This window comes from Canis aureus, chromosome 14 (genome assembly GCF_053574225.1).
Source record: "Canis aureus isolate CA01 chromosome 14, VMU_Caureus_v.1.0, whole genome shotgun sequence".
In the NCBI taxonomy this organism is placed as follows: Eukaryota; Metazoa; Chordata; class Mammalia; order Carnivora; family Canidae; genus Canis; species Canis aureus.
The window spans coordinates 62253135-62397313 of NC_135624.1; the positions used below are offsets into that span (position 1 = coordinate 62253135).

The 144179-nt window shown below is 37.4% G+C and overlaps 3 protein-coding genes, 1 non-coding gene and 3 pseudogenes across 14 annotated transcripts in view; 1 reads left to right on the forward strand and 6 right to left on the reverse strand.

Annotated features, from left to right (window-relative positions):
* Nucleotides 1-795: 795 nt before the first annotated feature.
* LOC144283893 (U6 spliceosomal RNA) lies at nt 796-898 on the reverse strand. Its single transcript, XR_013352397.1, has one exon. It is a non-coding gene; the product is annotated as a U6 spliceosomal RNA (small nuclear RNA).
* Nucleotides 899-6395: 5497 nt separating this feature from the next.
* On the reverse strand, nt 6396-38666 carry LOC144283036 (uncharacterized). The gene is made up of 5 exons (XM_077846665.1): nt 38508-38666; nt 38146-38436; nt 18474-18581; nt 18048-18371; nt 6396-11252 (listed from the first exon to the last, which is right to left on the reverse strand). The coding sequence occupies exons 1-5, from the start codon at nt 38664-38666 to the stop codon at nt 11187-11189; spliced, it is 948 nt and encodes a 315-aa protein (XP_077702791.1). The 3' UTR covers nt 6396-11186.
* YTHDC1 (YTH N6-methyladenosine RNA binding protein C1) lies at nt 38596-78159 on the forward strand. Of its 10 annotated transcripts, none has more exons than XM_077848211.1 (17): nt 38596-38993; nt 49003-49104; nt 49442-49773; nt 49890-50322; nt 56198-56287; nt 56756-56809; nt 57351-57445; nt 58984-59092; nt 59174-59291; nt 67479-67563; nt 68731-68897; nt 71370-71452; nt 72728-72764; nt 72837-72900; nt 73007-73069; nt 74545-74703; nt 77151-78159. In XM_077848211.1, the coding sequence occupies exons 1-17, from the start codon at nt 38966-38968 to the stop codon at nt 77373-77375; spliced, it is 2244 nt and encodes a 747-aa protein (XP_077704337.1). In that variant the 5' UTR covers nt 38596-38965; the 3' UTR covers nt 77376-78159. The 10 variants fall into 10 exon arrangements, with proteins under 10 accessions (XP_077704337.1, XP_077704345.1, XP_077704343.1 ...); XM_077848219.1 differs by having other exon boundaries at nt 38596-38792; XM_077848209.1 differs by lacking the exon at nt 38596-38993 and adding an exon at nt 39548-39873.
* Nucleotides 78160-99890: 21731 nt separating this feature from the next.
* Nucleotides 99891-128624, reverse strand: LOC144283037 (UDP-glucuronosyltransferase 2B31-like; annotated as a pseudogene).
* On the reverse strand, nt 103235-105356 carry LOC144283728 (drebrin-like protein pseudogene; annotated as a pseudogene).
* A 763-nt stretch (nt 128625-129387) lies between the features above and the next one.
* LOC144282984 (ubiquitin-conjugating enzyme E2 D2-like) lies at nt 129388-130057 on the reverse strand (annotated as a pseudogene).
* A 3774-nt stretch (nt 130058-133831) lies between these two features.
* LOC144283729 (UDP-glucuronosyltransferase 2B31-like) overlaps nt 133832-144179 on the reverse strand; it is a 14724-nt gene continuing 4376 nt past the window's right edge. Inside the window, exons 2-6 of one of the 2 annotated variants that reach the window (XM_077848220.1) lie at nt 142504-142652; nt 140313-140444; nt 138123-138210; nt 137054-137273; nt 133832-134505 (exon numbers count right to left, since the gene is read on the reverse strand). In XM_077848220.1, coding sequence (XP_077704346.1) covers nt 134226-134505; nt 137054-137273; nt 138123-138210; nt 140313-140444; nt 142504-142652 — 869 coding nt within the window. In that variant the 3' untranslated portion in view covers nt 133832-134225. Of the gene's footprint in view, nt 134506-136595; nt 137028-137053; nt 137274-138122; nt 138211-140312; nt 140445-142503; nt 142653-144179 lie in introns of those variants that run through there. The other variant, XM_077848222.1, reaches the window with a different exon arrangement.

Sequence of the window (144179 nt, forward strand, 5' to 3'; positions counted from 1 at the left end):
TGGGGCTATTAGGAGCAGAAAAATAGAATTGACAGATTCCTGTAAAAAGTTGGTATCTTGCCATACTTGTTTTTCCTAGAAGGAAATACATTTCCCCTACTTCTGTAAATGTCATTGAGGAATAAAGGAATGGTAAGTTCCCTCAACCTCTGGGTTCATAGCCAACCTTTAGTTGTCCACTTCTGATATTGAGTTCCTCATCCTAAAAACCACATATATGTTTAGAGATTTTTGGTTGAATGATAAAAAATTTAAAGAAAACTTTTCCTCCTACTTTTAAAACTCCTTAATTCTCAGAATCTTTCCAAGCTTTCCTTTCTTTTCTACATGACATTAAGGCCAAATGTTTTCCACCTGGAGGCCCTTTTGAACACCCTCATAATTCCAGGGAGAGGTTCCTGTTTATCCAAATCCCAGCAAAACAAGGAAGAGGATACAGCCCATGATGACTCAACCCGACTGCAGTTCAAAAGTAGAAAGATGGGTTAAGAGGGAAGACAGTGCTCTGCAGCAGATGTGCTTGCAAGGAGGCAGGGGTGTGGAGCATGCAGAAAGCACCTCACCCACATGAACAAAGCCCATAAGTGTTCGCTCATCAGCTCAGTAGCTTCTGCAGCCAACATCTGCCATGACACCTATGTTTATAGCCATGGTAATTGCACTGTGTCAAAAGGATTATTTCACTGTCACAATTCACTAAGGGCAAGCCTTGTTATGAGAAAATTGAGGCTTGGACTTGGGTTTTTTTTTTTTTTTTCATCTTTATTAAGGTATAAAATTCATCTTGCATAACTGAAAAGTAGGGAATGCTTCACAAATTTGTGTGTCATCCTTGGCAGGGTTCATGCTAATCTCTGCTTGGCTCCAATTTTTGTATATATGCTGCAGAAACAAGCACTAGGCTTGTTTGGATTTTTATTTGGGGTGTTGTATTTTTTCAGTTACTATTCTGACATTCTATAGGTCTGACAAATCATCAAATCTCAATACACCAATATGCTCTTTGAGAAAAATAGATTTTCACATCATTTTAATTGTTCCTTTACACTGAACAGAGTTGTTTTCTTTTTCTTAAAACAGTGCGTGCTGATTTAGTTATTGTATAATTATTATTTTTGAATTTCTGGTGATACTAGTTCTCTCTTCTCAAATATTTCTCAACAATGATCATCTATAAATTCTTCCAGATAAAACGCTGAATCATTTCATCAAGTACGCCTCCCATAGAGAAAAAAACCTCTTAATTTTTTCTCTCATCAAAATATATTCCTGATAGTCTTGAGTTAAATATAAATATGCAAACCAGCACCAGAAACAATTAGAAGGAAACATAATTGATTATATCTTACCTCCAGGCAGAGAAGAACTTTCCCGCATAAAAAGCAAAGGAAAAAGCACACGATGGCTTAGTTTTACTTGCTGGATAATCTTGGGCAAAATATTTATCCTTTCTATTCCTTTGTGTCCACATCTATGTGGTTGAGAAATAAGCTCAGTCATGGTGAGTTTATGGAACATCAACTATATGGAATGTCAGACAAGCAGTGAAAAACATACTGAAGAAGTATAGGGATAAAAAAAAAAAACACTTATGTAATCTTTAGAAGTAATGTAGTATAATCATAAGAATAGATTTTGGCATTGGACAAACCTGGTTTGTAAATTCTGCCTTTGTCACTTTAGTAGATCTGCGACTTACATATGATGATAGCAGTTAATTTTATTCATTTTTTTTTGAAGATTTTTTATGTTTTTATTCACAAGAGAAACAGAGAGAGAGGCAGGACATAGGCAGAGGGAGTAGCAGGCTCCCTGCAGGGAGCCTGATGCGGGACTCAATCCTAGGACCCTGGGATCATGCCCTGAGCCAAAGGCAGATGCTCAACCGCTGAGTCACCCAGGTGCCCCTGATGATAGCAGTTTAAAGGGTTGTTCTGAGGTTAAAACAGTAGAGGCTATAGTACCAAAATTATAATTTCATTATCCAAAACAGTAAACCAATCATCCAAATTCTAATGCAATCCAAAGACCAATCCTAACTCAATCAGTTCCTTCCAGAACAATCTTCTGTCTTTGTTTAATTTCTCCTTGTAACAAGGCTATCAGCATCACAATCTACTCCTAAAAACATGTCAACCAGATAAGAAAGCAACTTACAAAAAAGAAGAGTATTTGCAATGCATGTGATCAAGTGTTAATGCCTTTTATATTAAAAAAAGACTCCTAAAAATCAATATAAAAGACGAACAAGTTAAATAGAAAAAATGAGTAAGTAACTAGCAATTCGTAAAAGAAAAACAAAGAATGGAGACAAAGATGTTAGTTTCATTTGTAATTAAAAACTGCAAGTTAAAATAAGAATATACTATTGTCTACCAATCAGCGTCAGGTATTAAAAAAGACTGATAATACTCAATGTCGCTGACAGTGAGGGTGTAATAGTGACTGGTGGTGAGTTTATAAATTGGTGCATTTTTGGAAGGCGATCTAATAGTACATTCAAAAATCCTTAAAAACTTAAATTGTCCTTAGCAATATCATTGAAAGTAATTTGACCTAAAAATATCACAGAGAAGTATAAATATTTATGTACATGAATGTTCATTAGAGCATTATTTTATAATAAAATGAAAAAATAGGGCAACTTGGGTGGCTCAGCGGTTTTGCGCTTGCCTTCAGCCCAGGGCATGATCCTGAGTCCCACATCCGGCTCCCTGCATAGGGCCTGCTTCTCCCTCTGCCTGTGTCTCTGCCCCGCCCCCCACCCTCTGTCTCTCATGAATAAATAAATAAAATCTTTAAAAAATAATAAATAAATAAATAAATAAATAAAATGAAAAAATAATCTAAATTTCTGTCACTTGTGGAATGGTTAGATAAATACGTAATTGCCATCTGTTTGTGTATTACACTACTACCAGAAATAGTGACTTTGAGGGCCATCTAAATATTGAAGAAATACTTGTAACTAAGTGTTAGACGGAATAAAAAGGATATAAACTGTATTTCTTATACTATTCCGATCCTGAGAATGAACCACTTCACCACATACACACGCACGCACACAACAAACACAATGTAATGTACATGAAGTCTAGATTTTTTTTCACTTTTTTTTGATTATCAGTATTGTCTAAAGTTTCTGCAATGAGGATTTATTTACAATTTATAGGTTAAGAACAGGGTTTCTTTTTCCTTCAAAAAAGTGATCATTTCATATACAAGTGATATTTTATTCTTTCTGTTTTAATTAATTCTATTTTTTCCAGATGTTTGCAATCAATCAATAGATAAATAAGTGTGATTATTTTATTTCTAAAAAGACCTTGGTGATGAAACAGTCCATCTTTATAGCCTGAATGCTGAAGTGTATATAAAGACAGAATTTAGGACACACAAACAATAAAAAGGCTTAATCAGGAATCAACAAATGCAAAAAAATTATATCAACAATACAGAAGGATGATTTGGTCCAGCTGGGTAAGCTTTCGTTTATTTTATTTTTTAAAGATTTTATGTATTTATTCATGAGAGACACCGAGACAGAGAAAGAGGCAGAGACACAGGCAGAGGGAGAAGCAGGCCCCAGGCAGGGAGCCAGACATGGGACTCGATCGTGGGTCTCCAGGGTCACGCCCCAGGCCGAAGGTGGCGCAAATAGCGGAGCCACCCGGGCTGCCCCAGGTTTTGTTTTGACTCAGGTTCAGGCAAATACACCACTCCTACTAAATTGAGCTGATGTCCCAAGTTCTATCCTTCACCTGTCCAGAAAAACAGACAGAAAAAAAGGTTTGGAATGGAAAGAGCAAGCCCAATTTATTCACAGTATCAAGCACTTGTTCAGTGAACTGTCTGATCATTTAAATTAATGCTGATTTTGAAGGAGGAGAGCAAGGGTCTCGTCTTCCAGAGTCAAAGAATGAATCTCACGGACAAAGGAGAGTAAAACGATAGGAGCTTAAGTTAAGGACACAGAAAAAGCTCCCAGGAGTGAGAGATCCCGACAGGGTTGCCCACGTGGGCCTCCACTGACAGTCTTATTTAGAACTGACCAGGGAGCTTGTGGTCTTCTCATTCTTTTTTTTTTTTTTTCTTTTTTAAGGTTTTATTTATTTATTCATGAGAGACACAGAAAGAAAAGCAGAGACACAGGCAGAGGGAGTAGCAGGCTCCATGCAGGGAGCCCGACGTGGGACCGATCCCAGGTCTCCAAGATCACACCCTGGGCTGAAGGCTGCACTAAACCGCTGAGCCACCTGGGGTTCCTGGCTCTTCTCATTCTTGTGCCGTCTTGGTTTGAGTCAGGACTGGTGAGAACATCTTTAATGGCTTCCTTTTGGGTTTGATTATTCTTGGTTGGTCACAGGCAACTGTCATATATATATTTTATGACACACACACAAAATATATATATATATATCTTCCCCATCATCCACACTTAGGACAGAGTGGTCTGGTTTGTTCCCTTATCTCTGGTTTCCTTACACCTCAGCATTTTGGGGATTTTGTTTTGTGAGCCTGATTCCATGGCCCCCCTTCCTATTTTTCCCTACCTAACCCAGCCTGTCCCTTACTCAATTTGAGTTAGAAATTGAGGTAAAGGGGATCCCTGGGGGCTCAGCGGTTTAGCACCTGCCTTCGGCCTAGGGCGTGATCCTGGGGTCCTGAGATCCAGTCCCGGGATCGAGTCCCACATCAGGCTCCCTGCATGGAGCCTGCTTCTCCCTCTGCCTGTGTCTCTGCCATTCTCTCTCTCTCTCTCTCTCTCTTGGTGTGTGTGTGTGTCTCTCATGAATAAACAAATAAAATCTTAAAAAAAAAAAAAAGGAATTGAGGTAAAGGGTGTAGGCATAACTTAAGGAAATGTGCAGGCAGGCCCTACACGAGCAGGATGTGCAAGCATTTCATTTCCTGGACCAAATAGTAAAATCATTAGTAAAATCAACAGATCTATGGTTTTTCTCAAATCTAATAGTCTATGATGTTATATGTTGTTTCATAATTAATGAATTTATGGATATGCAGGAAATTCCTGTCTTCTAATTCCATTCTGAAAAATATTTGATCAAAGTGAAAATAGAGACAAAATTGTTGATGACTAGTCATCCTATAAAGGCATAGCAAAACAGCTACCAGGTCGTAATTTTAGCTGTGGTCTTACAGGAAAAATTTCTTATTGTTACCCCAAAATACTGCATGATGTTCTTTGTGAGGGAAAAACCCCAAAGCAGGCAGCATGCAGCTAAGAGAAAATAACACTTACAAAACCCTTTATTTTAGTTCTCAAGTGCTGAGTCAACAGCCTTGTTGATAAAATCTTCAAATTTGGCCTCTTGGTCCCAGCATGACAGCATTCAAATATTTTAACAAAGTTCACATTAATAACTGTGGTCACCTGCATAATTTCTCTTGGAGTTTGCACACTAATCTTACCACTCTCTGAAGCAGTTGGGAAACTCTTGATGTATGTAGTTATTCTTTAAAAGCACCAAGAGAGTAATTATAATATAAGGATGGGTGGATGCATATAATTTGGAATTTTAACTCAGAGATCCCTATCTAGAAATTCCCTGGCGATGAAACTTTGTCAGAGAGACAAATGCTTGTACATATACAGGAGAGATTCAAATGCCCGGAGAAGAGAGGGTGTAGTCACCTCAGAAAGGAGCGGCCTGGTGCTTTGGTTGCAAAGCCCTGAGGCAGATGCTAAAGACTGGTGTTCCTCTTTGGCTTTCCTCTCTTTGTTTTTAGCCTTCTAAATGCTGTACATACATAGTAAAGCCTGAAAATTTGAAAGTCTCTGGAAATGAAATTGAAAAATTAATAGTTTATTGGGGGCTTGGGTGGCTCAGTCAATTACACATCTGGCTCTTGATTTCTGCTCAGGTCAGGATCTCAGGATGGTGGGATCAAGTCCCAAGTCCAGGCCTGTGTCCCACTCAGCAGGGAGTCTGCTGGTCCCTCTCCCTCTGCTCCCTGCCCCCTACTCACTTTCTCTCAAATAAATAAATAGGATCTTTTAAAAAAAAATGAACAGTTTCTCATTTTTAGGAAGCAAAGTATCTCATTTATGTAGAAAAGAGGTAATCATTTTTCAGCGGATTGGCAAATGCTTTCATTCTTACTTGGGAAAGACTTCTTAGATGCTGTTTGGTCTTTTCTATTATTTTATGTAAAATAGTCTATAGAAAGTGTGCTGTGAATTAGACATCTTTTCTCCTGCCATTGGGGCTAATGTCATTGACTCATTTCTAAGACAACACCATGAAACCCTCAGGTGAGGAGTCACTAGTTGTTATTACTAGGTTGAGCAAGTTTTAGAACTAATAATGATGCGGTTTGAAGCAGTGGTGGGGCTTGGGGCCAATGGCCAAGAAAGAATTCTCGAGACATCGTCAGTGCAAAAAAAGGTGGTTTTATTAAAGCACAAAGACAGGACTCATGGGCAGAAAGAACAGCATCATAAGTGTGAGGGGTGACTGCTTACAAATCTTGGAGTTGGGAAGTAAAAACAGGGAAGTTTCCAAAAGGACTTTCATATGTTAAAGAGGACTCAGGATCCTGGAGCGCTAGCTATTATCAAGCCAAGGTTGTGTTTCCCACTAGTAAAGCATTAAACTTAAGACATTTAGGAGTTTCCTGGAGAAACGTTATACTCTACCTGCCTCAAGTATCTATCATTGGACTGAATTTAATTTCATCTACATTTCTTTCTGCCTTTGTTTCCCACTGCAGTAACATGCAGAGGAAATTTCTAAAGTGTGAGTTAATCCTTTTCTTTGCTCTAAATGGGATCTAAACTGTGTAACTATTGTGAATGCAGTCTAAGAAAAGGAAGAGTGAAAAAAACTGGCTTTACACACGGAGTAGTAATCATTAAGCTGGATAGAATAGTCTCTTCTAGTCAGATGTAACTATATAAGACCCTAACAGGTAGAAAATTCATTTGACATGGAGTCATCTTTTGAATGATGAGTTTATGCTAAAGGATTCATCCAGACCAGGATCTATCCAGACTTCACCCTTTCAAAACTGATAAAGTCTGTAAAGTTCCTTAAATATGATTGAATACCTGTGTCTCCCCCTTGGTCTGCAAAGCCCAGCTCTTTGGAGGTTCCTCCCTGAAGATTATACTAGATTTTTCCTTCTCCTTGTTCCCAGAGTATATCATAGATTATTTTATTATAATCATAGCTAGTGCATACAGTGCTTACTATGTGCTAAGCATTATTTTAGGTTCTTTAGCTATATTAATTCATTTTAACTTCAAATTAACTTTATAAGTAAGGTTCTAATATTTTATTTTATTTTATTTTATTTATTCATGAGAGACACACACAGAGAGAGAGAGGCAGAGACACAGACAGAGGGAGAAACATGGGACTCGACCCCAGGTCTCCAGGATCACACCCTGGGCTGAAGGCGGCGCTAAACCGCCGAGCCACCCGGGCTGCCCTATAACTATCTTTACATGCTTAGGTCATTGTGATGTGATTTATAATAAGTGTATCTTTGTTCTTCCTGTTCCTGGCACAGAGATCCTAAAACTCTTGGAATTTCCTAAATGATGAGAGCCAAAAAGGTGTCTTCTATTATGTTAATGAAGTGACTTTTGGGAAGCCCTTAGGTCGCCTAAAGGTGGGGCTGGTTGTCCAGGGAACCAACCAACTGATGAGAGGTTTGGACCCTTCAGTCCTTCCTCCTGACTTTCACAAACTGCAGAGGAGCTGAAGATTAAGTCCAATCACCAATGGCTAGGAATTTAATGAGTTTAGAGAGCTTCCATATTGCTGAACCAGTATGCCTGGCTCCAAACTCCACAGGGAGAGAAGCTACTTTGTTTAGGACCTCGCCCTATGTATATCTTCTTCTGACTATTATCCTTAGTAATAAACCACTAGTCTGGTGGCTAAATTGGTTTCCTGAGTTTGGTGAGCAGCTCTAGCAGATAATCAAATCTAAAGAGAAGATCATGGGAATCTCTGATTTATAACCAGTCAGAAGCACAGGAAACAACATGGACTTGTGATTGGCATCTGAAGTGAAAGGCTATCTTGTGGGACTGAGCTCTTAACCTGTGGAATCTGATGCTATCTGAGTGGATAGTGTCAGAATTAAGTTGAATTATAGGACACCCAGCTGGTGTCAGAGAACTGCTCGGTGGTGTGTGGAAAAACCCACATATTAGAATTGAGTGGAATGTACTAGTCATCCTTAAGAACTGGGGCGTAAGGGTCGTAACTTACTCATCTTTATATTCCCACTGCTGAGTACACAGTGTAGGAGCTTAATAGTTGTTGTTGAAATGAATTACAGGGTGCTTCGGTGGCTCAGTGGGTGAGCCCCTGCCTTTGGCTCAGGTCGTGATCCAGTCCCCCTCGCCCGCCATCAGGCTCCCAGCAGGGAGCCTAACTATGTCTCTGCTCTCTCTGTGTGTCTCTCATGAATAAATAAATAAAATATTTTTTTAAAAAAAAGAAATGAAGGGCAGCCTGGGTGACTCAGCGGTTTAGCACCGCCTTGGGCCCAGGGCATGATCCTGGAGACCTGGGATCGAGTCTCGCATCGGGATCCCTGCATGGAGACTGCTTCTCCCTCTGCTTGTGTCTCTACCTCTCTCTGTTTCTCATGAATAAATAAATAAAATCTTAAAAAAAAAAAATTACAAACTCTTTAAGGACTAGAATCTTTATGCTTTTAACACTCACAGTATGCATCATACTTTGAATGTTCTGCATACTGGAAATGGTAAGTAAGTATAGATAAAGGAATAAATCTATCCCCTTTTGAAAAGGATAACTATTAAAGGGAAGAGTAGCAAGTGTTGCAAAATATAAAATATAAATGGGATTTATTTGTAAAAATGGGATCTCTTAAAGGTTAAAAAGTCAGCAAATCTGAATCCCCTTTTAAAATGTAATTATTTCTCCTTTACAAACTGCAATAATTCACTTCTCTTCAAACCAAATTTCTATCATCTTATGCACTGACTAAACTTTTTCCTTGGAAGGTCAAAAACATTAGTGTCTGAGATGAGCAATTTTGAGCTTTTTATTCTCCTTGGCACAGAGGCTATTTCTTGAGTAAGACAGTTACAGGTTAACACATAATTCCTATCCACTGGACTCTGAAACTTTCCCCTTTCCCTCCGTGAAATTTTTTCAAGTCACTTACATGACTCCCTGATTCCCTCTTACAGCCCGTTTCCAGATTTGGTAATCACTATCTAACACCAGTTTTTGTCTTCCCCTTATTTGTTTCTGGTTTTTATTGTTTTGAAGAGCTAACAATTCATTTTCATTTTTCTAGCAATTTCTTTGCTAGTGATCCTATTTATGCTCGGACTATGCTCTGCTATATTCCAGGGGACCTAAAAATTCCCTTTTATATGTTTCTTTCTTTTTCAACCTGTCAACAGATAAAATTCAGATGTATAATAATTATTAAGTATATATATTCAAATTTATTTAATGGGCTTACATAATTTCTTCCAAACCATATCTTTGATTATGAGTCATCTCAAAATGTTAGTGACCTGACAAAGTCACAGTCCATAGTTAGTCTGGCAGTTCCCTTCAATAGCTCTCTTAAAATTGTTGACTCAGGGAAGTCCCATGCTCAGTTTATCCATAGGACAATAGTGAAGGACCTTTAAGAAGCCAGGTCTGGGAAGTGACACAAATGGCTTCTGTCTATATCCCATTTACCATTTCATATAACTGCAATCTAGCTGATGTAACTTCAAGAGACACTTGGAACCATAGCACTACCATATGCCTCCAAAAAGGCAGTAAGATTAATGAGCATCTAGCCAGTCCTCCTTTCTGGCTGCTTATTATCCCTTTATTCATCCTCCCACACATAAAACACAGTCACTTCCATCACCAACCCAAAACCTTTAATCACTAACTGCATCAACTCAAAATCCAGGCTCTCCAGTTGCCATGTAGTCCTTTCCATCTGATCAAGATGTGAAGCCCCAGGCTCTGGAGACCTAAGAACTAGAAAGACAAGGAAGTGATCCTCACCCAAGCAGATATCTAATTACAAAGATGGAGTAGGGATAAGATAACCACAATTAACACTTCCATTTAGAAGAATAGGAAACACAGCAGTCACTGGTTCTAACCAATTTTGAAATCCCACTGGGCAGACACTGCCCCTGGGCAGGGGAAAACCTTGATTAGGCTCAATTATCTTTTCTGGGGAGAACTTCATTAACCAGTGTCCTCAATCTCTGGAAGGCTCTTCCTTGTCCATTATTTTCCTTGACTAAATCTGGTGTGGGTATTGTATAGATTGAAGGGGATGTATAGATTGAAAAGCCTACCTACTCCTGCATGGTTGGGGTTCTGCAAGTTGTTTTAAATCCCAGTATCACAGATGGTTTTTTTATTGTACTTTCTTAGTTTCATTGGTAGAATCATTTCTTCAAAAATTTAGTGGTTTAAGATCTGTGTCCAATTAATTCCAAATGCCAGTAGCCACACCAATAGTCTTTTTCTAGACATGATTCTGCAGTCTGATTTGTGTTGTGGCTTCACCCTATGATTTCCTTTTTACTTAATGGCAGCTACCTTGAAATCTATCTTAAGCAAATTAAGGTCATACTCATAATCTGATCCTTTCCATGAGTATCTTTATCCAATCATCGGGTTGTACTTAACTTTCTTCATTCTTAGCTTTTAGTAAATCTATCTCTGATTGTTTAGGGTTTAGACATTAGGACTCTTAAGCTTGCAAGGCCCTAAATTTCTATTCTCTCTCTCTCTCTCTCTCTCAATTCTTTTTTTAACAATACTTTGCCAAATGAGCAAATAGTCCTAAAAAAAAACACTGCTAACATTTGGTTTTCCAAACTCTTTTCTGTAGCGTTTACAAGATCAATTGGTACATGGTCTGCATTGTAAAGAAAAGCAGGTAACAAATATACTGAAAATACTGCCACCATATAACGCAGCTATCCATTAACTATTACTTCACTCTCCAGAGCCAATAGCTGACCTAATGCCACATATTTTAGGTTTTTGTTATGGCAGTACCTCACTTCTGTTACCAATTACTGTGCTAAAAGGAGTAAAGATCACTAGCAGCTTTAACAATAAACCTTCAAATCAGAGGAGCATAATACAACAAAAGTTTGTCTCCAGTTCATAATGTGGCGCAAGGAGCTTTTTCAGGCGACTCTACTCCAAATGAAGACTCAGTTTTGGATTCCTTCCTTCGTCACACTCTTCCATCACATTTTTAACCTTGAACAGAAAGGTAATGTGAGATAATAGAAAATACATATATTGGACTCTGCCCCCAGTTCCTGGCAAAGAGCTCCTAGAACCCTTGTAATTTCCTAAGTGGTAAGAATACCAGGAGCAACTCTTATTCTAATATTGGTCTTTGACCCCATCTCTGACAAAGGGCTCCTAAAACCCAAATAAATTCCTAAGTGATTCCTTCACTAGGAATATTTTTTGTTCTAATGAGGCAACTCTGGATGGATTCCTACATGGCTTCTGGATGGTGGCTGATCACGGGGAAGACCAACCCATGATTATTAGAAGCTTAGAATTTTCAGTTCCAGCCCCTCTCGCATCCCCTTGCCATCTTTAGAGAGGGGAGGGCCTGGAAATGGAGTTAATAATTGGTCTTGCCCATGTGAGGAAGCCTCCATAAAATCCTAATAGTGTAGGGTTCAGAAAGCTTCCAGGCTGGCAAAAACTACATGGGGGAATGATATACTCCAACTCTATGGGGACAGAAATTCCTGTGCTCAGACATCCTCACCCCTCACCCTATGTATCTCTTTATCTGACTTTTTTTTTTCTATACCCTTTATCATATCCTTTAATAAACTGGTAAACATAAGGAAGTGTATCTCTGAGTTCTGTGAACCACACTAGCAAATTAATCAAACCCAAGGAAAGGGGTGTTGGGACCTCTGATCTATAGTCAGTTGGCCAGAAGCACAGGTAGTAACCTGGGCTTGCAACCTGTATCTGAAGGGGCGTGTGGGGTGGGAGGGGCAGTCTTATGGGCCTGAGCCCTTAGCCTGTGGGATCTGACACAGTCTCCATATAGATAGAGTCAGAACTGAGTTAAATTGTAAGACACTTAACTGGTGTTGCAGAGAATTTGCTTGGTATTGGGAACTCCACACATTTGGTGACCAGAGTGTCAGAAGTGAATCATTCTATGTGAATAATAAAGGACACTCATAAAAAAGAAACATACGATAGGGAAGAAATGGGGTTTTCCTTATATACCGGGGGAAAAAAATCCTTTGGAGAGTATATATAAGATTGAGGAGACATTTTTAGTGGCTAGCACTGGAAGTGGCAAACAGCACCTTAACTCATTGTCTATAAACCAGTCACTTGGCCCCATGCTAATGACAAAAGAAGCTGTGAAATGTAAGTTTCCTGTGTGCTTAGTAAAATGAAAAAGTATTGTTCAGTATATAGGCAATCCATCTTTGCCACAGTATGATAGTGAGAAAAAGCCCCAGATTTAGAGCAGTTTGTATTTGCATCCTGACTCTTAGTTCTTACTAAATGTCTGATCTCAGCCAAGTTAATTAATGTCTCTTAATTTTTGTTTCCTAATATGTAAACACTATTCATAAAACCTAGCTTTACAAAAAAAAAAAAAAGCGCTTTATTGAAAGGATTTTATGTAATTAAGAGAATTGCCAAAAAAAAAAAAAAAAAAAAAAAGAGAAGAGAATTGCCAGGAAAGGAAGAGAACCACATTCTGAAATGGGGAGTGTACAGAGGATACTAGGCAACAGACCACCACTGAGACCATGGACCTGGGGCCATGAGGGTACTGTTGTTGCCATTGGTGATCCTTGGATGCCACTACTTGCACAGCCACCCACCCCTGGCACTGGACACCATATACCACACCCGTTCTTTTTCCACCCGAGCCATGGAACAGGTGTTGCTTATGTACTGCTGCCACTATCGGGGTAGATTCTTCACCACTCCTGCTCTCTTGTATCACTAGCTCCCCGTGCTAAGTCAAGCAGATGCAGCTAATTAGTTGAGTCCAGATCATGTTCCTGTGCCCTAGCTGGAAAGGAAGATGGTATAAGTATACATGGGCTGTAGGGCTTCTGTCAAAGAATTCCACAAATACAAAAAGGGAATTTGTGCTCAAGGCAAAGAGAACAACAAAAGATAAATATTTACTTCAGATACTTGTTGGTCTATATCTAGCAATTTCTGGGTTCAAGGGGTAAAAGTAAATGAAATAGTTCCTACCTCTAAAAAGCTGTATATGAAAGTATTTTATGAATTGGAAAGCTCTCAGAAATTGAAGATCCTGATATTACCGCAATAATTTTAATATCCAGACTATACTAATAGATTCTAGAGATATTTTTATAGACTTACATTAACGCATCCATCTAATTTCAACATTACCTTAATCTATTCAAACATTATATGTTTGAATATATGCCTCAAAATTTTACTTCATATGTACAATATTATTTTTAACCAATAGCTTTTGATGAAGATTAGTTGATAGCAACTCCAAAGTTAAAAAATACAGTATATGTGAATGAGTTCTATGATTTCCGTTTAATCACTGAAGCTGTAGTTCCTGATAGAGCAGAAGACTTGCCTTTGTTTATATGGAATCATGTCAAACCACTTAGGAGAAAAAAAAGCAGGCAAAATAAAAATGTTGTCTTCTACTGTAAATAGAGACTTTGGAATTTCACGTGTTTCATTAAAGAATTTCTTACTTTTTCTACATTATGATATAAAAGAACTGTGGATCTCTGAAGAGTACTTCTTCCGCAGAGAACAAAGGAAATGTCCCTCTCCCGGAGCTAAATTAGTAATTAACATTCAGTGAGTTGAATGTGCTTCTAAAAGAAAGCACTGCAGGGCAGTCTGGGTGGCTCAGTGGTTTAGCGCCGCCTTCAGCCCAAGGCCTGATCCTGGAGACCCAGGATTGAGTCCCACGTCGGGCTCCCTGCATGGAGCCTGCTTCTCTCTCTGCCTCTCTCTCTGTGTCTCTCATGAATAAATAAATAAAATCTTAAAAAAAAAAAAAAATACCGCAGGTCATTTACTTTGTTTATTGTGGCAATGGACTTGGGAGTTTGTGACAGAGCCTGACCCAGAAGGACAGATCGAAATGGGAGGTAGCACCAAGTCTCACAAGTCCTACTTCTTCGGGAAACAAATCATAAGGAACAGGTGATAACAATCAGCATCCAGCAGGCAAACACAAGGCAAAATAAGCAAAAGCTTGTAGTTCCAACATGATCAGGTCTGAAAGGCTTAGTTGGTTCATCTGTCTTGGGATTTCAAAATAACCATTTCTGCAAATGTAAAATCATTTCAAAATGCAATATGTATAAAAATGCCCATGAAATAACCAGAAAGAATAAATATAATTATGCTGAAAATAGAGAAGCAGCAGCAGAATCACCCTTTACAGAGCAACTACAAACCACTTTACAATAACGTTTCATTCAGTAGGTAATATTTCTGAATCTATTCCTTCTCAATCCACCTAGTCAAAGAAATAACTAACCTAACCTTGTTCACTAGCTAGAAGATGAAACAGATGACAACAGAATTGTAATCTCACTGAATGATATAATAAGCTTTTTCTTTCTCAAATAGTGATGTCTACATTTCTTCATCCCCCACAACAAGCTCACTCTTTTTAAAAACTTTTTGAAGCACTTTAATCAGTGACTAAAGACATTCTTTAGAGTCCCCTAGGTGCCAATTTAGCATTTTTACCCATGATGAACAGTCACTACACCATCGGTTAAGGAGCAATTGGTGATATTAAAACACACTTAATATAGTTAAATATTCTATATGGGAGCATAATATCCTCTTAATTTTTACATTCAACAGTTAAGAAAATATTATTCCAACCATTTCCTCTAATAGACTATGCTGCATATTCAAGTGCCTTCTATTTCTTTTGTGTTTGTTCAAAGGAAACAATACAATAAAGATATAGAACACAGAGTAAGTGCAATACAAATAATTTTGGCAGGCACAGAGCTCCAAAGATAATCCTCTTTCAAGGTCATTAATGATGATTAAAGAAAGATAAAATAATAGCTTCAAATGAAATGCTTCCTAGTGACAGCATATTAAAATCTTTTTTTTAGCATATTAAAATCTATTAATGCAATATTTAGTTTCACTTAAACCAACAAGATAATTGCAAAGGCAATTCCACTTGAAAAAAACCCCACTATATTTGGCATGGTAAAACATGAGGATTTTAATGAATATGGTATATCATTTCTTTTTTTTCTACATTTATGTTTACTAATATAAATAGATGCATCAATTAACATCAATTTTATAGCTTATCCTGTTACTATCACTTGCTGAACTAAAAAGTAGAATTAAAATATAGCTACTATGATATTATCTTCTTCTAACCCTAGACAGTATTTAAGAGCAGGGGATCATCAGAGGCCTAAAAATTAAATATGCTCATCCTCAGCACTGATTTTCATATTCTTTCTCAAAATACCCTAGTCTTCATATCCCAGGTTCCACTGTGTATTATTATTTTTAGACTATTAAATTCACAGAATGGAATTATTTTTTTTAAGATTTTTTTAATTTATTTATTTATTTATTTATTTATAAGTTACAGAGAGAGAGAGAGAGAGAGAGAGAGAGGCAGAGACACAGGCAGAGGGAGAAGCAGGTTCCACGCAAGGAGCCCAATGTGGGACTCCATCCCAGGGGCCCTGGGATCATGCCCTGAGCTGAAGGCAGATGCTCAACCCCTGAACCACCCAGGTGTCCACACAGAATGGAAGTAAACACACTCTCCATTTCATTGCACATTATCAGCATCTGTCAATATCTTTTTGTTTGTTTTTAATTTCCAACTTTTACTATTTTTTTCCATTCATCTACCAGCTTCATCTCTCTGCCACCCTTGTATATTTAATATATACCTTTCCAGTCTGTTATTTCTGTTGATTTAGACACATTCATATCCTTAAAAATAAATGTAGTGTTGTTTTCTGGGTGTGTGTATTTGATCTCTTTAAAAGATATTCCCTTATAAATCTCGTATTCTTTTTTTTCCCACTTGTCATGATATTTGAAGATTCATCTAGCTATATATTAACAGAGAACATTAATTATTTTTTAAAAAATATTTTGTTTACTTATTCATGAGAGATACACAGAGAGGCAGAGACATAGGCAGAGGGAGAAGCAGGCTTCCTTCAGAGAGCCTGATGTGGAATTCTATCCTGGACCCTGGGATCATGATCTGAGGCAAAGGCAGATACTCAACCACTGAACCACCCAGGCATCCCAACATAGAACATTAATTCTGAGTGCTGCATATTTCTTAATTATCTTATGTCTATTTCTCATTTTACTTCCCATTCCTCTTCTGATAGACATCTAGGCTTCCTCCATTTCTATTACCTCAAACAGTGCTATAAAAACTATTACTAGTGACAGTTGTAAGAGACCTGGGGTATAATTGCTACATCATATAGAATGTATAAGTGTAGTTAATTTACCAAGTACTTCCAGATTGCTCTCTGGAATGATTGCACCAGTTTACTGTCCCTAAAGCTGTGTGAGAAGTTCCTTATTGGGTGCTTGGGTGGCTCAGTGGTTGAGCATCTGCCTTTGGCCCAGGGCATGATTCTAGGATCCTGGGATCAAGTCCCACATCACCACATCAGGCTCCCCATGGGGAGCCTGCTTCTCCCTCTGCCTATGTCTCTGCTTCTCTGTGTCTCTCATGAATAAATGAGGTATTTTTTTAAAAAAAAGAGAGAGAAGTTCCTTATTTCCCAACATCCTCACCATGACTTAATATTATCAAACTTTATTTTATTTATTTATTTTATAATCAAACTTTTTAATTAGTGTTCTAATTTGCATTTTTATGATTAATACTAAGGGTAAATAGCTCTTCAGTTGCTTATTAGTCATTTGGGTTTTCCTGTTTATTTTTGTATCTTCTGTTTTGACAGTAGAATGCAAACTTTATGGATGCTGTTATTTGTTTGCATCTTCTTTCCTTTCCTGGTTGGTTTTGTCACAAAGTTATCTAATTAATCTTTTAAAAGAAAAACCAGCTCTGGATTTGTATAGCAATGCCTAGCACTTAGATGCTCAATATATATCAAATGAGCGATGAATAAAAGAATGCATGACAAATGAATGTTATTTGCTGCATAATAAACAACTGCACAACTCAATGACAACATGGGCGTGCAGACTGGTCTGCTGAAAGTTGTGGCTCTGCTGAGATCTATCAGGCTTGGCTCCAGTCTGCAGTTTGGAGTAATATCTAAATGATTTAATAACTAGATAGCATGGACAACAACTAATCTTTTTTTTTTAATTTTTATTTATTTATGATAGTTACAGAGAGAAAGAGAGGCAGAGACACAGGCAGAGGGAGAAGCAGGCTCCATGCACCGGGAGCCCGATGTGGGATTCGATCCTGGGTCTCCAGGATCGCGCCCTGGGCCAAAGGCAGGCGCCAAACCGCTCCGCCACCCAGGGATCCCAACAACTAATCTTAATAGAATGTTGAACATACTGGAACAGATAGATGCCTGTGTAACTATCTGATACCGGTGCAATGCTGAATGACAGCCTAACTTGGGACGATCATCTCTCTTTGCTAGTTATATGTATCATCATAATCCTGATTAATATCTCTATAATGCAAAGTTTTTATACCAAAATTCTCTGCCCAATGACCCAGTTCCTTTTTTTAAATAAATTTATTTTTATTGGTGTTCAATTTGTCAACATACAGAATAACACCCAGTGCTCATCCCGTCAAGTGCCCACCTCAGTGCCCGTCACCCAGTCACCCCCAACCCTGCCCACCTCCCCTTCCAAAACCCCTAGTTAGTTTCCCAGAGTTAGGAGTCTTTCATGTTCTGTCTCCCTTTCTGATATTTCCCACTTATTTTTTCTCCTTTCCCCTTTATTCCCTTTCATTATTTTTTATATTCCCCAAATGAATGAGACTATATAATGTTTGTCCTTCTCTGATTGACTTACTTCACTCAGCATAATACCCTCCAGTTCCATCCACGTCGAAGCAAATGGTGGGTATTTGTCGTTTCTAATGGCTGAGGAATATTCCATTGCATACATCGACCACATCTTCTTTATCCATTCATCTTTCCATGGACACCGAGGCTCCTTCCACAGTTTGGCTATTGTGGCCATTGCTGCTAGAAACATCGGGGTGCAAGTGTCCCGGCGTTTCATTGCATCTGTATCTTTGGGGTAAATCCCCAGCAGTGCAATTGCTGGCAATGACCCAGTTCTGATGCTGATCTGTTCTAAATTGGTTGGTGACATATTTTTGAAATCTTCTCCCTGTAACAATTAAGAGATCATTCACATTTTATCATGAACAATATGATTTTTAAGATTACAAAATATTAGGATGCCTGGGTGACTCAGTGGTTGAGTGTCTACCTTCGGCTCAAAGCATGATCCTGGAGTCCTGGGATCAAGTTCCGCATAGGGCTCCCGCAGGGAGCCTGCTTCTTCTGCCTCTGCCTGTGTCTCTGCTTCTCCCTGTATCTCTCATGAATAAATAAATAAATAAAATCTTTAAACAAAAAATATTACAAAATGTTTAAGATGTTAAAAGTTAAAATACTTTCAAGAAAAATCTGCAATTATGAATATTGTTTATCATCCAGCAAGGATATTCTTTTTCTTTCCAAATTAGATGACCTGACATAATATCAAATTATAATCATGGATTATTTTATTTATTTTTGAAGATTTTATTTCTTTATTCACGAGAAACAGAGAGAGGTAGAGACTTAGGCAGAGGGAGGAGAAGCAGGCTCCATGCAGGGAGCCTGATGCAGGACCTGATCCCAGGACTCCAGGATCGCACCTTGAGCCGGAGGCAGACACTCAACCACTGAGCCACTCAGGTGTCCCATGGATTATTTTACATAGAGTTTTTATATCAAAATTTAACAAAACAGTGATGAGCTTTATTTGACACTACAGTCCTTACTGTTCTCTTTTAAAATATTTGGGTCTAATATTCAAGGGTCAGAATATTTCTTCCTAGGAACTTGCTTTCAATTAGCCTATCTTGCCACTAGATGGAGAGTGATGACGGTGTACAGTCTCATAACCAGTCAGCCTTTAAAGATAGCTTTTTAGGGTACTGCATACGTTTGAAGCCTTGCCTTAATCTAGCAAAAGGTTAATATTCTGGTTTCAAAGGTAAAATTAGAAGAGTTCTTTCCCCTCTAACTCATTAAGTATGAATAAAACAAGGCTTCTTTTTAATTCCTCCTCTAAGTCTCTCTATATTTGTTTGGGAAGAAAAGGAAGAATTGTTGCCTCCAGTAATAGCAAGTAATCAATCAGTCGGTCCATCTATCCATCAATCTCTCTTAACATTTCAGTCTAGATGCTGAACTTGCCACCTGGTAGAAGAAAAAGATGTATCAACTGTTGTCCTGAAAATCTAAGGGTTCCCCAGAATTCATCCAGCCACATTAATCAGGAAAGGATAGTGATTCCCTTAGCAGATTCCAGCAGATGGAATGACAGCTGTCTGTTTGGGCCTTTCAGACCCCCCTGAATCAAAGAACTCTTTCTTATAGAGCTTCTTTCCCTCCAGAGCTCTTACTGCGAGTGGCAAGACATTCAGAGGCTGGACCCATTCACAAGTAACCCACAGACCTCATAAAACTATACTGATAGATATTCCAATACAATTCAAGTCTAGCATTTGCACCAAAATTGAAGTGGCTGAATCATAATCAAGTTATATAACCTTATTTTAAGTTAAAGCCTACAGGCTTACCTAAGTTTAATTTTAGGACAGTAGAAGAAGAACTTTTCCTTAAATATTTATTTGAAAGACATACAAAGGATTGTCTATCAGTACAAGCTATAGTAAGAGGCCACTAGATTTTAAGTCACTTATTTAACTAGCGATACGTGTGCATGGATGAACAAAACAAACGTTACATTTCTTATCATTTGAGATAATGAATAAAGGCATTGTTGAGAAATATTGGGGTAATGGGTGAAGACTTGACTGTAATTCACCTATGTAAGAATTAAAATGTTCAAACTCACTAGCAAAAGAAATTCTTAAGGTTTTTTTGTTGTTATTTTGTGTGTGTGTGTGTGTTTTTTAAGTAAACTCTACCCTAAATGTGGGGCTCCAACTCATGACCTCAAGATCAAGAGTCACATGCTCCATGTACTGAGCCAGCCAGATGCCCCTGAAATTCTTAGTTTTTAAACGATTTTTTTTTTTTTTTTTTTTTTTTTTGAGAGAGAGAGAGAGAATGCGAGGGTAGGGGATGGGGGCAGAGCAAGGGAGAGAGAGAATGTCAAGCAGGCTCCATATTCAGTGCAGAGCCTTAGAGGGGCTCAATCTCCTGACCCTGAGATCATGACCTGACCAAAAATCAAGTGTCAGATGCTGAACCAACTGAACCACCCAGGTGTCCTGTGTCATTTTCCTTTTTTAAAGTACAAATGCAGGGCACCTGGATGGCTAAATCAGCTAAGCCCCCAGGCTCCAAGCTTAGCAGGGAGTCAGCTTGAGAGTATCTCCCTTACCCTTTGCCCCTCCCCCTGACCCTACCCTTAAGGCTCTCTCTCTCTCTCTCTCAAATAAATAAGTAAATCTTTAAAAAAAAAAAAAAAGAAGAAAGAAAAGTACAAATGCATTTATCATGATTGACAATATGGAACAAAGACAGATATAAAGAGTATAAACTGGTATAAGTTTCCAACAGGGCAATTTTGCAACAATTATAAAAAACTTGAACAGAATTCATATTGTTTGGCTCAGAGATTTCACTTATAGGAATTTAATTATTTATCAGAGGGAAAATATGTATCAATCTAAAGTCAAAATTCAAAGAATGGTTAAATAAATTATGATTCAATGCTCCACTTTCCATATTAGTCTACTTCTAATACCTCTGATAGTCCTGTGCCTTTGAGGTTGGAAGGCAAAAACTGCATTTCCCACATGGCTTCACTGTTAGGGTCCTGGGTAGGTTTGGACACCAGGTCCATGGAGGCAGGACTCATGGCAGTGGCTATTTATGGTGCTGCAAACCCATGGGAGCTCGCATGGTTCTGCTGGTCACCGCTTTGTGATTTGATGACTTCCCAGAGGCAGTGCTGCCTCCAGAACAGGGAATTAGCAGGCAAGTGGAAGTAATCACAAGTTCACTTAGTTCCTGCCATTCCAAAGAGTTTAAGCCATCTAACACCCAATATTAAAATTTTGCTTAAATTAGGTATGACAGTCTGCAAGTGAACACCATGTCCAATAACTCATCTTGTATGATGGAATATGACACATCAATTTAAAAATCACATTGTGGGATGCCTGGGTGGCTCAGCGGTTGAGCCTCTGCCTTTGACTCAGGTCATGATCCCAGGGATCAAGTCCTGCATGGGACTCCCCACAGGGAGCCTGCTTCTCCCTCCTGCCGATGTCTCTGCCTATCTCTCTGTGTCTCTCATAAACAAATATATAAAATCTTAAAAAAAAATAAAAAATAAAAAAGAACTGTCTTGTAGTCCTTCCTCTGAATGACTGACTACCTTTTATCTGCATTGCATAGTCTTTATTCTAAAAGTGTCTATAAACATATACAGATCATATTGGTGTGGTCTCAGGTTTATAAGTTTTTCAAATAAAAATATGATGACTGTGTCATCTTATAGAATGGAGGTAGAAAACATATTTAAAACTTGGGACACCTGGGTGGCTCAGTTGGTTAATGTCTGATGTTGGCTCAGGTCATGATCTCAGGGTCCTGGGATCCAGCGGAGGTCTGGCTCCCCACTCAGCAGGGAGTCTGCTTGTCCCTCTTCCCCTCCTCCCTCATCATCCCTCCCCCTCCTAGTCCCTTTCCTGCTCTCTTTCTCTCAAATACATAAAATATTTTTAAAAAAGAAAATGTATTTAAAACTAAAATGGACTGTGCTTCTCCTATGTGCTGTTAAAAAGATAAATTGAGGCATATTAAAAATTTTGAGTTTAGCTGAGCAAAAATCAATTCAAATTGGGTGGTGCCAAACCAGAAATAGTTAGGGTGTTCCACCCACAAGAGCTGCAAAGAGACTTTTATAAAGAAAAAGCTGAAGTAAGGTAAGGAGATTATTTTTTCACTTTAATTCAATTAGTCAACATATAGTAGATCATTAGTTCCAGATGTACTTTTCAATATCTCATCAGTTGTACGTAATCCCCAGTGCTCATCACAGTAAGGAAATTAGTGATTGGCTATAGCTTAAAGCCTAGTTAGCTGTTGTTTGTCTTTACCTTTTGATGTAGTAACATTGAGGCATTTACAAGCTTAGGGTTTGGTTTGCTTACCTGGGTCAGCAGGATGTTTAGAGCCACCTCAATCCAATGGCCTCATTGGTTGATTAATTTGATACAGGTAGGGATAATGTAATTTATTTGAGAGGGAAAAACATTTCTGTCCTATTCCCTTACCCTCTTATAAAGAATGGGGACAACAAGCGGAAGACCAGTAGATTAACTGTTCAGAAGGAAAAAAAAACACCAAATGGAAGCCATCCTCCAACCTTCCATCTCTTCCCAAGAATTAGCTGAACAATTGGAAGCAGGAGATATGCAGGATTTATGCCATTTATGTGAATTTGAGCCAAATTTGTTTGAATATTGAAGGACAGGCTAGATGATAACTGCATTACTCCTAAAAAACGCTTTTGAGGGAAACTGGGTAGAACAGCATTTTAAGGTTAACAGCAGACGGGAAGTCTTTTTAGTTCTTAAGAGTTAAAAAATCATATGTAATTTTTCTTACAACCAGGTTGAACTCGAACTTATTCCGTGAATTTGAATGCTTGTTCTTAAAGACATAGAGGCCCTTTAAGAAGATAGTTTTTGGCATAAGTAATGATGGATAAGTTATAAATCAGTGGGAAGTAAATTGAGCCAGTAAAAGAAATTAGAAATGTAGTCGTATATCATTAAATCTTAATTTTGACAATGTTGTGAGCAATAGAAGCAAAAATAAAAAAAAAATGTTCACCTTTAGCCCAGAAAGCTGACTCAGAGCCTGCATAATTCCGATAAGGATCAAATACGTGCTGGCTGCTACATTCTTAAAGGGTCTCATGACAGTACATCTTACTGATAGTTAATACCCAGCTGAATTTCTTGCAGAAAACTCTTGCAAAAGTAATTTTACAAGTAGAAATTTGAAGCAGGGCAGCCTGGGTGGCTCAGCGGTTTAGCACCGCCTTCAGTCCAGGGCCTGTTACTAGAGACTCAGGATAGAATCCCAGGTTGGGCTCCCTGCATGGAGCCTGCTTCTCCTCTGCCTGGGTCTCTGCCTCTCTCTCCTCTCTGTGTTTCTCATGAATGAATAAATAAAATCTTTAAAAAAAGAAAGAAAGAAAATTTGAAGCAAACATTTATGATCTAATAGTCCCTGCACCGGTCCTCCCCCTTGAACACTAAGTATATAACCACCAGCTTCCGACAGGCAAAGCGCAGCCTTTTCTACACATCAGTCTGGTCCTCGTGCTGCTTAAATATATTAAGTTGCCACGTAAAATGTCTCAAGAGTTCTTTCTTGACCATCCTGAGCTCAAGGATCCTTACAACAATGTGATTTAAAAAAATTTTATTTATCTATTCATGAGAGAGAGAGAGAGAGAGGAGGGCAGAGACACAGGCAGAGGGAGAAGCAGGCTCCATGCAGGGAGCCTGATGTGGGACTTGATCCAGGGACTGGATCTCAGGATCCCGGGATCAAGCCTTGGGCCGAAGGCAGACGCTCAACCCCCCAGCCACCCAGGGATCCTTAATTGACTCTTTTTTAATGCTTGGTAGAATTCCCCTATGAAGCCATCTGGCCCCGGACTTTTATTTATTGGGAAATATTTAATTTTGATACAATTAAAAATTATACATAAATTGTATACAATTAATTGTGATACAATTTCTTTGCTGGTTATTGGTCCGTTCAAGTTTTCTATTTCTTCCTGTTTCAGTTTTGGTAGTTTATATGTTTTTAGGAACTTACCCATTCCTTCCCAATTGCCCAATTTCTTAGCATATAATTTTTCACAATATTCTCTTTGTTTGTATTTCTGTGATGTTGGTTATGACCTCTCCTCTTTCATTGTGATTTTATTTATTTGGGTCCTTTCTCCTTTCTTTTGGATAAGTCTAGGAGGGGTTTATCGATTTTATTAATTTCTTCAAAGAACCAGCTCCTGGTTTCATTGATCTGCTCTACTGTTCTAATGAATAGTTTTTGTGTTGTCCTTTTTTGTTGTTGTTGTTTCCATATCATTTATTTGTGTTCTAATCTTCATTATTTTCCTTCTTCTGCTGGCTTTAGGCTTTTGTTGTTCTTTTTCTAGCTTCTTTAGGTGTAAGGTTAGTGTTGTGCCCAATATTGAGAATCCGAGAAACCACCAAGGAGCCGACACCGATGCAAGTGAACGAAGGTTTATTTGCAAGCTCGAGCTTGGGTCCAAGTTTACCGACACAGCGGAGCAGGGACTTGGACCCCGAAGTGGGTTACAGCTGGGTTTTTTATAGGCTGGTCTAGGGGACCTCCAGAAGGGGGGGAGGAATTTCTCAAGTTCCGTTTACATTCTGATATGGGGCTTAAGGGCATTGAGCTCTGTTCTCATTCTAATATGGGACTTTCTGCCTGGGCTTGGGCTCTGTTGTCATTCTGATTTGGGATTCTCTGCCGAGGGCAATTATGAGCTCTGTTGTCTTTCTGATATGGGATTCTCTGCCAAGTACATTGAGGACATTCTGTAGTCCCCCCCCCCCCCCCAAAGTTCAGCTCTTATTCACAGGCCTAAGATGGCTGTACTTGTGCTAATGCTAAACTTGAGGTGGGATGGCCTTAATTTTTCTCGGCCTCCACAGTTAGATTGCATATTTGAAATTTTTCTTGCTTCTTGAGGTGGGCCTGTATACACTTTCCCCTTATGACTGCCATTGTTCCATCCCAAAGGTTTTGGACCATCATGTTTTCATCTTATCTGCTGTTCAGTCCACATTATGGTAAAAAATTATTAGCCTTCAATATTCATGTGTTACTTACAGCTTTAGCCACACAGAGAAAATGATTCCCAGTCTGATTCCTGAATTCTAAATTCTGGGGGAAGTGACTTGGAACTTATTCCTATTCCTACTTCACCTTCCTAAGCTGTGGCCATAAGATAACTCTGCCATTATACAAAAGTGTCTACCAATAGCTGTGTATCTGAGGAGCAGTTAAGCACAGTTGTAGAGCTGGTCATAATGCCCTACAAGTGTCAATTGTTAGATTTTCAGAAATTCTGGAAGCTGGTTGTTGGGTGTGGTTTTTTTTTTTTTTTTTTTTAAGATTTTATTTATTTACTCACGAGAGACACACAGAGAGAGGCAGAGACACAGGCACAGGGAGAAGCAGGCTCCATGCAGGGAGCCCAATGTGGGACTCGATCCCAGGACTCCAGGATCATGCCCTGGGCTGAAGGCAAACGCCCAACCACTGAGCCACCCAGGCGCCCCTGGAAGCTGGTTGTTAAACACACGGATTATTAAAAATTAGATTTATATAAAGCGATAGTTAAGTGCATTATATTTAAAACAAAAGTAACAAATTTCAAGACTGATCACTTCCCAATTTTTTCAACTAAAATTTAGTATTGTCTATGTTCTTGAGGTGATCTATATTTACATCTATTGCATCTGCAGAGTGGAAATAATATATACGTATGCTACTGCATACTTCTCAACTTTATTGAGTGATGTGATGTCACATTTGTAGCTTGAAATAGGTTATGGTGGGAGTATTTATACCACAGAAATGGGCAAACACTACAGAGAAGACTTTTTTTTTCTGGAGAGCTGGTTTTTAAATATTTACCAGCTTACCACCAGTTAAAGGAGTCCAATTACCCTTTACTATTTACTACTTCTACTACACTAGATGATAAATTCCTTTAAACTGGCTGTAACACAATTGATTCTAATACAGTAGTTTCTTTTATGATTTTTGATATAGCTTTTAAGATCTTATTCATTTATTAGAGAGATAGTGAGAAAGAGAGTACATGTGGGGAGGAGAGGGAGTAGGAGGTTCCCCTCTGAGCAGGGAGCCCCATGTTGGGCTCAATCCCAGGACCCTGAGATTATGACCTGCGCCAACGCAGCTGTTTAAATAACTGAGCCACCCAGGTGCTCCTGATTTTTGATATTCTAACCAAGTTACAAGAAAACTGAGTATGTACCCTGGTTAGCATGATTTGAATCTAATTGATTGTGATGTTTTAAAGGCACCACATCCAAATATACTCTTTATAGTAGAATTCATTCTTCAAATGATTGGATTATATTTTTCTAATACCAGTGGCAGTAAAGGATAGAGGATAGACAGACCTTGGAATCAGAAAAGGCAAGTTCAGACTCTAGTTCTGCAATATACTAGCCATGAACTTCTATCTAGCAATCTATAAAATAAGGGTTAAATGACAGTGCACATAAAACACTTTTTATAGTGCTTGGCAGCTAATCATTACTCAGTAAATTTTGAACTGTTATCTTAGGACATTATTGTCCATGTATCAGTTGCTTCATCTCTAGTTTCCCTAACTCTCCCAACACACATGTATAATACCCTCACCCTTGTACTACGCATTGCCTCGGTATAATGGGCCTGTACTCAATTTAGATTTCCAAGTTAGAATCTCAAACATTTACTGGAAAAAAAAAAAAGCATTTTGAGTTCATTTTCATGTCTGCATTCAACAAATAATGGCTGCGCAGCTCCTTGTTTAGTACTACGGGAGGATAAAACTACAGATAGGGTAAGGATCATACATTTTTTTAAAAGATTTTATTTATTTATTTATTTATTTATTTATTTATTTATTTATTTATTTATTTATTTATTTATTTATTCATGAGATACACACACACACACAGAGAGAGAGGCAGAGGGAGAAGCAGGCTCCATGCAGGGAGCTCGATGTGGGACTCCATTCTGGATCCTAGGATCACGTCCTGAGCCAAAGGCAGATGCTCAACCGCTGAGTCACCCAGGAGTCCCCCCCCCCTTTTTTTTTTTTAATATTTTATCTACTTATTTGAGAAAGAGAAAGAGAGAGAGAGCATGAGTGGTGGGAGAGGTAGATGGAGAGGGGGAGGCAGACTCCCTGCTAAGCAGGGAGACCCATGTGGAGCTCTATCCCAGGACCCTGAGATCATGACCTGAATCAAAGGCAGACACTTAACTGAGCCACCCAAGTACCTCAAGGATCATACATTTCTTTTTTTTTTTTTTTTTAAGATTTTATTTATTTATTCATGAGAGACAGAGAGAGAGAGAGAGGCAGAGACACAGGCAGAGGGAGAAGCAGGCTCCATGCAGGGAGCCCAGCATAGGACTTGATCCTGAGTCTCTGGGATCACGCCCTGGGCCAAAGGCAGCGCTAAACTGCTAAGCCACCCGAGCTACCCGGATCATACATTTCTAAAATTTTCAAAAAATTTTAAAAATTGTTTACCATTTATTTTCATAAACACTTTATAAAGAATTGTACTATTCTGGTACTCCAAGTATATATATCCCAATTTTGGTTCAAAAACTAAGATGGTGGTTTTAAGGATAAATTACTGCTCACCAGGAGGATAAATTACTGCTCACTATGTGTTTGGATAGTCATGTACACAAGTAGCCACAAAGAGAACAGCAAGTGTAATGGGACTACAGAGCATGCTGTGGTCACTTGAGGCAAACTGAGGGATATCTCTCTCTCTCACACACACACACACAAAATACTAATTTTCCTTTATACAAGGTATACATACTTAACATTTTTTTTTTTTTTTTTTTTTATGATAGTCACAGAGAGAGAGAGAGAGGCAGAGACATAGGCAGAGGGAGAAGCAGGCTCCATGCACCAGGAGCCCGATGTGGGACTCGATCCCGGGTCTCCAGGATCACGCCCTGGGCCAAAGGCAGGCGCCAAACCGCTGCGCCACCCAGGGATCCCCCCATACTTAACATTGATTAAAAATTAAGGTCAATAGGGACGTCTGGGTGGCTCAATGGTTTAGGGCCTGCCTTCCACTCGGGGCGTGGTCCTGGAGTTCTGGGATCGAGTCCCACGTCAGGTTCCCTGCATGGAGCCTGCTTCTCCCTCTGCCTGTGTCTCTGCCTCTCTCTCTCTCTCTGTCTCTCATGAATAAATAAATAAAATCATTAAAAATGTAAGCAAATAAAATTGCGGTCAATAAAAGAAAAGTAGAAAGAAAATGTCACAGTTAGGAAGCATGTTTGATTCCTTATACAGAGCATGGAGGGTACCAATGCACAGCCTTTTAGGCAAATGCCACATAAAACAACTGGAATATAATTTAAGATACAAGAAATAGCTCTGATTGTTTCACAGATTTTGCTGACTTAATCTCATCTCTAGCAAATATCTTTCTTATTTCCTTCTCCCAGAATCAAGTCATCATTATGGGGAGTTAGTGTTGATTGTTTTTTTACTTTGGCTGCTCTTTATGCCATAAACAGCATTTTAGTCTTCTGCTCTTGACCCTGTGGATTTTTTTTTTTTTATTCATGGCCTCTGGCTTATCTGTTTCTGTTTCTGCTGATTTTACTTTTTTTAAAAAATTGAGCTATAATTGACATATAATACTGTATTAGTTTTAGGTGTACAACATAATGATTTGCTATATGTATATATTGTGAAATAATTACCACAGGACATTTAGTTAAAATCCATTACCACACATAGTTACAAATTTTGTCCTTGTGATGAGTACTTTTAAGCTTTACTCTCTCAGCAATTTTGAAAAATGCGATACACTATTATTAAATATAGTCACCATGATATATATTGCACTCCCAGGACTTTTTTATCTTCCGACTGGAAGTTTGTACCTTTTGACCACCTATCCTTATTTTGCCTACCTTCCTACTCCTTGCTTTTGACAACCATCAATCTGGTTGATTATAAACTATATAACTATAATTATAAATTCAGCTTTAAAATTTTTTATTTTATTTTAAATTTTACTTATATTTATTTAATTTTATTTTCTATATTTTTAAGTAGGTCCCATTTCTAGTATGGAACTACTAGCCCACAATGGGGCTTGAATTCATGACCCTAGATCAAGACCTGAGCTAAGATCAAGAGTCAGACACTTAACTGACTGAGCCACCTAGGGGCCTGTGGTTCACACATATAAATGTGGTTCCACATATAAATGATGTCATATAGTATTTGTCTATCTCTGTCTGACTTATTTTACTTTAATTAGCATAATGTCCCAAAGGTCCAACCATGTTGTAAAAGGCAGGATTTTCTTCTTCTTCTTCTTCTTTTTTTTTATAGCTGAATAATATTCTATTGTACACACACACACACACACACACCAATATTTTCTTTATCCATTCATTAATCCATGGGCACTTTGGTTGCTTTTCCATCTTGGCTATTACAAATAATGCTACAATGAACATGGAGGTGCAGATATCTTTTCAAGATAATGTTTTCATTTTCTTCAGATAAATAACTAGAAGTGGACTTGCTGGATCATATGGTAATATTATCTTAATTTTTTGAGGAACCTTCATACTGTTTTCTTTTTTCTAAAGATTTTACTTATTTATTCATGAGAGACAGAGACAGAGACAGAGAGACAGAGACACAAGCAGAGAAGCAGGCTCCATGCAGGGAGCCTGACTTGGGACTCGATCCCAGGTCTCCAGGATCACGCCCTGAGCCGCAGGTGGCGCTAAACCGCTGAGCCACCCAGGCTGCCCCTTCATACTGTTTTCAATGGTGGCTGTACCAGTTTGCATTCCCACCAACATTGCACAAGGGTTCCCTTTTCTCCATATCTACTGAATACTTGTTCTTTCTTTCTTTTTTGATAATAGTCATTCTAAAGGTATGAGGTGAGATACCTCATTGTGGTTTTGACTTGCTTTTCTGATGATCAGTGATGTCGCACACATTTTCATATACCTGATGGCTATGTGCATCTTCTTTTGTGCATCTTCTTTTGAAAAAAAAATAGTTCCTCTACCTATTTTTAATTGGACGGGGTTTTTTTTTTTTTTGGTCTTTTTTTTTCTGCTCTTGCGTTGTATGAGTTTTTTTTTTTTTTTATACATTTTGAATGTTAACTCCTGATCAGATATATTATTTTCCCATTCCATAAGTTACTTTTTCATTTTGTTGATAGTTTCCTTTACAATACAGAAGCTTTTTTAGTTTGATGTAGTTTCACTTTTTTTTTTTTTTTAAAGATTTTATTTATTTATTCATGAGAGACACAGAAAGAGAGGCAGAGACATAGGCAGAGAGAGAAGCAGGCTCCTCGCAGGGAGCCAGAGGTGGAATCGATTCCCGGATCCTGGGATCATGCCCTGAGCGAGCCAAAGGCAGAGGCTCAACCATTGAACCACCAAGCCGACCCACTTGTTTTTGTTTTTGTTGCCAAATCCAAAGAGTCATTGTCATGACAAATGTCAAGGAACTTACCCCTATGTTTTCCTTTAGGAGTTTTATGGTTCGGGTCTTATATTCAAGTCTTTATTCCATTTTGAGCTGATTTTTGTGTATGGTATAAGATAGATGCCCAGTTTCATTCTTTGGCATGTAGATATCTAGCACCATATATTAAAGATGCTATCTTTTCCCTGTTTTTTGTTTGTTTTTAAGAGTAACAAATGTTTATTTAGAAATGGATAAGTAATACAAAGTCTTCTTCCTTATTGCCTCTTCCTTTCCTTTGAACAAGAGACACAGATGGGGAATATACAAGAGTGAGTGAGAGGTAGAGTGGGACACAAGAGAGACCACATTCTCTTCCCAGTTTCCTATGATGACATCGTGTTGAGCAGAGTAGAAAAACAGGCTTCAGCCCCCAATGTATCATATGGCTATCCAGAGGACAATGTCCAGATCACCAGACAGCTGCAGCTGGGCTCAATGAAACTCTGTAATAACCAGAGAGGCCTGACATGGGAATAGGATGGGGGAGGAGAGGGTAAATCATGCATGCAATGCCTTCACTGTCCTACTTTGAAACAGAATCCAAGCAGTGATCCAACTGTCCCTAATACCTGGGAGACCAGGTCTGTCTGGGTGCTTTCTTTGGCCAAGAGGGAGAAAGGGTAGGAGGAATGTCTTCCAGTACTAAAGAGAACTAAATTTGTACCCATTCAAAGAGGAAGAAGGGAACAAAAGGAGTTTCTTTTCTTTTCTTTTTTTTCTTTTCTTTCTTTTCTTTTCTTTTCTTTTTTCTTTTCTTTTTTCTTTCTTCTTTCTTTCTTTTTCTTTCTTTTCTTTTTCTTTCTTTCTTTTCTTTTCTTTTTTTTCTTTTCTTTCTTTTCTTTTCTTTTTTCTTTCTTTTCTTTTTTTAGAACTGGAAGTAGAGCACCATTAGGCACATTCCTTAGATTTCCCAGACCTGCACAACCCCAGAGCTGGAGGACTGAGCTGGTCTCAAACTCAGGTCTTCTCTGCTTCACAGATTTAATTCTGTGGAACATGAGTTTGTCGGTTTCCTTCTTCGCTGGGCTAGCCCAAGCAGGTCACGAGAGGCTCTTAGTACCTCAAATCCATTTTACTTTTTGGCTTGTGCCTTTCACAGCACTTGCTACTGGTTTACTGGTTTTGTAGAGCTCCCTGAATCCTGCTCTCTAACTCGCTCCAGCTCTGCCAGCCTGGATTCCCATTACAGCCCCAACAAACAAACAGAAGACTGAGAATGACATTGGAGCAAGGACACCTATATTCAGGGTTAAGTAGGAGGAAAGTAAGGGTTACCTGTTGATTTTCATGACTCCCTCCCTGTAAGGTTACCAGAGGTTGGCTCTGTCCCTCTATCCATGGCCCCAATTCCTAGCAGTCAATACTATACAGTTATCTTATCTGGATTCTGGTAACTTCACCCTGAATTTTCTCATTCTAGCCTAGTGTAGTGCTATGGAATCCAGATTAAGTGAGGAAGAATATAGCCAGCATTTGTAGCTGAGTTGCACAGTCAGTACTGAGTAAATGCCAGCTACTGATATTATTGAGAAATAGAACAATTTTAGAAGCCCAGAATCTTTAAATACCCTAGGAGTAATTGTTTTTTAAATGCTGTGCAAAACCCTGGTTATTTTTAATACTATATTTTGAAAATCTGTTTCCTATTTCAAGAATTAAACCAATATAATTTTCATTAAAGGAGGCAAGGCAGTCTTCTGTGGTACACACAAAAAAAAAACACTAAAAGAAACTTGATGTTGATATCTAGATGCAGAAGAAAAGGTTCAGGTACCTGGTTTCAAATCAGAAGACTAATATAATTTCAAATGTAAGAATGCTGTGTAATATTTAATTAGTATTCATATTTTTATTGACTTTTTCAACTTAAAAGTTTGTTGTTATAGTAAATAACTCCATCCGCTGAGCATGCGGTTTAAAGGAGATAATATACGTGAAAGAAAAGTTAAAGTTCTAAGTAAACGTGCCAGTCAAATGTTATTTTAAGACTATATACTATGCTGAATTGTGCAAGCCAGAACACGCTACACCAAGCACTCTGCTACATTACATTCAATTGTTCAGCAATATTTACTGTGGTTTGGTAAATGTGATCCTTCCTCATTCTTTGGCAGTTCTGGAAGAGTTTCAAGCAATTTGTTAACCAGAAAGGACCTAGTGTTACTAGGAACCAGACTTGAATTCAGTCTGATTCCAGAAGATGGTGCAGAATACATATTGAAATATGCTTATTGATTCCCATCAAGGTATCTTTAAATCTTTTTTTTTTAAGATTTGATTTATTTATTTATTTATTTATTTATTCATGAGAGACACAGAGAGAGAGGCAGAGACACAGGCAGAGGGAGAAGCAGGCTCCTCGCAGGGAGCCTGATGTGAGCCTTGATCCTCGATTGTGTCCTGAGCCAATTCCTGGACCCCAGGATCACGCCCTGAGCCGAAGGCAGACCCTCGACCACTGAGCCACTCAGGCGTCCCTCTTTAAATCTTTATAAACCTATCTCCCATGGTTCAGGACATTCCCTCTCTAACTTCCTGATTGTGTTATTTTATAAAAAGATCTCATCTTTAGGATGCATGAGAGAAGATATTTTCAGTTACTGCTTAGCTCTGATAACATAATCATGGATTATCAAATGGTATTTTGATATCATCTCAATTTTTTTTGGCTGTTTCTCTTGTTCTTTAAGATTATTAAAGAAAACTTCAAATATATTTTTAAGAAAGTAGAGAGGAGAGTATGTGTCTCTATGTATGCACTATCACCCATTTTCAACTCATAAGCATGCTTGTTTCATAGCTAACCACCCTATAACTTCTGTTCTTATATCGCTTCTTTTGAAGCAAATCTTGGATTCTGTATCTTACCATCTGTAAATATTTTAGTGGGTGTCATGAAATTATAAGAATTCTTTTTAAAACATAACTTACTACAACTAAAAAAAATCAACAACAAGTTTTTAAAATTAATTCACTCAGTTTTTGAAGTTTGTGATAGGTATATGTGAGTATGAATATGTGTTTGTGTGTGTACTCATGTATTCAAATCAGCGTCTAAATAAGGTCCAAGGTATTAGTTTCATAGAGCTGCTAAAAAAAAAAAAAGTGCCTGAAACAGGGTGACTTAAAACAATAGAAATTTATTCTCACAGTTCTGGAGGCTAGAAGTCTGAAATCAAAATGTAGACAGGGTCATGCTCCTTCTGAAACCTGTAGGGGAGACTCTTTCTTTGGCTCTCTTAGCTTCTGGTTTTAGCACGTTATCCTTGGAGCTCCTTGGCTTTATCACCCAACCCAACTCTGTTGTCACTTGCGTGTTTCTTTGTGTATAACACTGTGTCTCTTTTCCTCTTGTCAGAATACCAGTCATACTGAGTTAAGGGCACACCCTACTTCACTCTTACCTCACCTTAATGAGTTACATATGAAAAAACCCTATATCCACATAAGATTACATTCTGAGGTACTTCAGTTTAGGTCTTCAACATATTCTTTTGGGGGACACAATTCAACCTATAACATCGATGTACTATAATTGGTTTATTGTTTTTACATCTCTCATATGTTTAATGTATAGAATACTTACTCCTGTAGAATTTCCTATTGTCTGGATTTTGCTAATGGTATTTGTATGGATTACTTAACTTATTCATCTGTGCTTTTCCTATTCCCTAGAGCATGATTTTTCAGCATGAGCACTATTGGCATTTGGGTAAGATAGTTCTTCGTTAGTGGGTAGGGGTGTGTATGTGGATAGCTTTAGACTTCTGTGCATCATAGGGTGTTTAACAGCATCCCTGGCTCTTACCCATTATGAGCTACTAGCATTTCTTCTGTTGGGCCAACCATAAATTTCTCCAAAAATTGCCAAATATCCCCATGGCACAGAATTTTCCCTGGTTTAGTTTTTTGGCAAGATTATTTCATAGATAATGTTATGTATTTCCATCAAGGGGCACATAAAATCTGATTGTCTTTCTGATATATAAATTAGCAACCTTTAATAATCATTGCCTTGATCTGTATTTCATTAATAGCCATAAAATAGCAGTCCTAGCTTTATCATTGCTTCACCCCGGCCATGTATTAGCTCATATACGTTCATAGAGAAACTTTATCAACTATTTGCTTGGTAACCCCAAGATACAGTTCTACCTGGAAACACAAGGTTAATGATGATTTCTCTTTGTTTACAAGTTTTTAAAATAATTTGTTCCTTAGTTAGCATCATCCAAAGAGGACCGAGGGGCCTGTTTCTTTTTAACTATTTTAGAATTTATCGATTGAAACATAATCCAATGCAATTTTATCTTTACAGAGGAACAAAGTGTCTCATATTTGGCTAGTGGGAGCCACTTCAGTTAGCAGCTCTTCTGAGTCATTTTGACAGGATCCTAGCATTCTCTGATCAGTTTTCCAGTATGATCAGATGTCTTTGATTCACATTGTATATTTGCCTTCCCTATGTTGATATTCTTTAAGACTTGGGATTGAGTCTTCCTTACTCTATAGACCTTTTCCAGGGCAAACGCACACTTGATACATAGACACTTCAATCAGTAATAAATATTGGCCAGGTAAAGGCAATTGAGAGGGATGATTCTTATTGAAAAGTGATTAAAAGCATTACACGTCAACAAAAGCACACAAGCACTGTGTTGGTTCAAAGAAAGTCTTAGATCAGCAGGCATCAATTTGCAAGGTGTGTAATGTAATCTAGTCTTGCCTGATTTATTTATTCTTTTTTCTTTAGTCTTGCCTGATTTAATGTTGAGTATTGTGAAAAATATGTTTCGGAGACTCCAGATTTTATTGTTTTCCTCTGAGGAGTGCTGATGACTTTGAACTTATGTATGACTGGTTTTACATTTTATAGGCATTAATCTTTGGAAGGTGCAAGGTGTTTTCCATTCCTGCCCTCCAGTGGGCTCAACCCTGAAACTCTGTCTCCTCAAATCTTGTACTGCTCTTGTTTCAGGCGAGGTCCTGATTAGGCCCTTGGGATCCCTTTCATTGGCATTCTCCTTACATCCTTGACCATACCATGGCCTCTTTTTCCCTCAGAACCTTTGTATGTGCTGTTCTCTTCCTGGAAGACTCTTTCCTTCACCTGTTACTAGGTATCAGTCTCAACTTCACCTCAATAAGGCCTTTACTAGTTTTTCCACATAAAAAGCTCGCCTCCCCAACCCTGCCTCACTATAATTGCCTCTTACTTGTGTCTTTCATAGAGTTCATCATGATTTTTTAATTTTTTTTTTTACTTATGTCTTGTCTCCTTAATTAGAATGTAAAGTTGAACTCCTTGAAGAAATTAGAATCTATATAATAAATGAATCTTTATTATTATTTTTTTTTTAATAAATGAATCTTTAAACCCTAGAGTCTGTAACAATATTTGGGACTGGAACAGGAATTTAATAAACACTCGCTGACTGAATCAATAAGCGAGTAGAACATGATATAATGCTTTTCGTGATTCAGCCTTTTCTTACCTAACCATTGAATATCGACCTGAATCCAACCAGGGCAGCTCTGCCACCTTGGACCTTTTTTTCCCGAAAAACATCGTTCTACCCACCACCTCTACCCTTTCTTCCTAGGTTAATAATAGTGTTTCAGTTCTCAGGTAGGCTTAATTGTCCCTTCCCCAGAAAGCTTTCCTGGACTCTATTCTGTACCCTCCACCAGTCTGAGTGACACGCCCCTGAGAGTCCCCATAACACTGCGTTTACTTGAGGCACTACTATCAATTGGGTGGGGGCCGGAGGTAAATTGCCTGGACTTGAATTATGTTTGTTACCACTCCTGGTGACCCTGAGCACTTTAATTTCATATTTCCTCACTTTCCCTTTATGTAACGTAGAGCTAGAAATAATCGAATTGGGCTTTTGGAAGATGATATTAGATTGCACAGGCCAAATACTTAGAGCAGTACCTGGGCACACAGTAAGCACACACAATTTTCAGCTATTCCTATTACACACCAATCTTCTGTTATCTTGCTTCTTCCATACATTTTACTGGAGAATTCCTTAAGGGCAGAAATACTGTTGTTTATCCTTCATTCCTAAGCGTCTGATAAGCAGCTGGGTTTTACATTACCTGTTTTTTTCTTCCTCTTCCCCCCCCCCCGCCCCCCCCCCCCCCCCCCCCCCCCCCGCAGGCCCTCTTTGAGCTCCTCCCACTGACATGAGCTTGGCCTCAATTTGTTACAAAGGCCAGCAAAAAACCAAGACACTCTACACTACTTGTCTTCCTTTGAACAAGCTGTTAGTTTTTATGTGACAATGTTACCCTTGCTTCCCTTCAAAATTTCCTTCACTTGTGAACTCAGTTATGGGACAGTGAAACTAAGGGACATTTTCAATCTTTTGGACAATGAACTTTTAAATTTATTTTTATTTTTTTATTTCTTTTAATATTTTTATATTTTTATTTTTAATATCTTAATTTTTAATTTTTTATATTTTTATATTTTAAAATTTTTAATTTTTTATATTTTTTATTTTTATATTTTTTATTTTCTTATTTTTTTATTTTTTAAATTTTTAATTTTTAAGATATTTTTTATATTTTTGTATTTTTTTACTTTTTAAAATTTTTTATTTTTATTTTTAATTTTTTAAATTTTTAAATTTTTATATTTTTTATTTTTATTTTTATTATTTATTTATTTATTTATCTTTATTTTTTATTTTTATATTTTTATTTTTTATATTTCATATTTTTATTTTTTATTTATTTGTATTTTTATTTTTTAAATATTTTTATATTTTTTATTTTTTACTTATTTTTATTTTTTATTTTTTACATTTCTTTATTTATTTTTTATTTTTTATTTTTATATTTTTTATTTTTATTATTTATTTGTAAATTTATTTTATTTTTTATTTATTTTTATTTTTTATTTTTTAATTTTTAATTATTTATTTTTTTATCTATTTTATTTTTTATTTATTTTTATTTTTTATTTTTTAAGTATTTTTTTATTTTTTATTTTTTATTTTTATATTTTTTATTTTTATTAATTATTTTTAAATTTATTTTATTTTATTTATTTTTATTTTTTATTTTTAATTGTTAATTTTTTAATTTTTAATTTTTCATTTATTTTTTGTTTATTTTATTTTTTATTTATTTTTATTTTTTATTTTTTAAGTATTTTTTTATTTTTTATTTTTTTAATATTTTTATTTTTATTAATTATTTTAAAATTTATTTTATTTATGTTTATTTTTTATTTTTAATTGTTAATTTTTTAATTTTTAATTTTTTTATTTTTTAATTTATTTTATTTTTTATTTATTTTTATTTTTTTAATTTATTTTTTTATTTTTTTTGGACTATGAACTTTATGAGGATTTCCTTGCAGATTTTTTCCCCCTCCTTCCAGATTTTACCGTATTGTGTAGTTAGGTGACTTTTGGTCACTTGTGGAGTTTCAATTTCCCCAGAGTCTGTTTACATCGACGTGCGCCCCCCCCCCGCCCCGCGCCTCGCTAGTGTCTAGATCAAACCCGGGACTTCGTGACTTACGCAGCTGCTAGAGTACAGCGGGACTAACCTCCTCAAGCACAGCGAGCGAGGCGGGCTTTTCTGGGCCAGGTGAGCCGGCGGCGTCCGCGCTGCCCGCGGCTCGGCCTAGGGCAGCGGAGCAGAGGCGGCCGCCAAGGGACCGGCCCGGACTGCGCCCGCCTCCGGTTTCCGAGCGGGGCCGCGAGCTGCGCGGCACAGCCGGAAGCACCGTTGCCCGAGGGAGGTCCGTCAGTCGGCTTTCCGGGGAGGAAGCGGCGCCACCCGGGCGCACCCAGCGCGGCCCCCCGCCGGGCAAGCTACAACCCCGGCGACCCAGTCCCTAAACGGAGCCTCCAGCGGCGGACATCCGGGCTGCGGGAGGCTGAGCGACGTGATGACGCCACCACGCGCCCCTGCCCGCCCGCCGCCCCGCCGCCCCGCCGCCCCGCCCCTCTCCGCACTGTGACGCTTCCAGCGAGGAACGAAGCGTAAACAGCGCAGGGCATTTCGGGAGCGGGATTGTTTCGCGCAGGAAGCAGGCTCCATTTTAGCGCCGCCCGCCGTCGCCATCTGTTTCCCTTCCCTCCCCCTCGCCCCCTCCCGTCCCCAAACCCCAACGAGAGGGCCGGGCCTAGGGCGCCAGGGGTTGCGGTGGAAGGAGAGACGGGAGAAAGGGAAGGAGCAGGAAGGAAAAGGGTGAGTGAGAAGGGAGCGCCGTGGAGGCCCAGTGAGCAGCGCGCAGCCCAGCGGCCGGACTGACGGACGTGCCCGAGCCACGGCTGCCGCGGCTGCGGCGCCCGCGCGAGTCGCATCGAGGCGGCGGCGGCGGCGGCGGCGGCGGCGGCAGCGGCGGAAACAGGAGGGGAGCAATGGCGGCCGACAGCCGGGAGGAGAAAGGTTAGTGCGGAGGAAGGTGACCGGGCGGAGGCGACGCTCCGGGGTGCTGGAGGAGCCGCGGCGTCGTTGCGGGGTGGGGGAGGGTGGGGGGTGGGGCTCGGGCTCAGCCTCAGCCTCAGCCTCAGCCTGCCCCGCGCCCGGCCGCCGCTGCCCCTCCGAGACTCCCGCACTCCCTGGAAGAGACCAGGCCCGCCTTTTGGTCCTCGGTGCCCGTCTGACCTGGCGCTCCCCGTCGCCTAGGGTGGTGGTTCTTGATCCCGTTCCCCTCTCGGCTTTCCGTTTGGCAGCCCTGGGCGCGGCCGAGAGGGCCTGTTGTGAGTGGCCGGCCGGCCCCCAGGTTTATTTCCCGGTGGGATGCTGGCCGCGGATGTAATGCGTATTTTCCGAACGGCTCTTTTCTTTGAGGCAGAATTTCGAAAAGCTCTTAATGGCGCGATCAAAACTGGTAGCCGAGTGAGAGCGGTGTTTAAGAAGTTGTGCAGGTGCAGTAGTGGATCCCGAAAAATACCTACCGAGTTACTTACGGCGCTTCCTGTTAAACAGGCAAAGGGGCAAGAATCGCTCTTTTGGTTTTTTGTTTGTTTGTTTGTTTCCGAACCCTTATTTTGGAAGACATTATGTTTGGAAAGATACTTAATCTGATTTAGACTTGGCAAAAAAAAAAAAAAAAAAAAGAAAGAAAAGAAAAGAAAGAAAGAAAATCCTGGCCACTATTCTGATAGAAACAAATTGTGCTAGCCCCCAAAGGATACGACCGGGAACAAATGGGAGTGATTTATAGAAAGCTGTAGGAATAACATTACAGTGAAATACAGGAAGAACTGGTGTTGGCAGAATGGAATGTCATGTGCTTTGAAATGCCGACCTCCCAGGCCTACAGGTATTAATACATATCCCGGATCATTACCCGTCTAGCGAGTGATCTGGACTGGATGCTGCTTTTAGGGGGAGTCTTTTTCTGACTTTAAGATTACCTTGGTAGTTTTGGAAAGGTTATAGTTGATTAAAAAAATATATATATATATCCATATATATATATATATATGGCACAGCTGCTGCTCTGTGTCTCACAGATCTACTTGTCTGTGTGGCTAATTAACCTGGGGGTGGGGGGTTTGTTAAATGGATTCTAGGGTCAAGTTGCATTTAGGCCATGATCTCTCTAATTTTTCTTTTTAAGAGGAAGAAGAGTCTTCGTGCTTCAGCAAACTGCTCAAGAGTAGGGACAGGCTTGGGAAGTGGTGCGTGGGAATATGTTTTAAGATACTGATGCTGTCTTAAGGCAATTTAGTGATTGGGTTGTAGTAGTGTAAGGAATTTTCATTAAATCTTACCTCCCCCCCATCCCCAGAAGTTTGAAAGGAATGTGCACTTCAGGTTGCACGGTGATAGTGATGAGAAGAAACTGCTTTTAATTACTAGTAAAGTCAGTTATTAAAGTAGATGATTTTAATTAATAAAAATTAATTCGGTCACCATTTGTATCAGAGTGTAGTCTTTGAGCTGTGTGTGTGGGAGTGGGTGGTGGTTGTGGTGGGTGAAATAGACCAAATACAAAATGAGTAAAAGTCAAGTACTTCCCAAGAATTCATTGTTAAAACGAACATAATTGTTGCCAGTGATGATGGAGACACAGTAATGTAATGTACATTGTGGAAGAGAAGTAGGTTATGTTTAAAAAAATTTTTTTTTGAAATGGATTTAGTGCAATCCAAACACACTTTATAACATTTTTAGGGACTTAAAATGCCACCTATTAGCAATACTTAGGATAAGTCCTCTAGCTTTTGAAAGACCTTACATTTGTGTAGTTTTTAAAAAACTTAATTTCTGTAGTTGAATTTACATCTATTTTAAAATCTCTGATATAAGTGCTTACCTTTATAGTTTAGATCAAAGATTGTCTCTAGTTTACTGGGAAAGCTAGCAAATACAAACTTGGAATTGTTTATTGTGTAGTAAGATTTCTAGGATAACTTATTTTGCAAATCCGGAAACTAAGGTCCAAGGTGTCTCACTTAATCATTGTCACACAACTAGAATAATAAGCAGAATCAGAATACCTAATTCACTCTTCCTTCCCATACTTGAACAAGAAAAAGTGGGAAGTGAAGTACTTACTGTCATTAGTAATCTTATATGAAGCATTACGAAATTATAAAGTTAAGCTCTGTAAGAATCTTAGACTTGTCACAGGCCTTCGATGATTTCATGAATGGTGTAGAATCATGATAAGAACTGAATTTAAGTTGCAGAAATTTGCTGTTAGTCACAGAACAGTTAAAAGACTTGGTTATAGAGTCCTTGGATTATTGGGCTTTGTACCTTAACTGTATAACAGACATTAACTTTTATAATGCTCTATAATACCCATACTTAGAAGCTGAAACCTATATATGACAAATTGCCAACTCCCTCTGATTCCTGTGGTGATTCTATGTCCAAAAAGTGGATTTGAAAGATACTGGAATGTTGGTGGTGTTAAATAATGGTAGTTTTTCTATGTAAGGAATGCATGTCTTTTCTATTTTAAACCTCTTGTGTTCATTTTATTTCTTAAGCTCTTAGGAAGTTCTCTCTGAAAAACAATGTAAAAGTTTAATATATCCAAAATGAGGATAATGAGTTACCACTTTAATAAGTAACGTGCTTTCCACATTACCAGATTGAAAGCTCCATCAGGGCCAAGAGTGTGTCTCTCTTGTTCACCAGATTCTTGGTGAACAGTTAATCATGACTCAGTGCCTTGAATAAATGACTTCCAAGGTTGGACTTCATTGGTAACTGTGAGACATTTGTTACTTCTATCCAAAGCTAAGAGTTTTCTCCATTTAATTTGTACACACAGTCACACAGGCAAGTACATATAAACATGCACACACAGTTGTATATACATACACATGTTCTATGTACGTAGTAGAACAACCTTTAGAAAAAGGTTGACTGTTTTTAAAATATTTTATTTATTTATATATTTATGAGGGGGAGAGATACAGATAGAGATAGAGAGAGAGACAGGCAAAGGGAGAAGCAGGATCCCTGCGGGGAGCTCAATGTGGGACTCGTATCCCAGGACCCCCGGAATCTCGCCCTGTGCCACCCAGGTGCCCCAAAGGTTGACCTTATTTTGGTCCACTTTAGTTAGAGTTTTAGAAAGCATGGACTATGTATTTGGTATTCCAGTGTATTTGTTCTACTCAATAGAAATAGGATAAAAAATTTAAAATGCTCTCCTTAGACTTCAGATTGTATGCTTATTGGAGAGCAGCAAATTTGGGTGGGGCGGAAAATGTTAAGTCTCTACACTTCATTTAGCGGAATGACAGTTTTGAATGACAAAACAGTAACTGAGACTGGTCTAATGTTAAATGTAACAGAAGGGGAGGTTCCAGAAAATCTTGGTGTCAAAGCCCATTAAAACTATATTAAATGAATTAAAAGATACAGTGTATTTCGGTGTTCTGTGTTGTAAAACAGGATGTGTAGTATATTTAACTGCCAGGTTTTCTTTGTTTAAGTACTCTAGGTCTTAGTTTGTTTCTGGACCCTCAAATAAATAATACTTTGTATCTCCTGATCCAGAAGCTTTAGGCTGTGTCTCAGATAAAGGTTAATTTTCTACACTGATAACCCCAGAGTTAAGGTTTTTGGCCTTCCTGGGCCAGGAATTTCAAGATTAAGGTGCAATTCCGGTATAATGCTAAGAGCACTGAATTTTTCACAGATGATTGCACTTCCCCAGAGGAGTCAAGCTAGCAGCAACCTGCATTTTTGTTTTATTTTATTTTTTTCATTTTTGTTTTATTTTTGAAGCAACATTTAAGTCAGTTTCAAATGGAAATACGAGTTTGGGAATCCTCTTGAAACTTTGGAAGATTGGACAACATGGTGCTTGAATTTTGTTGAAGTAGTTAATCCACTAGAATTGTGTAGGATTGTCCTTGCTATTTCTATTTCATAAAGTCTCTTACATGCCAAATTTTTTTGCAGCTATTTAACATTATTTGGGAGTTACTGCATACTGGGGTCAGGCAGATAAAGTACTTGTTTAATAGTTAATGTAGGTGTTAGGCTAAAGAAAAGTAAAAGAGCAAGGATAGTTTGTGTGCAGGCAGTATTTGTGTGTGTGTGTATATATATACACACACACACACACACACACATATTTACCAGGCATAAACCCAGATTGTCTTTTGTAAACCTTGACATACTCCACCTTCTCTGTATCAGGACTGCTCCTGCTGGTTGCTTGCAGGTGAGAATCTGGGTCTTGAATGACCAAATAGCCCTTCTAAAAATGCAAGGTGTGTGCATTTTTGTATCGAATCCTTGTAGTCTTCACAACAGTGTCTAAGAGCTAGATTCATATTATAGTTGTTAGGGTATAACTTTTGGATGAATTTTAGTTGTAAATAGCAGTACTATTTAATGAATAATTTTGAGCTAATTGTGACAAAATTCATTTTGTGGCATCTTAAACAGTTTTGAGTTTTTAAAATAATTTAAAAAATATTGTATTCTTTTTTTGTTTTTTTTTAAAGGTTTTATTTATTTATTCATGACAGACATAGAGAGGCAGAGACACAGGCAGAGAGAGAAGCAGGTTCCATACCAGGAACCCGACGTGGGACTTGATCCTGGGACTCCAGGATCGCGCCCTGGGCCGAAGGCAGGCACTAAACCGCTGAGCCACCCAGGGATCCCCAAAATATTGTATTCTTTATACAGACTTACCCAAAAACTACATGAAGTGCTTTATCTCAAATATTACTAGTTATTTTTGTAGTATGTGAATTGTGTATGTTCATAGAATTCTTCTTAATCTGACATTTGTTAACCTTTGTTCATTTCACTTTTTTTTTTAAATTTTTATTTATTTATGATAGTCACAGAGAGAGAGAGAGAGGCAGAGACACAGGCAGAGGGAGAAGCAGGCTCCATGCACCGGGAGCCCGACGTGGGATTCGATCCCGGGTCTCCAGGATCGCGCCCTGGGCCAAAGGCAGGCGCCAAACTGCTGCGCCACCCAGGGATCCCCATTTCACTTTTTATTAACAGTTGGGGTGCAGCTGTCAGGCTACTATGAAGGAATTGAATGTAAAATACACAGAATGATAATATAATATACAGTATATTTTAAGACAGTGATTCAAAATTATTAAGCATTTATTTTAAAAATAAAAATTAAGTTTTTTTAAATAAAATTAAATTTATTAAGGTACTTTAAAGATCACTCTAGAGAACTACTGGGTGTTATTTTGTCTCTTAAGAGAATTTTTTTTCCCCAAAAAGGATATTCCAGTGATGATTAGTCTTCAGCAGCAGTAGCTTCTGAGAAATTAAAATAACGGTTTACTTTAGGACAGCCTGGGTGGTTCAGTTGTTTAGCGCCACCTTCAGCCCAGGGCGTGATCCTGGAGACTCTGGATGAGTCCCATGCCAGGCTCCCTGCATGGATCCTGCTTCTTCCTCTGCCCATGTCTCTGCCTCTGTCTCTGTCTCTCATGAATAAATAAATTTTAAAAAAATCTTAAAAAATATGTTTACTTTATAATTACTTCATTCTGGGTTGAAAAAGTGAAATATGTACAAAGTGTACTTTTTCTAGCCAATGAAAGAAGTGGTCAGAGAAAGCAGCTTAAATTAGCTTTGTAATAACTCAGTACTGTAAATACTCAACCTTTTAAAACTGTATTTCGGTTTTTAAAAACACACCTTACATTTGTAATTAAAATCCTTAAGTTTAAACAAAACTAAGTTGATGGTTGGTGATAGTTGAAAACACCCACCAAGTATCTGACACTTCTACCATCTATTAGGTGGAGTCTGTTTTCCTCTGTTTGAAACTCGGGTTGACTTTTGTGATTACCTCTGAATAAAATAGTGACCTGAGCTTCTACCTGGCCTTTTCTCTTTTGGGATATACATCTTTAGAGTTCTAAACCACCATGTAAAAAGTCTGCCTACCTTGAAGCTGCCATGATGGAGAGTGCCCACAGAAAGAAACGCCCTCGAAGCTTTAGCTGTTTTGAGTCTTCCCAGTATAGGTGCCAGCCAGACACGGAATGAACAAGGCTTCAGGTGATTCTAGCCCTAGCCACCCTCTGAACTGCAAACACATGAGAGACCTTAGTTGAGCACCAGAACCATCAGCAGAAATAAATAACAAATGATTATATTGTTTTAGCCACTAAGTTTGGGGATTTGTAGTTATACAGCAATAGGTACTCGGAACATGTATTTATTTGTTTATTAAAAAAAGAAGAGGATTTTTGTGTTCTGGACCAGATTTTGTGTTATCATGTACCCTAGTCATGAACACAAGGTTTGTGGCAGGCAGGGCTTATTAGAATCTGATAGTGATAGGGAATGGCTTATAGGTTAAAACACATTCAAATAAGTGTGCTCCTTTTCCTTTCCCCAAACACTGGTCTTTTTATTCTAAATGCCTCTTACCAGAAGTGAAGAAACTGTGGAGCTCAGACTGGGACCTTCCTGAAGATACCTAGCTCTTATATGATAACCTGGATTTTCTTTCTTCTAGATCCAGATCTTTCTCCTGTATATTATATTTAAGTAAATATATATATAAGGGGTTTTAGTAATGGAGAAAATAGTTTAAAATGCCATTTATATTAAGGCTTGGCATACTTTTTTTGTAAAGGGTCAGATAGTAAATAATATTTTAGGCTTTGGGGGCCACATAAGGGTTTGTCACATGTTGTTCTATGTCCCCCCCCCCCACCCCCTTTTAAACATAACCTCTTTAGGATGCAAAAACCATTCTTACTGATAAATAAACCATAGGCTGAATTTGTTCTGTAGGTCTTTTGCCAGTATTGTGATTAAATACCACAGTTCGATTATTTTTTTTTAATGTTTTTTTTTCTTTAAGATTTTATTTATTTATTCATGAGAGACACACACACACACACAGAGGCAGAGACACAGGCAGAGGGAGAAGCAGGCTCCATGCAGGGAGCCCGCTGTGGAACTCGATCCCAGGTCTCCAGGATTACACCCTGGGCTGCAGGCAGCGCTAAACCGCTGCGCCACCAGGACTGCCCCCACAGTTCGATTATTGATATCATGAAATATAAAATGGATAAAAATAAGTGGACCGTTAAGTGAGGATGTAGTGTTTGATCTTAAAGTAAATTTCAAGATGCTATAATGTCAATTATACAGAGCTCTGTGGTACATTAGTTTTTTTTTTTTTTTTTTAAGATTTATTTATTTATTCATGATAGACACAGAGATTGAGAGAGAGGCAGAGACACAGGAGGAGGGAGAAGCGGGCTCCATGCTGGGAGCCCGACTTGGGACTTGATCCCAGGACTCCAGGATCGTGCCCTTGGGCCAAAGGCAGGCGCCAAACCGCTGAGCCACTCAGGGATCCCCTAAACATGACTCTTTAATAATATTTTGCATTTTTGTTATACTTTGTTTAAAGGTTTTTTTTTTTTTTTTTTAAATACTCCCCATCTAATTTAACTCTAGATTTAGAAAACCTGAACTGTAGGCTTGTACCCATCTATCTCTAGACATGAATTTGGCCACCCTATACTTATGTATCTGTGAAGTAATAGATGATAAACCATACTTTAGGTGTTTCGTATATGTATATAAGATACGTGTGAAAGTGCCAAATGTTAAAAAAAAGTATTGCTTAATATTTGTTGTCCTAAAAATTTGTAGCTTAAAAACAGCAGCCAGTCTCTGCATTTGACTTAATACAGTTAAGACTTTTTAAAACAATACCTTTTTGTAGGGAACCCATGATTTAAATATGCCTGAAATTTGCATTGATTTAAATTAACCTGAGCAGTTCCTTCATTCTGTGTTAGATTTAGCATATATAAAGTATATAACTTCATTTAAATGTTCAGGCTTTCCGGTTGATTCTGTAATACAAAGCTAGTAATTTCATGGAAAGATTTGTGTAGCACTATACTTACTTAATTGCCTATTTCATTGTGATAGGTTTTTTTTTTTTTTTTTGGTTTAGAAATGTAATTTTTGTGAAGATTGTTGGATTTACTTTTTTATTGACTAGAGAGCTAAAGTAAGGAAATCCATATAGTATGTATATTCATTTTAGAAAAATAGTAAAGTCCACTCTTTTTTTTTTTTTTTTTTTAAGATTTATTTATTTGACAGGGTGCACAGCGGCTGAGCCACCCAGGTGCCCCCTTGATGTTCTTGGCAGCAACTGTTGACTCAAAATACTAAGGAAGATGTTCTCTTAAACAGTAACTGTGTCTGACTCCAAATACTGAGATGTTACTTTTTCTGTACCCTGTGTAACCTTGTTTTCTTTCATATACCTACATTAAATATTTTAGTTCTCTTCAGTCACTGATTTCTGTCCCCCTTTGGAGATACTTTAGTTTCATTTATCCTGTTTATAGACCTTAAGTCAGGTCAGTAGCCCTTGCTATAATTTTGAATGGGCTTTGCTTTTTGACTGGAACCATAAATGTAATTGTCCTGTCTCATCAGTGTTCATGACTTTATATTTCCCTTTACCACACTTTAAATTTGGGAAGATAAGCACCAGAATGCTTAGGTTCAAAGCATTTACCATTAGCTTTAGTGTATTATTAAAAAAAAAATCAATTTTATTTATTTTATTTTTAAAAAGTTTTTTTTGTATTTGAGAGTGAGCATGAGCAGGGGCAGATAGAGAAGCAGGACACACCCCTCGCCCCCGCAGGAGGGAGTTGGACCTGAGGCTCAGTCCCAGGACCTGAACTGAAGGCAGATGCCTAACCAGCTGAGCTACCCAGGCACCCCTATTAAAAAAAATTTAAAGTAGTAAATATTTGCATGTATTTCTAGGATTTATTTTGTTCTGTTGGATGTGGCAGGAATTAAGGATGCAGTGCAAATACTGAGTTACAGGTTTTCATGATCATTAGTATGTCAGTTATAGTCAGTAGTTCTCTTGTCTAAATAAGTTAACATGTTTCATAGTTTGTATCAGCAGCCTGAAATGCTTTTGATTCTGTAGCACAAAAGTACTCTTTGTGTGTGTGTGTGTGTGTGTGTGTGTGTTGACATTTGGACAGAATAGCTATAAGAATAGTACAATATTATTGTTATTATTATTTTTTTTTACCTTTCAACCACTCCACAAATGTTGACTTCCCATATTATTTTTCTTGAGGTCATTTGCCCCTAATTTTCTCTATGGATACATGCAGACACTTTTTCCGAACCAAATGTCAGTTGCAGGCATAATACTTTTTTGTTCTTTAATACTTAAGTATGTATTTCCTAAGAATTAGGACATTTACTTAATGATAGTATTATCAAAATCAGGAAACAGTGATATTTATAGACCTTATTATAATTTCACTAGCTTCCCAGTTATGTTTTTTATTCAGTTATCATGTCTTTTTTATCCTCCTCTAATCTGGAGTAATTTCTTACTGCTTGTAGTGCATGACCTTTCATTTTGGTTTATTTGATATTTTCTCACATATAGGTTCAGAGTTTGAATATCACAGATGTGTGCATCATGCCAGGTGGTCTGTGATACTGATTTGACTCACCTTGGTTAAGTTTGAATCTGTCATCTTCCTCTACTTAAAATTATTTTTTCTTGGTAATCAATAAGTATCTTGAGTACACATCCTTATTTAAGTGTGTGTGTTTATGTTACCTGCATGTATTTCTGTACTAATATTTTGTGTACGTTTTAGAGCAGTTAGAAAAATGAGAAATTATTTGATGAGATACAGATATAGAAGTTCTTGACATTTTCTTTTTTCGTAGTTTATCCTTTCATATCCTATGGGGCGGGTGTATACTACTCCTGGCTTTGTAGGTCTGTATCATGTTCTTTACTGTGAATGGTTTTATAGAATTAGTCTTGTATTTGGTCCTGAAATAAAAGGTCTTTGAGGGTTATGTTTTCATATTTACTTAGACCCAACATAGTAGTAGTAGAAGATAAATGCTTCATGGTAATGATTTTTCCCTATTTTTAATTCTTTGCTTTCAGATGGAGAACTTAATGTTCTTGATGATATTTTGACTGAAGTACCAGAACAGGATGATGAACTTTATAATCCAGAGAGTGAACAAGATAAAAACGAGAAGAAGGGTATGTAATATTTTTAAATTTTGTTAAAATAAGTTTAAATAAAGATTTAATTTATTAAGAAAGTGACTTTTTTTCTTATTCCTTGAATCTGTTAACACCAAAGTACAATCATAACAAACTATGGTACCCAATTCTATATGAATAAAAGTGATCTATTGTTTTTCAAATGTGTAATATTTATATTTGCAAGCTTTTTTTAATGATTAACATTTTAGAAAACATTTTAAAGAAATTAGCCTTTTTTTTTTCTCTGATACATATTATCTGTCAGTCTTTGGTGAAACAAATAGAATGCCTAAAATACTTTTATATGCTTTCTTTAAATTGTATTTTTAAGGATCAAAAAGAAAAAGTGACCGAATGGAATCTACTGACATCAAGCGACAAAAACCTTCTGTTCATTCAAGACAGTTGCTTTCTAAGCCATTGAGCTCATCTGTTAGCAATAACAAAAGAATAGTTAGTACAAAGGGAAAGTCAGTTGGAGAGTATAAAAATGAGGAATATCAAAGATCTGAAAGAAGCAAGCGTTTAGAAGCTGATCGGAAGATTCGTTTGTCTAGCAGTGCTTCTAGAGAACCTTATAAGAGTCAACCTGAAAAAACTTGTCTACGGAAAAGAGATCCTGAAAGGAGGACCAAATCCCCTACACCAGATGGTTCTGAGGTAGTAAGTGTTATTGCAGATGTAAAACAAAGCAATTCTTATTGAGGCTTTAGAACTATTTATTCACTCTGACCTTGTCTGTTATATGACTGCTGATTCCCTTTTTCTTTAAACATCAGAGAATTGGGCTTGAAGTGGATAGACGTGCAAGCAGATCCAGCCAATCTTCTAAGGAAGAAGTAAACTCTGAAGAATATGGCTCTGACCATGAGACTGGCAGCAGTGGTTCTTCTGATGAACAAGGCAATAATACTGAGAATGAAGAGGAAGGGGTGGAAGATGTGGAGGAAGATGAAGAAGTAGAAGAAGATGCAGAGGAAGATGAAGAAGTAGATGAAGATGGAGAAGAGGAGGAGGAGGAGGAAGAAGAGGAGGAGGAGGAGGAAGAAGAGGAGGAGGAGGAGGAGGAGGAAGAATATGAACAAGATGAGAGAGACCAGAAGGAAGAGGGAAATGATTATGATACTCGAAGTGAAGCTAGCGACTCTGATTCTGAATCCGTTTCCTTCACAGATGGATCTGTTAGATCTGGTTCAGGCACAGATGGATCAGGTACTAATTTTTGTATATACAAGTTTGTCTTTAAAAAAAAAAATACCTAAAAAAAAAAAAAATACCTGATTTTTTTCTGAACATGCTTTAGTTGAATTATGAAATACTTTGAGATGTGGGATGTTAGTAAGGTTGTCTTGTGATTTTTTTTTTTTATAATTATATGCTTTTGAGTATTATAAATACATTTGAGTAAGATTTATATATCTTAGTAAATATGCTTCCAGCTTCATATTGATTGTATTCTAAATGAATACAAATCTGATTACTGTATGGAAATGTATTTCAGGTTTTAATGTTATAAATTCTTAAATTTTTTTTTTTAAAGATTTATTCATGAGAGACACACACAGAGAGGCAGAGACACAGGCAGAGGGAGAAGCAGGCTCCATGCAGGGAGCCTGATGCAGGACTTGATCCCTGGACTCCAGGATCACACCCTGAACTGGAGGCAGATGTGCTTAACTGCCAAGCCACCCAGGGGTCCCAATTCTTAGATTTTCATTCTAGTGAACAGGTTATTTAAACACTGATGTCTGATGTACTTGAAATACATATATATGTATTTTTTTTTAAGTTTTTTTTTTTTTTTTTTTTTTAATTAGAGACAGAGAGAGAGAGAGAGAGAGGCAGGCAGAGAGAGAAGCAGGCTCCATGCCAGGAGCCTGACATGGGACTCGATCCTGGGTCTCCAGGATCACACCTTGGGCTGAAGGTGGCGCTAAACCGCTAAGCCACCGGGGCTGCCCATGTACTTGAAATACATTGATATGGAACTTGTCTACTAGGTATTACAGTATTTCCACGTTCAGTGCCTCTAGATTTCTGTCATATGGTAATAGAAATTAAAACAACTTTCTCTTTCTCTTGGGCATACACACTCTTTTTCCACTTCTCTATCTGTAGGCTGACTGACTTGGGCAGGATCTCCCAAAGGCTGGGTGTAAAAGTACAAGAGGTGGGAAATAGGAGTTTAAAATTCTTGTGGAGAAACTAAGAGCTTTCTTGGGTCATTGCTTCAGTACTACATGTCCTACCACTTTATCCCTATCTGATCTACGAGATGTAAATAATAGGAATGGTAGGTAGTTGTCACTAGTTTAAGGTGGGGGGCTCTTTTGAGGGGAAATTCAGAGTGTACAACAAGGAGCAGTCAGGGTACTTAAGAAATCTATTGGCCATTTTATGATGATTATGCTTACTGTCATGGCTATCCTTTGTCAGGATACAGCCAGATATGCTACATACGCTAAATGAATGAAACGTTGGAATATTAAGAAAAAATGCATTCTTTTGTTATATAGGATCATTATAACTTCATTATTACTATTATTTTTTAATGATTTTATTTATTTATTCATAGAGACAGGGAGGCAGAGACACAGGCAGAGGGAGAAGCAGGCTACATGCAGAGAGCCTGACGTGGGACTCGATCCAGGGTCTCCAGGATCACGCCCTGGGCTGCAGGCGGCGCTAAACCGCTGCGCCACCAGGGCAGCCCATAACTTCATTATTATACAATTTTATCATTTTTATAGTACATTCTTAGTAATATCATTTTAATAGTACATTGTTAGTAAATCATATTCTTAAAATTGAATAGATGATAGAGCAGATGGCCAGCTATTTTCTAGAGATTGGTAACTGAAATGCTTTCAACCTTTTGCTCACTGAAATTCTAGGCTTGGGAGTTTAGAGAGGATTTTTTTTTTCTTTTAAGATTTTATTTATTTATTTGTGAGAGACAGAGAGATTGGCAGAGACATAGGCAGACGGAGAAGCAGGCTCCCTACAGAGAGCTTGATGCAGGACTCCATCCTAGAACCCTGGAATCACAACCTGAGCCAAAGGTAGACGCTCTACCACTGAATCACCGAGGTGCCCCTAGTGAGGATTTTGAAGGGGGTTAAAGAGTTAAACTGAGTAGATGAGTAGTTGCAGTTGATATAAAACTTGGTAGAATTTTTTTTTTTAAAGATTTACTTGAGAGCGAAATCAAGAGAGAATGTGAGCAGGGGTGGGGGTGCAGAGGGAGAGGGAGAAGCAGACTCCCCCTGAGCAGGGAGTCGAATGCAAGGCTTGACCCCAGGACCCTGACCTGACCTGAAGGCAGAGGCCTAACCAGCTGAGCCACTCAGGTGCCCCAAACTATGTAGAATCTTTAATTGCACTCTCCCATCATTTTTTTTTTTTTTTTTTGCAAACTGATGGGATAACATATCTTTAATAATTTATAATAATGGATAGAGAACAAAAAGTGCATGACAGTGAATGTTCATTTATTGTGATGAATGTGTGAAACATCCATGGCGTCGGGGACATTTTATTATAGGAATCTTTTTTATATCCATGTTAAGAATTCTTATTTGTCTTAATATAAGTCAAACAAGGGAGACTTGTTTAAATGAGTAGGATCTGAAATAATCTGCATTTTTAAAAATCTGCATTTTTTAACAAGCTCCTAGGTGATGTTAATCACTAGCAAGGTACTTGATAATTCATATTTTTTGTGAATAAGATATTTCAACTTGAATGGTAGCCCATGGTTTCATGAACCTTGATATCAAAACTGTTTATTAGAAGAGATTTATTGTTTTAAAAGAGATATCTGGAATTCTTACTTTGCTTATTAAAGGAAATTGGAGGATGCCTGGGTGGCTCAGTGGTTGTGCATCTGCCTTTGGCTCAGAGTATGATCCCAGAGTCCCAGAATGGAGTCCTACAATCGGGCTCCCTGCATGGAGCCTGCTTTTCCCTCTGCCTGTGTCTCTGCCTCTCTCTCTTTCTTTCTCTCTGCATCTCATGAATAAATACAATCTTTAACAAAAAAAAAAAAAAGAAAGAAAGAAAAAGGAAACTGGCTTTTCCTTGGAAGATTCCTTATGTGCAACATGTTTTATTAGAGACTGTGTCTGGTGTGCAGGAAGTTATTGTTTAAAGATTTTATTTATTTATTTATGAGAGACACAGAGAGGCAGAGACATAGGCAGAGGAGAAGCAGACTCCCTGCAGGGAGCTTGATGTGGGACTCGATCCTGGGACCACAGGAACCACAGGATCATTCCCTGAGCCAAAGGCAGATGCTCAACTGCTGAGCCACCCAGGTGTCCTGGAAGTTACTATTTTTAATCAGGGAGTAGTTTCTCATAAAAATGTGTGAAAGAAAAAGGGGTGAATTTGGAACTCCTTAAGTAGGAGATGTCTTTTTTTTTTTAAGATTTTTTTAGTTTTAGAGAGTGTGAGGGACAGGCTGGGGGTGCTGGGGTGGGTAAAGGGAAAGAGAATCTCCAGCACTCCCTGCAAAGTGTGGAACCTGACCCTGCGTTTAATTTCGGGACGCTGAGTTCCTGACGTGAGCTGAAATCAAGAGTTGGACACTGAACTGACTGAGCCACCCCGTCACCCCAGGAGATGTCTATTTTTGAACACAAGGGATCACGGTTTAGTTTCTATAATATGAGTTTTCTAGATTCTAGTTTATTTTACCCTTTTTTGATTCGGAAGGGGTATACTTGGGTGGTCATTGAAAGATTGTTAGATCACTTTCATTGTTTTTTTGACCTGAGAATAATAGAGGAGATCATAAACTTAAGAGCAGTGGGAGTGTTTTATACAAAAACAGACGAAAAATCCTTGGAGATTTCTAATGATAATTTATTTTTAAAAGTTGAAATTTTCTCTTAGAAAACCAAACAGTTGAGTAGGATCTCAACTTTGCTCCTTTTTTTTCTGTATCACATTAGTGAGAGATCCTTTCAATACTTTAAACGATAAGGTATTGTTTTTAATCAGCAACAGGTGTGTATTATTAGTGATCGATTCATAATGACTAGACTCTTACATGTGCAAAGAGAAAAATTATAAGAAACATACTGAAATTTTTAAATAAATTAGTAAGGTTTTACTTTTTAGTCTCTGTCCTTCATCGATTCACTGAATTGGGTTTCTGCTCAGTGCTAGGCACGATATAGGAATGTGTATATGTGTATCCAGTAAACAAAACACATGTATGAGAGAGATTGAGGATTTGACAAAACCTTCTGTTTCTCATCTATTTGGGTGAGGTTTTCTAGTAATTTTACACTAAAAAGGCTTTAGTCTGTTCACTTGAAGTCTTATAGTTGGCCCTAGGGAAAGGATTCTTAAAATTTTTAGAAGTTCAGACATCATTCAAAGCAAGCAAGCCTGGAAATAAATGCTTTTCTCTGTAGCTGGTTGTTTGAGATATTATTATGCCCCCATGGTTGCTGGCTTTAAATGAGCTTGGTTTTGTAATTGTGCCAGTATTTACTGCCCTGCTCTTTCAGCCCTGTGTTAGGAAAATCATCACGTAACAAACTTCGTGTTATGTCTATTTGGACAGACAGCAGTACATAATAAAAGGAAAGAAGATATTTAAAAGAAAAGGAATGTAGAATGTCGTTGGAATTTTCCATCTTCAAACTAATTAGACTTGGAATTCAGGAGTAGTAGTAAAATATCTTTTCTATTTGCTCAATCAGAAGAGAGCTCAGGGCTTGTACTTTCAAGGTAGAGGAACTTGCATTTGAAACTAGGTTCTACCATCCAGGAACATGGGACCCTGGCCAAGTTGCCTAGCTACTCCTCTTTTCTGTAAATGAGAATAATAGCTTTAAGAGTCTTATGAGCTTATTATGAGGATTAGGGAGGTAATTTAGCTAAATCTTTTTAAATAGGTAACTCCTTTTTGTTACATAATAGAAAATTGTATGCAGGATCATTTCGTTTTAGCTTTTGCTATTTTTATAAAAATAAATGTGTGCATTTTCTGCCATGTTTATTCCTTCTCTCCTGGCTGAAAAGTAACTTATAATGATATAATTAAAATACCAATAAACATAGACAGGAGAGCCTAATTCCATTTTAAGTCTTTGTTTATATGCTTATATAAAGTTCCAAATTAAGCTTGAAATTGTTCTTAAATGACGGGTAATGCAGACCTCTTCTGTCGACTGGACATTCTCAGCTTTTTAGTAGAAACACATAGGCTATTCATAACATTTTAGAAGTAAATTTTAAATTCAATTTGAAAAGAACAGTAATCCAAGAGGGAAATGGTCAAGAAGAATGGAATTGAAGACATAAAAGCAAGCAGTGGCAGCCAGAAAAGGAATCACTAACTTACTATAGTGTATTACTATTTTTTGACAGTTGAAAAGTTTTGAGTTCTGGGGTTTGTCAGACATCTAATTAGCTCAATCTGAACAAATGTACTTTGGCTAAATCAGGTTCCAATATCAGCATTGGAATTGTAATGAAGAATGATAGTATACTTTTTAGAGAGACGACTAGAACAGTGGTATCTGGTACATAGAAACACTATTTTTTTACTGAAATTAAAGCAGTGTTTGCTTTGCAGATTTTTCCTTCTCTTGGAAAATGTTATTCAGTACTACTTTAATGTAGGATAAGTAGTTCTCAGTTATGACCATGTGCTTTTAATTTGATTGAAGTTGATGGGAGAAACAACATGTTTCTGTTTTTTGAACAGTTTTTTTTTTTTTTTTTTTTTAAGATTTTATTTATTTATTCATGAGAGACACAGAGAGAGAGGCAGAGACACAGGCAGAGGGAGAAGCCGGCTCCATGCAGGGAGCCTGATGCAGGACCCGATTCCGGGTCTTCAGGATCACGCCCCAGACCGAAGGTGGCACTAAACCGCTGAGCCACCAGGGCTGCCCTGAACAGTGTTTTTGAAATGGAATACCTTCTGAGGAAACTGAGGGATTAGAGAAGAGATTAGCAATGAGTAGTATTTAGGGATTGTGCAAAAACCAGGCGTAAGATATATTCTTATTTGAGTACCTGTACCTATATTGTAATGTTTTAAAAAATCTTGTTTGATTCTTTTTAGATGAGAAAAAGAAGGAAAGGAAGAGAGCTAGAGGCATTTCTCCAATTGTTTTTGATAGAAGTGGAAGCTCTGCATCGGAATCATACGCAGGTATCCTCATTTTACTTTTATTTGTGATCATATCTGACTGATTCTAATATAATTTGCTGTAGAAAGTGTGGAGGCTGTAGTTTAGTGTGAATTTGTTGATGTTCATTAGTATTGATTTTTGGCATGTTCAGTGTAATACTTCTAGAGGAAACTAAGCTTTTTCTTATTATTTTAATCCTGTTCTGTTACTGCTTAAGTGGAATTTCACTTTTTTTTTCTTGGAAGATGATGATTCAGTGACTAGTTTTCTGAGTGGGAAACTGTTCAAATATACATACTTAAAAAAAATTCAAACAACCCAAAAAACAAAACACTCGTACACATTGAGAAGTATTTTTTTTTGTGTGTGTGGGTGCGCCAGGAAGAATAATTTGTCTTGAATGAGAACTTTATGTGACAAGACTGTAGAAATTTTGTCTTATCTCTATTAAAGCTCAATCTGAACAAATGTACTTTGGCTAAATACAGGTTCAGAAAAGAAGCATGAGAAATTATCATCTTCCGTTCGTGCTGTCCGAAAAGGTATCATTTAAATTTGAAATTGTTTTCATTGCATGCTGCATAAAGTCATTATTTTGCCTTATTAGTTCTCCATTAATGGTTGGTTTTAATGTAGTAATGTTCTGATATATTACATTTAAAAAAAGGGTTAATAATGTAATCTTACAAAAGGTACAGCTCCACATATACTTACTGCATATCTTTTAGAACGATAGCAAGGTATTTTAGTTTTGGACACAGATGGAATATATATTTTTAATAGCATATAATGGTCTATTTAAATGAATAATCTTGTAAAAGAAATCAATAAAATTTATAGCCGTTTCATAATTAAATGTGAATCTGATATATCGGAACATCACTAGATTAGATTTAACTTCTTACAGAATGCTGGTGTCTTTTCTTAGCTTTGCTCTATTATGTGTTGTGGCTCAGCTTTCCAGGTCGAATGGGCGATGATGAATTTTAAGTTTAGTTGGGTTGTGGAGGGCTAATTTCAGTACAGCTTTACACCTTTGTGATAATGGCCTCCGGTTAATCACTTTGGATTTCTTTTTTTCAGATCAAACCAGTAAACTCAAATATGTCCTACAGGATGCAAGATTTTTTCTCATAAAGAGTAACAACCATGAGAATGTGTCTCTTGCCAAAGCTAAGGTATTAGCATCAGTTCTGTTGAAACTATCCCAATCTTGAAAATTTTAAATGGAAGGTAGACTTAAAATATTTTGAGTAGTATACTGTGATTTTCATTAAAGCTTTCAGGATTCACAGTCCAGTTGCCATTTAGGGTCTGCTTTGTGGCTGATGAGGCATCTTGGTAGTAATTTAAGTCTTTTAAAGATGATATTAGAAGTCAAAATACTTTATTGAAGAATATGTGTGTTTCATACTTTGTACTGTAAAATAGTGCTGCTTTTGATTTTTTTGTTTCTGAATTTGGTTGCTAAGTTATTGTACTAACACTTTAAAAGTTTATGCAATTAACATTTTTTGTTTTATATCAATGCTGATTTTATACCTTGAGATCTTCTTAAGAAGAAATCATTCTATTATGGAGAGGTTTTTTAATTTTTTTATATTTAGAAGTAACATCACTTGGATTTAGAAGAAAAGGGAGAGTTAGCTTAAATGCCCACCCAAGGCTTTGCAAAAATGGTATGTCCAGTTGCTATAGGATATTGTAAGATACTAATTTTCTGCTACGTTTTTGCTACAAACATACATCTGTTTGTTACAGCATTATAAAATATTTCTTTTCTTGGTTTAAAAGGAGTCATTTCAGCTTCTATTGATTTTTAGAAAGTAAATAATTTTTCCAACCCTATTTTTGTCAGTGTAAAAATCTCATATATTTCACATTAATGATTACCCAACAAACTTTTTAAATGGAAGGAATAATATATTAAATAGCTATGTACTGGAAGTTTATCCTGTTGCTCTGCTAGATTGAATTTAAAGCAAAAGTATTAAGCACTTAGTGTGAATGAGATCTTGATTGTATGAACAGATTGAACTGAATTAGAGTTTCTGCCTTACTTTATCATTCTATTTTAATCTTGTTACAAACAAGTAATTAAAGTGTCTTTAGAAATCAATAACTTTTTTCTGGTGCTATGTACAACACAGGTTTCTTAGTCAAACTATTGATGAATAAAAATTTGAACTTAAATAGAAAAAATGAGAAAGGCTAGGAACTGGACAAATTCTTCACTGATGGATTTACCAATACAGTATTCTTTAATTATTTTGGCTAGGCGGTTTTTAAAGGAGAAATATGTATATATATATATATATGTATGTGTATATATATATATATATATATATATATATGTATGTATTATTCACCTTCAAACATCTTATTTTTACCATAGTAAATGGTTGTGATATTAAAATAGCTGTAGGTGGTTCTTTCTGTTATATAGAATTCTAGCTCATAAAAGTTTTGACACCCCTGACACAACGTGTTTTTCTGATGTTTTTAATGATTTTGTGAAGGTTGAGAATTTTCTCCATATTTTTCTTGAGTTTTTAATAAATTAGTACATTATTTTGACAGTTGATAAATAAGACTTTATTATAGCTTACTTGAATTTAAAGCAAACAGTATCAGTAGTCTTGGTCTATTGCAGATAAAATTGCAAAGATGAAAGATTTGCATTAATTTCTGTCTGATCTTTACATCATTTGTGTAGGGTGTTTGGTCCACACTGCCTGTAAATGAGAAGAAATTAAATGCTGCATTCAGATCTGCAAGGAGTGTTATATTAATATTTTCTGTCAGAGAGAGTGGAAAATTTCAAGGTAAGAAAACAATAATGTGGATATATAAAAGCATCATTTATAGTAGCATGTATATTTTATATTATGATTTGATTCCCTTAGGATTTGCAAGGCTTTCTTCAGAATCACATCATGGAGGATCTCCTATACATTGGGTGCTGCCAGCTGGAATGAATGCTAAAATGTTGGGAGGAGTTTTTAAAATTGACTGGATTTGCAGGTAAATTGCACAATTGTGTAGATGATTAAATTTGCCTTTGTTTTGAATAGGCTACCAGTTGGGAGTAATGTTAAAACTCCACAGTCATTTAGTTTTAATTTATTTTTTCTTATTACTCTTTTTTTGGTCTCATTCCTAGGCTGATTTGGATCCAGAAAGTTTGGCAGTACTAAAATAAAACTAGTATCACCGTGTTTTGCTTGTCTTGTTCACTGTCTACATAATCTAATATAGTAATGTGAAGGGCAAAAGTTTATTTAGTCAGGAGTTTTATGTATTCCATTCTCTATGTTAGTAATAGAATAGTAAGTTTGTAACTGGAGTAGGAAAATAGTCACTTTTTAACTTGGCTAACATTTTGGAGGTGACTTAGCTGTGAACAACTGGCTTCTTAAGTTGGCAAATCGTGTTTAGTTGGCATTATAATGTTTTGATACTGATGTAATTAAGATTTAAATGTATTTATTTAGAAGAATAGACTCATTTTGAGCTCTGAGTTATTACCACTATTTTTATTTTTTTATTTTTTTTTTTTAATATTTATTTATTCATGGTGGGGGGAGAGAGGGGCAGAGACACAGGCAGAGGGAGAAGCAGGCTCCATGCAGGGAGCCTGATGTGGGACTTGATCCCGGGTCTCCAGGATCACGCCCTGGGCTGAAGGCAGGCGCTAAACCGCTGAGCCACCTAGGGATCCCTATTTTTATATTCTTACTGAATGATTGTACATTGTTTAAAAATGATTAAAATAAATTTAGGTGATACAAACTTTTAACACTTCAGGACAGTGTCCTGTGGAGAACTATAGGATGAGGCAGAAGGTAGAAGGCTTTTTGTAGGATAAAGAATGAGGAAAAAGGAAGAGACAAATAGAAAATGTTTGGATAGGGCTACATTGTCAGCCTTGTTTGGGATGAGAAAGTCCAGACTGAGGTGGCTTCGTGTTTGGGAATTGGCTGATTGGATATACTGCATTTCTGTCAAACAGAGCACTTAACAGGGATACAAAAGTTAAAGAAGCTTGTTGAAATGGCTCTTTGGACACAAGCAGTTCTATTCTGGACCTAGAAAGTTATTTTAACATAAAAAGCTAGTTATTTGAGTGAACTTTATGTGGCATGCACACATCTGTTGCTTGTAAAATTAATTTCAGTAAAAAAAAATAAACAGATCATATGTATTTTTTGTAAGTTAAAGATAGCTTAGGTGTTGGATTTTGATGGAGATGGAGAGATTGGATAATAAGAATAAAAAGTGCTATTAATATTCTGGAAGGCAAACCAGCCCATGAGCATGAAAACAAACCATGGGGATAAGAAGGTGGGAAGGTGGGGGTTGATATGTGAGTAGAATAGGGAGCCACCTTTTTTTATGAAGCAGATGTTAAAGAGAACAAAAAAAAGCAAAGATGAACAGTAATGTGGGCCACCCTAGGAGTTAAACTTTTACTTAAGGGACAGTGAAGGACTATGAAGATACACGGGCAATGATACTGTTAAAAATAGTGCATTAGGTTGATTGTTGATAGAGTGGTAAAAAGCTATCTGCATAAATAGATCATTACTCCTCATCCCATCATTACTTTCTATAGTGTAAAATTAGAAGCAATCTAAATTCTTCCATATAGGAAATTGGTTAAGTAAATTATGGTTTGTCACTTAAATGTAGTATGCAGAAGTAATTATCCATGTAACAACATAGAAAAACATAATGAAAAATTGGATAATTATAATTTTGGAATGCAGTGTTGGTGCTGAGACTGTAGGTCATATTACTCTGCTCCTATTACACCTACAGTTTTAAATTATAAATTTATGATTGTTTAGAAATTAGGATTGTGCTGAGTGAAGTCAGTCAGTCGGAGAAGGACAAACATTATATGTTCTCATTCATTTGGGGAATATAAATAATAGTGAAAGGGAATATAAGGGAAGGGAGAAGAAATGTGTGGGAAATATCAGAAAGGGAGACAGAACATAAAGACTCCTAACTCTGGGAAACGAACAGGGGTGGTAGAAGGGGAGGAGGGCGGGGGGTGGGAGTGAATGGGTGACGGGCACTGGGGGTTATTCTGTATGTTGGTAAATTGAACACCAATAAAAAATCAATTAAAAAAAATTAGGATTGTAGTTAAGTTATACTTAAATTATAATCAAATTAAAATCATAAAATTAAAAAATTCTTTATAGGGAAAACAAAGTACTTCCAATTTCTTAGCAGATTGATTTATTTGGATGGCTATAACTGTGAAGGCCAAAGAAGTTCATGGCTTTACGATTAGAAATGTTAATGATGTTACTGGAAAATATTTGGAGATGATGTCCTAGGATTAGGAGGCAAAATAACCAATTTTAGACTGGTTGCAGTACATTTTGTTTTGAATGTTACTTTTTCTATTAACCTTTGTTTCCAAATTCTTGATAAAGAAATCTTTTTCTTTATTTTTTTTTAAGATTTTATTTATTTATTCATGAGAGACAGAGAGGTAGAGACACAGGCAGAGGGAGAAGCAGGCTCCATGGAGGGAGACCGATGTGGGACTTGATCCCAGGTCTCCAGGGCCATACCCTGGGCTGAAGGCAGCACTAAACTGCTGAGCCACCTGGGCTGCCCTTTTACTTAATTTCAGAAGATAAGCTTAATTTGTTCATATATTATTGTCTTCCTGTTTCTCTCCATTGACGTATTAGCTATTTTATTAACTTGTTTGAAATGTGTATACCAGCAGAAGGCGTACAAAACCAGCTAGTCCATCTTACTAACTTTCTGTACAAGATTTTGGGTTGTAAAGTTTCTTTATTGTATTTTTTTTAAAGACTTATTTATTTATTTATTTATTCATTCATTCATTCATTCAGAGAGAGCGAAAGAGAGGCAGACACACAGGCAGACAGAGAAGCAGGCTCCATGCTGGGAGCCCGACGCGGGACTTGATCCTGGGTCTTCAGGATCACACCCGGGGCCGCGTTAAACCACTGCGCCACCGGGGCTGCCCTCTTTATTATATTTTAATTAAGTTTTAGGTTTACCTGGAAAGAATTTCCTTTTTCTTCTTTTTTCTTTTTTTTTTTTCCAAATTGTTTTTTTTTTTTTTTAAGATTATTTTTATTAGAGAGAGAGAGAGAGAGGCAGGCAGAGGGAGAAGCAGGCTCCATGCAGGGAGCCTGACGTGGGACTTTATCCCGGGTATCCAGGATCATGCCCGGGGCTGAAGGTGGCACTAAATCACTAAGCCACCAAGGCTGCCCTTTCTAATTTTTTTCTTATTAAAGATTTAATTATTTGAGGGCACCTGGATGGCTCAGTTGGTTAAGCATCTGCCTTCGGCTCAGGTCCTTATCCCAGGGTCTTGGGATAGAGCACCGCATCTGGCTCCCTGCTCAGCGGGGAGGGAGCCCCCCTTCCTCTGCCCCTTCCTCTGCCACTACCTCTGCTTGTGCCTGCTCGCTCTCTTTTTCTCAAAAAAATAAAGAAAATCTTTAAAATAATAAAAAGACTTACTTGAGAGAGAGAGCGCTCATGCGTGCATGAGTGGGAGGGAGCCAGAGGGAGTATGAGAGAGAGAATCTCAAGTACTCTGTGCTGAGCACAGAGCCTGATTTGGGGCTTGCTCTCACAGTCCTGAGGTCATGACTGGAGCTGAAACCAAGAGTCAGATGCTTAAAACTGACTGCCACCCCATCCCCCCGAAAGAATGTTCTTTTTTTTTTTTTTTTTTAAGATTTTATTTATTTGAGGGATGCCTGGGTGGCTCAGCGTCTTTTAAGCGTATGCCTTCAGCTCAGGTCACGATCCTGGGGTCCTGGGATCGAATCTTGCATTGGACTCCCTGCATGGAGCCTGCTTCTTCCTCTGCCGATGTCTCTGCCTCTCTATCTCTGTGTCTGTCATGAATAAATAAAATCTTTGGAAAAAAATTAAAAGATTTTATTTATTTGAGAGCTAGAGAGTGAGAGACAATGATCGAGAGAGAAGCAGCAGCAGGAGAGGCAAAGGGAAAGGGAGAAGCAGACTCCCTGCTGAGTGGTGAGCCCAGTGTGGGGGGCTCTATCCCAGGACTCCGTGAATATGACCCAAGCTGAAGGCAGACACTTAGCTGACTGAACCGCCCTGGACCCCCCCATCTTTTTAAAAATTTCATTAATTTGAGAGAGGAGGGGCAGAGGGAGAGGGAGAAGCAGACTCCCCACTGAGCAGAGATCCCAACACAGGACTTCATCCCAGGACCTTGAGCCAAAGTCAGACACTTAACCGACTGAGCCAGTAGATAGGCACCTCCTGAAAAAAAAATATTCTTTTTTTTTTTTTTTTTAAAGATTTTATTTATTTATTCATGGTAGAGAAAGAGAGTGGCAGAGACACAGGGATAGGGAGAAGCAGGCTCTATGCAGGGAGCCCGACATGGGACTCAATCCCGGGACTTCAGGATCACGCCCTGGGCCAAAGCAGGCGCTTAAACTGCTGAGCCACCCAGGCTGCCCTGAAAAAAATATTCTTTCTTTTCTTTTTTTCTTTTAATTTTTTATTTATTTATGATAGTCACAGAGAGAGAGAGAGGCAGAGACACAGGCAGAGGGAGAAGCAGGCTCCATGCACCGGGAGCCCCACATGGGATTCGATCCCGGTACTCCAGGATCGCGCCCTGGGCCAAAGGCAGGTGCCAAACCGCTCCGCCACCCAGGGATCCCTGAAAAAAATATTCTTAAATAAAATTATAACTTTAATTTTTTTCTATATGTAACTTTAATTTTTAAAATACTTATGTTCAAGCGTAGTTTTATTATACTTAAAAGTTCTGGAGGGTCATGTAATTATTACATTGGTATTTCTTTAGGGTAAGTCTCTTGTACTCTTAAGTTTTCTGTATCAAACTTTATAAACAATTAAGGCTTTGCTATCAGTAACAGTAACTGCTCTCAGGTTTTTGTTTTTTTTTCAGATACAAAAGTCATGACAGACTTGTTTAAGTACCCTTTGAATTTAATAACTAAACTTGTTTCATTAGGTATGGTCCATAGATTACTTGTATCAGTAGTATCTGATTGTCAAAATGCCGTATCTTGATAGACACCCCACACTTGTTGAATTTCTGATAGTTCAGGTATTTTGTGGACACACTGAAGTTTACGACTGCATGATACATGTTAGATACAAGAGGAGCCACAAAAAGTGACTTACTTAAGTTGTCACTAGGAGTTAGCTCAAAATAAGGCAGTGTGCTATGAAATGTCATTTATCCAGATTTAAATCTACTGATATTTTATGCTCACCCCTTTAGTGTCCATTCCAAATAACCCATTTTCTCTCTTCTTTTAGAATTTCTCCATTACTTCTTTTAACTTTAATAATCAAACACTACCTAGTACAATAGAACCTTTGTATGGTTATATGTTCTTTTGTTAAGTTTGCCCCATTTAACCAGGCCCCTTAAATCAGTGAGTTATTTCAATGTTCTCTAAAGTGCTCACAGTAAAGCTAGTCATCTGTAGGCTTCGTCATTACACATCTGTTCCAAAGGTAACTTTTAGGATGCTTATTCTATAATAGGATTGCAGTTCTGCGGTTTCTCTTAATGTATTCAGAGTCCTGTTTTTCCAAAGACCTCATAATTCTCACTTGATACCTGGTAGAGATTTGTCAACATGGTAAAATATCTCTGAAATCTAGCTAGTTAGAACCAGTGCCACCAAAGATTAATAACTCCAAGGGACTCAACCAGCATAACATACAGTTTTACTTTGGACCTTTAGTATTCCATTAATATTTAAATAACTAATTTTATATAGTAATAATTGTAATTTTCCTAAATTTTGGTGGCTTGTAGGTTATTTATTCCTTTCCTGTAACTTTTTTTAACTGACAGTTTAGGGCAGCCTGGGTGGTTCAGCAGGTTAGTGCTGCCTTTGGCCCAGGGCCTGCTCTTGGAGAGCTGGGATCGAGTCCCATGTCGGGCTCCCTGCATGGAGCCTGCTTCTCCTTCTGCCTGTGTCTCTGTCTCTCTCTCTCTCTCTCTCTCTGTGTCTCATGAATAAATAAAATCTTTGAAACAAAATAACTGGCAGTTTAGAGGGGAAATCTAAGAAAGTATTAAAGTACAAAGCATAGGGAACTAGAGATTTCCCTCTGGATATTCTAGGCTGTGTATAGACTTGTTAGTGATAGTCTTATTTTTCCTAACTTCTGATAGGCTGAAAAGTTGAAAAAAAAAAAGTGTATATATTTTGTAGACGTATATATTCTTTTTAAAATTTTTTATTTTTTTAGACATATGTATTCTTGAACCACTCTTGATGTGTGAAGTAAGATGAGTGTTACACTAGGAATTCAGGCTTTAAAACCTAGTGGGCATTTTCAGCATTCATAACCAATTCTCCCATACGTTCGCATCACCACTGCCACAGAGTATGCCACTGTGTTATTTTGACTTTAGATACACTTTTCTTTTTTCCCAAGGTTTAAAATTTAGCATTCTGTGTTCATTTTTAAGAAAATTCGTATAAGATCAGAATAAATGGTTATATAGCTTATCCACTGGATCAAATCACTTGTTTGTGTTTTTTCTTCTCTATTTTATACCTTTGCACAAGCTCTTTCATTGCTTCAAATGTGACCCTTCCTTAGCTACTAACATTTGACTTTTCCTGGGTCACTCTTCTTTGAGGCATATTCCATATGCTACTTCCAGGAAACATCTTTTGATTATTTTCTTTCTCTCCAAAATAGGTATGACCATCCGTATTAAAAACAACAAAACTTCTCTGTTCTATTTGTGGTACCCATTCTTTTACCCAAATAATTGTGTATGTTCATTTATTCTTTTTTTGGTAACCGTGAAAGAAAATTAAGGGTAATTTTCTTTTTTTAAAAGTAAGCTCCCTGCTCAGTGAAGAGCTTAGCATGGGGCTTGAGCTCATGACCCTGAGATCAGACCTGAGCTGAGATCAGGAGTTGGCTGCTAAACCAACTGAGCCACCCTTCAAACAGCTCTTTTTCTTACTCATCTTTGTATGTCTTTGGGCTGAGCAAGTTTATGTGTATCATGGATATAATGAATAGTTCCTTAAAGCATTTATTTAATTTGGCCTTACTTTATGCACACATAGATAAAACCTTATCAGGTGTTGTTAATTTGATTATTCCTTGACAAGTAACAGGTTACATGTCATGTTTGCAGTCAGCATTGTGCTAGGTTGGTAAAGAATATAAAAGTATAGGATATTTTTATGTTGGTGAGATGAGACCATTTTACCCTGTGGCTCAGAGTTTAGAGCCAGGATTTAAGTTATATAGGTACTGCACTATAAGTGAAGAGCATGATTAATGTGTGGAGATACATGAATTTATAAGTAAATATATTGTCAAGAGGCATTCCATGGGTGGTAGGAAGTATTGCATTATTGAAAGGAGGAGGACTGGAGTGCCTGGGTGGCTCAGTCGTTAATTCAGAAGTTAAGCTTCTGCCTTAGGCACAGGTCATGATACCAGGGTCCTGGGATGGAGCCATGTCAGGCTCCCTGCTCAGCGAGGAGTCTGCTTCTCCCTCAGCTTCGCCCCCCTCTTCCCCTCATGCTCATGAGTGTGTTCTCTCTTGCTCTTTCTCTTTCAAATAAATAAAAAGTAAAATAAAATATTTATTTTGAAAAAGAGGAGGGAAGGATATTTGAATCTGGGAGAGGAGCTCTGAACCAAGGATAGGGGATGCTTACTTTGATTTGGTATTAACTGATTAAGGTTCAGCTTTTTGTTGACGAGTTAATACAATTTTTTGAGAACACAGAAGCAAGAGATAGCTAAACATTTTATATATCATTTCATTTGCACGCTGTTTAGAACAAGTTTGAAGTGTAGGTAATTATACCCCTGTTTATAAGTGGAAGAAACTCAGGCTCAAGAGAAGTTAGGAGATTTAAACCCAGACTGTTTTGGTTTTTAAGCTCATGTTCTTAAGCACTATATTATTTAGCTTTTTATTATTTTCTTTTTATTTTTAAAAATTTTTTTAGAACCCTGGAGAATGCAGAAGGAATGCATCTCTAAAGGGGCTCCCTCTGTGGGAGATAAGTGCTACTAGTCTAAGTGATTCTTTAAATTTTAGTCACATTTAAATCAGGATTAACTGCTGAAGTGTAGTATAAGGTCCCTAAAGGATTCTAGAAAAGAATATAATTGATATTACTTTGTATTTAGGCGTGAATTACCCTTCACTAAGTCAGCTCATCTCACCAATCCTTGGAATGAACATAAACCAGTAAAGATTGGACGTGATGGACAGGTTTGTTGTTTTAATTGATTATTTAAAACACACACATTTAATCCTTTTAAAGATTTTTATTGAAGGACATTTTTAAGCCATATTTTTAAATAATTCATGTAAAAGATTACAGGAAAATGTTCTCTTTGGAATTCATGATTACTGTGATTTTGATCATTCTCCATAAATGTTGAAAGATAGGTATCTTTATATGTTACTTTCATTAATGGAATTGAAAGGAAAGTTTTTGAAGAGAAATTCTGGTCCTAATTTTAAATTGTTTTTCATTATGTTTTTACTGCACTTTGTATAATTTTAGAAATGCCATTATATATGCCATCTTCACTGAGGTTTTTCTCAATAAGAAGGAAGCTGTATGAAAAGTATATGTGCCCAGGTTTTCAAGTCTGCAAACGAAGTTAAAAGCGTGGTGTCTTAAAATAAACCTAAATCTTTGACCCTCATAGTTTCTATAAGTAACTTTGAACCAGAAGTGGTATACCCTCATTGCTCATAGATGAAACTGTTGTTAGTTAAAAATTCATTTAAAAAAGCCCATACATTAGTCTTTGTAGTTAATCTACTGCATTAGTGTATTTAGCAGTCCTAATTATCAAAGTTTTTGGCACACACTAACGCTCTTTACCTCCGCTGAGTTAAAGTAGATAACTTTGTCCTGATATTTTTGTATTTTGCACAAAGAAATGTTCCTTTGTTTGCAGAGGATAACTGTCAGAGTTTTAAGCAGCTACATTGGTGTATTTACACTTTTGGAGATTCTACACTTTTAGTTTTTATCCTTCTATGAATATATGAAACACTTTTTTTTTTTTTTTAAGATTTATTTATTTATTCATGAGAGACACAGAGGCAGAGACAAAGGCAGAGGGAGGAGAAGCAGGTTCCATGCAGGAGACTGATGCCAGACTTGATCCCGAAACTCTGGGATCATGTCCTGAGCCGAAGGCAGATGCTCAACCGCTGAGCCATCCAGGCGTCCCCATGAAACACTTTTGAAAGGTTTTTTTCAAAATCTTTTAAGGAAGTTTTTGGAATCCTGTATGAACATCAACCTTGAGAAGGAAGTCTCCAAGTCAGTCTGTTTTTGTTCTTGTACTTCAGGAAAATACAAGTCTATTGAAAGTTTCTCCTGTTCTCGTCTTGTAAATTGCTACTTTCCTATTCTAGGAAATTGAACTTGAATGTGGAACCCAGCTTTGTCTTCTATTTCCCCCTGATGAAAGTATTGACTTGTATCAGGTCATTCATAAAATGCGTCACAAGAGAAGAATGCATTCTCAGCCCCGATCAAGAGGACGTCCATCCCGTCGAGAACCAGTCCGGGATGTGGGAAGGTTAGAAACGTTCTTTGGACTGATAATAGGCACATGTATCAGAATAACATGATGGAGGAATGTGATTCGTCAAAAGTTTGTCCTGCGGTAAAGAAGAAAGAGAAAATCCTCAAATCAAGCTGCATGGACTAGTTTGTGGCTTCATTGAGGATTTCACATGGTCACCTTGGTCTCAGTCATTTTTCAAGAGGAAAATGGGGATCTTTCCTTATGCAGAAAAAATAATTTGCTAAAGAGTGATAACCAGTTTAAATTAGATAATCTGATTATATACAATGTATACGATTGAAATGAGGTAGGCCTTTGTTGCTCAGAACAGGCTAGAAAGGAGGAAGAGGAGGAAGTCTTTATTTGCAAAAATTGTTAATATTTTGTAAAAAGCCTTTTCTTTCAGGTGTGTCTCTGGATAAGCCTTATCAGATATGGGACTTTTATAAAGGATCACTAATGTTTTTTCAGAAGATGACGCCTCATTTAGAGGATAAAATATTTTAAGTTATTTTGATATTCAAGAGGAGCATTATTGGGACTGTTTCAAATTTTATCACCGTGATGTGTTAACCCCATTGCCAGATATTCTCTAACATGTACCCAGTGAATTCACACATCTTGCTGAGCTTCTGAAAACAATAGGTTCTTTCCAAAGGGGATCAAGTGGCCCTGGGAGACCCGGCAACAAACCGAAAAGAAGGGCTGTTGCTGTGTCTGTTTACAACTTTTCCAGATGCTGGCAGTACCTGTGGACTTAAAGTGTTTTTTAGAGGATCGCCATGGTTATTGATCACTACTTTATGAACTAAGCAGCATTTTCCAGGAAAAGGGGGTTTAACTTGTTACAGAATTGGAGAAGTCTTTGCAAAGGACTGATTTAAGCCCTTCTACCCAACACCTTCCCCTGTGTAGATTTGCATACAGCTAAACCTAAAATATTCTGCTAAAGACTGTTGGATGTATGGTTGATGGGATGAAACCTTTGGTTAAGTTTCCTTTTGGTGGAAACATCCTGTGGTAGGTACAGATAATCCAACAAGAGAGTCCCCATTTCTTTGAGCTTAAAAAGGACACTGTCGAGTAGGTAGGAGGAAACCTGGCAGAGCCCCCTTATTTTTGGCCTTAAAGGACTGAACACCAAGATGTCTTTTGGAGTTTTAAGCTAAGAGGTTTCCAGTGCAATACAATATATACAAGTGAAGTTTTTACCTCAGTTTTGCAATGGACTGCAAACTATACTTATTACACCACTACACCTTCTCTCAAGCCTGCCAGGGCCTCCATATATGTATGTGGCTTACAGCTTAAAGTCAGTAGTTGGACTACTATATGAACTGTTACTATCATGTTTTATACCGGTCGTAAATGCACTCCCCAAACTACAAGAAAGCGGTATGTTTATTTTTTAAACCAGCTTTTAATTTTCTTAGTCTTATTTATTGTAGATGGAACTGTTTTTATTTTGTTGGGGGGATTGGGGTTATTGCACTTTGAAGTTTAAGTGAACTTGTGTTGGAAAAGATAATGAAAGCAGTTGATAACTCAAATAGCTGGAAAGCTAGTGATGCCAGGTTATTCTAGAGTTTTTATTTGACATTAAGGGTAAAAAGATATATTTAATACCAAAAATACTTGGAATTTTTATTTTGTGTAGCTCTTTATTAAAATGCTAAATAAAATGAAGTATACTGATGATGTATTACATTAACCATTGAGATTCATGGGAGATCGTAAGGAGCAGCCCTCTGAAGACAGTAAAAGAATTGAACATGTTTTATGAACTCTGTTAAAAACCGCCCATTACTTTCCAATTTTATCATAAGACATTGTCTCTAGAAAAAAATTCCCTTAATTCCTAAATGTTATTAACTATAGAAATTAGTTTTCCAAGTATTAAGATTTTCAAAACTTTCCTGTAAAATCACTTTTAATAAGTATCAAATTTTCTGTATGATCATGTGAAAAGCTTAATTTTGTGCAAAACAAAAAGAACTAAGAAATTCTTAATTTTGTTTAGAGTTCTTCTAAAATGGTATTAAGTTTGAATATATAGATTTTAGAGTTACCTGTTGTGTAATGATGATAGTTTTTTTAAATTTATTTTTCATCTGAATGGAGATTTTGAGAAAATGTTCTGTTAAACTGGAAATTACATTAATTTGAGGGCAGCTCATTTACTTTTGTTTAGAATACTGAAAGTTGATTTATATATTTTGAGCAGACTACTTTTTCCAAGTTTTTCATTATAGTATGAGGATTATAGAGAATATCTATTTCCAGCAATATATTCAACGATTGATTCACAATAATTAGAGGAAGTAAAATTTAGAAATTTTAAGATTTGTTTACCAGAAATTATGATGTTATTTTAAAGGAAATAATGGGCTATTCTTTGTACGTACTTCTGTCAGAAACTCTTGCATTGCTGTTTGTTCTCCCAGCAGTTTTTGGTTTAATTTCTAATGTGTCTAATTTGTGTAGGCGTCGACCAGAAGATTATGATATTCATAACAGCAGAAAGAAACCAAGGATTGACTATGCCCCTGAGTTTCACCAGAGACCAGGTTAATATTTTATAATCCTGCAGATATTTGACATAAAATTATAAAACAGCAACAACAACACAAAACCATTTTATTGTAATCCTGTATTTCTAAAAGTGAGAAAACTTTAGGACAGGACTACTTAAACATAAGAAATTATCAATAGTTGTCACTTAAATTCTACTTTGTGAAGGTTAGCTAATCTATTTTAGTGTGACTTATTATCATAATTCGTTAATTACCCAGAGTTGCTAATTTATAATTATTTCACAAATGGAAACTGCACAAATGTTTCAAGATTAAAAGTGGTTAGGGAAAGCAGTGATTTTATACTTTATTATGCTTATTTTTCCTAATATGCTTAGTATCTTAAGAGATGCATAGTTTTAATTGGAAACTGAAATTATACCATATTTTTCTAAACAAAAAAATCTTTAACATGTTTTTAGAGGGAATGAGAAATATTTTGGTTTGTAATTTACATAGCAGCTTTTCAGTTAGTGTTTCCTCTAATCAGAATTTAAAAAGGCAAACTATTTAAGAGAAGATAATACTTAAAACTGTAATATAAAATTTAAGTAATTTGAAAATTGGTGTTAGCATAACAGCATTTTTACCTAACAAGTGGCTTGATAAACAAAACCTCATTCTTCAAAGTGGGATATTCCAGAGAGTAACATGGCCACGCAAATGTTTTTACATTTTAATTTGCTGAGTCCTTTATTAAAGAAGGGGAGAAATAATATTTTTCTTTCCTTTTTTTTTTTTTTTTTTTTTTTTGAGAAAGAATATTTCTTTTTTCACTGTGGCTCTTTCATTTAATGTATAAGCTTTGTTTTTGTGACTTTTGCAATTTTGTTTTTCTCCCCCTTAAGTTTGCATTTTTTAAAACTATCTGGTTGACTTAGCAAAGCTTGTGTATACCTAAGATGGAAGGTAAACATTTGTTTTAAGGAAGTCCTGTTACAGTGTCCTCAAGATAATTCCTCTGCCCTTACTTTCCTTATGGTGCAGAATGAAGAAATTTTCTATCTAGCGAGAATTGGGGTATGGATTTAGAAGATTCATATGAAAACCTCTCTCTCTAGCAGTTTATAATTCTGTGATATCAGTAAGTTACTTAGTTACTTCCTAGATTATCATGTAATCTGAGAAGAAAATGAAAATGGAATAATACAATAATAGCATCACTATATTTCATGGGAAGAATTGAAATGAGTGGTAAGGAAGGCTTAATTGTAATGCCATAATAAAAAATATAAATTTGATTTACTAAAATGCTTGATGTTTGAACAGGGTATTTAAAGGATCCTCGATACCAGGAAGTAGACAGGTAAGTTGGGTTCACTCTTGCTTAGTTTTAAATTACATTCTTGGAACTAGTTTATGAATTACCTGAATTTAGTTTCACAAATCTTATTCCCAACAGACGATTTTCAGGAGTTCGCCGAGATGTGTTTTTAAATGGGGTAAGTATTTCATTTTATATATCTAATGTTCACAAAACCAGGATCTGATTTATTTTATAGTGCTGGGTTGGATTTTTATTATTGACATTAATATTTTTCATTTTAGTCCTACAATGATTATGTGAGGGAGTTTCATAACATGGGACCACCACCACCTTGGCAAGGAATGGTTTGTATTCATTTTTTTTTTTTTTTTTTTTTTTTTTTTGCAAATTACTTAATTTCATTCACAGTTTCATTTATTTTGAATGCTTATTTAGAATGTGATTGTTAAGTTACCCATTTAAGAGACCTAAAATAAATATCTTCAGTGATAAATAGTTGGAGGCTTTTTTTAAAAAAGTGACTAATGAATAATTTGATTTGTGTTAATATAAGCTTGATAAGTGTTATGGTTTATTGTAGTAGCTAGTATTGCAAACTGACTGGATTCAAATGCCTTCCCTTTTCTGCAAATTCCCTTTTCTTCCCTTGGGCAAGATAAGTTTTCCTTATCTATAAAACTCGGTATTTGTCCATTTTTTGGCCCATCAAATTAGTATTTAGCACTCATTCTGTGCAAGGTGCTCTGCTTTACACTGGGTTGGTGAATTAAACGGGCATTGTGCTTATCTTTGTATGGTTTGAAATATAATGAATATCAATGTTGACCTCATGCGAGTGTTGAGAAGATAATTTACAAAATACATGTAAAGTTTAGCATAGTGCTTGATCCCAGTGCTTTATTAGTAAATTCTTTCTATAAAATAAGATTAAATCCTGCACATAACTTTTTCCCATATATAATTTTTAATTTTTTTCTTTCTGTAAGAAAGCTGAATTTTATTCTTAGAGTATCTTTTAAGGTTTTGAGGATAGCTGAAGCATTAATTCCTGAGAAATAAAGAACTTGGATGTTTAAGTAGTTCTTACTGTGTTTATCTTTTTTTTTTTTAAATGCTGCCTATAATGTGGTCTCTTCATCTGACTTATTTCACTTAAGGTACTGTATACAGATAGATGAATTATAAGATTACTTTCCTTTTCTGTGAAAGTTTTAAAAAGCCAAAGTATTATCTTGGTGCCAACTAGGAAAGTAACCTTTGATTTGCCTTTACTTATTTTATAATGGCATTTAAAAATTAATTAGGTCCTGGAGGGTAGATGTTTACATAGTGGTCAAGATTGATTCTAGAGGCAGGATGCCTGATGATGTATCCAGCTCCACCTTTTTACTAGCAGTCTTATATTAAGCAAATTGCTTAACCAGTTGGTGGCTCCGTTTTCTTTTATGTAACCTAGGAATAACAGTACCAATCTTATTGGGTTGATGTGAGAAATAAGATGTGGAAAGTGCTTAGGACAGTGCCTGGCTCATTGTAAGCACTGTGTGAGGGTTCATTGTGTTCTGTTATTTAAATGATATGGTCTGAAAGTGTAAGCATGTTAAATCCTAAAGGATGTAAAATTAATTCATCACACATATATTTTCAACAAGTACATTAGGAAGGTTTTTGAAGAACCTTAATGCCATCAAAGTAAATGGATAGTACAGATTATTAAATTATTTATTTGGGATAGGTAGTTTGGGTAGGGGAATTCTAAGAACAGTTTATTTACAAGGGTATTCGATAGATGTTTATGGAAGTGGTTTTCTTTTTTTAGGCTCCTTATCCTGGAATGGAACAACCTCCACACCATCCTTACTATCAGCACCATGCTCCACCTCCTCAAGCTCATCCCCCTTACTCAGGACATCACCCAGTACCACATGAAGCAAGATACAGAGATAAACGAGTAGTAAGTGCACGAGAAGGCTCAAGTGTGAGGGAACTACTTTGAATTCTGTAGATAATAACTATAGGGATACCAGAGTATGTTGAGTGGTAGACTGTTTCATATTCATATTCATAGTGCATACTGTTTTGAAGTAATTTACAACTTGTTTTTATTAGAAATGGCTAATCCCTTTGGATTATTTAAATAGGCTGTATTTCCACTGATCAAACAGATGTATATGTTGAGGCAACTCCTACATATAACTCTTAGGTAATATCCTAGAGATGAAGTATACTAGGATATTTTATTTCTGTATAGGGGTCTTCAATTATAACTGTAATTATTATTGCAAATAGATATTTCTAAGATTTCTGTATATTTTGACTCAGTTTTCATAGGATAGATGGTATGTAGTAAATTAACAGGTCATCTCTAGTCTCATTTACTTATTATTTCTCTTCCAAATTTTGTCAGTTCACCTCCTGTATCTGATTCTTAAGATGATGCTAACAAACGATAAACATGTTAATAAGGAAGGCAGATGAATGGTTGTCCTTTAGTAATTATTGGTGCTAATAATTTGATATGGGGATGCCTGGGTGGCTCAGTGATTGAGTGTCTGCCTTTGGCCCAGGGCATGATCCTGGAGTCCTGGCATCAAGTCCCACATCGGGCTCCCTGTATGGAGTCTGCTTCTCTCCGCCTGTGTCTTTGCCTCTCTCTTTTTGTGTTTCTCATGAATAAATAGTCTTTTAAAAAATAATAATTTGATATGGTTGATTTGAAAAGCTTTTTTGATCACTTCAAAACAGGATGAATGAAAGGCAATCTCTAGTTTGAGATTTCTGGGTTTTCATTATACTAGTTGGGTGTGTGTTCATTAAATGATTGATGTTCATTTTTTTCCCCTTAATACTTTTATTTTTTAAACTGAAATTGTCTCCTTGTACTTATTATTACAGTTCCTTTGTGTGTAAATTTGATAGTCTTAGAAAAGTAGTTTGTTGTTAAAAATAGGATGTACAGTTTGGACACATCCTGTGCGCCTCCCCCCCCCCCCGCCCTTGAGGTGATGAGTTTTTTTTAATCTTCCCACTTAGTTGAAGAGCATGCATATTTGAGAGGGCCAGTCAGAGCAGCCTAGCCTTTCTTTGAAATACTTTTATGTTATTTATTTTCTTATTCTTATAAAGATATTAATTCAAAACCAAATCATATTAGGTTCTTTAATAGTGAAACAATTTGAGAATCCTAAGAGGCTTTTTTTCATTCACACAGGAAGACATACACAGCCTATGTATGATGAAATCTTAGTTGGCTAAATGGGTTGTATTTTTATTTTTAGTTTTTTAAGATTTTATTTATCCATTCATGAGAGACACACACAGAGAGGCAGAGACACAGGCAGAGGGAGAAGCAGGCTCCACGCAGGGAGCCCGATGCGGGACTCGATCCTGGGACTCCAGGATCACACCCTGGGCTGAAGGCAGGTGCCAAACTGCTTAGCCACCCAGGGATCCCCGATGAGTTGTATTTTAAAAAATGCTTTATATAGATGATTACATGGTTTTCAAAATAGGAATTCTTTGTAAGAGTCTTTTACTAAAGGGTATTTGTCTTTTTTGTGTAAATTTTTGGTTAGTATATATATTTTATGCTAATATTCATGTATTCGTTGTGTGTGAGAGGTAAGGTGGCATTGTGTTTTTGAACCTTATATTCTGAATATTTAAGATGACTTTTGAAAAAAGACCAAGGTCAGTAAGTAAAGATGAGAACTAAGAGTAGAAAGCTAGAGCAGAGCTCAAGCTTAGAAGTAGCCACTATGATAATTTGTACCTCACTTGGACAGTTGTTCATCTTACCTTCTCTTGACTTCCTCAGCCTTTTATCTATTATCAGCCTTTTATGTATTATTAGATCTATGTGGAGTAGATCTATGTGGAGAATCTTACTAGAGTACTTATTTTCTTAAAATTCTATTGTATTTCATAAGTTGTTTGTCATTAACAGTGGTTTAGTTTGAAAGAAAATCTGTAATGTAAGAATTCCTGATTTTACCATGAGAGGGCAGACTGGGTTCGGGTTAGTTTGTAGAATCAAAGAAGGAAAAAAAGGGTTCAGTTGTAGAAAAACACTGATGATACTTAGCATAGTTGGCATCAGGCTTGTATCCATGATGGTTGATGATCATCACTAGGTTGATTACTTTGACCTAAATCTTATTAAAAAAGATTGGTTGGAAAAATCACTGAAGTTATATAGGAAACTGCATGAAGTAACTTTCAATAAGATTTAAATACTCTGTTGTAGGTGTCTCGTAAGACATCAAGGTCTTTTTTCTAAGCAGTGTCAAAATTGCATTTGCAAATTAATGCATTAGTGCCTTTTTGTAGATTTTTTTTCTTTACCGTACAGTAATTCATAATATAGAGACTCATAAGTTCCATTTGACTTTTGACATAGCTAACCCATTTCTTAACCTTTTCTAGCATGATTATGACATGAGGGTGGATGATTTCCTTCGTCGCACACAAGCTGTTGTCAGTGGTCGGAGAAGTAGACCTCGTGAAAGAGATCGAGAGCGAGAGCGAGACCGCCCTAGAGATAACAGAAGAGACAGAGAACGAGATAGAGGACGTGATAGAGAAAGAGAAAGAGAGCGATTATGTGACCGGGACAGAGACCGAGGGGAGAGAGGTCGATATAGAAGATAATGCGCTTTTGGAAGCACTGATTGTTTAAAGATAAAAAAAAATCTTGTATTTTTTTTTTTTTTTGTGTGTGTTTACAAGTAGTAAATTTATTTTCAGCGGTCTACTTAAAGTTCATTGTGTAGAAGGGTTTATTATATCCCTCTTTGTTCCAAGCATGCAGTATAATAAGAACTGGAAAAACTCAGATCCTCCAAAAATACACAGTTGACAATTTGAGTTGACACTTTTATTGGAGCAGAATGGAACAGTCCAAGAATGTAGATATTGATTCATTCTCCATAAATGTTCATCTACTTATAGTGTGTTTATCCTAGAGTTATTTTTTGTTTGTTTTCTTTCTTTTGGATCTTGATTGATGACTGCCATGATATTTTGCTTTGATGTGTTTCTAAATGTAGTTGCACATGGTTCAGTAAAAATAATGCTGCTATCAAGTATGCAAATATTGAAGTATGATGGTTTGACAGTATGGCAGTGTTGTAGCAGCCTCTTTGTTTCTCCCTTTTCCTCTTTTTTTAATCTTAAAAAGTCACTTTTTATTTTTCTTCAGTCTTCAATGATGAGAGCAATATTAAGAAGACATTGCTATCTAATTTTTAATCTTTTTAAATAAAAAATTCCTATGTTCAGTAGCATGGTTAATGCTTTCGTTTAGCTTTCCCCTCCGAACTGTATACATTGGCTTGGAATGTTCACAACTTGCGTGTGTGGCAGCAGAAGATAATTCCCATATTCTACATTGCTACTGTTTTGTATAAAATAAATTGGTAAAGATTGACACTTACCTTTTGTACTTCTTTCTTGTCTGGTTGCAAGTTTGTTTTAACCATTACTGGCATAAAATAATGCTTTGTGTTTAGGAACTGTAGGAGCCCTGGTTGCTCCCCTCCTCCCTTGCCTATTTAGCAGAAATGATTGACTTAGGCCAATTATATTAAAAGCTTAGTTCTATTCTAATATAAGAACTAATGGCACAAATGGGATTATGTTGATATTTGGTTAAGTATTCATCTGATAACAGCTTTGGATCTACTGTGGTCACAGGATTGTTTTATTTCAGGTTTTTTGTTGTTTCATCTTTGATAAGTGAATTACCTTAAAGCTGTTTTTCTATTTTACTTTATTTTTTAAAGATTTTATTTATTTATTTATTCATGAGAGACACGCACACACACACACACACACACACACACAGAGGCAGAGAGACAGGCCCAAGGAGAAGCAGGCTCCATGCAGAGCCCAATGCAGGACTCGATCATGGGACTCCAGGAATCACACCCTGGGCCAAAGGCAGACGCCAAACCGCTGAGCCACCCAGGGATCCCCTATTTTACTTTTAAAATGCACTTTTAAATTAACCTTTTACAGTTGCATAGTTTAAGTTAACCATCAATCCTTCCCAGTGGTAACAAGGTATATAAAATAGAGGGCCATGCTAGAATGTAGTTTATGAAAGCCTTTTTTTGCATTTCAGTTTCTTGAGTTATACCTGAAAGTTTGGCTTTTATTAGGTTGAATATTTAAACATTTGGGATATATAAATATTTGACCACTTTTTTCACATAGTGTCCTGTTTACCTATTTACATTGCACTCTGTTCCAAGTCACGATCACAATTTTACATTTAATCTGTATTGGTCTGAAAAGGACTTGAGGGAACTTAACTCTTTTTTTTTTTTTTTTTTTGGGAACTTAACTCTTGAAAGGTATTTGAAACTATCAGTTTACTGCTTTATATTCTCCATGGCATTTAGAAAATTTTTTTCATGCATTCATAATTATTAGTTTTACTTAACATGTTTAAAAAATAAAGCCTAAGGATTTATTTTAAATGTGTGCAGTGTGGTAGAGAAGAAAGAATATTTAGCTGGGTGTTTTAGGAAACCTGGGTTCTAGTTGCAGCATTGCCTTTAATTAGCCTGGAAATAGTAATATAAGGGAGGTTACTTCACTGATGTTTGTATTCATCAGTAAGTTACAGAAATAAATAGCTAAGGGTTTTTAAACTGAAATCTTCTGAGATGTACAAGAATCCCCAAAAATGTTATTTTAAGAAATAACCAATTATACAAAAATAGGTAATATTAAAGTCATGTCCCTGAAATAATAGTAATAAATTAGAAATCAAATTGACAGGATGTAAAGGTACTTTGTGCTGCTTCCATTACTGACTTATTTCATCCTGTAACATCCTACTTCCTATTTTTATAGATGGAGAGGCAGGGTCAGAGAGATTAAACTTGCCCCAGAGTACAAAAGTAGCAATTATTGAGCAAGATTCCACCCATATTTTATCTAATTTGGTGTTTCTAAAGAAGTTACTCATCTGTTTTGGAAAGAAACAGAACATAAATTTATAGAACATCTATTAAAACAATGGTGGTAGGTTCTATTAAGGATATTAAACATATTTTCTTCAAGCTTTCTTATTAAGGAGAGGCTTTTCCTGACGTGTCCAGTCACATAGATGTTACCCTATGCTTTGTATTTTGGGCGTTAAGCTTGTTAACTCTCCATTTAATTCTAAGGAGCTAACATTTATTGATTTCTTACTAATTATTCTGTATACTTCTATTAGCTCATTTAATTTTCCCAATAACCTCTCTCTCTCTCTCTTTTGGATGACAAAACTGACAGGCACATAGTGTAAAAGATTGCTTATAAATTTTTTTACCCCCTGTGAAGAGGAGTCAAAATAATAGACCTGTAAAATTGAAATGTTTGATTAGTTGAAGACATAGTTTTTCTTACTGTAAGAGGCATGATTTCTTCCATGAACTCTATGATGTTAAGCCTAAAAATCTCTGTATCAGTAGCATACATTGTAACGTGTTCAAGTCAAAAACAAGATTCAGTTATTTAAAATTTAGTTTTTAAGAATTTATTTTAGTTATTTATTCATGATAGACATAGAGAGGCAGAGACACAGGCAGAGGGAGAAGCAGGCTCCACGCTGGGAGCCCGACACGGGACTCGATCCTGGGACCCCAGGATTGTGCTCAGGGCCAAAGGCAGGCGCTAAACTGCTGAGCCACCTAGGGATCCTCCAAAATTTAGAAATCAGTCTGGAATTTTATTAGCTAGAGTAAAAGTTCAAGGGAATGAAATTGAATTCAGGTATGTCACTTCTCTTTTGGTTTTTCTTTCTCCTATAATGGCCTTATTCTTAGTTGTAGTCTATCACCACCTCCAGGCTTCCATCATCCATATACTTACCAGTGTCAGTTTTCCGCTGAATTTCTGTATCATTTCCTCAAAAGGACTGAATAGCCATGCTAGTTTCACAGAGCCAGCTCTGATAAAATGTGTGTTCAGGGAAGTGGGGTTCTTTGACCAGGCAGTATGGAAAGCAAAAGAAGCAGGTGATAATATGGTCAGCTGCAGGGAAATTACATCAGAAAGCACAGTTTCCAAATCAAAGTAACGTAATCAAACGCGTGATTTCATATAGAACTAATATCTGAATGTCTGACTTTACACTCACTGAGAGTATTTTGTAATAGGCATAGCTTCTTTCTGGATATTTCTTTTCATCCTGCTGTAGAATGCATTGGTCAGTCTTCTGAAGGACATAGATTCTGTTTGTCATACTGTTAAAACTATCCCAGGGGATGTTGGATGTATGGAATAAGAAGGAAATGAGAATTGTTGCCTGCATTTCACTGACTATTCTAGAATTCCCTGACTTCAAGGTAAGGGTGACTGAAATATAAATCATTTTATCCTGATTTTTAAAATGGTTAGATAACGTATAGAAAAAATGCCTAATCCAATTTGATACGCTTATTAAAAATGAGGTGTGACATTGGCCCAGACTTTTTTTTTTGTGGGGTGGGATGCAAACTTTAGACCTCAAGTTCATTGTAGTAGGAATAGGAGGAATCTTAAAGCTTGATTTATAGTCCTACAAATCATCTAATTTTTTGCTTCTTCCTTGTTTCTAAATCTACTTTTGTTTCCCTTTCAGTTTCTTCTTTCTGTGTGTCTCTGTGTGGCATCTGAAAGACTGTTCAATCCTACTAGTGATATTCAGGGTATAACAGGTCAGTAAATGCTTGTTAGAGATACGGCTTTGAATAATAGTGAAAGGAACTTTGTTTTTAAATTATATGGTGAGAAGACAGGAAGCTGCAGTTAGCCTCTCAAAGTTTCTAAGGGACTCTAATTCTGAAATATAAGCTCAGTTTTTGGCTGATATATATCCGTTGGCAAATAACTAGTTTATAGACTGTAAAACTGCATGCTTCCCAGTTTGTAGTATGTTTCAGAAGTGGATGAGAATTATGGTACAAATGAAGACAAGTGGTTTTCATAGAACATTCTCTTCAGATGAGAGAAGTGTTTTCCATCTGTTTAAAGAGTTTTTAACTGAAATCTATGGGGATAGAATGTTAATTGAGATTAATTTTTGCTCTTATTTTTGTATTTTCAAACTTTAAGTGCACATGAAATCTATATGTACTACATATAGATTTCCTTCTGGGGATTTTGGGTAAGGTTAAATCCTCATTTCTGTCGTGTCTTATTTCAAAATTACACACCCATGTTCTGGAGTATAGGAAACGTCATTCAAAAACGGGCTATTATACTTTATAACTAGACATCTTTAGAACTATACATTGTAGTATAGCAGCTGTCTGTCATTGCTGCCATGAGAGCACACAGTTTTGAGAGCTTTGAGAACAGATACTACTGACTGTATTAATAAGATTTATTTATTTATTTATTTAGTTAGTTAGTTAGTTAGTTATTTATAAGTTTTAAATTATTTTAATGGGGTTACTGATTTCCTATATGGTCTTCATTCTTTTATCCAAACCGTTCAACTATCGCTTACATATCTGGTCCCACTATAACCCATGTCATTCAAGACTAGCTAGCCCCATCATCAGAGCAGACCTGATTGGCCTATGTTAGTTTATTTCCCTAGGAAATTCATTTTGCCAGGGCTTGGCTTAGAACTGAGCAGTTTACCATACATAGATAGGCCAGTGAAATGCCATGGGAGTTTTTTTGAGGATTTCCGGGAAAGAGGTTTACTTGCTCTCAGGAGACATTCAGGGAAGAAATACTTTTTTCACCTCGGGGAACTAAATTATGTGACTGAAGCCTGGAATTGTTCAACTATTTTGCCAGCTTCAGGAAACTGGTTTAAGATAAATCCAACAAGCAAGAAGACAAAGCCAAAATTATGTTGCATGATAGAATAGAATGGAATTTTTTTTTTTAATATTTGAGGAACTTTGCTTTTTCACTAGACCTTGAAACAAAGACTAAAGTACAGTCAAGCATTTGGGAAGAGGTTATGGATCTGGATAAAGTAGAGGGTGAGGGCACAGGATCAATAGGGACAAACGTCATATTAAAGTACATTTCAGCTCATCCAGAAGTCCTACAGCGATATGTTTTATAACTAGACCCATCAGATCCAAGTGTGGATGTGGAGGAAAGGTGTTCAGCACAGTTGAGTTGCAGAGTAAAAAATAAGGCAAATTAGGAAAAGCAAAAACTTTTTATGATGTCATTTAATCATCACAGCATTTCTGGTGGGTGCTTCAGACTTTATTGCATTTAATAAAGTCAGGCTTTGGGATCCCTGGGTGGCGCAGCGGTTTGGCGCCTGCCTTTGGCCCAGGGCGCGATCCTGGAGACCAGGGATCGAATCCCACGTCGGGCTCCCAGTGCATGGAGCCTGCTTCTCCCTCTGCCTGTGTCTCTGCCTCTCTCTCTCTCTGTGTGACTATCATAAATAAATAAAAATTAAAAAAAAAATCTTAAAAAATAAAAATAAAAAAAAAAAATAAAGTCAGGCTTTGAGCTTCATTGTTTTTGTTTTATTTTGAGCCTCATTGTTTTAACTCCATAGCCAATAATCATATTTTTTTAACATTTATTGAGTTATCATTGACATACGATGTACTAGCTTTAGGTATAAATGATAGTGATTTGACATTTGTATATATTGCAAAATGGTCACCACCAACAGTTACTGTCTGTCACCTTGCAAAGTTAATGCAGTGTGTTGTATATATAACTATATTCCCCGTGGTATACATTGTATTCCCATGACTACTTTTATAACTGGATCTTTGTACTTCATCACCTTCACCATGCTCTCCCACCACTACCCCACTCCCCTCTAGCAACTACCAATCTGTTCTCTGTATTTGAGTCTGAGTTTTGATTTTTTTTTTTTTGTAGATTTCACATAAATGAAATCATGTGATCTTTGTCTTTCTCTGTTAGATCTATTTGACTTAACATAATACCCTCAAGGTTTCTCTATGTTGTTGCAAATGATGAGATTTCATTCTTTTTATGGCTGAGTAATATTCCTGTGTGTGTGCGCACATGCATATATGTGTGTGTATCATATCTTTACCCACTTGTCCACTGATGGAAACTTAGGTTGTTTCCATGCCTTGTCTATTATAAGTAATGCAGTGAAATGGGAGTGTGTATAATATATTTTTGAACTGGTGTTTTCATTTTTTGAGTAGATACTCAGTAGTGGAATTGCTAGGTTACATGGTAGCTGTATAATTTTTTTAAAAATTTTATTTTTTCATAAGAGACAGAGAGAGAGGCAGAGGCACAGGCAGAGGGAGAAGCAGGCTCCATGCAGGGAACCTGACGGGGGACTTGATCCCCGGTTTCCAGGATCACGCCCTGGGCTGAAGGTGGTGCTAAACCGCTGCGCCACATGGGCTGCCCAACTGTATAATTTTTTGAGGGACCTTCACATTGTTTTCTCCAGTGGCTGAACCAATTTACATTCCCATCAACAGTGCACAAGTTTCCTTTTCTCCACATCCTCACCAACACTTGTTTTTTTTGGCTTTTTGATAATAGCCATTCTAACAGATAAGAGGTAATACCTTGTGGTTTTGATGTGCATTTCTCTAATGATTAGTGATATAAGCACTTTTTTTTAAAGATTTATTTATTTATGATAGAGAGAGAGAGAGAGAGAGGCAGAGACACAGGAGGAGGGAGAAGCAGGCTCCATGCTGGGAGCCCGACGCGGGACTCGATCCCCGGACTCCAGGACTGTGCCCTGGGCCAAAGGCAGGCACTAAACTGCTGAGCCACCCAGAGATCCCCAATGTAAGCACTTTTTCATGTACCTGTTGGCCATCTGTGTGCCGCCTTTGAAGAAATGTCTATTGAGATATTTTGCCTGTTTTCTTAAAAAGATTTTATTTAGGGATCCCTGGGTAGCGCAGCGGTTTAGCGCCTGCCTTTAGCCCAGGGCGCGATCCTGTAGACCCAGAATCGAATCCCATGTCGGGCTCCCGGTGCATGGAGCCTGCTTCTCCCTCTGCCTGTGTCTCTGCCTCTCTCTCTCTTTCTCTCTGTGTGACTATCATAAATAAATAAATAAATAAATAAATAAATAAATAAATAAATAAATAAATAAATAAATAAATAAATTTTATTTATATACTTGAGAGACAGCGTGAGTGGGGAGGAAAGGAAGAAGACTATCCACTGAGCAGGGAGCCTGACGTGGGGCTTGATCCCAGGACCCTGAGACCATACTCTGATCTGAAGGCAGATGCTTAACTGACTGAACGACCCATGTGCCTCATTTTGCCCTATTGGATTCTTTTTTCTGCTTTTGAGTTGTTATGAATTCTTTTTTATATTGTGGTTACTAACCCTTTATCAGATAAGTGACTTGCAGATATTTTCTGCTATTCTGTAGGTTGCCTTTTCATCTTGATTTCCTTTGCTGTGCAGAGGCTCTTTACTTTGATGTAGTCCCATCTGTTTATTTTTGCTTTTGTTTTTAGAGTCCTATTTAAAAGATCGTCGCCGTGACCAATGTCAAGGAGCTTGCCACCTCTGTTTTCTTCTAGGAGTTCTGTGGTTTCAGGTCTTAAGTTTAGGTCTTTAATCCATCTTGTGTTAATTTGTATTTGATGTAAAACAGCCCAAGGTGGGGCTTGAACTCACCACTCTTGAGGTCAATACCTAATTGAAATCAAGAATCTGATGCTTACCTGACTGAGCCACCCAGGTGCCCCACCAATAGCCTACAGTTTTAATTATGATTGCATTTTAATGCAGTTTGAAATCAGGGATTGTGATGTCTCCAGCTTTGTTTCTTAAGAGATTGCCTTGACTATTCAGAGACTTGTTTCCATATAAATTTTATGATTGTTCTATTTCTGTGATAAATGCCATTGTAATTTTGGTAAGAATTGCATTGAATCTGTGTACTGCTTTGGGTAGTATGGACATTTTAACAATACTAATTCTTCCCCTCTGTGAGTACAGAATATCTTTGTATTTATTTGCGTCTTCCTCAGTTTCTTTCAGCAATGTCTTGTAGTGTTCAGTACACAAGCCTATCATTTCCAAGGTTAAATTTATTGCTATGTATTTTATTTTTGGTGCAATTTTAATTGTGATTGTTTTTCTTAATTTCTCCCTGATAGTTCATTATTAGTGTATAGAAATGCAGCAGATTTTTTATACTGATTTTGTAGCTTATTAACTTTACTGAATTTATTTAACAGTTCCCTGAGAGCATCTCCATAAACCACTAGAAGTGTGCCAGACCAGAAGCCTGGCCCTTCAGCCAAAGCTCCTGGAGATAGGCTCTGTCTCAGAAAGAGGATGTGCTTCTGTCTGCTAGCTGTGCAATACCCTTGGGATAATAATCTGCCAAGAGCTAGCTGCCTTTCCAGTTGTTAAGTCCCAGGGAACCCAGAAATGTAAGCCCCACAGGCCTCCTAGGGCCAAGTAATCAAGAGCTTCCCTTGAGTTGCAGCCATAAAATCAGGGACACGAGCTGTAAGACCTGGGGATCAGATGAGTGTAAAAGCTTCCCTCTGGGGGGTTCTGGTTCTCTGGAGAGTGGTAGAGAGTCTGAAGGTGATGAGAGGAGAGGGGAGATAAAGTGTCAAAAGTGGCTCTCAGCAACCTCCATCCCCTGAGAGTATCCCAAAAAACTCCTGCCCCCTGGCCAGTGCTTCTAAGGTTAGCAAATGTTTCTTTCACATAGGTTTGGAGGTTTTTTTTAGATGGCTGCTTCTGTGCTGGGCTCTGTGGTGGGTGAGTCAGCATGCAAACCCTTTAAGAGCTGTTCTCAGTTCATTACAGTCCTTTGGGTCTTATGGACATGAGCTTTCAAACTGTATGTTTTGGGGGTCTTAAAAGTTGGGGTACCCAATTTTGGGAAACTAAGCTATTGCTCTTCAGGAAGAAGCTTTGGGGTTGTGAGTTCCCTTCTAATTGTGGTTCAGTGCACTGGGGGTGGGGTTTATGGTGGAATTGGATCTCAGGCTCTCCTGTCTGCCTTATTAAATGTGTGACCTCTCTCATTTGCCCTATGTAAAAGAGTTGCTCAGCTAGTTTTCAAGCCTTTCTCAGAGGAAATGATTACATGTGTAGCTGTAGATTCCATGTGTCTGTGGGAGGAGGCAAGTTCAGGATCTTTTCTGCATTACCGTCTTGAACTGCATTGCATATTGTCCCAACACAAATATCTAGTCTTAGAGCTTCTGTTAAAAATGGTGAGCAAATTCATATTTGCTCAGCTAAACTGCTGAGCCACCCGGGGATCCCTCATTTTACATTTTGATAGGCATTGTCAAGTCATTCTTGAGACAGTTGTACAATTTACTTAAATAGTCTCTGGGACTTGCCCCTATTCTCTTGTCAGTACTGGAATATTTAGAGCCCTTAAATTCCTGCCAGTCTTGGGGCAGCCTGGGTGGCTCAGTGGTTTAGTGCCTGCCTTTGGCTCAGGGCCTGATCCTGGAGACCTGGGATCGAGTCCCACGTCGGGCTCCCTGCATGGAGCCTGCTTCTTCCTCTGCCTGTCTCCGCCTCTCTCTCTCTCCCTCTGTCTCTCATGAATAAATAAATAAAATATTAAAAAAAAATTCCTGCCAGTTTAACAGGAGAAAAACAGCATTTCATTTTTGTATTAATTTGTATTTATTTATAAATTTGAGCATCTGTTCATAAATTCATTTAGCCATTTAGGTTTCTTTTCCTGGCAATTGCCTTTTCCTAGTCTCTGCTCATACATTTGGGAGTACTTTATGCACATGAATAATACATGTATGAATATTAATGATTTCTGATATATATTCTCTACTAATGATAGGTTATCTTTTTTTATGGTATCATCTTTCATTTAAAAGTTTAAAATTTCATACATTTAAATATGTAATTAGTTCATTTATGGGTTCTTGATTTTTCTGCTGTTTTCATTTTCAGTTTTTCATAAATTTTTAAATTTTAAAGTTTTTTTTGTTTATTACATTTAAATCTGTAATACTCAGATCTAAAATTTGATTTTGTAAGAATATGGCTCTGAGATCTCATTGCATATTGTCCCAACACCATTATCATTGAGTAATAATGTCTGAATGATTTTCCAAGCCTCTTATCATACACACTGTATCTATATACACCTGGTTCAATTTTGGATGCTAGTCTGTTCTTTGATCTACATATCTGTATTTGCACCAGGGGCTACAGTGTTTTATAACTGTGTATTGTTCACTTTCAATCTTCCTTTTATTTTTATGCATTTAAGATTATTCCATAGTAACTATATATCAGCAAGAGAAAAACCAAGAACCATATGATCCTCTCATTGGATGCAGAGAAAGCATTTGACAAAATACAGCATCCATTCCTGATCAAAACTCTTCAGAGTGTAGGGATAGAGGGAACATTCCTCGACATCTTAAAAGCCATCTATGAAAAGCCCACAGCAAATATCATTCTCAATGGGGAAGCACTGGGAGCCTTTCCCCTAAGATCAGGAACAAGACAGGGATGTCCACTCTCACCACTGCTGTTCAACATAGTACTGGAAGTCCTAGCCTCAGCAATCAGACAACAAAAAGACATTAAAGGCATTCAAATTGGCAAAGAAGAAGTCAAACTCTCCCTCTTCGCCGATGACATGATACTCTACATAGAAAACCCAAAAGTCTCCACCCCAAGATTGCTAGAACTCATACAGCAATTCGGTAGCGTGGCAGGATACAAAATCAATGCCCAGAAGTCAGTGGCATTTCTATACACTAACAATGAGACTGAAGAAAGAGAAATTAAGGAGTCAATCCCATTTACAATTGCACCCAAAAGCATAAGATACCTAGCAATAAACCTAACCAAAGATGTAAAGGATCTATACCCTCAAAACTATAGAACACTTCTGAAAGAAATTGAGGAAGACACAAAGAGATGGAAAAATATTCCATGCTCATGGATTGGCAGAATTAATATTGTGAAAATGTCAATGTTACCCAGGGCAATATACACGTTTAATGCAATCCCTATCAAAATACCATGGACTTTCTTCAGAGAGTTAGAACAAATTATTTTAAGATTTGTGTGGAATCAGAAAAGACCCCGAATAGCCAGGGGAATTTTAAAAAAGAAAACCATATCTGGGGGCATCACAATGCCAGATTTCAGGATGTACTACAAAGCTGTGGTCATCAAGACAGTGTGGTACTGGCACAAAAACAGACACATAGATCAGTGGAACAGAATAGAGAATCCAGAAGTGGACCCTGAACTTTATGGGCAACTAATATTCGATAAAGGAGGAAAGACTATCCATTGGAAGAAAGACAGTCTCTTCAATAAATGGTGCTGGGACAATTGGACATCCACATGCAGAAGAATGAAACTAGACCACTCCCTTTCACCAGACACAAAGATAAACTCAAAATGGATGAAAGATCTAAATGTGAAACAAGATTCCATCAAAATCCTAGAGAAGAACACAGGCAACACCCTTTTTGAACTCGGCCACAGTAACTTCTTGCAAGATACATCCACGAAGGCATTTTTATGCCTTTTAAAAATATTTTCAGGATTTTGAATAAATTCATCAAGCCCATTAATTATTTGGAGAGAATAATTTAAATGTTGAGGTTACCCATCCAGGCACATGGCAGTTCTTGCCATTTTTTTTTTCATGTCTTTATGTTTTTAAGTAAATCTTTATATTTCTCTTCCAGTTTGTGTTACACATTTCTCATTAGGACTATTATTATTATTATTTTTAAATTATTTATTTATTCATGAGAAACACAGAGAGGGAGAGAGAGGCAGAGACAGGCAGAGAAAGAAGCAGGCTCCATGCAGGGAGCCCGAAGTGGGACTTGATCCCTGGTCTCCAGGATCATGCCCTGGACTGAAGGTGGCACTAAACCGCTGAGCCACCCGGGCTGCCCTCATTAGGATTATTTTTATTTATTTTATGTTTCTGTTGCTATTGTGACAAATTCTACAATACCTTATGATGGACTTCTTTTCTCTTATACTGATTTTTATTTATTTATTTATTTTTAGAGGTGCGTGGGTAGGAGGGGCAGGGGGGCAGAATCTTTAAGTATATTCTCCACTGAATGTGGAGCCCAAAGCAAAGCAGGGCTAAATCTCACAACTCATGAAATCACAACCTGAGCCGAAATCACGAGCTTATTAATCCACCGAGCCACCCAGGTACCCCAGAAATACACTGTTTTGAGAACTTAAATAACCTGTGATAACTTTTCATTTGTTGTGTTTGATTTTTCTTGATACCATATTACCCACAAGTGAGGACAAATTTTCTTCCTGTGCTCCAAATTTTATTTGTACGTAGTTTTCTTTTGAATTGGCCAGGCCTTCCAGTATAATACTGAGTAAGAGACTAACAACTAAACATTCTTGTCTAATTCTTGATTTTAATGATAATACTTCATTGGGGAAGGGGGAAAAAAAGAAAGCAACTTAGCAAAAACTTAAGAATTCATCCATGTGGTTTATCAGGCTTATATTGAAAGAGATGTATCTTCTGATAATCAGCCTTATTTAACCATTTCAGTTTTTGTTTTTTTTTTTGTTTTTTTTGCTGATAGTTGTTTATCTCTAAAGCTAAATAATATATAGCTATTTCAAGATTTGTATTTTAGATAATGTATTTAATAAATTTACCCAACCTTCATAAAACTTACTGCCTCTTTCCAAATCAGCCACATTTTTTCGTCTCCATTCCTTCTCTGAGAAACTGCAACCACTATGTCTTTTTTTAGAGAGAACTTCACCCGTCTCTTTATTTTGTGAGATGAGGACATTGGTTCTTCTGTCCTTGCACCTATCTTTGTACCTCCATTAACCTCCTGCCTTCAACTAACTACTCTAAAATGTACTGCTTTTACATTGTCAAGGTTAATAACATTTATATTGTTTTGTAACCATAGTTAAAGTTTCTATCCCTTGTAGATTGATTCTTAACAGTCAGTAAATATAATTTTCTTTGCTTTGTATATTGCAACTATTATTCACTCCGAAGCCAAATAATATTGTTTACTTCTGTACGTGTCACATGTCATGACACCCATGCTCCTGAATGGATAATATTCCTAGGGTAAATTTTAACTGCATTTCTTTACTCCTTCACCCCTCTACCCCCATATTTCTTCTTCCTCTTTTTCCTCTTTCTTTGCCATTGCTTCCTCCTCAAACTCCCTGTAGTCCCACCCCCCCATAATTTTCTTCGTCATGTCCTCCCTTTCTTCCAGTTCTTCGGTCATCTTCTCTTTCATTCATTTTTAACTAAGAGGTCTTCTACCTGGAGCCATGTGTATCTTCCTTCTCCAACCTAACTATACGACTTGGCACAGCAAATCCACCAAGAGTCCACTGTTTAGTGGTTCCAATTTCTTTTTGTTTCTTGATTTAGAGGTTTTTTTTGGAGCAAATTCTTCATGTGACTGCTTTAGAAAGTCTAATGGTCATTAGTGCTGTTTACCATATATTTTTCTCCCCTGCACACACCAGCGACCTTCCAGGCACACTGTAAGTTTGTATGTTTCTGTTGTCTAAAATTAACTTGCTTTTTCCTTAGTGAAAAACCCTCTTGTCTTATGTGAGAGTTACCAAAAATCTTCTAGATAGTGGCAGTTCTGTCAGCCTGGTTTCTGGGATGAGGATAATTTGACAGAACTTTCAGTTTAATGGCAGTGGACATGAAACATAAGAGAGAAATACACTTTTATTGTTTTAAGACTGGAAGATTTTTGGGTTATTATTGCAGCATAACAATATATTTTGATATAGGAAGGATATGTGAGTTTGTTTTAATTTCTAAAATATTTAAAATTGTATTACTTTCTGAATACTTGATAGTTAACTTGGAGAGATTTAAAACTCTAGATTAAAAAATGCTTTTCTCTCAGAAAAATAAAGACATTGCTCTGTTGTCCTCTAGCCTTTCTTCTTGCTGATGAGACGCTTAGGGAAGTGCAATTCCTATTCCTTTGCAGATAATCAAAAGTTTTTCCTTCTCAAATCTTTTAGGATCTTCCATTTATCCTCATTTAAAATTTTATGGTGATGAATATTTTATGCATCCAGCTTGATTCTCCATTGGCTGTTTTTTTTTTTTTAATTTTTATTTATTTATGATAGTCACAGAGAGAGAGAGAGAGAGAGGCAGAGACATAGGCAGAGGGAGAAGCAGGCTCCATGCACCGGGAGCCCGATGTGGGATTCGATCCCGGGTCTCCAGGATCGCGCCCTGGGCCAAAGGCAGGCGCCAAACCGCTGCGCCACCCAGGGGTCCCTCCATTGGCTGTTTTTGAAGATCACATTCATGTCTGTATTCTGGAAAACTTCATTGCTTTGTTCTGTTAATTGCTGCTCTTTTTCTTCTCAGTTCTTTTTTTCTTCATTTTATCTTACTTGGACCCCTACCTAGAGTAATGCTTTCTCACAATTTCTGTCATTTTTGTCTTTTTGTTTATACATTTTCAGAGATTGCCTTATGTTTCAACGTGTCTTGTTTTCATGTATTTCCATTTCAGCTACTATAATTTATCTTCTAGGAGTATCTCTCTGAGCTTATTTTCCTGTAGAAAGCTGCAGTTAAGAAAGGGGCTTGCATATTACTATTTTGTTTCTAGAATTGATCCTATGAAACAGGTGTGTAGGAAAAGGAGGAAGGGAAAGCCAGTACCAAGTTTCATTATCATCCTGGACCCTGCTGTGGTTTCTGTCCTGCTGGGACCATCTAAAGTGGTGTGTAGAATGCTTCTTAGGTCAGGCCACCTAAAAAATGGTAAAGAAGAGAATGTATTATTGGCTCTTGTCTCCCATTTGTCAAGGCTTGCGTATGGTGCTCTCTGCCGTATTTGGATATTCATGTGGTCAACATAGCTTCTTATTAGATGCTCTACACAGTAACTGAGAAACTTGGGGCAGAAAGCAAAATTGTCAGGACAGGTGATAAGTGACAGTGGTTATCCCTTTAAGGGAATTGGTTGACAATGCAATGGCTGAAGGAAAATGAGAGTGGTGGTGAGGTAGAAATCAATGAAGGGGTAAGGTGGGACAAAATGAATGATAAATATAGTCCACATTTTGCAATACTTTTATCCCTTGGTGCCCTCTATTAAGTCCAATCAATGATAGAGTTTTCAAAATGGTGGCCAAGTTCAGCTTTTACAACAAAGGGGTGTTAATAACAAACTTTTGTTCTCATTATGCACCTGGGCCTGAAGGAATAAGTATTTATCATCCTCCTCCTCTATTACCAATTTCATATTTCCCTCTCTGGGCCACCAGTTTGGCTGTTCTAAATTATTAGTGTGATGGGATGACATGAGCCTTCATTCCCAAGTTATTACCTTATCCTTCTTGGATCGTGGTTGCTGTAAGTACACCCTTAAGAGTTATCATTTGGCACCGAGTTCTTACCTCTCTGAATTTTAGGCATTCCTCTACATCTTCTGGGTTGTGGAAAAATCCCTGTTGTTTCTATCCTGGAACTGTGATCCTAATCAGGGTAATTGTCAGAGTCTTTTGTCCCCACTTATAATAACTATTTTCTGTTTCACTGATAGGAGTCCAGAATGACCAAGTCATAGGTTTAGTTGAGTAGAAACCTTACTGTGTTCCCTGATAGATTTTTCTTTACCACCCTACCCCCAGAAGCAGAACCCAGAAAAATATGGGGATTCAATATTTTCAGGTTTGTTCCCCCGCCCTAGGTCTCAGGATTCCATTGTTCTAGCCAGAGGCTGACGTTGGTGTAGGAGGATTGTTGAAGTTGTGAGTTGGGTCTCCATTGTAGCTCTGTTATCTTTGCAATTAAATTCTAAGTTTGGTTTTCTGCTCTTCAGAAGAAGTCTATATACTGACAAGGAGAACTTCTGACTTTCACAGCATGTTTCGATTTGATATTTGTTTAAACTGAGCGGTTGTTTTCTTTTTACAAGCCTTTTATTTATTTATTTTTTTTTTTTTTAAAGATTTTATTTATTCATGAGAACACACAGAGAGGATTGAGAGAGAGAGGCAGAGACACAGGCAGAGGGAGAAGCAGGCTCCATGCAGGGAGCCGACGTGGGACTCGATCCCGGGTCTCCAGGATCGCGACCTGGGCTGAAGGCGGCGCTAAACTGCTGAGCCACCCGGGCTGCCCATGTTAACAGTTTTAAAAGGCTTGTAAAGGGTAGCCCGGGTGGCTCAGCAGTTTAGCGCCGCCTTCAGCCCAGGTCGCGATCCTGGAGACCCGGGATCGAGTCCCACGTCGGCTCCCTGCATGGAGCCTGCTTCTCCCTCTGCCTGTGTCTCTGCCTCTCTCTCTCTCTCTCTCTCACTCTCTCTGTGTGTGTGTCTCTCATGAATAAATAAATACAATCTTTAAAAAAAATAAAACTGTTAACAAAAGCCATTTTTGTGGGGATGCCTGGGTGGCTCAGCGGTTGAGCATCTGCCTTCAGCTCAGAGTGTGGTCCTGGAGTCCCGGGATTGAGTCCCACATCAGGCTCTCCTTGAGGAGCCTGCTTCTCCCTCTTCCTTGTCTCTGCTTCTCTCTGTGTGTCTCTCATGAATAAATAAATAAAATCTTAAAAAAGCCATTCCTATGTAATTACTATTATGTCCATATAGTCCGTAAATCAGTACTTTACCTTCCCTATTCTTTACTCCTCTATGTGAATCATAAATTGTGATTTTACTGAATCCTAGGAGTGTCACCATTGCACATGTCATCAGCAATGAGATGATTATTGCCAGTTACTAGTTAATTGTCCAATTCCCAAGTTTCATCTTGTGGATCTGCTTTTTTTTTTTTTAAGATTTTATTTATTTATTCATAAGAGACGCACAGAAAGAGAGAGGCAGAAACACAGGCAGAGGAAGAAGCAGGCTCCATGCAGGGAGCTGGACGCAGGACTCCATCCTGGGTCTACAGGACCATACCCTGGGCTGAAGGCGGTGCTGAACTGCTGAACTACCCGGGCTGCCCTGGATCTGCTTTTAACACCTGCACCCCAATGTTTCTAGCAGCAATGTCCATAATAGCCAAACTGTGGAAGGAGCCTCGGTGTCCATCGAAAGATGAATGGATAAAGAAGATGTGGTTTACGTATACAATGGAATATTCCTCAGCCATTAGAAACGACAAATACCCACCATTTGCTTTGATGTGGATGGAACTGGAGGGTATTTTGCTGAGTGAAATAAGTCAATTGGAAAAGGACAAACATTAAATGGTCTCATTCATTTAATGATATAATTAATATTATATTATTATATAATAGTTATATAATTATATTATTAATATATATTATATTATAATATATATTATATATAATATATATATTATATATATTAATATAATATATATTAATATATAATATTATATAATATTATATAATAGGGATATAAATAATAGTGAAAGGGAATAAAGGGGAAATGAGGAAAAATAAGTGGGAAATATCAGAAAGGGAGACAGAACATAAAGACTCCTAACTCTGGGAAACGAACTAGGGGTGGTGGAAGGGGAGGTGGGCGGGGGGTGGGAGGGACTGGGTGATGAGCACTGAGGTGGGCACTTGATGGGATGAGCATTGGGTGTTATTCTATACGTTGGCAAATTGAACACCAATAAAAAGTGAATTCATAAAAAAAAAAATAAAGCCAGTTCTGAGGCAGCCCGGGTGGCTCAGCGGTTTAGTGCCTTGCCTTTGGCCCAGGGCGTGCGTGATCCTGGAGTCCCAGGATCGAGTCCCACATCAGGCTCCCTGCATGGAGCCTGCTTCTCCCTCTGTCTGTGTCTCTGCCTCTCTCTCTGTCTCTGTCTCTGTCTCTCTCTATCTCTCATAAATAAATAAATTAATTTAAAAAAACAAAGCCAGTTCTGGTACAGATGATCTCAGTGTTCTTCTCAGAGCCTGAGATAAAGATGAGAATGCAGTAGTGTATTTTGAGAAATCCGAAGGTTACAGGAGTAAGAGACAGGGAAAAGTGCAACAGGGAAGTCCAGGGGAGGGAGGAAAGTCAGTACAAGTATATTACCAAGTTGATTATCCCTGAACATCTGGGATTTAATCCCACTGAGACCCAGTGAAAAACTGTGTGGAATATACCTGCAAATGACTACCTAGAGGGTAGGAGAGATTGTGTTGAACATACTGCTAGATTATACACATGTGAGTGCTAGGTGAGTTTTGTCAGTAGTTGTATGCAGTCATAGTGCAGAATGTGAGAGTTCTGTGCTGTTAGGTTATAACCGTTCAGAAGCTCCTTGTCCCAGCAAAAACTGGAGGGAAAAATGGACTGAAAAGATACGAGATGGGTCATAAGAGGGGTAAAATATACAAGAGCCTTCCCTTTTTTGTTTTATAGTATATTCTTTATATTAGTATATTATTCTTTATATGAATGAAGTATTTTTGGTTTCTGAAGTTACTAATCTTTCATTTCTCAAAATTCTTAAGTCTGTTCTGAGGGGGTGGGCTATATGTGTGAGTGTCTATTTTAGCCTTACCTCTGCCATTTTATTAGTTTTCTCCAAATGCTTGCTCATCTTTGGTTATCCATTTATATTTAAGAATGAAGCAATAAAATGATTCCGCCAGAGGAGAGGCACCAAGTGACTGATCACTCTAGTGCTACTATGATGGCTGTTTGAACAGATTGGTGATAGATACAGAGATGGTTACATGGGGGCCTAACAAAATGACTCCCTCTAACCACTACTGTGCTAGCTACCACTCATACAAAGAATCTAGCCTGCTAGTGTGTCTATTCTGATTATACATTTGAGATCAGTGAGGCTACAGACTCAATGGGCCTTCTTCAGCCCCATCTTTGAGGCTGGACTTCTATATAGCTGCCATTTCATAAACTTCATTTTGAAATTACTCATCTGAGGGGCACCTGGGTGGCTCATCCATTACGCATTTGCCTTTGGCTTCCATCATGATTCCAGGTCCTGAGATCTAGCCCCATCAGGCTCCCTGCCCATCGAGGAGTCTGCTTCTCCCTCTGCCTCTCTTCTCCCCCCTGCTTTTGCCTATTTTCTTTCTCTCTCTCTCTCTCTCTTTCGCTGTGCACAAGCTCTCAAGTAAATAGAATTTTTAACAATGAAAGAAATCCTAAATATGTAGTTAAAAATATGAGAAAAAGCTAGTAGTATATTTGAATTACTTATCCTTTGATAAACATTCCATATATGGAATATGGAAGTTAAAACTCTTAGTTACACAATTCCTGACTTAATGGACCCAGCTTCCTGCATTAAGTTCATAATCATTTGATTTTTGTCTTCCACCTCTATGGTGCTTACATAATTCTGATTGTAAGCAATATATTTGAAATAAACAATACTAGTACAGGGATTATAAAGATGAAAAAATTGCATCAGTTCTGTCATTCTGTGTAACCACTTGGAGTCTTGTGTTTAAGTTTTTTGGACTTTTTAGACATTTGAAAGCTGCTAGAATCAGTCTTGAAGAAACACATGGATAGTACTGCAATCTTTATAATTTATAATGGGATTTTTGTGACTCTGTTAAATGTATCTTTATGTTTACATCTTTTCCTAACTATAAGTATTATATTGCTTTATATGAAGCTGTTCAGAATTAAAAGGAATGAGAGAATTCTTGATCACCTGTGATTGGACATAGGTTTATGTATCTGGCTATATGGTCTATGGATTGGAAAGATCAACTTTGACAAGGTCATTATCTTATTTGTAGAAGTTACTTCATTAAACAAGTAAATTCAAATTCAGCTTGGGTAGTACACACAGAGTTGTGCTTCAGGCTAATGTGTATGTGTAGGGTTTTTCTCCGCAGTCCCCTCCCCGACCTGACTATTTTTCTAAGAAGATATTAATGCAATTGAAGAACATTAATACATTACTTTTTTCTTTGTACTTTGCTATTTATTTTTTACTTTTTAGTGACATAATTATATATTCCAAGTCTAATAAAAATATTCATTGTTTCCTTTCTGGATATTATCTTTAGTTTTATTAGTGATTATTGCTAAAACTAATCTTTGTTGTATAGAAGAATGCTATAAAAATCTCCATATAATCAAAAGTGCTAAGTGTGCCTCATTTCCATCCGTTTATTTTTTTTTAAAGATTTTATTTATTTATTCATGGGAGAAACAGAGAGAGATTGGCAGAGACACAGGCAGAGGGAGAAGCAGGCTTCATGCAGTGAGCCTGACGTGGGACTCGATCCCAGTTCTCCAGGACCACGCCCTGAGCTGAAGGTGGTGCTAAACCACTGCACCACCTGGGCTGCCCCACCCAACTGTTTAAATACATCTCTTGTCAGGCAGAAGATCCGCTCTTAACTTGGTTTCTTTTTTCTTTTTGTGATTCACTTTGTAAGTTGTGTTCTAAGTCTAAAGGCTCTAAGGGGATCCCTGGGTGGCTCAGTGGTTGCTTTTGGCCCAGGGCGTGATCCTGGAGTCCTGGGATTGAGTCCCACATTGGGCTCCCTGCATGGAGCCTGCTTCTCCCTTTGCCTGTGTTTCTGCCTCTGTCTCTCTCTGTGTGTCTCTCATGAATAAATAAATAAATAAATCTTAAAAAAAAATAAATAAAGGCTCTATTGCCAGTATTTGAAGGAAAGCTTTTGAGACCTTTTTTGCTATTTAAATACTTTGTTATGCATGGACTTCAAAAATTGTTACAGTATTTGGCTCTTTATGCCATCTACAATTTATATTTCTATGTGATGTGAGAAAAGAATTAATAAAAGGTTATATAAGTTTCTGGTTTTTTTTTAAAATATATTTATTCATGAGAGACAGAGAGAGAAGAGAGGCAGAGACAAAGGCAGAGGGAGAAGCAGGCTCCCTGTGCGGAGACCGATGTGGAACTCATTCCCAGGATCCTGAGATCATGACTTGAGCCAAAGCCAGACGCTCAACCACTGAGCCACCCAGGCGTCCCTAAGTTTCTGTATTGATATCCTCACTATCCCAGGTATTAAAGGAGTTAGAAATATTTGACTTGACAAGGTAAGGCCAAAAAATGGGAGATCTTATTGGAGGGGGAGGGAAATCTAACACTATAATCCATAGGGATTGGATTAAATCTCACTGGGCCCCACCTATCATTATTACTCTGGTTTTTTTTTTTTTTTTTTTGGTGTCTTCCTATCCAGTTATAAAGAGTTGTTCAATAAAATGAGAACAGGAATTCAGACATCCAAAGCTTTGGGGGGAAAATATCTTTAGTCCTTTTAACCAAAGATTTTACTGGTTGCATAGTTTTAGGTAGGAAGCCAGTTAGAACCATTCAGAATTCCTGTAACAAAGGAAATTTACAGGAAAGAATATTTTTGTGTGAACTACAAACACAAGGACTTGCTTAAACACTGTGTTAAGGGACTTGACCAAACTTTAGCTTCTCTTCCATTTGTACTTAGGTCATGGCTTGTGTCCTTAAAAATATCCCCACCTTCCATGTTGAATCTTTGCTCAAGAAAATGTGATCCTGACAACAACACATACATCGTCTAACTCATCTTGCCATGCCATTTTCAGTAATTTTCTACTTACTCTGTGATTTTCTGTGATTTTCCATTTCCATATAGCCCCCCAGGATCTTTTTTGTTCTTTATCTGCCATCCCTTAAAAACATCAGTCACCTTTGTCTTAGTTGGAGTTGAACTCAGTTTATACTGTGAGCTCCCCTGCTGCAGTGGTATGAATAAAAACTGTCCATTTTTAACAAGTGTTCAGCTGTGTTTTTCTTTGTCAGGGACACATGTATTCTATTTGATTGATTTACATATACAGATGTTTTCTGAAGATGTTAATAAAAACAATCAGGCTTCTTAAGTCAAAGACTAAAGCTCTACTGAGTTTTTTTCAGTTATGAAATTATGTCAGTAGTAAAGTAGAACTGTTTGAGGATTTATAAATTAGAATTATAAGTAGAATGTAATCCATCTTTATAGGTACCATGCTCTCTTTGGTTTGATGAACAGAATTGAAGACTCTCAAGAAGAATATTGAAAGAAGTAGTCAAAAAATATATAGGGTTATTTCCCTCTTAGGGTAGAATGGATTAACTAACAATATGGTTAGCCAGGAGTAAACATATTGGGTGAGGTACAGGTCTTATGTGGAGGAGAGTCTGTCACAACTTGATCCACAGTGGTTGAATTAAATGAAGTGATCTTACTTATGCTTACTAGCTTACTATGCCTACTATGTGTCAAAAGTCTATTCCCCTTCTTTTCTTGAACTTTTGACAACAAAACAACATTTTATGACGAGGAAAGTAACAGTTGCCACAGAGGCCAATAGGAGCCCAGTCACATCCAAAGAGTGGTATTGGAACCAGGTGAGGTTGTAAGAAGCTGGGCATAGGTGCTTGGCTCCTTTGTGATGAATGGCAAACTCAATCCAGAAGACTGCTTGATCCAGAGGCTTTGTAAACTGATTATGATGAACGATTGATAACCACATGGCATTCTTTATAGCTGAAGGGAAATCAAATAATTTGTAGAACTAGAAAAAATACATAAGTGAAATTTTCATGTGGATGATAAAAATGAGTGCCACATAACACTAGAAGAAAAATATTATTTTTCTTAGAGGCAATTACAGAGATCTTTATGGACTGGAATTTGTTGGATATCTAGGACTTGAAGCTGTAAGGAAAAAAAAAGATGGGAGATGACAAGTATTTCTAGCTTAGAAAGTAGAATGATTTAAGTCCCAAAGGCAAAAACAAAAAACATCTTGACACACAAGTTTTGAATTATCCAGTTAGGAATTATTAATAGATCTAATAAGCAGGTTTCAAAATACTATCATAATCTAGAGATAGGAGACAAATCCATAATGAGGTTCAGGGATGTGTCCAGGCAGAGCTGATCAGGAGTTGGTATTGACCGTATAGCGGTAAATTAGTGATTACCAGTGTGGAAGTGGATTGTATTCGTTTGAGTCTTGACTCTGACACCTTGTATGCTTTTTTTTTTTTTTTAAATCATTTCTGTTCTTCAGTTTTTCACTTTTGAGTGGATAGGAATGGTATCCTATCTGATTATTTTGAGGAATAATGTATTGACAGGAGTTCCTGTCATTTGTAGACTCTGTGTTTGGTATTGTGGTTTTTCTTGTTAGTATTGTCATTTTAGAATTTGGAAAGTGTTCAACATTTCACTTGCGGGCATTGCCAATTGCATTTGTTTCTACTGTTGAAATGATTATGGACTATAACAGACAAGGAAGAGAAGGGTGAATAAAGAGAGAGGGCTTACAAACTAAATCATGAAGCGCTATAGTCCAGCACTGTAGCAATAACCATGGAGGTAACCTTTGTCCCTGTCCTGTGAAAACCATGGTGACAGCACTGGGTTTTTGAAAGGAGGTAAGTAATCCTGAAACATATTTGTAAAAGTTACTTAATCTCTACAAAGAATTGGGTACAGTGTGTACCAATATAATAACATTCACTATTTAACAGCTAATAAGTTTTCATTTTTGAGCACAGCTTAACCTTGTTAAAAATTTAAAAATGTAGAAAGACATCTATTTTAGAAAGATGTGCTTTCACATAAAATTACCAAATGAAAACTACAGTCCTTGGAAAAACAAACTATGTGCTTCTCATGTACTTATTTAGAGTGAATAATAGTTGGGCTAAATTAAAATTAACATTGCTTTTGAAATGCAAATGTTCACTATGATAATATAACCAAATAATCTCAAAATTTATTATTTATTTATTTTAAAGATTTTACCTATTTATTCATGAGAGACAGAGAGTGGCAGAGACAGAGAGAGAGGGAGAAGCAGATTCCTCGCAGGGAGCCTGATGCAGGACTCAATCCCTAGATCCAAATCATGCCCTGAGCCAAAGGCAGATGCTCAACTGCTGAGCTACTCAGGCATCTCTAATCTCAGTTTTATTTCTAAAGTCATGAAACAAAAAGGGGAAAATATATATACATAACTATTTTAATAATAGGAAGAGTATAGCAAATTAATGTATATCCTCAAATACTTTGGAAATGAAATATTTCTGGTCCAGATAATTTGGCTTTTAAATAGGAATATTCCAATATATCTCTTCCAAGTTACTTGCTTTTTGATTTTACAGTTCTATCAAATAAAACAAGAACAACCAAAATTACTAAGACTATAACTGCATTTATAAGTAGTATTCACAGGGACGCCTGGGTAGCTCAGCAGTTGAGCATCTGTCTTTGGCTCAGGGTGTGATCTTGGGTCCAGGGATCTAGTCCCACATCGGGCTCCCTGTGAGAAGCCTGCTTCTTTTTCTGCCTCCCCTCTCTGTGTCTCTCATGAATAAATAAATAAAATCTTAAAAAAAATAGTATTCACATAGTTTTAATTGGATAAATTTGAAAGTTGTAGTTCTTTATCAGTGATGGGATCAAAATATTAGCATAGAAAATTTGGAAGTGTTTAATGGGAATTTGAGATTGATAATGTCATACTGGTTTACAGAAATAAACCACTTTAGAAGAGTTTAAGACAGTTGAGTTCTCATGTTGAAAGTCATAATTGTGCAGATTAGTACTGTTATAACATTCATAGTTCCTTCAACTTAATTCTCAGTGCTTCCTTTTAATCTTTCTGTTAACCATTTTTCTGATTCATTTTATTAAGTCAAAATTTCTCTACTATCCTTAAGCATCTTATAAACTTTTCCTGTGAAACCACTGGTAAAAACTTACTCTGACACAATGTAATTGATGGCTGTCTTCATTGCATTGAGCAAATCTTACTCATAATTTAATTGTTTTCGTATCAGGACTCATTGCTGCCTGCCTGGCTTTCATATGAGCATCTCTCTAGAAATAATATCTAGTAAAAATTAAAAAAAAGTTGTACCAGTGAAGGATCATTAATGAGTGTCCTCAATGCATTGAGCAAATCTGTACTTGACATTATGTTCAAGTTCAAACCAACAGCTGCTCCCTTGGCCTTCATATAAAGGTTGTTATCAGGTTGACCCTCAAACAAAGAAATGCCCACTGTAGGGGATACTGTGATAGATGGCCTCATAGAAGCTGTTGGTTCCACCATGAGTTATAAAAGCTTTGGTTTTTGGATGACATAGGATTGAGTGAGTTTCACTAAAATTATTAATTTTACGTCTTTGAAATGAGAAATGAGCCTTATAATGCACTGAATTCAGAGGCAGTATTTTAGATAACCTTATACATGTGAAACTGCATTTAAATTGCTTTCAGAACTCAGAGCAAGAATCATGTAAGTCTGCTAGGGAGGTAGATGTGACATGTCACAAGATTGGCAGGTGAACAAACTGAAAGAACATTTTGGATAAAAATATGTGCAAAGGTGGGGGCATGTTAGAAACATTGTCAAAGAAATAGTGAAGTCACTGAGTTTGATTATGAAGGGTGTCAGGGCAGCAGGAAGGGTGATGATGGTGGTGGTACTGGAAACAGGAAGAAAAAGCTACATTTAATCATAAAATGTATTATTAATGAAAAACATTATAGATTTTTTCCTATAGGAAATGGAGAATCACTGGCAATAAAAGAGTTATTTTTCTTTCTTTCTTTTTTTTTTTTTTTTCAGTCACATCTTTACTTTTATGCCTCTCCCAGGAGACCACGGTGGGCCCCAGGTCTGAGGGCTCAGCGTGCACACACACACCCCCCAGACACCCGGGAAGGGATTGGTTTCTACACGGGGGTATTCGGGTCACAAGAGGGCAGTGCTCGCTCCAAAAGCAGACACGAATGGGCCAGGACAGACAGGGTGAGACAGCAGGCACAGGCTGCTCTGGTTTCTGAGCCAGAGTCAGGGGAGCGCACACACCAGGGCCAGTGGAAGAGGGCGTGCCACATGGAAGGACACGTTTGCTGATCCTACGCACAGATCGGGGCTTAGTTATTTATCCCGTCCGCACTGCTCACTGTCTGCCACGCAGGCAGGGGGACAGAACTGGGAGCACAGGGCAGGGTCCGGAAAGATCACCTACTGCTGCCCAAACTGTCACGACCCACTCAGACTTTGGTCCTAAGCTCTCAGTTCACTGACGCTGAGCCTCGCTAACAGCTGTAGCCAGCACCCTGTAGAGCCAGGCAAAGGAAAAGGCAAATACCCCTGCGCAGACTGCCCGGCGTGGCAGTGCTGTCCCCCTCAGGCAGAGGCCACGGAAGGGCTGGCCATGGGCAGGGTGTGGCTCCATGTCCTCTGTGGGGTCAAAGGCCAGGCTGGGAGAGCCTGGGAGCTGCGAGACCAAGTGTGGGAATCACAGGATATTGCTGCATCTAGGGTGACAAGAGGCTGAGCACCCAAGTCTGAGGGAGCCCAAGGGCTTGTCTTGTTTGGTGGTGGGGGGGGTCCCATTCCTGGAGGAGCACGAGCACCGTGTGGCTCTTGTGCCGGGCACGCCACCTCTCCCAGAAGTAAGGAAAGCACATCTGGGTGGGGAAGGGAAGGACGGCCTCGCTGCAGCCCGCAGTGGAGGGTCCTCACTCAATGAGCTCCACGGAGTTGGCAGGAAACATGCCAAAGTGGCCATCTGGCCCGTAGCCACGCCACCAGCCCTCATCGATCACCTGGATGCCTGTGATGAGGTTCTCGGGGTCAAAGGAGATCTCAGTGTCCTCGGCCGCCTGGTAGTCGTGCAGGGCCCGGGCACGCAGCCCCGGGTAGGAGTCCACATGCTCAGAACCGGGTCCTGCTGCAGCACCACTGGGGGCCCCTCGTAGAGAGTCTCCTGCTCCGGGGGCTCCTCGTACGCAGCCTCCTCTTCCGCCTGCACCACACCTGGCGGACCGCTGGACACGGGCTCCTCGGGGCTGTCTGCCCCGGGCCTGGAGGAGGCCTGGGTGGGCTCCGGGCTGCATGGGCCTCTGGCTGGGGGAGCTGTTTGTGCAGGAAGGGGCTCCGCAGCTTCCCTGGCTGGGGGCTGGGGATGGCAGCGGTGGACATGGCCCTCTCCTTCTGCTTAAAGGTCTCCCGCGGGTGTGCTGGCCGGCTGACCGGCTCCTGCCCTATGTTCCCCGGAGCCACTTCCCGCTGCTCACTCCGGCTCTGGGGTCCCTCGCTGGCCTGCGCCTCTTGATAGCGCCGCTCCCGGAGGGCGGCCTCCCGCGCTCCTGCTCCAGTCGCTGCCGCTCGTCCTCTGCCCCCGCTCCTCTTCCAGCCTGCGGTTCCCCTCCTCCTCCTCTGCTGTGGCCCAGAAGCTGTCCTTGCCGACCCTTTGACCTCAGAGACGGCGTCGGTCTTCTGGCACACGGAGCCCACTGGGGCCTGAGGGCCTGTCCTGGAAACGGCCGCTCTCCCTGTGGAAGGCACGGTCGGCTCCCGAGGCCCTGGCCACCTGCCGCGCGATGCACCCAGGCTCCACGTCCTCAGAGAGCTGGCCGTGGTGCTGACCTGGTTGGCCACGCTCCCTTCCGCACGTCGTTCACACCTTCGCCCGTCCCGTTGATGAGGACGCACCTGGGCAGGCCAGACTGGGGGCCTTCACCCTGCAGGAGGCGCACATCACCTGCCCGCTGTTGAGCTCCTCCAGCATCTCCTCCAGGGCCCCTCCCCTGTGCCAGCCACACGGATGTCATCGCTGCTACCCTCATAGGTAAGGAGCGCCCGGTCAGTCGGGGACTTCTCGGTGACCACCCTCATAGGCCTCCTGCAGCGCCGGCCCGTCCGGCTCAGGTTCGCAGCCATTGCCGGCCCCGCCTACCCCCGCCAAAAGAGTTATTTTTCTTTTTAAAAAAATTTTTTTATTATTATTTATTTATGATAGTCACACAGAGAGAGAGAGAGAGAGAGAGAGGCAGAGACACAGGCAGAGGGAGAAGCAGGCTCCATGCAGGGAGCCCAATGTGGGATTCGATCCCGGGTCTCCAGGATCGCGCCCTGGGCCAAAGGCAGGCGCCAAACCGCTGCGCCACCCAGGGACCCCCAAGAGTTATTTTTCAATAGTGTTTGAAGTACCTCTGCATGTAGGAGAAAGATAAGTATAAGGAGATATCTTTTAAGTATATATATATATATATATATATATATATATATATATATATATATATAAAAGACAGCAAAAAAAAAAAAAAACAAACAATTTAGGATGTTAATGAAAAATTCATCTATGAGAAGTGATTACACCCAAAATAAAAATATTTTGATTCTGGCCATAAGGAGTGTGACTGTGTAATAAAATGGCAACTCATATTGTTTTCTTGTTTTTCCTAGGACTGGAAATAATAATACAAAGAACTTAAGTTTTGGGATCCCTGGGTGGCGCAGCGGTTTGGCGCCTGCCTTTGGCCCAGGGCGCGATCCTGGAGACCCGGGATCGAATCCCACGTCGGGCTCCCGGTGCATGGAGCCTGCTTCTCCCTCTGCCTGAGTCTCTGCCTCTCTCTCTCTCTCTGTGACTATCATAAATAAATAAAAATTAAAAAAAAAAAAAGAACTTAAGTTTTATTTTTTAGTATTTCAGTAATACTCAATAAATTTGTTTTTTGTTGAGCTATCACTCTGCCCAGGGGTTATCAGCTGTTATTCATGTTTTCAGTATTTGTTCTCCTAAGTTATACCAAGAAAGTCATTCAGGGGGACTCACTTATACAACCGAGTATTGGGTCCTGAGGTTTCTGGTTTCTTCACATCAAATCTCCATAGAACCTGTTAGGTAAAGAAAATACTTATTCTATGAGTTGAACTTCAAAGTTACAGCATGTTAGAATTCTAGAGAGATTTAAAGATATCTAATTAAATGCCTTGCATATGACAGATGAGGAAATGAAGACAGGAGCTTTTAGGTAATGAGAACCAATAAAACACTGATGTAATAGAAATGCTTATATAACGTGTACATGTTTTTCGTGTTCAGTCAGGTATAGAATAAAGTCATGGCATTTCACACATCATGGCATAGACAAATCACAGTGGCATAGATGACAAATTCAAACATTAAAGAAATTATTAGGCAGTCATGATTGTAGAGCAGAAAACAGTGGCAAATTAATCTACACATTTGTTTTGCTGTATATACTAGCTCTTATTTTATAAACTTATTATTAACCTCTATTTCTTTTTGAGTTATAGAAGGGAATTTACTTATATCTACTTGTTTCTCAAGTTCTGACATTGAAGATTTACATCTTTTGATGTTCAAAAGGCTAATCTATGCAATCAGTTGCTTGTGAGAAATATTTGTGTTTCCTTATAATTTATTGATAATTTTGCTTAGTAAGTATCTCTTAGATTATAAATTGTTAAACACTACCTCCAAGAAAAATTTCAGTTGATAATTTTTGACATGAACCCAGAATAGTATCACTATTGCTAGGTTTGGGAATTCTTTTGATTTAGAAAGAGTTTGTTGGTAATTCATAAATAACAATGTGGCTGTTGGAAAAAATTCCAGAATCGGAATGCTGAAATTTATTCAGCTTTTAACACTTCAAAAATAAGGCATAAAGCATTGACAGTACTGATTAATATAATTTATTTATATGCCAGTACCAAAATAAAGTGCCAACTTTGGAATTCCCAAGCAATCTGCATAAACAAGATTGTGATTTATTAGTGTTTAACTTCTTTTGTTACGTAAATGTTAAGTAACTTCCGATTTTCAGCAAAAAATTAACATCGGTGATTAGGTGAAGATGCTATCAGACAGGAAAAAGATATTTTATATATTAGTAAAACCAATACATTTTATGGAGGAGGCATCTGAATGCTTTTCTTCCTTCTGCTTGACTCCCTTTATTCCCTTCTTGAATCAGTAGTAGTTAATCTGATTGATTAGAAGCAGAGTCCATTTGAAGCCAGATTTTATAATGCATAGGGTTCTCCTTAGGACAGGACCCATCTCCACCCTTTATTTTTATCTTCCTATCTCAGACTTTGGTAGGGCCCGGCCAACTGGAGCGGACCAATTTTTCTTTTTATAAATCACTGTGGCTGGCTTGGGCACCTGGACACAGTTTGGTGAGCTCTGGCCATCCTTTTCTGAATAGCACCCTGAAAAGACACTGAATGGGCATATCCAAAGTTTAGGGAAAATAAAAGAGGCCAGGATTACATGGGAAGTGCAAAAACTGCATGACACATTCAGATTTTTATCAATATTGCTTAATATTGTGCTGGTACAGCTACTGTTAAAGTTTAACTTTTTTCTGATAACATCTATAGTGTGTACAGTGCCTTCAGGAATCCTTCATTGAAAAGGAGCAAATGACAAGGCAAAATTCGGCGATTTTTGTACCTGCTCACAATACCACTATCATACCAAAATTTCATACTACCCCCTTTATATATGTATATCTAAGGATATATATCACGGTTTAATGTCAAAGTTATGGTCAATAAAAGACACCCTCTGTACTACTTTAGCATCTGCTGTGTATGTTTAGGTTTTTTTTTTTTTTAAAGGTTTATTTATTCATGATAGACAGAGAGAGAGAGGCAGAGACACAGGCAGAGGGAGAAGCAGGCTCATGCAGGGAGCCCGACGTGGGACTCGATCCTGAGACTCTAGGATCACGCCCTGGGCCAAAGGCAGGCGCTAAACTGCTGAGCCACCCAGGGATCCCCATGTTTAGGTTTTCAAACTGATATCTGAGGGGCATCTGGGTGGCTTAGCGGTTGAGCATCTGGCTTCAGCTCAGGGCATGATCACAGGATCCAGGATCTAGTCCCTCATCAGGCTCCCTCTGGGTAGCCTGCCTTTCTCTCTGTGTGTCTCATGAGTAAATAAATCCCCACCCCCACCCCCCCAAAAACCCCTGATATTTGAGATAAATTGTATAGTTTACCTTTCTTGTAGGAATTGTTTGTAATCAAAACTTTGTCACAGAGTTGGACTCATTAAGTAGTTGTTCACAAAAGGTGCTTTCTCTACCTTTTGTGGAATCTGGGCAAGGGCTGATGCAATCACATTAGCTCTTTGTTCTGTCCCGTTAAGGACCGACCACTGACCCCGGAGTAAAAACCACAATACCATTTTGTCCAGAACTCTGGGCAAACTCTTCTGTTCCTTTTGAAGAAAGAATTTGTTCTATCGTGAAAGAGGAACAGCAAAGCAAACGCTATCGAGAGGATTACTATAAACAAATTGAGAAAATCAAATATAGTCAGGAATTAAAGTAGCATCTGTGTTTTTAAAATGGAAAATTGTATAATATATATAAATGTTACCATCTTGTACGTAAGTATACAGTTCAGTAATGGAAATATATTCATTGTGCAATCAATCTTCAGAACTTTTTTATCTTCTAAAACTAGAAGCCTATGCTTATTAAAAGAATTCTCTATTTTCCTTTTCCCCAGCGCTAGGCAGTTATCATTCTACTTTCTGTTTCTATAAGTTTGACAAGTCTAGAAACCTCTTGTAAGTTGAATTGTATAGTATTTATCTTTTTGTGACTGACTCATTTCACTCACAACAGCTTCTTCCATGTTGTGACGTGTTGAATTTCTTTCCTTTTAAAGACTAATATTCCATTGTTTGTATATACCGCATTTTGTTTATTAACTGTTGGTGGCCTCTTGGGTTGCTTTGGCTTCTTGGCACTTGTTAATATGCTATTGTGAGCATGAGTCTGCAAATATCCCTTCTGTATCCCGATTTCAGTTATTTTGGATATATACCCAGAAGTGGAATGGGGTGGAGGGATCATGTGGTAATTCTGTTTTAACCTTTTCAGGCAACTCTTTACTGTTCTCAGTAATGGCTGTTTTTTAACAGACCTAAGTCCTCAGGTTCTTGAGAAAGAGATATGTGCACGAGGTCAATTTATTATCTATATTTGTACAAATGAGTGTGTGTGTAAGCAAGAAATGAAATAGAACCTGTGTACAATAGTGAGGGGGAGATAGATACCTTTAGACAATAATAGACAATATATGTAGATTCTTGGAAGCAGGCCACACAGCAAGATCTTAACTTACCTTTAATTCTTTATTGTTACAGTTCTACTAAATCATTTGTGTTTATTCTAGGCAGATTTTCTGGAGAATTATTTTAGTCATTAGTATTTCATTTCCCTGACTTATGAGCACTAAGAAAAGGTTACTTATGATTAAAGTAACTTTATCATTATCTCAGCCCTAGAGTCCTTTATTCCTTACTTAAACTTTGTCAAAATTTCCCAAACGCTCTCCATAAATTACTAACTGCTGACATTGAGGAGGGTGATATTGTACTTTGGAATTTCTGTGAAATCATCCTACAAGTCTTCTTTATAACCCAGAGATATACTTGTGTAGTTGCATATTTGAGTGACAATATTACTGGGTTTGTTTACATATGATGCCCTTTTGCCCTGAAATCATATTGTAAAATTGATGTCTCATTAGGATGTGCTCTGTGTAACTGGCAGTGAGGGTGGGGCCCTGGTCATCACCACAATGAGTGCCCTGGGGAGCACTTGCACCACAGTGGGAGAGGTACAGCAGGGTTTTCTTAAGCAGAGATGTGGTCACCCTCCTGAGTAGCTCAGTTCGAAGTATATAAAACTCCTGCTGAAGATATGTTTGCCTGGAATTGTTTCAGAATCATTCTGTCTTGTCCCTGATCCATGCCAATTAAAAAAAAAATTATTACTTTCTATGCTAGAATAATTCAGTGTACTTTCCTACCAAAGGGGAAGAAAAATGTAGAGGAGCAACAGTTTCCTGGGTATTCAGTCAAAGCCAACCTAACTACCTACCTATCTTCTTCCCTCCCTCCCTCCCCCCTCCCTCGAACATAATGATCTAGTTTTCCATTATAAAAACTATACATACTTGATCATCCTAATCGTTGTCATAAAACCTCTTTTCAAAATCATTTTTACAGAGAAAGGAAACAGTTTTAAACCTCAGTGGTCTAGTAGACTATATACTGTAGAGCATTCTTCAAAAGAATAGTTCCACCCTGATGGCATTAATTTTAATATGAAGATACTGAACTTTCCTGTGTCTCATATAGTGCATCCTGGTAGTGTGTGTGATTCCAGTGACCTGTGGCAACAGTTAAGATGACCTATTTTCAGTGTTTTGTTTCATTAGCCTAAAACTTCTTCATCCATGCTGTGGAAGATGGTTCCCTACAGTATTATAGTAATATATTCTCTGCAGATTAGTCACTGATATGAACTAGTTGCTCTCATTCCCTGACATTCTTATGAAAATAAGCTTATTGCAAGATAATTTGCAAAAATATAAAAAATTGCAAAAAAGGAAATAAGATTCACTCATGCTATCTGGGAATATGCCTGGTTTAAAATTTGTATGCTTTATTTTTTAAAAATTGAAATATATATAACGTGCAACTTAAGGTACACAACATGTTGACTTGATACATTTATATATTGTAGTATGATTGCCATTGTAATTATAGCACCTCTATCATGTCTCATAATTATTTCCTGTTTTTTTTTTTGTGGTAGGATAATTCAGATCTAGTCTCTTAGCAAGTGGGGGGATTATAATACATTATTTTTGTATTCACTACACTGTGCATCAGTTCTCTAAGACTTATTACTGCTAGTTGCAAGTTTGTACCCTTGAACAGTATCTTTCCTATTTCCCCACTTGCCAGGGTGGTTAGCCCCTGATAACTTTCATAACCATTCTGTTTTTATGAGTTTGGCCTATTTAGATTCCACATACAAGTGATCATATAGTATTCATTTTTCTCTCCTTTTGAAAGGATAAACGAAATTGACAAACCTTTAGATAGACCAAGAAAAAAGACTCCAAACCAAATTAGAAATGAGAGAGGAGACATTATAATTGATAATACGGAAGTGCATAGGATCATAAGAGACTACTATGAACAATTATATGCCAACAAGTTAGATAACCGAGAACAAATAGATAAAGTCCTAGAAAAACAGAACAGACCAACACTGAATAATGAAGAAACAGAAACCTGAACACACTGATAATGAGTAAAGAGATTGGATCAGTAATCAAAAGCTTCCCAACACAGAAATTCCCCAAGAACAGACAGCTTCACTGGTGAATTCTACCAAACATATAAAGAAAAATTAATTCCAGTCCTTCTCAAATTCTTCCAAAAACTTGAAGAGGAGGGAACACTTCCAAAATTATTCTCTGAGGCCAGCATTACTTGATACTAAAGCCAAATAAGGACACAAGAAAGAAATCAATATCCTTGATGAATATAGATACAAAAATTCTCAACAGAGTATTAGCAAACTGAATTTAAGACCATATTAAAAAGATTACACACCATAACCGAGTGGGAGTTTTCCTGGGATGAGAAAATAGTTCAACTTGGAAATCAGTAATAGTGATACATCACATTAATAGAATGAAAGATAAAAATAACATGATCTTCTCAATAGAGGCAAAAAAGGATTCAACAGAATATAGTATCTTTTCATTAAAAAAAACCTTAACGGGGATCCCTGGGTGGCGCAGCGGTTTGGTGCCTGCCTCTGGCCCAGGGCGTGATCCTGGAGACACGGGATCGAGTCCCACGTCGGGCTCCCGGTGCATGGAGCCTGCTTCTCCCTCTGCCTATGTCTCTGTCTCTGTCTCTCTCTCTCTCTCTCTCCTCTCTCTCTCTGTGACTATCATAAATAAATAACAAATAAAAATAAAAAAAACCTTAAAGTACTAGATATAGAAGGAACACACCTCAGCACAATAAAGGTTATATATGGCAAACCGATAATTGACATTTTATTGTGAAAATTTGAAAGCATTTCCTCTAAGATCAGGAAGATAAGTATGCTACTCTTGATACTCATATTCAGTATAGTGCTACAAGTTCTAACTAGAGCAACTAGACAAGAAATAAAAGGCATCCAACTGGAAAAAAGTCCCTATCAAAATGTCAATGACAGGGGCACCAGGGTGGCTCAGTTGGTTAAGGGTCTTGATTCTTGATTTTGGCTCAGGTCATGATCTCAGGGTTATGAAATGGAGCCCCAAGTTGGGCTCTGTGCTGAGCATGGAGCCTGCTTACCAGCCTTTCCCTCTCTCTCCTCCTCTTCCCCCAACTCATGCTCTCTCTCTCTCTCAAAAAAAAAAAAAAAAAGTCAATGACCTTCTTCAAAGAAGTAGAACAAACAGTCCTAAAACTGACATGCAACCACAAAAGACTACAAATAGGCAAAGCAACCCTCAGAAAGAACAAAGCCAAAGTCATCACACTCCCTGATTTCAAACTGCATTACAACGCTATAGTAAATAAAATAGTATGGAACCTGCATAAAAATAGACACATAGACCAGTAGAACAGAATACAAGAGTCCAGGGGCACCTGGGTGGCTCAGTCAGTTAAGTGGCCGGCTCTTGATTTTGGCTCAAGTCATGATCTCGGGGTCCTGGGGTCAAGCCCTGTGTTGAGCTCCGCTCAGCAAGGAGTCTGCTGGAGGATTCTCTATCCCTCTGCCCCTCCCCTACTCATGTGCATGTACATGCATGCTCACTCTCCCTCAAATAAATAAACCTTAAAAAAAAATACAAGAGTCCAGAATCAAACTGTATATACTGTCAACTAATATTCAGCAAGGGAACAAGAACACCCAATGGGGAAAGGATGATCTCTTCGGTGAATGGTATTAGGAAAACAGCGTATTAATGCAGAAAAATTAAATTTGATGCTTATATTACACCACTCACAAAAATTAACCCAAATATATCAGAGACTTAAACATGAGATCTGACACCATAACATTCCTAAAAGAAAACATAGGGAAGAATCTCCTTGACATTGGCCTTGACAGTGATTTTTTTTTTTTTGGACATGAGATTAAAACCACAAATGACAAAATGACAAGTGGGACTACATCAAACTTAATAGCTTTCACACAGCAACAAAATGAAAAAGCAACGTGTAGAATGGGAGACGATTTTTGAAAACCATATAATGGATAAGGGAATTAATATCAAAAATATATAAGGAACTTGTGCAACTCAATTATAAAAAAATCTGATTAAAAAATGGGCAGAGGAACTAAATAGACATTTTTCCGAAGACATCAAAGTGGCCAACGGGTGCATGAAAAGATGCTCAGCAGCACTAATCATCAGGCAAATATGAATCTAAATCACAATGAGCTATCACCTCATGCCTATTAGAATAGCTATATCAGGAAGTGATAAGTATTGGCGAGAATGTGGAGAAAAAAGGGTATCCTTGTACCCTGTACATGAGACTGTAAATTGGATCAGTCACTAATGATAAACAATATGGAGATTCCTCAAAAATTAAAAATAGATCTACCATATAATCCAGCAATGCCACTTCTGGGTGAAAAGAAAGAAAAACAGGATATTGACCAGATCTATGCACTACCATATTTGTTGAAATATTATTCCCAACAACCAATGGAAACAGCCTAAGTGCCATTTGTGACCACCTGGATGGATTTCTAGGACATTATGCAAAAACTTGTATGTTTTCATTCTAAACTTTATTCCTGTAATTAAATCTACCTTATGACATGTTTTGAAAATTTCAATCCTAATTTGTATTCTTTTTTACCCTACAAGAAAATTGTGATCTATTTATCATTTTGCCCATTTTCAACTAAATCGCATATTACAGCTAATTTAGTGTAATTAAGCATTCTTTGATTAAACCTATTATAATGGTGTGATATACACAAATATAAGTTGTTTAATAATTACATAATTTTGGATATTTAGATTACTTCCAGTGTTTACTTTTATGAATAATTACCCCAAATAGGTTTTGCACATCTTGATTATTTTTTCTGTATGTTTTAATGAGTATATTATGAAGTCAAAGCCTATAAAGCATTTTTAAGATTCTTGATGCGTTTTGCCAAATGTCTTAATTCTTTAAAAATGGTACAAAAATTTTCTGAGAACTTAATTAATGGAAAAATAAGTAGTTTGGAGAAACCACTTCTTTATATATTCTTAACAATCACTGACATGGATTCAAATCTTGTTTTTGCAACTTAACAACAGCTACTATTAGTTATTATTATAATATTTATCCTTCTGATATTTATCCTTCTCATCCCTCTCTTCCTCCTATTTTTCCCCTTCCTATTGAGTTGTTTTCAAAATTAAATGAGGAAATCTTTCAAAAATGAGGTTAGATAACATAGAACTTTCACTAATCTTGTCTCAGTTTTTGAATCTTCTGAAAGTTATAGATAGCTTAAACAATTTGCAGTCAAAGGGTATATTTTGCTGCTCTATACCCTGTCCCTGGGTCCTAACTCATGGTTTCAACCCTTTATTGCTGGGGCCACTGCTGCTACTCTGAGCTTCACCCCTGAGTCCTAACTCAGGACTTTGAACTACCATTACTAGGGCCATGCTGGTGCTTCTCTGCAACTCACCCCCTTGGTCTTGACATATGGCTTTAATGGGCTATTAATGGATATGTGCTGCTGCTGCTCTAGGACTCTTTCTGGCACCAGAGTTGGAAATTTGATCTACTATCCTCAGGCTGTGCTGCTAAGTGTATCCTGTCTACCTGGGTGCAGGCCACTGCTGAACCCTGTCATCTAAGGGCTTGTGCTACTACCATACCCCTGCTGCCCTCCTGGGCCCAAGTCACTGAGGCAAACCCCAGACACAGAACCCAGTTCCACAGGAAATCTGCAGATGCTTGCACCTCTGACTGGCACCACTGTGACAGCAAATGTACTTACATGCCATGGCCAGAGCAAGGTAGTATTTTTGCATGAGCCTGATCCCAGTACCTCAGCCCTGCTGCCATTCTGAGTGCCAGTGCACCAGACGTGGTGCTAAGAGGGATTTCTTTGGTTAGAACTATCTACCGTGTACCCAGCAGACTTCACCTTTAGTGACCTCAATACCCCCTACCTGCTACTGCCACCTGCAAGGCCTCTCTAGTCTTGGCCATAGAACCTCCTGCAGTCTGCGGATTTGGCTTATGCTGATTGAGCTGCACAAAGGCTATATCACTGTGTATTCCCAGGAACAAAGATACTACACTCTACACATCCAGTGGCTTTGCAGCAACCTTCAGGTGAAAGTCTTTCCCAAAAAAACTCCAAAAATGCTGAGAAAGTGACTGCAACCTCTAATGCACAGATATCAATACAAACCATCAGAAAGATGAAAAAGGACACATGACACCACCAAAGGAACACAGTTTTTCAGTAATCTCAGAGAAATGGAGATCTGAAAAAATTATTAGGGGATAAAAACAGGGACGCCAGGGTGGCTCAGTGGTTGAGCATCTGCCTTCAGCTCAGGGTGTGATCCTGGAGTCCCAGGATTGAGTCCCCCATTGGGCTCCCTGTAGGGAGCCCGCTTCTTCCTCTGCTTCTGTCTCTGCCTCTCTCTGTGTGTCTCTCATGAATAAATAAATAAAATCTTAAAGAAAATACAACAACATCATTATTTTAAGGAACCTCAGTGAGATTTAAGAGAACACAAATAAATGATTCAATGAAATCAGGAAAACTGCATAAACAGAATGAGAAGTTGAACAATGCAGTAGAAATCATAAAAAAAAATTCTGGAACTGAAGAACACAATGAATACAATGAAAAGCAATAGAGAGCTTCAATATCAGGCACAATCAAACAGAAAAAATAATCTATGAAGACAGATGTCTGGATATTATCTAGTCAGAGGAGAAAAAAGAAAATAAGAATGAAAAGTAGTGAAGAGTGTACATGGAACTTTCTCCAGAATAGACCACGTACGGGGTCACAAATCCGGTCTCAACTGATACCAAAAGATTGGGATTGCCCCCTACATATTTTCAGATCACAGTGCTTTGAAACTAGAACTCAATCACAAGAAGAAATTTGGAAGAAACTCAAAAACATGGAGATTAAAAAGCATCCTACTAAAAGATGAATGAGTCAACCAGGAAATTAGAGAAAAATTAAAAAGATTCATGGAAACTAATAAAAATGAAGATACATCCATTCAAAATCTTTGGGATATAGCAAAAGTCGTCCTAAGAGGGAAATACATCGTAATACAAGCCTCCCTCAAAAAATCGGAAAAAACTCAAATACACAAGCTAACCTTGCACCTAAAGGAACTGGAGAACAGCAAGTAAAACCTACACCAGGCAGAAGGGTGATAATAAAGTTTGGAGCAGAACTTAATGAAATAGAGACCAGAAGAACTGTAGAACAGGTCAACAAAACCAGGAGTTGGTTCTTTGAAAGAATTAATAAGATAGATAAACCCCTAGCCAGCCTTATTAAAAAGAAAAGATGCAATAAAATCACGAATGAAAGAGGAGAGATCACAACCAATACCAAGGAAATACAATATTTTAAAAACGTTTTATGAGCAGCTATATGTCAACAAAATATAGCATCCATTCCTGATCAAAACTCTTCAAAGCGTAGGGATAGAGGGAACATCCCTCAATATTTTAAAAGCCATTAATGAAAAGCCTACAGCAAGTATCATTCTCAATGGGGAAAAACTGGAAGCCTTTCCCCTAAGATCAGGAACACGACAGGGATGTCCACTCTCACCACTGCTATTCAGCATAGTCCTAGAAGTCCTAGCCTCAGCAATGAGACAACAAAAAGACATTAAAGGCATTCAAATTGGCAAAGAAGAAGTCAAACTCTCCCTCTTCACAGATGACATGATACTGTACATAGAAACCCAAAAGCCTCCACCCCAAGATTGCTAGAACTCATACAGCAATTCGGCAGTGTGACAGGATACAAAATCAATGCCCAGAAGTCAGTGGCATTTTTACACAGTAACAATGAGACTTAAGAAAGAGAAATTAAGGAGTCAATCCCATTTACAATTGCACCCAAAAGCATAAGGTACCTAGGAATAAACCTAATCAAAGAGGTAAAGGATCTATACCCTGAAAACTACAGAACACTTCTGAAAGAAATTGAGGAAGACACAACGAGATGGAAAAATATTCCATGCTCATGGATTGGCAGAATTAATATTGTGAAAATGTCTATGCTACCCAGGGCAATGTACATGTTCAGTGCAATCCCTATCGTGGACTTTCTTTAGAGAGTTGGAACAAATCATCTTAAGATTTGTGTGGAATCAGAAAAGACCCCGAATGGCCAGGGGTCTTTATTGAAGAAGAAAACCAAAGTCAAGGGCATCACAATGCCAGATTTCAAGCTGTACTACAAAGCTGTAATCATCAAGACAGTGTGGTACTGGCACAAAAACAGACACATAGATCAATGGAACAGAACAGAGAACCCAGAAGTGGACCCTCAACTCTATGGTCAACTAATATTTGACAAAGCAGGAAAGAATCCATAGACCATTTTCTTACACCATACACAAAGATAAACTCAAAATTGAGGAAAGATCTAAATGTGAGACAAGAATTAATCAAAATCCTAGAGGAGAACACAGGCAACACCCTTTTTGAACTTGGCCACAGTATGTACCTTCTTGCAAGATACATTTATGAAGGCAAGGGAAACAAAAGCAAAAATGAACTATTGGGACTTAATCAGAATAAAAAGCTTCTGCACAGCAAAAGAAACAGTTAACAAAACTAAATTTGGAAGAAACTAAAAAACACAAGCTAACCCAAATGACATATCAGGCAAAAGGCTAGTGTACAAGATCAATAAAGAACTTATTAAACTCAACACCCAAGAAACAAACAATCCAATCATGAAATGGGCAAAAGACATGAACAGAAATCTCACAGAGGAAGACACAGACATGGCCAACAAGCACATGAAAAAATGCTCCGCATCACTTGCCATCAGGGAAATACAAATCAAAACCACAATGAGATACCACCTCACACCAGTGAATATGGGTAAAATTAACAAGGCAGGAAACCACAAATGTTGGAGAGGATGTGGAGAAAGGGGAACCCTCTTGCACTGTTGGTGGGAATGTGAATTGGTGCAGTCACTCTGGAAAACTGTGTGGAGGTTCCTCAAAGAGTTAAAAATAGACCTGCCCTAGGACCCAGCAATTGCACTGCTGGGGACTTACCCCAAAGATACAGATGCAGTGAAATGGCAGGACACCTGCACCCCAGTGGTTATTACAGCAATGTCCACAATAGCCAAATTGTTGAAGGAGCCTCGGTGTCCATTGAAAGATGAATGGATAAAGAAGATATGGTGTATATATAGATAAAGAGATAACAATATCTATAACAATATCTATCTATCTATCTATCTATCTATCTATCTATCTATCTATCAATCATCTATCCAATGGAATATTACTCATCCATTAGAAATGACAAATACCCACCATTTGCTTCAACGTGGTTAGAACTGGAGGTTATGCTGAGTCAATCAGAGAAGGACAATCATCATATGATTTATGCATACGGGGAATATAAGATATAGTGAAAGGGTTTATAAAGGAAAAGAGGGAAACTGAGTGGGAAAAATTTGAGAGGGTGACAAAACATGAGAGACTCCTAACTCTGAGAAACCAACAAAGATGTAGTGGAAGGGGAGGCGGGCAGTGGGATGGGACAACTGGGTGATGGGCACTGAGGAAGGCACTTGATGGGATGGGCACTGGGTGTTATATGTTGGCAAATCAAACTTCAATAAAAAATAATCTTAAAAAAAAAAGAAAGAAAATTAGTGAAGAAAGCTTATGTGAATTGTAGGCACTACCAAGGAAGCAATATTCACATTATGAGAATCCCAGAAGAAGAGAGAGAGATGGACAGAAAATTTATTTGAAGGAATAATGGCTGAAAATTTCCCAAATCTGGGAAAATATATGGCCATTCAAGTACATGAAGTTCAAATATCCTCAAGCAGATTTAACACAAAGAGGTAGGTCTTCATTGAAAACCTTATAAGAAAGCTCTCAAAAATTAAAGACAGAGATCATTTTGTAAAACAGCAAGAGAAAAAGGGAACCTCATAAGACCATTAGCAGACCAGAAGAGAGTAGTGATATAGTCAAAGTGTTCAAAGAAGAAAACTGCTCACCAAGAATGCTTTACCCAAAAACTTGTCTTTCAGAAATGAGATAAAGACTTCCCATGACAAACAAAAGCTGAGGGATTTTATTACCACTATACCTCTCTAAGAAGAAATGCTAAAGGGAGCTCTTCAAGCCGAAATGAAAGCACACTAATTAGTGACATAAAAACATTTGAAAACATACAATTGACTGGTAAAAGTAAATATATAATCATACTCAAAGTACTCTAATACGGGCAGCCCCAGTAGCATAGTATTGGAGCACTTAATATATTGAACAACCATAATATGAAGGGAAAAATAGAGAGCAATGCAATAATAATGAGGGATTTTGGTAGCCAACCTATAACCACAGAAATCATCCAGGCATAAAGTCAAAAAGGGAATTATGGACTATACTATACTATACTTTAGAACTATACTTTAGAACAAATGGAAATAACAGACATATACCGAACATAACCATCCAACAGCAAATATACATTCCTCTCAAACACATGTGGAATATTCTCCAGGATAGATCATGTGATAGGTCACAAAACAAGTCTTAGCAGATTTAAGAAGATTCAAATCAAACCATTATCTTTTGCAAACACAATGGTATGAAACAAGAAATCAATAAAAGGAGAAAAAACTGGAAAATTCACCAATAAGTGCAAATTAAACAGCACTTCCAGAACAACAATGGGTTGAAGAAGAAAAGGAAAATAAAAAATATCTTCAAATAAATGAAAATAAAAACATAAAATGCTGGGAGCCTAGGTGGCTCTGTTGATTAAGTGGCTGACTCTTTGTTTCAGCTCAGGTCATGATCTCATGGGTCATGAGACTGATTCCTGCAATGGGCTCTGTGCTCAGCAGGGAGTTTACTTGAATGTTCTTTTCCTCTGCCTCTCCGTCCTCCTTCGAATAAATAAATAAATTGTAAAAAAACCCATAAAACTTATGGGATAATGCAAAAACAACACTAAGAGGCTAATTTATATCAATAAATGCCTATAGTAAGAAAAAAAGCTCAAATAACCTAGCTTTATACCTGCAGGAATTAAAAAGAAGAAACTAAGCCCAAAGTTAGTTGACGAAAATACCAAAGATCAGAGCAAAATAAATGAAATAGAGACCAGAAAAACAATACAAAATCAATAAAAGTAGAGCTGGTGTTTGAAAAGATAAAATCGACAAATCTTCAGCAAAAAGAGGATAAAATTGTAAAGAAAAGGAGACATTACAACTGATACTACAGAAATACAAAGGATCATAAAAACCTACTTTAGGGATCCCTGGGTGGCGCAGCGGTTTGGCGCCTGCCTTTGGCCCAGGGCGCGATCCTGGAGACCTGGGATCGAATCCCACGTCGGGCTTCCAGTGCATGGAGCCTGCTTCTCCCTCTGCCTGTGTCTCTGCCTCTCTCTCTCTCTCTCTCTCTCTCTGTGACTATCATAAATAAAAAAAATAAAAAAAAAACCTACTTTAAACAATTATATACCAACAAATCAGATAACTTAGAAGAAATTGTAATTTTCTAGAAACATACAACTAACTATAACTGAATTATGAAGCAACATAAAACCTGAACAGACCAATAATTAGAAAAATTGAATTGCTAATAAAAATCTTCCAAGAAAAGCCCAGGACCAGATTATTTCTGGGTGAATTCTGTCAAAGACTTAAAAATATTTTTACCAGACCTTCTCAAACTCTTCCAAAAAACAAAAGAGGAGAGATAGCTTCCAAACTCATTTTATAAAGCCAGCATTATCTTGATACTGAAGCTCAATAAGGTCTCTATAAGAAAACAAAATGATAGACCAGTATCTCTGATGATCATAGATGCAAAAATCCTCAACAAAATGCTAGCAACCAAATTCAAAGACCTTTAAGAGGATCTTACACCATAGTCAAGTGGAAATTATCTCTTGAATTAAGGATGATTCAACAAATTAATGTGATACGTCACACTAACAGAAGGAAGAGTAAAAGTCATAATTATTTCAATAGGTGCAGAAAAAGCAATTGACAAAATTTAACATCCTTTCATGATAAAAGTTCCCATAAAATTATTTATATAAAGAACATAGGTCAGTATATCAAAGCCATATATTGCAATCCCATAGTTAGCATCATACTTAATGATAAAAATTTGAAATCCCTTCCCTAGAAAGGAAAAAAGGATTAAACAAAGACAAATATTCCTACTCTTTCCACTCTTATTCAATATAATGTTGGAAGTGCTAGTCAGAGCAAATTAGGCAAGAAAAAGAAATAAAGGCATCCAAACCGGAAAATATGTAATATTATCTCTGCAGGTGATGTGATATATACAGAAAACCCTAAAGACTCCACCAAAAAACTATTACAACTAATAAATGAATTCAGTAAAGCGGTAGGATACAAAATTAACATATAAAACCCAGTTTAGCTTCTATACACTAACAATGAACTATCTGAAAGAGAATTAAGAAAGCAATCCTATTTAGAGTTGCATCAAAAAGAATAAAATACTTAGGTGTACGTACGTGTAACCAAGGAGGTGAAAAATCTGTACACTGAAAACTGTAAGACATCGGTGACAGTAATTGAAGATATCCCAAATAAATGGAAAGATATCCCATGCTCATGAATTGGAAGATCTAATATTGTTTAAAATGTTTATACAGTCCAAAGCGATCCACTAATTCAATTATTATCAAAATTTCAATGGCATTTTTCACAGAAAACTGGATATACACATGAAAAGAGTGAAACTTTATCCCTACCTTATACCCTATACAAAAATTAACTCAAAGTGGATTGAAGGCTTAAATGTGAGATCTGAAGCCATAAAACATCTAGGAGGGAAACAGGAAAAAACTTCTTGACTTCGATCTTGGCAATGATCTTTAATTTAATTTAATATTTATTTTTTTGTATATTTTTCTTATTGGAGTTCGATTTGCCAACATATAGCATAACACCCAGTGCTCATCCCGTCAAGTGCTCCCCTGAAGTGCCCATCACCCAGTCACCCCAACCTCCTACCCATCTCCCTTCCACTACCCCTTGTTCATTTCCCAGAGTTAGGAGTCTCTCATGTTCATCTCCCTCTCTGATATTTCCCACTCATTTTCTCTCCTTTCCCCTTTATTCCGTTTCACTATTTTTTATATTCCCCAAATGAATGAGACCATATAATGTTTTTCCTTTTCTGATTGACTTACTTCACTCAGCATAATACCCTCCAGTTCCATCCACGTTGAAGCAAATGGTGGGTATTGGTCCTTTCTAATGGCTGAGGAATATCCCATTGTATACATAGACCACAGCTTCTTTATCCATTCATCTTTCGATGGACACCGAGGCTCCTTCCACAGTTTGGCTATTGTGGACATTGCTGCTACAAACATCGGGGTGCAGGTGTCCTGGCGTTTCATTGCATCTGTATCTTTGGGGTAAATCCCCAGCAGTCCAATTGCTGGGTCGTAGGGCAGGTCTATTTTTAACTCCACACAGTTTTCCAGAGTGGCTGCACCAGTCACATTCCCACCAACAGTGCAAGAGGGTTCTCCTTTCTCCACATCCTCTCCAACATTGTTTCCTGTCTTGTTATTCTCACTGGTATGAGGTGGGATCTCATTGTGGTTTTCATTTGTATTCCCCTGATGGCAAGTGATGCGGAGCATTTTTTCATGTGCTTGTTGGCCATGTCTATGTCTTCCTCTGTGAAATTTCTATTCAGGTCTTTTGGGTCTTGGCAATGATCTTGTATAAGATATTGAAAGCAGAGGCAACAAAAGCTAAATTAAACAAGTCTACATCAAACTAAAGATCTTGTACACAGCAAAGGAAACAATAAAAAAAATTGAAAAGGCAATCTACAGAATGGAAGAAAATACTTGCAAATTATATATTGGATAAGGGATTAATATCCATAATATCTAAAGAACTCATACAAATCAATAGCAAAAGAAGCAAATAATCTAATTAAAAATGGGCAAAGGACCTGAATAGACATTTTCCCAAAGAAGACATATGAATTGCCAGGAAACATGAAAATGTGGTCAACATCATGAACCATCAGGGAAATGCAAATCAAACCCACAATGAGGTATCACCTTGCACTTGTTAATAGAGCTATTTTCAAAAAGATGACATTTAAAAGTCAGGATGTGGAGAAAAGGGAACTCATAGTTTTGGTGGGAATTTAAATTGGTACATCCATTTAAGAAAACTATCAAGTTCCTCAAAAAATTAAATGTTAAGATACCATATGTTTGAGTAATCTCACTTGGAGGTATATATCAAAATGAAATGAAATCACCATTTCAAAGAGATGTATGAACCTCCATATTTATTGTAGCATTATTCATAAAAGTCAAGATATAGAGCCAACCTAATTGTCCTTTGGCAAATGAATAGATAAAGAAGAAAATGTGGTACTTATACAAAGAAATGTCATTCGGCCGTAAAAAAGAAGAAAATTCTTCCATTTGCCAAAAGTCAACATGGATATATTTGGAGGACATTATGATAAAGGAAATATGTCAGGGAGAGAAAGACAGGGTTTATATCACTTATGTGTGGAATCTTTAAAAAAACAAGTGGATTTTTTAGAAACAATAGAATAGTAGTAGTAAAATGCTTGAGGAGAAGAGAAAATAGAAAAATGTAGGTCAAAGGGTAAACTTTTGTATAGGGAGAGTAAGTCAATATAATCTGCAGTGTATGACGGTAGTTAATAATACAATATTGTATAGTTGAAAGTTGCTCGGGGTAGATTTAAGCATTTCACACAGACACACACACACACATACAGTTTTAATGATGTGATGAATGTGTTAATTACCTTGATCATGGTAATTATTCTACAATATAAATATCAATTTATCATGCTGCATATATACACACACACACACACAAACACACATATATATGCACACATATAATTGTATTTTTCAGTTATTTCTGAGTAAAGTTGGGAAAAAAGAATTAGAAATAATTATACACCTGAATCACAATTTCTTGGATATCAATATTCAGACATTTCTGGGTTTTTTTTTAGACTTAGACTTTGTTGATATGCAATTCACTTACCATACAATTGGCCAGTTAAAAAAATGCATAATTCAGTGGTTCATAGTATATTTGCAGAATTGAGCAACCATGAGAATAATCAATATTATATCACTTTCATCATTCCATAAAGAAAACCTATAATCTTTAGCCATTACTCACCAACTTCGCATTCCTCCAGCCATAGGCAACAATGAATTTATAATTCTACAGATTTGCCTATTCTAGGCACTTCATGTAAATGAAATCATACAATATGTGGTTGTGACCTGCTTCTTTAAATTAGCAAAATATTTTAAAGGTTTATCTCTGTTGTACCATGAATCAGGACTTCATTCCTTTTTATTGTCAAATAATATTATATAGGATAGATGTACTACATATTGTTTATTAGTTGGTAAACATTTGTGTTTCTTTTTTCTGATTTTTGGCCATTAATAATGTTTAGTCACATTAATGTACAAGTTTTGGGTAGACATATCTTTTTCATAGATATATACTGGTTTGAGGTGAGGGGGGTCCAACTTCATTATTTTACATGTGGATAATTAATTTTTCCAGAAGAATTTATTCTGGATTATAAACTTGTTTCCATTGATCTATATGTCTCTCTCTTTGCTGTAACATGCTCTCTTGAGTACTGTCGATTGAGAGTTGGCTTTGAAATCAGGAAGCAACTAGATCTTCTTTAATTTCCTTCCACAATATTTTAGAGTGTGCAACAATATGAGTTTTGAATTTCTTTTGTTAACTTTATTTGTATTTTATTCTTCTTGATTGTATTGTAAATGGAATTGTTTTCTGAATTTCATTTTGGAGTGGTCATTGCAAATGAAGTTGATTTCTATATATTGATCTTGTATCCTGAAAACTTGCTTAATTTGTGTTTTGATCTAATAGTGGCAGTCTTTAGATTTTCTCTATGTAAGATCATGTCATTTGACAATAGAGATAGTTTTATTTCTTCCTTTTAAATTAGGAATCATTTTACTTCTCATTCTTTTCTAATGTCTTAGGAAGGACCTACATAACACATTGAACAGAACTGGAGAGTGGCTTTCCTTATCTTTTATTTTTTCTTATCTAAGAAAGGAAAATATTTAAATCTTTCACCATTAAGTATGATGTTGGCAAGAGTTTTTGGTAGATGCTTTCTTTCATTTGAGGAAGTTCACTTCTATTCCTAGTTTACTGAGTATTCTAATCAGGAAAGATGCTGGAGTTCATAAACTAACAGTAAATTTGTTTGCATTTATTGAGATGATCATGCAGTTTTGGCTTTTATGCTATTGTATGTGGTATTATATTAATTGATTTTTCAGATATTACAACTACTTTTCATTCCTGGGATTAATTCTACTTTTTTTGTGTGTGTATAATTCTTTTTATATGGTTAAGGATTTTGTTTGTTAGCATTTTGTTGTACATTCATAAGGAATATTGGTTTGTAGTTTTCTTGTGATGTCATTGTTTGGTCTTAGTATCATGTTTTGTTGAATGTGTTTTCTCCTCTTGTATTTTTTGCAGAATTTTTAAAAAGAATATTAAGGAACACCTGGGTGGCTCTGTGGTTGAGCATCCGCCTTCTGCTCAGGGCATGATTCCAGTCCTGGGAATGAATGGGTCCCACACTAGGCTCCCCACAGGGACCCTGCTTCTCCCTCTGCCTACGTCTCTGCATCTCTCTCTGCGTCTCTCGTGAATACATAAAATCTTAAAAAATAAAAAGTATTACTTTTTCTTTTAATTCTTGGTAGAAACATTCAGTGAATCCATCTGGCCCTGGACTTTTCCTTGTGGTAGTTTTTTTTTTTTTTTTTTTTTTACTAATTCAATCTCTCTTTTTGTTGTTGTTATAGGTCTATACAGATTTTCTCTTTCTACTTGAGTTCATTTCATAGTTCTTGTCTTTCTAGTGATTTGTCCATTTCACCTAGGTACCTCATTTGTTGGCATACAATTTATGTTAATATTCTCTTATCCTTTTTATTTGCCTAAGGTTGGTAGTAATATCTCCAATCTCATTTCTTATTTTAGAAATGTGAGACTTCTCTTTTTTTGGGAGTCCTTCTAGCTAACGGTTTTTTAATTTTGTTGATATTTTGAAAAAAACACATTTTGGTTCAGTTATTTTGCTTTATTGTTATTCTCTATTTTTTGGTATCTCAGCTCTAATCTTTGTTATTTTCTTTCTTCTACTAGCTTTGGGTTTTGTTTGCTCTTTTTTCCCTTAGTTTCTATGTTTTTAAAATCTGTTTTCCAGTTTTACTGCAATATATTAGCATATAACACTATAAGGTATAACTTAATAATTTGGCATATGTATATATTGTGAATTGATCACTGTAAGTTTAGTTAACATCATCACCTCATATAGGTATAGTTTTTTTCTTGTAATGGGAACTTTTAAGATCTACTCTCTTAACAGCTTTTAAATATACAATAATACAATATCATTAATTATAGTCCAAAAAAAAAATTATAGTCCATATGCTGTACATTACATCCACAGGTCTTACTTATGTTATAAATAAGTTTATACTTTTTGACCACCTTTACCCATTTCCCCCAAATTCCAGCTCTGGCAACCACCAATCTGTTCTCCATTGTTATGAGCTCAGCTTTTTTGATTTCACATGTAAATGAGATCACATAGTATTTGTCTTCTCTGATTTATTTCACTCAGTATCATGCCCTTGAAGTCCATTCATGTTGTCAAAAATGGCAGAATTTTTTTCTTTCTTATGACTGAATAATATTCACACACACACACACACACACACACTTATTGAAGAGAGTGCCCATTCCCCACTGCATATTTTTGCCTGTTTTGTCTTAAGTTAATTGACCATATATGTGCGAGTTTATTTCTAGGCCCTCTATTCTCTTCCATTGATCGATGTTTTTATGCCCATATTGTACTGTTTTGGTCCCTATAGCTTTGTAATGTGATTTCAAATCAGGGAGTGTGATGCCTCTAGCTTTGTAGTTGTTTTTCAAGATTGTTTTCACTATTTGGGGTCTTTTGTGGTTTCATACAAATTTTAGGATTGTTTGTTCTATTTCTGTGAAAAATACTATTTTTTTAAGGATTGCATTGAATCTCCAGATTGCTTTGGGTAGTGTGGACATTTTAACAATGTTGGTTTTCCCAATACATGAGCATAAACTATATTTCCAATTGAGTCTTCTTCAATTTCTTTCATCAGTCTCTCTCTTTAGTTTTCAATTTATAGATCTCTCAACTCCCTAGTTAAATGTATTTGAGTATTTTACTCTTTTTCTAAAAAAATATTTTTATTTATTTATTTCAGAGAGAGAGAGAGAGAGAGTGTTAAACAAGGGAAGCAACGGGGATAAGCAGACTCCACACTGATGGAAGAGCCTGACACAGGGCTTGGTCTCACAACCCTGAGATCATGACCTGAGCCAAAATCAAGATTCAGATGCTTTACTGACTGAGCCACCCAGGCACCCCAGTATTTTATTCTTTTTGATGTAGTTATAGATGGGATTGCTTTCTTAATTTCTCTCTCTCTCTCTTTTTTTTTTTTTTTTTTTTTTTGCAGTTTTATGGCTTTACTAACACAAGTACAACATGCACATAAACTGTGTATTCACTTCCTTTGACTGTGTATCCTGGCATTGGGATTGGGGACTGATGGCCAGCTGGGCTGCTCTTTCCATGATTTTGTGGTTCTTGGAGGAGACATTGTGAGCAATCTCTGCACAGTAAGATTTGTTGTATATCAGCAGCACTGCAAGCTCCTTCATGACTAGGAACTTCTGGAAGTCACGGGCAGTAGTGCTTTGTTGTTGCTCCCATAACTAGTGTTGGTCATCAAGATCTGGCACTTGAATCTTCTATGCACCCTATTATCAGTGCCCCCGTGTTTCTGCCAGTTGTGCTTCATTTTGACATACCGGTCTGACTGGTGCTGGATGAATGTCTTTGTCCTCTTTTCAATGACCTTAGATCGGTCCTCTTTTTAATGATCTTGGGCTTCACCAGAGGTATGAGGGCAGCCATGATCTTGAGTAAGAGCTGGCTACTACCTTCTCCAGCAATGCTTACAAAAAGTGCTTAACTTCTCCATCTGATAGTTGATGTTAGTGTATAGAAATGCAACTGATTTTTGCATATTGATTTTGTATACTACAACTTTACTGACTTCCTTTATTCTAGTGGTTGTTTGTTTTGGTTTATGCAACTTTATTGAAGAGCAATAAATCAATTACTAGCAGAGCTACTAGTTGATCACTCATCCATCAAAAACTTATATCATTTATTCAGTGCTATATTAAACACTATATTGGAAGATAGATTAATTAATAGCTCCAAGCCTCCTAACAATTTAAATGAGAATTACAAAATGTTTGAGCCCTATTTTGGAATGCAAAGAGTGTTTGATTTCCAATTTCCATTCTCTGTAGAACAAGACAGGTCATTCTTTCATTGACATACATAAAATATATCACATTTTCTGTTCTACTGATGCTATAAATACAATACCAATTCTCTAGCCACATCAGTTATGAGCATAAAGTATATCATGTTAACCTCAAATCTCTAACAATGGAAGGCTTAAAAAAGTTTGGGTGCCAGAATAATGCTGCTTCCTTTGATGTGAAAACTAAGCATTCATCTCCCCCGCCCCCCCCCAGATGATTTCTTCAGCACGTTAGAACTGAGGAATGGTTTTAGTCTCATAACCAAGTTAAAGTAAAGACTTTGGCCACATAGTAAATATGCTCTATTTTTAAAAAAAAAATTCTGAATCTTGGGCAACTGTTCTTCATTTTCTAAAAGCAGTTATTGTCTAAAGCTGGAAGAACTTAAGTTTTCTCAGATGAGCATGTGAATGAATGGAGGGAGGTAAACACAAAATAAAATTTAAAAAGATGAGGTCTGATAAGGGAGCAGCTGGATAAGAAAATAAAAAAAGGAACAGTAACTTAAAGTTTATTCCAGCTATAATGCAGGTTATTCTGACTTTAAGGTAGCATGACATGGCATACTTCTGAGTCCACTCCTCAGATATTCTGTTGTACTTATCTCTGTTTTATAGATCCATGCAATTTCTGGTACTACAGGGTCATCTGGGTTTGGATCACATAGCAGTGAACAAATGGATTAAAGAACTTGAGAAACAGTTAAAGCAGGAGACCACTGTGATCTTAGAATATTGAGACAAATGCTACCATTATTGTTAATACCTGATGAATAAATTCTTGTAAATGCAACCATTGGTGTTTGAAGGGGTAATCTATGGGAAAAGGAATTGTCAAAAAGAATACACTGCCTTGATATGGGCTGTCATTAGGTTCCATAATTGTTACTTGCCAATGAAACATATAATCCCCAACTGGATCTGCAGAACATTCTGATGGTGGATCATGGGCCAAATCATTAAATTCCTTACTAATCCATTTCAGTGCCATAGTCTGTGCTTTTCATCTGGCTCCTCAGATGTATCCTCAGTGTGTACTCAAAGGTGTATACTCAAAGGTCCGGCCAAAACTCTTGATGGTCCGGGCAGCAGGGAAGGATCGCCATTTCATCTCACACTGGCTCTGCCAGACACAGAGGCCTGGTCCTAACTCAGGCTGCAGCCTCAGTCTCCTCCCTGTGGGGAAGCTGGGGTCTCCCCATAAGGGTTCATTCTCATGACACAGTCCTAGTAATTGGTTTTTGTTTTTTCGTGGAGTCTTTATAGTTTTCTATATATAATATTATGTCACCTGCAAATTGAGACAGTCTTAATTCTTCCTTTCCAATTTGGCTGATTTTATTTTTTCTTGCCTGATGCTCTGGGAAGGATTGCCAGCCAGTATTGTGTTAAATAAAAGTGGCAAGAATGGATACCCTTGTCTTACTCCTGATCTTAGAAGGAAAGCTTACAGCTTTTTACCTTTGGAATGTCATCTTATCTATGAGATTGCCATATATGGCTTTTATTAGGTTGAGGTGTTTTCTCTCTATACCTTCTTTGTTGAGAGTTTATATCATATATGGATGTTGACTTTTTTTCAGTTGTTTTTTCTTACATTTATTGAAATGATCATATGACTTTCATCTTTAATTTTGTTGAGGTGGTATATTACACTGGCTGACTTGCAGATGTCGAACCACCTCTGGAATAAACCACACAATGATGGTGTGTGATTCTTTTAATACATTATTTTAATTTATTGTTAAATTCAGCTTGCTAATATTCTGTTGAGGATTTTAGCATCTATGCTTATCAGGGATATTGGCCTGTGATTTTCTTTACATGTATGTTCTTGGTCTGGTTTTGGTTTCAGGTTAATGTGGGCCTCATAACATAAGTTTGGAACTGTTTTCTTTTATTTTTTTGGAAGAGTTTGAGAAGGATTGGTATTAATTTTTCTTTAAATGTTTGGTAGAATTTGCCAGTGAAGCTATCTGGTTCTAGACTTTTATTTGTTGGGAGATTTGATTACTGAATCAGCCTTCTTACTGATTGGTCAGTTCAGATTTTCTATTTCTTCATAATTTAGTCTTGGTGGGTTGTGTGTTTCCAGGAATTTTCCCATTTCTTTTAGGTTGTTCAAATTGCTGGCATGTACTTTTTCATGGTAGTCTCTTATGATCTGTCATATTTTTGTGGTATCAGTTATAATGTCTCTTCTTTCATTTCTAATTTTATTCATTTGAGCCCTTTCTCTTTTTTCTTCATAAGTCTAACTCTAGGTTTTACATTTTGTTCATCCTTTCCAAAAAATGGCACTTAGTTTCATTGATCTTTTCTATTGTCTTTTTGGTCTCTATTTCTGCTCTGATCTTTATTATTTCCCTCCCTCTACTAATTTGGGTATAGTTATTCTTTTTCTAATTCGTTGAGGTATAAAATTAAGTTGTTTTTGTTTTGTTTTGTTTTTTTAATTTGGGATCTTTCTTTTTAGGTTTATCCATATGGACTTCCCCCTAGAACTGCTTTTACTGCATCTTCTAAGTTTTCTTACTTTGTGTTTTCATTTGTCTCAAGATATATTTTTTAAAGATTTTATTTATTTTTTCATGAGAGACACAAAGAGAGAGAGAGGCAGAGACACAGGCAGAGGGAGAAGCAGGGTCCTTGCAGGGAACCTGACACGGGACTCGATTCCAGGACCCTGGGATCATGCCCTGAGCCAAAGGCAGACACTCAATCGCTGAGCTACTCAGGCAACCCTGTCTCAAGATATTTTACAATTTCTCTTTAATTTTTTCTTTGACTTGTGGGCTGATTAATGCTGTATTGTTTAATCTCCACGTATTAGTCAATTTTCCAGTTTTCTTTTTTGAATTGATGTCTAGTTTCAGAACTATGTAAGGAAAACACCTCAATCTTCTTCCTGTGTTTCTCTTTTACTCGTATACTACTACCATGCTCACAATACTTTTGGCACTTTTGGCCACCAACTATGCATTTTTTTTTCCTACCACATCAAGCAATTCCCTGTGATACCACCTGGGTGTCCCTGAATTTAACTCGATTCTGGAGGCAACATCAGATCTCACAGATTGAGGGCTCTTGTCTCATGTGCCACTTCAGATGCCAAGTATAAGTAGCACATCTTCTGGCTACCCACAACTTCTGTTCAACTTGGGTACAAATTGGAAGATTCTATGACCTCCTCCCCGTTGGATTTGATTATTTGCTAGAATAGCTAACAAAATTCAGGGAAACACTAAATTACACTTATCAATTTATTAAAGGATATGAACAGCCAAATAAAGATACATAACACAAGGTCTAGGAGGTTTTGGAATATAGCAGATTCTATGTCAGTGAATTTGAGGTGTACCACCTGCAAATACATAGATATGTTCTCTAATCTGAAAGTTCTCTGAACACTGTATTTTGGGAATATTTATGAAGGCTTCCTTGCATGGGCATGATCAATATTTATCTCAATTCTAGCCTTTCCCCTCTCTAAAGAAGTGGAGGGTGAAGTTGAAAATTGTAAGCTTCAATTAAGCTGTGGTTTTTCCAGCGTCCCCTCTCCCCCAGTCATCCAGGAGAATTACCTCATTAGAATAAAAGATGCTTTTACTGCTCTTATCACTTAGGATTTTATAAGGGTTTTAGGAGCTCCATGTCGGGGATTAGGGTCACAGACAAAAGATGCTACTAGTGTACTTATCACTAAGGAATTCATAAAGATTTTAGAAGCTCTTTGTTAGGAACTGGGAGCCAAGATCAATATATGTATTTCTTGTTATTTCACAATACAACGCTTCTTACACTTCTGGCCACCAAATCAGGGAAGTTGCTTGACATGATTTCAATTTTCTTAAATTTATTTAGATATTTTTGTGGCCTAACATATGATGTATTTGAAGAATATCTCAGAGCCAGGTGGTCAAATTTTATGCCTTCTGAGCGGCTGCCACAAAAGCCAGCATGCCAGACATGTGTACATTCTCATTCCAGTGAGACAGTGGTGATCTTGAAAATGGCACCCACTGGACGCGAGGGAGGATTAAAGTCTGTTGCTAGATGGTGCTGAATTTGAAACGCAATCCTTGGGCAGCAGTTTTAAAGTAAGCAAATGAGCCTCTTTCAGGAAAAAGGTAGATGGGCATTTCTGTCTGCTGCCTCTGTTGAACCATGAGGGGACTAGCCAGTTAATAAGACCTTGCATGCATGATCAAAGACTGAACATGAGAGTGAAAGCAACCAGATGAACGTTTTTATATTTTTTTAAATATTTTTTAAGTTTTAATTAATTATTTATTTATGAGAGAGAGAGAGAGAGAGAGAGAGGCAGAGACACAGGAGGAGGGAGAAGCAGGCTCCATTCCAGGAGCCCGACGTGGGACTTGAAACCGGGACTCCAGGATCACGCCCTGGGCCAAAGGCAGGCGTCAAACCACTGAGCCACCCAAGGATCCCCGAGATGAATGTTTTTAAAGGTCAAGAAGAGAGAAAAGAGAATTTGGTCTTGAAATCAAAGACTTTCATATAGTTCATTTTTATAATAGGATGCAGGTAGTGGTTGTTATATTTTAATTTCACAAACATTTCACTGAAAAATGAGTAAACTGGAAGAAGGCCATCAACTTGCTATGTTCTTTGGTAAGGAGTGATGCTCAGGCTGGGTACACGATAAAAGCCCAGGAGAATTAGTGGTCACCCAAAACAAAATGGATGGAAAAGTCATTTTATACAATTTTAACTATCTGTAGTTTCTCCAGCAAAGGACGGAATGACAAATTTTGCACAAAAATGAAGTGAAAATATTCTGAGTATTTATTTGCACAGTAACAGTGATATTGTGAATAGCCTACTTAATGTTCTGATATTCATGCCCAATGTTGGAAACACAGGTAAGCTCAGTAATTTTTGGAGGGGGAAGACTTTTCATTTAGAATAAAAAGTTTCTGTAAATTCCCGTAGAGTTTTATTTTAATTTAATTTTAATTTGCCAGTTTTTCTGTTGGCATGACATATTTCTGACTCTTAAACAGGCAATAAATCCCTTGAGAGCAGATGTTGATCTCAGAAGCTAAGTTGAGGAGTTGTTTCTTCACAGGGAGGGGAACTTTGCATCATAACTCCTTGCTGGCAGAAACCGGAGGAGCCCGTCTAGGAGGCAGACCAGCTGGAGGCCTCAGATACGACTACTCCTTTTTTATCTTCTTCCCAGTTTTTGCGACCTTCCGACAACAAAACAGACAACATTGTGTGGTGACAAATATAGCAGTTGCCACACAGGCCAGCAGAAACCCAATCACATCCAAGGAGTGGTACTGGAACCAGGTGAGGTCATGGGAAGCTGGCCGCAGGTGCTTGGCTCCTTGGTGGCGCATGACATACTCGATCCAGAAGACTGCCCGGTCCAAGGGCTTTATAGGCTGTTCGTGGTGAATTCTTGATAACTTCATAGCATTCTCTTTGTACCTAAGGGAGAAACGTAAAGATGCCGACATTGAAAGGAAGTTAATTTGCCAAACCAAAGAATTCCCATGAGAGGAATAGTCTTCACGGAATACCCATACATTCAGAATCAGCTAGAATATTATTGTGAAGTGGATGTAATAATGTACCTACTACTAAGATGTTGGTATGGGGTGTCACAAGCTACCCAGAAGCACCCCGTCTGCCCTGATCCTTTTAGTCATCATACATTAGTTTTTATTATTTATGTGTTAGAATATGAAGTGAGCACTCATTTCCTTTTGTCTTTTGTGTCAGAGTTGTTGGTTACTTCTCGCACTGTATGGTATTCCATTGTTTGGCAATACCGCAGGTGATTTCATCATTTAACGGTCAATAGCCATTTGTGTTACTAACCGTTTGGCCATTACTACCAATGCTGCCATAAAAATCTTGTATCTTTTGATTTACATGTTTGTACATGTGTTTGTATATATGTAGAAGTGGAATTGCGGAGAAGAGGTGTATTTATGAGTAGGATTTCTTTATTGGCTGAGTTATGTAGAAGTATATTGCTGAATTTCCAAAATGTAGAGAGGTTTTAGTTGTCTTTCTTTTTGATGATTCTAAGTGAATCCCAGTAGAGCCGAACAGTGTGCTCTTGATGATTTATATTTTTCAATTCTTTTTGGTTTATGGCCCACGTAGGGTTAATTCCAGTATCTATTCCATTCTTGAAAAATGGGTATTCTCTGTTGTTATATATATATATATGTCAGATGGGTTGCATTTTTAAATTGTGCCCTTCAAAACACTTAGGTATTTCTCCCTTCCATTATCTTGTTATCGTTTTTCCCTTGTTTTGATCTTATTTTTCTATGTTACTGAGAAAGATGTTTAAAAATTCAATATTATGACTGTAAATTTGAATGTTTGTTCTTTGGCCCCCTTCTACTGCATTTTGATGTTTTTTGTAGTAGGCGTCACTAATTGGTAATTTGTACTGTTTTGAAAGATCAATCTATTCGTCATTATGAAATACTTCTCTTTATTTTTGTTGGTGACTCTAGACTAGTGTGTCTGATATTAGCATGGGTCCAACATCTTTCTGCGGTTACTGCTAGAATAGATCATTTCCTACCTTCTTCGTACTTACAATCTTTTTGCACATTTCTATTTGAACATGTCTTATAACTGGCATATAGTTTAAAAAATGTGTTCTGACAATCTTTGTCTTTAAATTATTTAGTCTGTTTAGATTTAATGTCTTGGCATATTGATATTTTCATCTACTGTCTTAGTCTGTTTTCTTTTCTATTTGGCCAACCTGCCTTATATTTCTTTACCTTTCTCTCTTGTTTTAAGGTATTTTTATTATGCAATTACTCTACCATTTTCTCCCCATAATACATTTTTCAGTATTTCTGATATGTGAATGACAATAAGTACATGAAAAGATGTTTAGTAACTTTGGCTGTAAGAGAAATGAAATGAAGACCACAAGGAGAGACCCACTAGGATGGCTGTAATAAAAAAGATGATAGCAAGTATTGAAAATGATGTGGAGAACTTGAATCTCCCATACTTAGCTGGTGGAAATGTAAAATAGTGCAACTTATTTGGACATCAATTTGGCAGCTCCTCATAGAGATAATCTGTGGCCTAGAAGTCTACCCAAAATTCTACTCCTAGATGTCTACCCAAAAGAAGTGAAAAATTTTGTTCACATAATAAATGTGTAGCAATATTTATAATACCAAATTTGTGGAAATAACCCAAATGTTCACGAACTGATACATGGATAGATTGTAGCATATCCATACCATAGGATATTTATCATTCAGCAAAACAAAACTACCACACGAATGAAACACAAAAACATGCCAAATGAAAGAAGCCACATGCAAAAGCCCATAAGTGGTATGATCCCACTTGTATGAAACACCCAGAACACAGCAATTTGTAGAGACAGAAGTAAATTGATGTTTACTTGAGGCAAGAGTAATGGGCAAAAACTCCTAAGTCAGTCGTATGTGATTTCTTCTGGGCTAATGAAAATGTCCCAAACTTAGATTATGGTGATGGTTTCATAATTCCATAATACACTACATGTATTTGAGTTTTATACTTTTAGTTTTATGGTACACAAATTACATATTATAAAATATATTAACAATGAGAACCAAAATCAATGTTTGAGCAAAAAGAGATTTATAGCTTTGGAAATTTTGGTACTGTATTGAGTCACTTTACATGACTTCAAGTTCTTCATTCTTTCATTCTATGGTTTCTATCATAGGAACTTTGAAATGTTCTTACAGTTACTCTATAATAGTTTGCATTTGTGTATGTAGAAAAATGTTGCAGTAATTGGTTGCCCATTAAGTCAAAGGGATTTAAATGCAACTGTGAAATAAATGTCTGGTTGAAAATAAAAGTAGATTTAAGATCCGTTCTATCACTTGGCTTCTTTCCAAATTAGCTTCTTAAGAATGGGAGGAAATTCACAGCCACCATTGACTGAAGAATCTATCGATAAATTCCATCTATTGAAAAAAAAAGTAATACTCACGAAGGGTCATTAATGACCGTCCTCAATGCATCGAGCAAGTCTGCACTAGACATTGTGCTGAAGTCCAGTCTGATAGCTGCTCCCTTAGCTTTCATGTGAACAATGTTATCAGCTTGATCGGCAAACAAGGGAATGCCCACCATGGGGATCCCGTGGTAGATCGCCTCATAGATGCCGTTGGTTCCACCATGGGTTATAAAGGCTTTGGTTTTCGGATGACCTAGGATTGGATGAATCTCAGCACATTATTAACTGTAAGTCTTAGAAATCAAATGAGAATTGGGCAACATAAGACATATGTTATTATATAAACATGAAACAGCATTCAAATGTCTTTTGGCTCTCAGCGCAAGAAGCACATAAATGTGCTGGAGAGGTAAATGAAGATTGGTGTGGTGCTTGTAACTTGAAAAATGAATACAAGATTGCTGGACAGACAAATTGAACGATAACATTCTGGTTATCACCAAAAAAAGGGAAAGGGTGCAAAAAAAAGAAAGGCAGGTGGCATGTTAGAACATATTCTCTTAAAGGCACAGTAAAGTCACTGAGTTTCACATGTAGGGTGTCAAGGCAGCAGGAAGTGTGATGCTGGTGGCTCAAATCAGGGGAAGGAAAGATAGCACTTTATCATGAAATGTGTTGTGACTTCATGGAAAAGATTATGGTATTTTTCTAGAGAAAATGTAGGGTCACTGGTAATAAAAGAGAGGCTATTATTTTTCATTGGCACTGAATCCCCATGCAGAAGGAGAAAGGATAGGAATAAGGTGGGAAAATTCGGAGACAGAGCGATGTTCTAGGTAGTTAGTAACAAATTATGTGGGAGCAGTAATTACAGCTGAAATACAGGTACTTTGATTCTGGCCCTAAGGAATGGGACTGTGTATAACAACATGCCAACTGTTGCAGCTTATCTTTTTCCCTCTAGGTCTGCAAAATAAATATAAGAAAGTTAAGTTTTAGTTTTGAGTTTTTGAGTAGTAAATGCTCAGTAAGATTGCTTTTTGGTGAACTGTTATCATTTTGTTTAGAGTTCCTTTCAGTTCAATATTTTCCAGATTCTTACCAAGAAGGTCATTCTGGGGAAGCCACTTATACAGCCGAGTATTTGGCCCTAAGGTGTCTGGTTTCTTGCCATCAAATCTCCATAGAACCTTAGAAAGAAAATACCTTATTTCATGAGTTGAACTTTGAAGTTATAGGTTGTGAACATTTTAAAGAAATTAAGAGATGATCGTTAGACTCCTTTCATTGACTGATAAATAACAAGGCAAAAGATATTAAAAATGAGACTACTAAAACCCTAGTATAGTAAGAATACCCCCATCTTGTTACTTATTTTTATATTCAAGCAAATATGAATGTAATCATAATATTTCACTCATGAAGATTAGATGAGATTATCAAGGACAAAACAAGCATTTAAGAAATTTTTAGGCAGTTACTATAATTCTAGTGCAAACGAATAGGAAATTACTAAGATCCACACCTTTGTCTGTTATCATTGCTTTCATCTTCCAATGTAATACCAACCTATTTACATCTTTTTAAGTGATACAGAAGGACGTTCCCTTATATCTACTTGTTCATAGCCACTTGTTCCATAAGTCCTTTTATTTGAGTTTTACATGTTTTGATACCCAAAAAAGCTAAATGTGCAATCTGCTGCTTGTGAGAAACAAGTAATTATGCTTATTAGTAATTCATTAATATCAATAATTTCTCCTTAGTACGTTTAACTTCTTCCACATTACTAATGATTAGGCACTACTTCCAAGAAAAAGGTAATTTTTTTACATGAATGCAGAATATTATTAGTATTTCTTGGTTTGGCAGTTCTTTACATGTGGGAAGAAAAGCCTGTTGGCACTTCAGAAATAACAGTGTACGTGTCAAAAAAACTCCAAAAGTGTAGTGGTGCTAAGTTGTATTGAACTGGTTGTTGACATGTCAATGATGCACTACAAAGCACTGACAGCATTGATTGATATGAAATCTATGCCCAAGCAATTTCCATTGCCAGTACTAAATAGATTCTGATTTTAGAATTTCCCAGCAATCCTCATAACTGGATTATAGTTTACACTGGGTAGTATATATTTGCTATATGCATGTTAAAGTAACTTGCGATGGTAAGCAAAAATTAGCATAAGGAGAAACTATTACAGTGACCAAAAAGTAGTTCACAAATACCCAAATATGCCAGGTGCATTCTATGTATTGGAAAAGAATTTACTACTGTAGTTTATGTAGAAAGAGGCATATGAAACTTTCCCATGCTAGGCTTTCTTTCCGGTTGACTCCTTAATATGTTTCTTTTTCCTTCCTTAATTGGGAGCAGTTATTATTCTGATAAGTTAGAGTCCTTTGGAACCAGATATTTTTTTTTTTTTTTTTTTTTATTTATGATAGTCACAGAGAGAGAGAGAGAGAGGCGCAGAGACACAGGCAGAGGGAGAAGCAGGCTCCATGCACCGGGAGCCCGACGTGGGATTCGATCCCGGGTCTCCAGGATCGAGCCCTGGGCCAAAGGCAGGCGCCAAACCGCTGCGCCACCCAGGGATCCCTGGAACCAGATATTAATAAGCACTTGGTCACCTTGAGGAGTGGACCCATCTTCTCCCTTTTCATTGATCTTACTCTTTCACTCGTAATAGGGCCCATTTCATCAGTCATGTCAATTTTTCTCTTTCTCTAAGTCATCTTGGCTGGAGGAAAGCCTAGACATAGTTTGGTGATTGTTTTTCTGAACAGCACACTGAGGAGGCTTATCTCAAAATTTAGGGGAAGGAAGAGAAACCTGGATTATCTGGTAAGGGTAAACTGCAGGGTGCTTTTCAGACTTTTATCAGTTCCTCTTTAACATATCTGTTGAAATTTAACTCCTTTCTGAGAACAGCTATGAGGTAGGCAGTGCCCTTGGAAATCTTGAAAGGAATGCAGATCTTGTAAGGAAAAGGAAAGAATGACAGACAGAATTTGGTGACTGCTATACCTGCCCAGGACACATTACAATACCAAGCTTTACTCTGCACGTCCTAAATATATTTCTTTCCAATCTCAATGTTAATGCAAAGTTATTGTCAAAACAACTTCTGTAGTACTTAGCATCTGCCATTTATATTTTCCTCATGTTTGAGGTAAATTGGAGCTATCATAATGATGTTCATATCATGAAGGAAAGGGTAATCTGGCCCTTTACAGAGTTTAACAGCCTCATTAAGTAGTTGTATACAATTAAGATACTCTATCTAACCTTTTGTGGAATCTGGGCAAGGGCTGATGCGATCACATTGGCTCTTTCCTCTGGCATGTTATTGATCATTGACCCTAGAGAAAACACCACAATACCGTTTTCTCCAGAGCTCTGGACAAACTCTTCCATTTCCTGTGAAGAAAAAATTTGATCCATCACAAAAGAGAAATAGCATAGCAAACACTATTGAAAGAATTTCTATGAGGTTGCGTGGGAAGCTCAGTCGTTTCAGCATCCGACTCTTGATTTGGGCTCAGGTTATGATTGCAGGATTGTGAGATTGAGCCCTGGGTCTAGCTCTCTGCCCAGAGGGGACTTTCCTGGGTGTTCTCTCTCTCCTTCTGCTCCCTTCCCCCACCCAATGTGCAGTCTCTCTCTCTCTCTCTCATAAATAAATAAATAAATAAATAAATAAATAAATAAATCTTTAAAAATTTTTCTTCAATTAAAGATAGATATCAAATATCATCAAGAATTATTAGAGTAATGCCTATATTGATTCTTATTGTGATAAACTACACATAAAAATTATCATTTTAAGTATATCTGAGTATGCAGTTCAATAGTGTGTATATTTTATACTGTTGGTCAACTAATCACCAGAACTTTTTCACCTTGTTAAACTGGATCTCAGTACCCATTATATAACAATTACCAATTCCCTCATAGACCATCTTTATTTATTTATTTATTTTTTAAAAAGATTTTATCTTTTTATTCATGAGAAACAGAGATAGAGAGGCAGAGACACAGGCAGAGGGAGAAGCAGGCTCCATGCAGGGAGTCCGATTTGGGACTCGATCCCGGGTCTCCAGGATCATGTCCTCGGCCAAAGGCAGGTGCTAAATCGCTGAGCCACCCACTGATCTCCCCTCCTTGACCATCTTTATCAACCATCATTATACTTTGTATTTCTGTGAATTTGAGTGATCTGGATACCTTATATCAGGGGAATCATACAGTATTTGTCTCTTTATGATTGCCCACTTTCACTTTGCATAATATCCCAAAGCTTTGCCACTTTGGAGTAGGTGTTAGAATTTTCTTCTATTTTAGGCCGAATATTCCGTTGTGTGTAAATACATTTTGTTTATGGATTTATCTGTTGATGGACACTTGTGTTAGACTGAATAGAACTTTTGCTAGTTTTACATCAGGATTTAGACCTTGAGAAAGTTACCATATACACCTAAATATTTTGCAATCAAAATCGATATTAGGTTAACCATTGAATAAGATCTTAGTTTCAGGGTAATCAGACCCTTTGCAGAGTTTAACAGACTCATTAGTAGTTATATATGATTAAGGTTATTTATCTAACCTTTTGTGGAATCTGGGCAAGGGTAGATGTAATCACAATGGCTCATTCCTCTAGTAGACATCTAGCATGATGAAGAGACCATCAAGTAATTCAGTAAGGGATGCTTATTTTTCAATTATGTCTTGAAGGTTCAATATCAACCTAAAACTTATTACATCATTGCTTTTTTCATGAAGATTTTCACCTTATATGCTAAGAGTGTACTTTTGCAATATTATACTATGGATTTTTTCAGATATAAGTGGTAGGAGTTATTTGGTCTTTATTAAATATGCAGAATTCATGGTCCTCATTAAATACACATTGTAGCTTTCATGAAGATTATCACCTTATATGCTAAGAGTGTACTTTTGCAATATTATACTATGGATTTTTTCAGATATAAGTGGTAGAAGTTATTTGGTCTTTATTAAATATGCAGAATTCTTGGTCCTCATTAAATACACATTGTAGCTTTCATGAAGATTATCACCTTATATGCTAAGAGTGTACTTTTGCAATTTTATACTATGGATTTTTTCAGATATAAGTGGTAGAAGTTATTTGGTCTTTATTAAATATGCAGAATTCATGGTCCTCATTATATACACAGTGTAGCTTTCTCTGTGCTCAGGTTTACTGAGATTTTGTCTGGCCTTGGTGTGTGGCGGAAAACATATGTTCTCATATATTAATTAAACCTGTTAATGCTCTAAGTCGTCAAACCTTGGAATCTCAAATGAGGAATTGTGTAAAGTTGGAATGACAGCAAGGAAACATTAGATTTGCCTGCAGATATTGTTGGGGCACACACCATTGTTGAGGAATGATCTTTTTAAGCTACAAAAATGGCCCAGAGGAAACAAAGCAAAAGAAACAGGAATCAGGTACCGTAGGCAGGGATTTGGCGGGTTTGCAGTGGAGGCCTCCAACAAAGTCAAAATGTGGTAGGAGTGGGCGAGGATATTCAAAATCCCAGTAGGTTCGAATGAGCCATATATCAGCTTTCCTCATTAACTCATATAGTGTAGTGGGTCTTCCTGAAGGGGAAAAAACAAACAGATCACATCAATAAGAGAAAGGATGGGTATCCCTGGGTGGCTCAGCAGTATGGCGCCTCCCTTTGGCTCAGGGCGTGATCCTGGAGTCCCGAGATCGATTCCTGCCTCGGGCTCCTGGCATGGAGCCTGCTTCTCCCTCTGCCTGTGTCTCTGCCTCTCTCTCTCTTTCTGTGTCTATCATCAATCAATCAATCAATCAATCAATCTTTAGAAAGCTAAAAAAAAATAAGAGAAAGGATAAAAAGTATATGATCATTTCCACATATGCAGAAAAGGCATTTGACAAAGTAGAACAGCCATTGAAGATAAAATCCCTCAGCAACATTGGTTTCGAGGGAACATACCTCAACAAAATAAAGGCTAAAATGGAAAACCCACAGTGAACATCATACTCAATGGGAAACAACTGAGAGCTTCTCCTCTAAGGTCAGGCACAAGACAAGGATGTCCACCCTTACCACTTTTATTCAACATAGGACTAGAAGTCCTGGCTACAGCAATGAGACAATGAAAAGAAATAAAACCATCCAAACTGGTCAGGAAGAAATAAAACTGTCACTATTTGCAGTTGACATGATACTCTGTATAGAAAACCCTGAGGACTTAAGCAGAAAAGTCCTAGAACTGATAAACTAATTCAGTAAAGTCACAGGATACAAATCAGTGTACAGAAATCTGTTATATTTCTATGTACTAATAATGCAGCAGAAGAGAGACATTAAGAAAACTATCCTGTTTCCCATTGCACCAAAAATAATAAAACTTAACCAAAGAGGTGAAAGACCTGTACTCTGAAAACTATAAAATACTGATGAAAGAAATTGAGGATAAAAGGCATTCCATGCACAAAACTTGGAAGTATTGAACTGTCTATAATACCCAAGGCAAACTTTAGATTTAGTGTGATCCCTATCAAAATACCAACAGCATTTTTCACAGAACTGGAGCAAACGATCTTAAGATTTGTTGGAACGACAAAAGATTTCAAATGACCAGAGCTATCTTGAAAAAGAAAAACAACCAAACTGGACGTATCACAATACAAGAGTTCAAGTCATGCTACAAAGTTATAATGATCAAAACAGTATGGTCGTGACACAAAAATAGACACATAGATCAATGGAAGAGCATAGAAAACCCAGAAATGAACCCACAATTATATGGGCAATTAATCTTTGACAAAGCAGGAAAGAATATCCAATGGGAAAATGACAGTTTCTTGGTGTCGGGAATATTGGACAGCAACATGGAAAAGAATGAAACTGGACCACATTTTTTTTTAGTCTTCTTTTATTTTTTTTATCCTTTTTTTAAAATTTTTATTTATTTATGATAGTCACAGAGAGAGAGAGAGGCAAAGACATAGGCAGTGGGAGAAGCAGGCTCCATGCACTGGAAGCCCGACGTGGGATTTGATCCCGGGTCTCCAGGATCTTGCCCTGGGCCGAAGGCAGGCACCAAACCACTGCGCTACTCAGGGATCCCTTTTTTATTCTATTTTTATTT

Bases quoted from the DNA above. Each gene is read 5' to 3' on its own strand.
- YTHDC1 (XM_077848209.1), top strand. From the start codon at position 39,834: ATGTCATGTGCTTTGAAATGCCGACCTCCCAGGCCTACAG. The intron at 50,323-56,197 runs GTACTAATTTTT...GATTCTTTTTAG, and splicing joins TTCAGGCACAGATGGATCAG to ATGAGAAAAAGAAGGAAAGG. The intron at 59,093-59,173 runs GTAAGAAAACAA...TGATTCCCTTAG, and splicing joins AGAGAGTGGAAAATTTCAAG to GATTTGCAAGGCTTTCTTCA.
- LOC144283036 (XM_077846665.1), bottom strand. From the start codon at position 38,666: ATGGCGACGGCGGGCGGCGCTAAAATGGAGCCTGCTTCCTGCGCGAAA. The intron at 38,437-38,507 runs GCGCGTGGTGGC...GGCTCCGTTTAG, and splicing joins GGGGCGGCGGGCGGGCAGGG to GGACTGGGTCGCCGGGGTTG. The intron at 18,582-38,145 runs GTTAGTCCCGCT...TATTCATGAGAG, and splicing joins CGCTCGCTGTGCTTGAGGAG to ATACAGGGAGAAGCAGAGAC.